Source organism: Magnolia sinica, chromosome 5 (assembly GCF_029962835.1).
Source record: "Magnolia sinica isolate HGM2019 chromosome 5, MsV1, whole genome shotgun sequence".
NCBI lineage: Eukaryota > Viridiplantae > Streptophyta > Magnoliopsida > Magnoliales > Magnoliaceae > Magnolia > Magnolia sinica.
The window spans coordinates 112695886-112840064 of NC_080577.1; the positions used below are offsets into that span (position 1 = coordinate 112695886).

The 144179-nt window shown below is 39.5% G+C and overlaps 3 protein-coding genes and 2 long non-coding RNA genes across 7 annotated transcripts in view; 2 read left to right on the forward strand and 3 right to left on the reverse strand.

Annotated features, from left to right (window-relative positions):
- The window catches only part of LOC131247430 (uncharacterized), a 3103-nt gene extending 2538 nt beyond the window's left edge, over positions 1–565 (reverse strand). Inside the window, exon 1 of the long non-coding RNA XR_009171731.1 lies at positions 1–565. This exon is cut by the window's left edge and continues 1107 nt beyond it. This is a non-coding gene — a long non-coding RNA (uncharacterized LOC131247430).
- Positions 566–3723: 3158 nt separating this feature from the next.
- Positions 3724–7678, reverse strand: LOC131247431 (uncharacterized). The gene is made up of 2 exons (XR_009171732.1): positions 7576–7678; positions 3724–4137 (listed from the first exon to the last, which is right to left on the reverse strand). It is a non-coding gene; the product is annotated as an uncharacterized LOC131247431 (long non-coding RNA).
- A 13396-nt stretch (positions 7679–21074) lies between these two features.
- Positions 21075–83757, reverse strand: LOC131246766 (agamous-like MADS-box protein MADS4). 3 transcript variants are annotated; one of them, XR_009171496.1, is made up of 10 exons: positions 83497–83756; positions 49878–49956; positions 41134–41195; positions 39703–39802; positions 37618–37659; positions 35591–35632; positions 28156–28298; positions 23058–23135; positions 22876–22926; positions 21075–21157 (listed from the first exon to the last, which is right to left on the reverse strand). XR_009171496.1 is itself a non-coding variant. In XM_058247155.1 (9 exons), exons 1-8 carry the CDS (start codon positions 83679–83681, stop codon positions 23060–23062), a joined length of 729 nt encoding a protein of 242 aa, XP_058103138.1. In that variant the 5' UTR covers positions 83682–83755; the 3' UTR covers positions 22683–22926; positions 23058–23059. The 3 variants fall into 3 exon arrangements, 2 of the variants coding, with proteins under 2 accessions (XP_058103138.1, XP_058103139.1); XM_058247155.1 differs by lacking the exon at positions 21075–21157 and having other exon boundaries at positions 22683–22926; positions 83497–83755; XM_058247156.1 differs by lacking the exons at positions 21075–21157; positions 35591–35632; positions 37618–37659 and having other exon boundaries at positions 22683–22926; positions 83497–83757.
- Positions 43268–44428, forward strand: LOC131246765 (AP2/ERF and B3 domain-containing transcription factor At1g51120-like). Its single transcript, XM_058247154.1, has one exon. The coding sequence runs from the start codon at positions 43268–43270 to the stop codon at positions 44339–44341; it is 1074 nt and encodes a 357-aa protein (XP_058103137.1). The 3' UTR covers positions 44342–44428.
- On the forward strand, positions 76377–76966 carry LOC131246767 (ubiquitin-ribosomal protein eL40 fusion protein-like). The gene has a single exon (XM_058247157.1). The coding sequence runs from the start codon at positions 76414–76416 to the stop codon at positions 76798–76800; it is 387 nt and encodes a 128-aa protein (XP_058103140.1). The 5' UTR covers positions 76377–76413; the 3' UTR covers positions 76801–76966.
- Positions 83758–144179: the final 60422 nt, after the last annotated feature.

The window sequence follows — 144179 nt, forward strand, 5'->3', positions numbered from 1 at the left end:
GTTGCAGGCTACAGATTAGTTACCTAATACCTACAACAAATAAATCTTATTGTTTTCTGGTATATGGTCCATCCACGTGGTGGCCCGTCAAGTAAACAGCCCTGATCACAATGTAGAAGTGCCATGTGTATGGTAGAGATGTTTTCCACACTTCAGGGACCTCCAATACAGAATAAAAACACCAATAAATAATAATAATAAAATAACAAAGAAAAATAGGAGCTCATTTGACAGCCAGAAGCTAGATTCCATCACATTTTCTAACCTGATATGGAAGGATACAACTGCCAAAAAATCAAGGTACCAGTTAATCATTTCAAGCATAAAGAAAAAATAAAAAGAAATCCATTTTTATAGCAATAACTATTCTGTTTCAATTAAAAACAAAACAATAACAATAGTAACCGAGCTTAACATCATACCAATAGGAATTACTAAGATGTTGCTGAAACTCTAGATTCCATCAAATTTTCCAATCTGGCCATTAAGACACTAAACATAATTCAACTATTTGAGAACATAAATATCCATTTCCAAAAAAAAAAAAAAAAAACATAAAAACCAACAAAAATAAAATAAAATGATTGCGTTGCTCAAATGCTACTTGCACAATGTTAACAATCCAACACTGAAAATCATAATCTTCACCCAAAAAAAAAAAAAAAAAAACCTGACCCGGATCCGCATCCAGATCCAGACCGACAGCTATTCACCGTAACAGCTACAGTGTGGTTGAAAAGCATTTTTTTACTTTACGAGGAAAAAAAAAACCTTTATCACCGATACATACATTATTCGTTAATAAGTGTAAAACGTGTATAAGCACTTTCAGCCCTTTTTTTTTTTTTTTTTTTTAAAATGCAAATTAAACAGATTTTTTTGAATTATTTCCCAAACAAGAAGAAAAAAACAAAGAACATTAAAATGTTGAGTATAACACAAAAAGTAGCTTCTTCTTCTTCTTCTTTTTTTTTTTTTTGGTGTGTGTGTGTGTGTGTGTGTTTGTGCTTGACATTCCCACAAATTACCCAAGAGCATGTTTGGACGGCCACCTTGAATAATTTTTTTTTTTCTTTCTTTTTAATGATCTTTGCAAGCAGCTGACATTTTCTAGGAAAAATAATTTTTAGCACTTTTAAGCAAAAAAATAATTTGGGAAGGCCGTGTCTAACTTCTGGCCTGCACCCGTGCTAATGTACCATGTATGTGTCAGTTCCAGTCCATTAAGTGCTCAGCATCTCGTGACCATACATTAATTTTAAAAAATCACAACTATCCATTCTTCAAATGGACCACAATAGTGGTGTATGGTCAGCTTTCCTGAACAAGAGTAACACATCCAGTGCACCTTTTGCTAAAAAATGAGTTGAAATGGTTTCTTGCTCTCACCCAAACAGACCACAAAATTAGAACAAGCTATAAGCATTTGCTAAAATGTCTAGTCTATTATCTACCGTCCAATGAGTAGGCCGGCCTAATTTTCGGTGTGGCCCACCTTTTTCATGGATCCAGTATTCTTGTTACACATTGACACGAAAGAAAGTGCTGCTTGTGAAAGTTACACATAAGAGCACAACTTGACAGCCGGAATAAGGGATGTGGGTGAGACCCTAACCGTAGTGACCACCTCGATGTATGCATTGTATATCTGTGCCATCAATCTGTTTTGCCAGCTTATTTTAGGGCATGGTCTTTAAAATCAATCAGATACAAATTCAGATGGACCACCGGAGGAAACAGCGGTGACTGAACGCTCATCATTAAAAACTTCCTAGGGTCTACTGTAATGTTTATTGGCCATCCAACCTTTTGATAAGGTCACACAGACCTGGATGAAATGAAAAGAACAAATATCAGCTTGATCCAAAACACTTTTGTGGCCCACTAAAGGTTTTTAATGGTCTATAACCACTATCTCATGTGTTGCGGTCCACCTGAAATTTGGCCTAAAATAAGCTGACAAAACAGATGGACGGTGTGGATATACAATGCATACATGGAGGTGGGTCCTACAATCAGAGTCCCACTCACATTGCTGGTTACATGTTGGCAGCCAAGTCGCACTCTATTGGAGTTGTATGTGATCGTTCCTCGTCTTAAAACAATATTGAAGGTAATTCAATGATACCCCGTTCGATACCTTAGATCTGGTGGTGAATGGGTGTATTTCAAATCCATGTAATTGCTTTTGCATTTGGAAGCCCTGGATTCAGAGGTAAATGGTATCCGAGGTATTTAAGATCTACCTTTTAAGTATATTTTGAAATCTAAGTTAAATGCTGAGATTCATATATAATTCAAAAAGAAAAGAAAAAAAATTTGACTTTTTTGCTTCTTATTTAAGTGCAAGTGTAGGTGAGTCGCATGTGTAACAAATGCGTCTCTAGGCTTAATAATTCGCTGGATATATGGCATGCTCATAATATCCAAAACAATTCAATTATCAACTGCAATACTAAAATTATATCAATAGAATGATCTAAGCCATCCAAACATTAGACATCTAAATGGATGGTTAAAAACATTAATGAGTCGCTTGTTTGTGATCTTTGCATTTGTGGCTCAGAATTTCATCTTTTGGGCCTAAGTACATATTTTAATGGGCTTGTTATAATCATTTTATCAAATATCTCACACACACACATGCGCACGCGCGCGCACACACACACACTAACTTGGGATATGAAATCTGATTTAGTTAATCAAATCCAAGTCTTGTGAGCATACCGAAGAATTCCAATGCCTTCCAAATACATGGTTCTAAATGAAAGACTTAGATTCCGGTGTATTTCAACCAAACACAAATGAGGATTTGGAATCACCTTTATTCCAATGTAATTGTGATTTTGTTTCCAATGCAATTCCAAATCCAAGCTCCCAAACGGCCCAAAGGTTGCACCATATATCAGGTGTAAAGAATATCATGATATGTGGCTTAACCAAACGCTGCCTTCACAAAACTCATGTCATTTTATCATATAAAAAGATGAGTATAGAGCATCAAATGCCAATATAGTGCTGATTTCCAAAGCTTAGGGCATTGGAAATTTTCAGTGTGGCAGAGAGAACCTCACCGAGCAGCGGACCTACTCACTAAGCAAGATCCAACTGTCGGATAGTATTCATTCCACTAATGAAGTGCAATGTTTCCCCCCTGAGGTTCTAGTCCAAAACCTGAGTTACTCTGAGATGGGTCCAACGTCCCGACCCACTCTCGACCAGAGCCAGGCCCTGGACACCTCACCCAGGCATTGGCATTCAGCAGTCAGCACACAACTGGCTTGGAAAAGCCAAATCTTACGGCGCAGCCCACGCCTCAATCAAGCCCCTGAGCTCATGCTTTTCTGGCCCAAAGGTTTGCTGTAGGCTGAGGCTAACACTAGCCGGGCCCCAACCTCACCTCTTCACAACCCATTCACATATACATTATAGTGCATTTACCATGTGTCGTCACTTGATTTATAAAATCTTCATGAAGCCCAAGTTCCGAATAGGGCGGAGGAGAAATGGGGCATCAGCCCCTCCAGTTTACTTGCCGCTCCCGAAGTTCGTTCATGGGCCTGACCAGCAAATGACAATCACAAAGAGAACCATGGTTTTGGCTTTTTCAGATCTCAATGAAGGGAAAAAAAGAGAGAGAGAGAGAGGTTATTGGGTTTGTGCCTAGGCCCAACCTTCTTCTTCTTTTCTCTTGCTTTAAAAGAGGGCCCAGATCTAGCAGCCAGGCCTAACATCTTTTATTATTATTATTTATTTCGGTCTCCAATTAAAAGTGGACCCAGATTCAGCCAGTGGGCCTAACATTGACTCTGAAGTCCAGCCTTTGGAGGGCTAAACCTGAAATCTCTATGGGACAACATGGCCCAATGAGAACCCCAACCGACCGCAATTCAATGACCATAGTCTTACATATTCAAATAGGGTAAGAACAGGTTAGCACCATAGTTCTAAAACTAGCTGACTCCCTCGAAACTCATCCGAATCAACCGACTTGGCGAGATTTTGAGCCTAGTCATTGCAAAACTCAGCCCTTTAACTGGACTCACTCATCAAGTCAACTGGAAAATTCACTTGACAAAACTCAGGCCAAGAACGGAAGTGAAGGAGATCCACCGAGGGGCACAAAGCATTCAATCACTGCACCAATCACTTGTTATTACTACTCAATAAGGCAATTTATATTACTTGTAGAAGTCTTTACTGTTCTAGAATTTCATTCCTATATTTTTATCTGTAAATCAACTATCAAGTAGAGTCGGCTGTGTTTGGTTGTAGAGTTGGATCCTTTCTCACCTATTACCTGGGTCTCCCTCTTTGTGTGGGAAAGCCTCCGTTATACCTTTGGGATAGTGCTTGAAAGAACAGAGAAAAAACTCTCCTCCTGGAAGAGTAGCTTGCTTTCTCTCGGAGTCAGGCTTGTATTAAGGACTCTTTAGCTAACCTCCCTGTCTACTACATGTCTTTATTCCATTGCCCGAAATCAGTTATTTCCAGAATTGATAAATTACGCAGGGACCTCATCTAATTGAAGAAACGGACTGAAATACATAGGAATCCCATTTATAATGAAAGTTTGTGCGAGAACCATTTAAAATACTAATCTAGTAATTTAAATGGTTCTCAAAAACTCAAGATGTATCTGATTACAATTCCAATTCACTTCACAGCGTAAAGCGTCTGTAGGTGGCTTTTCAAGTCTGGCATCAAATCCCAGGGCTCAACCCTGGACAGGCGGTGGAAACTACCAAGCTGGAGAGTACGGTAGGGGCAGAGGGAATTTCCGGTGGAGAGGTGAAATGCATAGAGATCAGAAAGAACACCAACGGCGAAAGCACTCTGCTAAGCCAACACTGACACTGAGAGACAAAAGCTAGGGGAGCGAATGGGATTAGATACCCCAGCAGTCCCAGACGTAAACGATGGATACTAGGCGCTGTGCGTTTGGCACGATGGATCTTCCTCTAGAAAATTTCCCCTGCTAAATTAGAAGTTAGTGTGTACCCCATATGCACAAGGGGGAGAAGGAATTAAGCGTGTGGATTTGGTAAATTCAGCGCTTTTGGGCAAGTGGGTTTGGAGGTTCTCTAAAGAGGAGTCAGCTTTGTGGATATCTCTTGTAGTTGCTAAATATAGTCCATCTCCTATGGGATGGTGAACAAAATCTTCTTCCCTCTACCGGTCATCATTTATACAGAAAGGTATATATCAGGTGGTAGCCTGTCTTTCAAGGTGTGGGATTCTTGGTAGGTAATGGTGAAAGGGTGATATTTTGGTTGGACCCCTAGCTGGGGGAGAAAACTCTCATCTCCCTATTCCAGGACCTGGCATCTGTTTGCAATGATATTCATATCACTGTGGATCAATGCCATTCTGGGAGGGGATTGGAAGGCCTTTGGCTTCTCCTTTTACGAGGAACTGGGGGTTAGTGAGATCGCCAGCCTTGCTAATTTACTCTCCTGTTTGCAGGGAGCCTGTATCTCGTCAGAAGAGAGAGGAGGACTCTTTGGTTTGGAAGTGTAAAGCCTCAGGTTCCTTCTTTGATCTTCTCACTAGACCAGCAAATTCAGAATCTCCTAGCCCTTCGAGCTTTGTTTGGCCGTATGGGGCTCCCCCTAAAATCATAGGGTTTGCATGGATCGTTGGAAGAGGTCATGTGCTCGCAATAGATAATCTCCGAAAGCGAGGAATGGTCCTTCCAAACATGTGCCTCTTTTGTGAACGAGATGCAGAAAAGGTCAACCATGTCTTCCTTCACTGTCCATTTTTGACAATCATCTGGTCGGGGGTGTTCTCTTTAGCCAGTGTCTGCTGGATCATGCCTGCTTCCGTTGGAGATCTTTTGCTGGGATGGCATGAAGTAGACAGGGGGTCATTGGGTAGAAAGAGATGGAGACTCATTCTTCTTACAGTTCTCTGGGTTACTTGGAGGGAGAAAAATACTCGTTGTTTTCACTATGAGAGTCTTTCAGCCTTAGGAGTGTTTAACAGAGCGTTGTTCCTGTTTATGGACTGGGCCCCTCGAACCGTGCTCCTAGTCATTTTCACCTTTTTTTCTGGGATCATGCATGACCCAGGGGATGCTGTTGTTGCACTCTTTGTTTTTTCATTTTTTAGGCTAGGTTTGCTCCTTACTTTTCCTTCTTCCTTCATTTTTTTTTCTTTTTTTTTTTTTGGGGGGGGGGGGGGGGGGGTGGTGGGGGAGGCGCTTTTGCCTAATAAAATTGCACCTTTCAAAAATAAATAAATAAAGACTCCTTCATGTCTTCATGTTTACCCAACCAGCTGATTATCGAGTCTAGTCGAGCTTCAAAACTATGGTTAGTACAACCACTGTCATCAACATCAAAGACACTAAACCTTGGTAAGAGCAAGTTAATGCATCTTAAATGCACAACAGTAGGATCACGAAATCAAAATCATGAAGTGAACTCAAGTGTCCTGATGGGCCATCATTGGGCCAATGAGGCCCATGATTTTGGGGATCCAGACCCTTGATCAGATGGGCCCCAATGTGGATAGGAGGTGACTTAGTACCACATCAGTGTGTTCAGTTGCACTAAATATTTTAAATATTTATACTATTATAAATATTGTTAATTTCATCATTAAATACCAAGTCGAGTCAATAAAGACTCAATCAATTCCGAGTTGGCCCAACCTGGCTAGACATCGAGCCAAGTCAGACTGTTTGGGTTTTTGAACTATGTTCAGCATCTCAATTCAAGTGATGCAGAAATTCCAAGCAACAAATTGAAGCTGAAATGACAAGGCAACGGAAAAATTGGCCTGGCAAGAGAGCACCCAAAAAATAAAGTTCAAAACATTGCTAAATGGACACAGGCTATTCATTGGGTTGGTCTGTTAGCATGCCAATTTGGCATACTGCAATATCCAGGCCATTCGTCAGGTGGGGATCCAGACCCTTGATCAGATGGGCCCACCTGATGAATGGCCTGTCCCACCTGATGAATGGCCCATATGTCGCAAACAAGGCAAGGCCACTTCTCCATCCCACTCACGCTGAGTACCATTCGCACTTTGCATATATAGCGTCACTCATATTCCAGTCATAGGACATGTACTATCAAACTGAAGTTTGGCTTTTGCCAGAATCTAAATCATAAAAACCTACGGTTCTTGGGGCCCACATTTTTTGTAATTTCTCAATATTTAGAGCAATAATTCCTCATATGCAAGTTACATTTTTCATTCAAAAATTAATTTATAAAAAAAAAAAACTCAATTAGAGGCTGAGTTCACTATTTGTTCAAAACTTGGTTTGTAGTTGTGCAAGCTTGCTCTACCCAAGCCATGATCTGACCGCAGCCATCATGGATAGACCATTCCACCAAATTATCCCAAATTGGAAGATCCCAAATTCTGGGTCTATCCATGACCAGGGTTGTCAGGTCAATGGCTTGGATAGACCAACTATGGGCCCCATTTGTACAAACTAAGTTCCGAACAAGGAAGTTCCCCGTTCGGGACGAGAACTCAGCCTCCCTTAATTATAATGCAGAAATGAAGTGCATGATATCATGAAACAGAACAATTCTTAAAGTGGAAAAGACCAACCTGGAGAAGACATTTTTAATGAATGATGGCGGCGCCAAAGTCCTCCAAGAAGAATGTCAATTCAGGATCCAAAGGCACATTGAAAATCTGACTACCTGCTTCAAATGAATAACCAACTTGAGAAGGAAAAAAAAACATATTGCAGAGGGCATTACAAAGTCCAAAAACATAAATCTGAACCGGAACACTCCAAGGTTATGCTTGTGTTGGTTTCAGTTTGTACCATTGGGAGTCCCAGGGTTCAGTGATCCAAACTATCGATATGATGAACCTAACTGTGATCGGATGAAGTGCCAATAACTAACCAGATTGGAAGAATCCTAACCCTTCAATAGGTCACCAACAAATATACAGTTGGAGAAAAAAAAAATGGCAATGATTCAGAAATACACATGTAACTGAAGAACGTAAGTATTAAAAAAAAAAGAAAAAAGAATCTTCTGTAGTTGCGATCTTACAATCTGGGAGTTATCGTGTATGGGTCAATGGTCGTCCATTGTGATCATATCAACGGTTTTGATCATAGTGATCATACATATAACTGAAATTAACCATCCAAATTGAAACTGTGGATATGATCACTACGCAGACACGCAGATACATACCAATGAAGGTTCTATCAATCTCGTAGCAATGTTGCATTCCCAGATATGACATGCCTCTGTAACATGGGATAACGTAAAGTTTGTTATGCACATAGACAAGGTCATCAAGAGTAGTTTTATTATTATTATTATTACAAAAATGTTAATGATCTTTATTCCTCTCTAACATATAATTCACTCAAACAAGGAAGCTTGCAAAACAAAAGATAGTTCTAAATTTACTAGGTATTTCTCTTTGAATGATAAGTTAATGCTGGTTGAGAATCATGACCAATGGTTCCGACTTCTAACTCTTATAACACACCTGAGAATGAACCCATGCATTTGCATATCCGCTTTCCAGATTCAAATCCAGTACAGGCCCCACACAGACAGACCGGAATCCTCTACAACACCTATTTTGTGCAGCATGTAAAACACCAAATCTCTGTGGAGCATACAATGTTGTATATGTATCATCCACTCCATCCATCAGGTTCTATGCTCAATTCTAAGTCCTTGGAAGAAAAAAAAATCAAAAAAAAATCAATCAGCCAGATCTACAACTCAGGTGGGCTACACCACAAGGAACGATAGGGATGATGCCAACCATAGGTTTGTGTGGGGCCACCTTGGTGTCTTTCATCAAATTCATTAATCAGGTGTAACTCACCAGGATGAAGTGAAGAGACAAAAGTCAACCTGATCCAAAAGTCTAGGCAGGCAACACTGCATGAAATTAGAGGTTTCAGGAGCAATTTCAGTTGATACCATTGATGTAGCCCATCAGAGTTTTCTATCAGGCTGATCTTTTGTATGTACGGTTCAAGTAAGGGTTCTCAGCTTATGAACAGAGGGATTTACATATCGATATGGTGTGCTCCGCAGAGCTTGGGTGTTTTATGCACCACGTAAAACAAAGTTTTGTAGACGATTCTGGTCCCACACAGACAGCCCTTGCGACAAAAGTCATTTTGAACACACTTTCCAGTCTTCTCGGCTGAGTGGGTCACACTTCCTGATGTCAAAGTCACTCAGCCGCAAATTCCCCTGACAAAATACACACAAAAGGAGGACAGCAAGACTGCAGCTTTTGCTGTTGCTTTTTATTTCATTTTTCTCATTGAAAAGGGTTTAGTTATGGATATTTGTATTTGTATATATGTCGAGTGGCTCCTTTCAGTGAAGGTATGGACTCTCTCAACCTTTTATTGCAGATCTCATTGTAACAAAGCCTCCTTCAGATCTATAAGCCTTTCCTAATGTCTCTGGACAACATATAAGGTTGGTTCTTCATTTTTCTTTTGTTCCTCCATGTCTCTGGAGTGCAACACAGCAGTTTTTAAACACACTTGCGTGCTTCAGGTCATACAATGATATCATCAGCCATATGGGCAACCACCTTGGATCAGTCAAAAGTGGTGCCCCTTGATAGATCTCGATTTGTAGACATGTTTGGTGACTTTTTTTGCAGATTTTTTATTATCTCCAAATAGGGGTGAAACTCCGGTGGGTTGGGTCAGGTCGCGTTGAGGGTCAACCCCAACCCAACCGACCTCAAGAGGACCCAACCCAACTATTGTGCAGGATGCCGTAGATTCTGTCAATCTGCTAGTGCAGAGAAGTCCTGTTTCGGTTCGACCGGTATATCATCGGTCCAACTAAATTAGGGATGGAATCTCAGTTTGCACGCTATGAAGATTTGCACGTTTTTAGTTCGACTGAAATGTGTGCGTTGGTTTGATTTGGTCCGACCAACAAGTTATACACCATCCGTCGGCTCAAACTTCATACATGGCTAAGGGACCATAAATTAACCATACATGTAAAAATTCAGCCCTTGGATCGGTGTGTAAGTGACCCGATGAATAAGATTAAACAATAACCATTAAGAAAGCATCTTGGACATCCTTGGGAGATCATGACCCAAACTGAACCGATGGAAAGAGCATGAAAAACGGTGGATACCCGTCAAATTTCACTTCTTTTGGATGGTACAATAGGGAGAAACGAACGATAGATGTTTCTAAAAGGGAGAGTGGCAAATTACAGAGTTTGTTTTTTTTATTTTTGTTTTTTTCCTTTTCTTTTCTTTTGAGATTTAGTTGATCAAAATTATGCTGGGCTAAACCTCTTAGCTAGGGCTAAGAGGTGAAGCTTGTAGCGAGATGGGTCCTGTATTTTATGCTTTTAATTTAATTTAAAGTTATGAACCGAATTTGATTTTAGTTTGATTATTAAGGTAATGTTTTTAGTCTTTAATGGTCTGTTGTGACTGAAATTACAATGGGTCTGCAATGGCTTTGAGCGTGTTCCTTTTTTCTTATTTTGATTTTGACGTCAGGAAGCCCTGTTGTTCGCCATCGTCTCCTGGGCATGGTTGGATGTCAGTTCCTTTCCTAACCCTCATATCATGTTGATTGGTTTTTAATTAGTTTAATTATGTTATTTACTTTGTCTCCTGGGCAGGGTTTGGTGATGGAATCCATTCTAATTCATATACCTTTCATCTCGTGAAAACTAGATCAAGTAAGTTCAGTTTAATTGCCATGATTCTTGATGCAGGAATAAGATCTCCCTAATCTCTACAAGTGGATCCTCTGAATCCCTAGTCTCCTTCCTCTGAATTCCTTAAGTTTTAGATTAGTATTTCACTATTATTCTTCAAAAATCATTCGATTTAGATTTCATCTTGGTCTAGTTCTATTTCTACTCAGTTTCAAAGTATGTACAGGTTTCAGTCCCTTGGGATTTGACCTCAGTCTCACCGAGTTTATTACTACTTCACAACCCTATACTTGGGGAGTGAACAAGTTTTTTGCACCGTTGTCGGGAACTGACCTCAAGAGGACCCAACCCAACTATTGTGCAGGATGCCGTAGATTCTGTCAATCTGCTAGTGCAGAGAAGTCCTGTTTCGGTTCGACCGGTATATCATCGGTCCAACTAAATTAGGGATGGAATCTCAGTTTGCACGCTATGAAGATTTGCACGTTTTTAGTTCGACTGAAATGTGTGCGTTGGTTTGATTTGGTCCGACCAACAAGTTATACGATTAGGGCATAGTATAGGCAAGTGTTTTCTCTCTAAGGGCAAAGGTTTTGCGAGGTGAGATGGTTCGAGACACTTGTAAGGGCTTGTGAAGGGATTTTCTCAAGGGGCTAGAGTTTTCCTAGGTGTGCATCGCAAGAGGAGATCGAGTGCTCCTGTAATCGAAGAAGATGAGTGGTGTAAACTCTAAGGTTTTGATTATATTGGATCTCTGTCGCATTATGCCATGGTTTTTTCCCGCAAGGGTTTTCGACGTAAAATATCTTGTGTTTTGTGGTTGCTTGATTGATTGTTAGGTTGTTTTATTTATTGTGATTGTTCTATTTTTATTGAACATGCTTTCACAAAGCGCATAGATTGACGTTGCTGTTAGATCCAAATTTCAAATACCTAGGGTTGATCTGGGTTTGTTATGACTTAGGATTACAACATAATGGTGTGAGATAGGAGCCGAAACTCTAACACCAACCTACATTCCAACCTAAGGTGCCCAACCCTAAGCTAACCTAATTCATGGTGTAGGATGGCTTAATCCAACCATAAATGAATGCGGAGTTTAAAAGGGGCAGATTTATGCAAGCATTAATAATAAAAATTCAACATTATACGTCATAAAATAAAAAAGAACTAAGAAAAATTCAGCAATGATCACAGACATCCATCACAAACACGTTGTATTGAACCTTAAAATCTGAATTTAGTTAGATCCGGCAAAAGATATGACTTTCGTCTCACAATGGGTCCGTTCGACAATCCAAGTGAATTTTCTAATCTAGAAATAGGAATTTTCTGGATTGGAAAATCTGAAAATTTTAGAAAAATTTATGGTTCTTTGATTATAGTTCAAATCTAGGGCTTTGGATGATGGTATTTGAAGAAGATCAAAATATGTATATATGGGGATCAGGATCTTCTAAGATATAAAGATTTGGGTTGAAAAAAAAAGAAAAAAAAGAATCGGCTTCTAGATCTAAAGAATTTAGAAGAAAAGGAAGAAAAGAGGTTTAAAGAAGAGAATACCTTGATAAAAGAAATGAGAGAGAAGGAGAAGATGGGAAATCACTTCCCTGTGCCTTGCGCCTTCTTCCAATCACTGGAAGTCGAAGACAGAATCATCCGGCCTTGAAGAAGCAAAAGCCAAAAGTTCTCTTTTTCATAAACATAACATAGCAATACCTTTAAGGTTTAGGGCAAAACACCCTTATAAATTCGGAATTACATTAAATGACCAAAATACCCTTACTAAAAATTTTAAAATATATATAAATTCGCACAAAAAATTGTGTGTGCACTGTTACAAAACTCGAATAAATAAAATATACAGAAAATAAACTCAAATCCAAGATGCCCGGTGGGCCCCGATGATAGCACAAGGAAGGTGGGCAGCGACAATCCAATGATCCAATCACTTCATCCTCATAATCCAACAACCCAAATATCTCCTCCAAGCAACTTATACACATCACGATCATATGTGTAAGTTTTTTAACCTCTAGAGACCCAACCAGTACCCATCATCTAACCACATTAACACAGGTAATGTATGCCTCTAGCGTTGATATACTTTGAATGGTCTGATGTCCGCATCAACTCCCTTCGGTTGAGAAGAGCTCGACTCCAGCAAGATAAAACTCTTGTGCCTTTTTAACAAATCCGGATTTAACCTCTACAACTTCGCTTTCGTCAACCATGTACAGTTGAATGATGGCCTGTTCTTACACTCCACCAAGTACCTCTAAAATCCACCGTCTCGAGTGGAAACAATATATTTGCTTATCCACAATTCCTTCAATTTCTTCTCTTTTCTCAGGTATAGTGAGCATAGGTTGTGTAGGTTGGAAGGAAAATTCAGAAATTGGCCAATGGTTTGGAACAAAATTAGGGTCTATGGGATGACTTAAACAAGGCATTAGATCTTCCACACTGAATGTTGAAATAATCCCCATGCGAGGTGGAAGATGTATCACATACGCATTGGATCCAATCTTTTTCAAAATCTTAAATGATCCATCACTGCATGCTTGTAACTTCTTAATGGTAGCTTACGGGAACCATTCTAACTTCATCCTAACCATTACATAATCTCCCTCATTAAACTCTTGAATTCTAGAACCGAACTAGAACCGGACCGTGAAAACTGGTTTGGTTCCACGGTTCTAGGCTTTTAAAAATCCAGCCCAATTAGTATGAATTGCTAGGGCCCATGTTTTGGCACACTCATTTGTTGATTTGGTCACATATACCTATACATGAGCGGATACCCACAAATAAAGTAGATTCATCAGCTCTAGTGGGCCCCACTATAGAAATAGTGGTGATGAACGGCCACATGTTGAAAGCTTTTTTTTTTTTTAATTGAGTCAACTGGAGGCTATACAATATGTCAAGTGGGCCACATGTTGAAACCTTGCTATGGACCATTTTGTAGAGATGCATTTATATCCACCATCCATCCAGGGACTGCATCATAGGAAACAATTGAATTAATGTCTCCTATAGTTGAAACCTTCCTAAGGCCCATCATGATGGAAATATTTCATCCACACCGTACCTATAAAGGACCCCAAAACCTTAGACAGTTGAGGTGCTGACATCAACTACTAAAAACTCCTTGGTCCAGAGGTGTCCATGTCAAATCCACTCTGTCAATCCATTTTCAAATACAACAATAGTCAGAAATGTCCAATTTCTGATGGGCCACCCTAATGATTAGTGGCTAGAAATGTCCACCATCGAAACCTTTTTGAAGTCCATGGTGATGTTTGTGTTGCATTCACACCGTCCAACCATTGTTGGACGTCCCTAGACTGTGTGCTTCCTAAAGGATGAGGATCCCACCACTGAAAACAGTGGTACAATAGCATCCACCGTTAAAATCTTCCTGGACCACATCAGATATGTGTTTTACCATACTGTCCGCACTTCCAGTTCACGGTTCGGTCCGGTTCGGTTCTACATACCCTAAATCGAAACCGAACTGTATCCAACGGTTCTTTGATTTTTGGAACCAGAACTAGAACCGGTACACTCTAGAACTGGACCAAACCGGACTGTTTGAACCGGTCCAATTCCACGATTCTACCGGTTCGATGTGCACCCCTAGTCTGACAACTCAAAAGTTTCTAATCATTCTTGGATATTTAACAAAAAGCAACTGGAAACTTCCATATATATATAGATATATATATATATATATATATATATATATATATCATATGGATGTTGCAATTTTTCTTTTCTATTTTATGAATGGGAATTTTATTGAAAATGAAGCAAAGCAACTACATAACCATTTTAAAAAAAGAGGGGGAAAATCGTCAATCAACTAACAAAAACAACAGAACAAACTCCAATGATCACACCTGAAAGAGAATAACATAATTATCCTCTATCATCAACAAGAAGAGTCTCCATTGTGAAGTAGGAACCCTGTTTTCAACAAGCAGGAATGAAGGATGGTCGACCTTGGACAACGAATTGGTTATGCCATGGTCTACTCTTTAAGACAATTTGGTTTTGTCGATGAGCAAGGAGGGTCATTTGAGCCCATTCAAGAAAAGGGTGATTGTCCTCCATCCGCATTACATCCTTTTCTTGTGGTCCATGATAGTGTGATGATGATTGCCACTAAGGCTTATGGAGTTCCTTGTGTGGCCTATTGAAGATTGTGATCGTTTGTGATGTTGATAATTTGTGTCCATATTTAAATGTGTTTAGTGGCTAATGAAGAAGCATTCAGGATTCTACAAGTAGTGAGGACCATCCTAACTTGAGGATTATTAGTGCACTTACATTTAAAAAAAAAAAAAAAATCACGTAACTCCATGTGTCATATAGTTGGCTGAGCCCTTGGAAGCTGAAGACTAAAGATACAAGAAGATGTGGAGCATCAATGAGTAAATAATATGTATATGAGGTACCTTGGTGACCATAACCCTTGACTTAAAACAACTCTTGAACTTTTAGATGATCTTAACCCTATAAGTAAACTTTTTTTTTTTTTTTTTAATATTATAATAATCATCTCTTGGCCTTAAAACTTAATTGAAATCATATGCCCAAAACAACAAAATTTTAATGGTCTTTGATCCCATCGATAGGCTGTCAATGGGACTCGATTCATTTGAAGGTCTACTCGATCCAATCAAAAAATGAGTCTAGCAACTAAATAGATAAATTTTCTCGATAGGATTGACACACTGTTTGATTCCATCGAAGGCCATTCGATCTCATCGAAAAAACTGTTAACTAGCCATTTTATAGCCGTTAAAATACATTTTCTTATAAAAAGACATCCGGTTCTTGGGCATTTTGAAATTTTCAGTGCAAATAGAGACTAGGTGTTTTCTTACTCATACTACACATCCTAGAGCTCTATCCAAAGAGGTTAATGCCAATATTCATATGATCCTTCACTCTAATAAGCATATCATACTCTTATTCGAATATATTGATGAACTTTCACATTTCTAGAGATTAGATATTATGCTTACAGTCAAATTTTTATTTAAATACTTTAGAAAATATTTCTAAGTGAATACCATAGGATTATGACATTCCCATGAGTTGTAATAGATTCACTCAACCTCTCTTGTTTTGGTCACTTCATCGGCTCATGCAAGGCAAACAACCATAGGAGCTGAAGCATTGACAAGTATCGACATCAATAATCGAGGAAGCATTTGAGGACCATATTTAAGTACGGGAGAGCTTTAAATAAGTGATTCAAGATCAGCGCATCAACATGGCTTAATTTGACAAGTGTCAATTAGTAAATTCATACTTACATTTTTTATGTAGGATTGAGGGTAAGAGTTTGTATCCAAAACTCAATAGGTTCTTATGTAGGACGTATGCTTTTGTGTAGGGCCGAATTTACTAGACACGAGTGTATATGTGTTAGTTTTCATGGGAGCATCCGGCAGGATTAAATATAGGTCCTTAGAGTAGGACCAAACTTATTGGTTAGCTAATAGAAAATTAACTAAAGTCTTTTACGAGAGCATTCAGCAAGAGTTTATGCTTGGTAAGTCCTTGTGTAGGACACGGGTGTGTACATAGTGAGTCCTTGCGTAGGCCATCAATACGGGTGAGTACGTGGTAGGTCATTGTGTAAGGTTCTAAATGTTAGATGTGAACCTGATTTAAAACATTCGATAGTGAAATCCAGTACACTCATGGGTTGAGTGTGTCCGTCGGGAATGAAGTAGGAAAACCAAACCACTATACATACTTATATTTAGATTGTTTGTTGAACACTTATTTAATTATGCTCATGTGATTGATTAGTGAATTATATGTATGCATAGTTAGATGAATACTAGGAATTGAAATGTATCACATTAAACGCACATGTATACACACATGTACACTATCATGTTTATAAATTAGTAGCTCGGATGATATATCATTTATAATATATGTAATTGGATTCTTTATTGGTTTGGAAGCCTTAGAATTAATTGACTTACTTAGCTTCAATTGAAAATTAGTTTAATTAAATAATTTTGTGTTAAAAGACATAAAATTTATTTGATCCTAATAAACCCCTTTTTAAGATATAACTATTCATTCCAAAGCTTTGCCAAGCTTACATGCATGCGCCGTGGTGAACCATCTTAATTCCACCACACAATTTCAATGAGTTCTCTAACAGGGGAATATAATGTAGGCCACATGGGTCTCAATTATCTCTTAAGCCTGAGATCAAGAAACAAAAGGTGCCACGTGATGGCGCCACGAGCGCATGGTGTTACTTTTTATTTTTATTTTTTTAGCAAGAGCAAGTATTCTACACGGCACCACCGTAATCTCCTTGTGATTATTTTTTTTTTTTTTTAATTTTTTTTGAGTGAAATTTGAGAAGAATATGAAAGTAGAGAGTTGACTTATTACCCTTGTACGTTTGGAGTGATAAACACAATCCACATACATCATAGTAGGCCCCACCATGATGCATACGTTTTATCCATACCATCTATCCATTTTTTCAGCTCATTTAGGGCACGAGCCTGAAAATGAGGCAGATCCAAATCTCAGGTGGGCCAAACCACAGGAAATAACGGTGATTTAACACCCACCATTAAAAACTTCTTGGAGGCGACAAAAGTTTTGGATCATGCTGTTATTTGCATTGTCCATTCATCCATGTCTTTTTGACCTTATCAACAGGTTAGAACGGTGGCCTAATAGTGTACATTCAATCACCACTGTTTCCTGTGGTGTGGTCCACTGAGATTTAGATCTGCTTCCCTTTTTTGATTCATGCGCTAAAATTAGCTGGTAAATAGATGGACGGAGTGGATAAAACACATACATCATGGTTGGCCCACAGACCAGTACCAAGATATGGGTATTGGAGGGGTCACTACCGAGTCCGAGTCCTGTCACAACGACCAGCTGGAGGGGTCACTACCCAGTCGGCCATTTTCTTCATCTTATTATAAACATTTTCTTTATCAGTTAAGACTACTCAAGGAAAGGTAGTACTCTTAACTGCACGGGGCACACGTGCTGATGTAATACAGGTAAGAAGATCGACCACCTGATGAGTGGGCCTGCTTGATTCTTCGGACATTAGGTTGGAATGCTTGATTTATGGGCTAAAACATGTTATAAGAGTCGGTTGCACCCCTGGACAGACCTAGATCCTACACAAGTGTGATTTTTCTATCTTTACAAATCTAAAAGATCCTGTTAGCTTTCCTCTTTCGTGTGTCCAATATCAGATTGCTGAGATTCTGGGTCAGGAAACACACATGATGGGGACTGCCTGTTAAACAGCTTGGATCTTGCACAATCCTTTTAGATTGGAATATGTAAATTAAGATCTTCTTTTTGGGTAATGGGGCTTTCTTTAGCTGCTTCAATTGTTTTGTCTGCATCCTGTTTGGTAGATGCCAAAACTAATTTTAGTTAACGGTAATAATGAATTAAAGATCTTAATCTCTAATACATAATTACAATTGACATGAATTCATTATGCATTAGAATCCGTATCTCAAATAAATGATTCTTGTTAGAGATGAACTCATCTTTTGCCATCTACCAAAACAGGGCCCTAGTTTTTGAAATTGTTTGAAGCAAGCCAAAAGTAAATTGGGAAATGAACTGATGTGTGGTCTGCACATTTTTTGTGTGATCAGGGAAAAAGCCTATGGCAAGCATTCAGATTGGGATTTGATGTGATCTTCTTTCATAGAGAAATGAATGATTTGAAGAGTTTTAAACAATTCAGATGATCTTGGTAAAGTGCATTAGGCTTCTATTTTCAATGAAAAGAAAGTATAAGTCTAGGATAAAAAAGGTGGATGAAGAGTGGTAGGTCCCACTTGGTGGACCGTCAACCTAAGCTTCAAAGGATACACCTTCAATCAAAAGGCTGTAAAGCTAAGACAAAAAGATGATAGGGAAGTGGCGTATTTAAAGTCAAAGAGCATGTTTCAAACAACTATTATAGGTGAGAATTTAGATGCAATGAGCTGCGGATGGGCCCACCAAACTTTACATATAGCATCCAACCCATCCAGCAGTGTCACCACCATGAAAATCAGAAGCCCCAACAATCAGGATTGCATAGTAGAAAACAATAACCACCACCTACAAACCTACAAGTTCATGTGGTAGCTCCTATGATGGTTGGATTGGTGTGGTTTTCCGAACATCCCAAGTTCGTGGTGAGGTGATCCTGCTGAATTAGGGGTACACATGGAACCGGTAGAACCGGTAAACCGGACTGGAACCGACCAAACCACACAGTTTGGTCTAGTTCTGAAGTGCACCGGTTCCGGTTCCGGTTCTAAAAATCAAAGAACCGATTAGTTCGGTTCGGTTCTCAGTTTGGGGTCATGTAGAACTGAACTTGGAACCAAATCTGAAACCAGACTGAGTTTATAATATATTTTAGTTGTCTATTTGACTGATGATTTATGATTTACAATGGGTCCTTTGATTGTTTTCATAAATGTCCTTTTGCACACCTTATATAATATCTAAACCATTCATCAAATAGATCACAACACGAATGGACATGGGCTGGATTGTAGACAAAAATGTAATTGGGCTGGATTATAAAAGCCCAAAACCGTAGAACCGAACCTGTTTTTACGGTCCGGTTCCGGTTCCAATTTTCCTAGAACTGTTAAGAACAGTTCAGTTCTAGTTTCACCCCAGAACCAGACCGAACTGACCCGTGTGCACCCCTATGCTGAATGGGTTGGATGCTATACACACACACCCCCTATGGTGGGCCCTATGTGAGGCTAGTTGCACACATTTTCTTATCTACAACTAAACGCGTGTGAGGAGGAGAAACCTTCAAAAACCAATCTACAACGACTCACAACTTTTTTAGCACTGGTTACATGCTGCGTCAGGCAGTTTACAAAACATTGTTATGAATCAGATGATCCGATGTGGCTCTATCACACATGACTTATATAAAAATAATAATAGAAGGGAGACTATTTACACCATCCGAGTTAATTAGCATAAACCCATTTTTTTTTTTCATTTTGGAAATTGAAAACAGTACTAGTGTACTATTCCCATTCCTGCAATTTGAAAATGTGTGCGCGCAAATCCAATGGGGTGTGGGTAGATATCAATTTCCTAATAAAACATACTCAAGACTTACATAAGACGTATTTTAATAATATTCTAAAGCAATCCACATACAGCCATGTCACTGTGCCTATAGATTTTGGGTTAAGGTATACATCTCTATTATATGTAAGGCAAGATGCCAAAGACATTTTCACCCATGCAATTAGTTTTAGGAGAGCCATAGCTTTTGAGATTCGACATGTCATTAGATGAGATTTGCCATATAGATTAGTGATATTTCTGGAATTTTGAAGATGTGTGTGGTTATAAACGGATGGCTTGGATTTTAGGCGCTTGAGGGTATGGCTTGGATTTTACCTGCTCCTCCCTATTCCTTTGCCATGCATGAGTAGCCATCTCCTACTTTTTGCGTTCGCCTATAGCCCACACAACGACTCTATCTAAGAAAGGCCATGTGGTGCTACCATGATGACTGTGTAACATTCTGTCGTGCTACCTGATATTAGGATGTTAGCCTAAACAAGATGCAGACCAAAACTCGAGTGGGACACAAAATAGGAAAAGGTGTGGATGGGTTGTTGATTATTGATGACCCTCTCTTTCTGGTTGTGTGTGTAGTTGCATCGTTTTCTCCACTTGAATTGTATGTGACAATTAACAAGTGTTAAAAAAGTCATTCTTCTGCTTCTTTTACTGAAACCCATCTTCATCAGCCACTCGCCCATACTAATCCCCTCATTTCTTCTAAGAAAACGAGGTCCAAACCACATCAGCAGAAGTTTTTATGTTTCCAACTGCCTAGTGAAGCTATTCTTTTGTTCCATGATTCTTGATCTATATTGTGGTTCGTTTGCCCCTGAAAGGTACTAATCTTGTAAGATTGAGCTCCCAACACTATAAAATTAAGGAGAATATTGACTACAAGCAGCTTCAAGATGCCCCCAAAAGTCAACCCAACAAGGCAATGACCGGTAAGGCTGTCTTTTTTGGAGATGATGCATGATTACTACCAATTTCACTGTCACTGCTAAAGAGGTAACCGTAATCAAAATGATTTTACTTTATATTGTCTATTTGTTGATTGTGAACCAGTAAGCTTTGAAGATGCCATACAAGACAAAATGTAGAAATAAGTTATGGATAAAGAAATTAACGCCATCAAGAGAAACAACACATGAGAGTTAGCCACTCTACCAAAAAGGGCTATAAGAAATTAGAGTCAAGTGGGTATACATGGCAAAGAAGAATGTGAAAAGGAGAAGTTGAAAGATAGAAAGTAGGATTGGTGGCGAAATGGTACAACTAATGACCTAGAATCAACTATGATGAGGTATTTGCTCTTGTTGCTTGCTTAGAAACGGTAAGATTGATTATTTCTTTAGCCGCAAAAAATAGCTGGAAAATATTTCAAATCGATGTGAAATCTACCTTTTTGAATAGATATTTTGAAGATGTTTATGTGAAGTAATCATTGGGTTGTGTAAAAAAAAGACATGAAAATAAAGTTTTAAAATTAAGAAAGGCCTCATATAGCTTAAAATAAGCATCAAAGACATGCAATAATAGAATTGATCAATATTTTCAAGAAAATAATTTTATCAAACGCCCATATAAATATGTCCTTTATACTAAGGTGAATGAAAATGGAGACATATTGCTTGTTTGTTTATACGTACGTGGATGACTTGATCTTTATAGGAGATAATCCAAGTCTATTTAAAGAGTTTAAAGGATCGATGGTTTGAGAATTTAAAATGACAGACATCGGCCTCATGTCGTACATCCTTGACATATAAGTGAAGCAAATGGATGAAGGAATCTTTATTTCCCAAGAAGACTACGTAAGATAAGTTTTCAAGAAATTCAATGTATACAATTGCAAGCTGATAAGCACACCTGGGGAATGTGGCTTCAAGTTGATGAAGTATGATGAAGAAGAAAATGTGGATTTCTCACTCTTCAAGAGCTTAGTCGGAAGTCTTTGACACTTGACGCACGCAAGACCGAATATTCTCTATGGAGTTCGGTTAGTGAGCCAATACATGGAATAACCAAAATCCTCTCACATTAAGGCGGCTAAGAAGATTCTTTAATACATAAAATGTACAATGGATTATGGTTTGCTTTATTTATTATTTCGAGCCTTTCAACTTAAAAGATATTTAGACAGTGATTGGGGAGGAGACGTGGATGATAGAAAAAGCACATCCGGTTTTGTACATATGGGAGAAACTATTTTTACATAGTAATAAAAAAACAACCGATTGTCATTCTTTCAACATGTGAAGCCCAATATGTAGCCGCATCATTAAGAGTATACCATGTGATTTGGCTAATGAATCTTCTTAAAGATATTCAATTGTATCAGGAGAAGCATACAAAGATTTATGTCAACAATAAGTCATCCATTGGCTTAGCGAAAAATCCCCTATTTCATGAGAGAAGCAAGTATATCGACACTTGCTTTCACTTTATCTGAGTGCATGTGAAGAATAAGACCATCAAGTTTATTTTTATCAAGTCACAAGATCAAGTTGTTAATATTTTCACGAAACCCTTTATAGTTGACATCTTTTATAAGTTAATAACTATGCTTGAAATGGTTGATAAAAGAAATTATGTTTAAGGGGGGTGTTGAGAAAAGCACAGTGAGCCCCACCACACTGTATGTGTTATGCACACCATCCATCCATTTTCCAGCTCATTTTAGGGCATGAGCCCTAGAATGACACAGATCCAAATCTTAGGTGGACCACACCATAAAAAAACAATGGGGATAGTTGAAATTTGTATTTTCCCTTCATTCAAGTATCTGTGACCTAATCAATAGGTTAGATGGCAAATAAACATTACAGTGGATCCTAGGAAGTTTTTAGATTCGACTGTAGTCAGGGCTGCTAAAATGGCGGAAAGGTAGGAATGGCTTTAAATTCGGATAAGTGATTTGACATGACCTCATGTTATTGCAATCCCTTTTTGTTCTGTAGCTTTTGGACTTAGAAATCCTACAAATCCACATCATAAACCCACAATGCATTTTCTGGAGAAAAAAAAATGTTGCAATGCATACATGCACCCATCTGAATCAAAGCTCACGTACACAGCAAGCCTTCATACACCATTCTTTACAAACTTTCCCTTCTCAGAGTGACTGCAATAAAAAAAAAAAAAAAAAAAAAGTTTTTTCGTCATTGAGAAAATGTACCTCGCATCATCAAGTAAATAACAATTTCCCATGCATGACCAATGAATCATTTGTTTCACAAGATCATCCATACATACCTTTATACAAGCCATCCCGGCATGTAATTATTTACACTCGGCCCTGGTGCTGCTATCGTTATCTGATCTGGTTGATACCTGCAAGAGATCAACGAGCTTGAGTGATTTACTGCCATCGATGAGCCAGAAGTAGCTCCCTCGGGACACGCAGCATTATTCAATTGTATAGTCTACATAACTAGTATATTGTCCCTACCAAAGTATTATTGTTCCCACCAAAGTATATTCCCCCAATTGGACCATTATTTGGGTGCAATGAACCGTGGTTTGATGACTCTTCGGAGTCGTATTTGACTCGTCTGAGTTAACTTGGTTTCAGTCATGACAGGGACTCTGTTTATTTGACTCGCCTGAGTTAATTTTGTTTCGGTCGTGACCGGTTTAATGCACATTCACAGAATATCTATACATGGGTGATATATCATATCATATCATATATATATATATATATATATATATATATATATATATATATATATATATATATATAAAATCAAAGATTTTATCACAATATTTATAATATTTATTATGAGCTTTCCTAATTCGACGTGTGTATGAGGCTTTAGATCTTCCATGAATGTGTTTTAGCCCACAGACATGCAATCGCAACCTCATGTAAACAAGAGGCCATGGCAAAGGGAGAAAGAGGAAGGAAAAAGGCTCAAGACATTAATCCCTTCATTAAAAGAACTCGTAGATGAACCCTTCACACTAACTGAAACACCTTTATCTACTATAAGTTATAACTCAACGTTTTTTTAATAGTAATAATCCAATGTATGACTAAAAGAAAAGACAAAAACCAAAGGCAATATATTAATTAAAACTAAGGTTGTCAAACTCAGAACTCAGACTCTACTAGCTTAGCCCACAAAATTTAACTTGGGTGAGTCAACATGGTGACTTGGTGAAGATGAGAGAGGTCATGCGTTCATAGCTTTTCCGATTCACACGCTAGTTGCTACGTCGGTCCCAAAGAAAGTCCTGATTGAGATTGAGAAGATGTTTGCCTATATTTTTCTGGGGATGCAAAGACGGAAAGTAGATGCTCCATTGGAAGAAGTGGAGTTTCATCTCCAGGCCCAAAGCCGAGGGTGGTCTCGGCGTCAAGAAGATGAGAAAGGTCATGCGTTCGCTCCATTTGAAGCTGGCATGGGGTATCAGATATGAGTGTAAAAACAGTCTCTAGGGCAGCTTCATGCACTCAAAATACCTACCGTCCTCGCCTTTTGACCCCTCTTCCAGCAGGACGTTCCCAACTTCCCTTATTTGGAAAATCATGCAGCGACTCTTCCCCACTCTGGACAGTCATGCGCAAATTCTAATTGGGCGTGGCACCAGCAGCATGTGGCTCAACAATTGGTCCGGTGTAAGCCCTTTGGCCTCGTTAACTTCCCTCGACATCCTCAATTCTTCGAGGAATAGAACCGTTGCAGAGTATATTGACTCTAATGGGCTGAAGCAGGTCACCCCTAACCCCCTCCCCGACTGGTTAAGAGAATTAATTGCCCAGGGGGGCTTTTGCACGTCGGATAGATTTCTCTGGCCCTCAGATCCTGTGGGAAATTTTTTTGTAAAATCAGTTTGGGGTATCATCTGCGATAGAGATCTTATTCTCCCCTGGTCAAAGTTTGTCTGGCACTCGTCGATCCCCCCTAAGATCTCTCTTTTGGTTTGGAAGCCCCTAAGCTGCTCCATTCCCATCGATGCTCTCATCCAGAAGAAGGGTATCCATATGGCTTTTAAGTGCAACTGCTGCACTGATGCTCACGTGCTCGGCCCGCGCACTGAATCCCCTTCCCACTTTTTCTTGGACGGTGCTCTGGCTAGTAACCTTTGGAGACAAGTTGCTGACCTCTTTGGGGTGTCGATGTTCAGTCACTCATCCATCTAGGACCAACTGCATTGGTGGTGGTTCAGGCCCCTGCCTCGATCCATTAGCCTCATGTGTTTTCGGCTTGCCCCTGTTTTCATTATTTGGGAGATCTAGAAATCGAGAAATGAGGCCAGGTTCGACAACAAGCTGCCCCTGCCTCTGGGTTGTTCTCAAAGGTGAAGTGGTGGCTGATCACCCTCTTCCCTATCTTTTCCATAGCTTTGCTTCTTACGTCTCAGGCCAAGCCCATTGCCTCAGTTACTCTCCGAGCTCCTCACCCTTCCTACGTTTTTTCAATCGTTAGATGGATCAGGCCGAGGGAGGGTTTTCTCAAGTTAAACGTGGATGACTCTGCTTTGTCGAATCCAGGTCCTGCCGGTGGAGAAGGTATCTATCGCGACCACCTGGGCAACGTGATTTTCGCCTTCGCCAATGGGTACGAGAATGCCTCTAACAATTTGGCAGAATTGAGGGCCATTCACGATGGTATCAACCTTTGCTTGGACCTGGGCCTTCAAAATGTGATCTTGGAATCTGACTCCAGCTGGGTTGTGCATTGCCTTAAGATGAATTGTGGTCCCTCCTGGAAGTGGGCTTATTGGCTAACCAGAATTGTTTCACTCGATGGTAGGGGTTCCTTTCGAATCGCTCACGTCCTCTGGGAAGCAAATGGTCCGGCTGATAGCTTGGCTAAGCTTGAGAATAATTTGCAAATCAATAGAGTCTTTCCTAACATCTCCTCCTTGCCCCGCTTCACGAGAGGCTAGATTCTCCTAGATAAAGCGGGCTTAGGGGCCATCAGAGATCACATGTTTAAGCATCAAAATTAGCCCCTTGCTCTCTATTTTTGTTCTTTTATTTGGTTCCAGATGTTTTGGGGGTGGTCGGGGCCCCCCTTCATATAGTATATGATAGGTGGGGCTGGAATTTTTTTTCATGTTTCCCTCCCGATTGGCCTAGGTTGTAATTTTGCGTAGTCAATGGTAGATCCTTTTCTTTATTAAAGAAAAAAAAAGAAAAAAAAAAAAGAGTTATGGCTAAGGGTAGGACGAGAGCGAGAAAGGAGAGAAGATAGTTAAATTTGATACTCTAGCTGCATGTGAGGCTTGATACGCAGTTACTAAATCACGCAGCAGAAATTCGATTGTTTGGACAATCAACATCTGTGATTCGTGGTTACTTGTAAATTACTTAGAAATTGCACAAGTTGCATACACTAAATGCAAATTAAACCATTCAATTTATTTATGTAAGTTTAGATGTTTTACTTTCAGATTAGTGAATATTTATTGGATGTTAAAAATGAAAAATATCTAACGGTCATATTTGTGTTTTCCTTTCATCCAGATCTGTGTAACCTCATGAACAAATTGGATGAGAAATAAACATCACTGTGGGTCCTACAAAGGTTTTAAGGTGGACGTCATCATCCTCATTATTTTCTGTGCTGTGGTCCACTTGAGCGTTGGATATGTTTCAATTTTGCTCATGCCTTAAAATGAGCTGGAAAATGGATGGATGGTGTGTATAAAACACATATATTAAGGTGGGCCACGGAGTCTTTAAACCATGTAGCTAATTAGTGGTTTGGGTTCACCATGCAATCAGACCTTGCATTAGATTTATGGAAGTTGGATAGGCAATGCAAGCAAAGGGGTCAGCTACTTGGGTGGGCTCCGCCATTAGGTTTATGTGAAATTCATTGACAACCAGGCGCGTCACCCCATGTTAGGGACAGGGCTAAAGAATCAGCCCCTGTTGTGATTGAGATGGAAGCACATGATGGGAAACAATGTACAGAAAAACCTCACCCTTCAAACTATTCTCGTTCGTGTGGCCCATTTAAAGAATTGGTGGACTTGATGTTTAGGCCCAGGCCTAAATAATGGTGTGGCATCTAATGGTTGGGGTGTATTTCATGTGATTATCGTGGTGGGCCCTGTAAAATCAAGGTTGGACATCTCTATCCTAAATTTCCTTTGGTGTGGCCCACCTGAATCATAGGTCAGCCTTATCAGTTGTCGTGGGCCTAAGGTGGAATTATATACATCTTATGATCGAAGTGGATCACAAACACACATCAAAGTGAATTCGTCAATAACCAAGGGTAATCAGGAGTGGGAGAGAGACGTTCATCCTTACTTTTTTAGGACAATCACAATAACCATATGAATCTGACTCCAACCATAAGATGCCACACAAAAATTTAGGCATGTGCCCCCTCCTGTACACTGTTTCCAATCATGTAGTCCACTTGAACCACGGATTAGAGTTTACTTTTGGGCCCTTAGCTTATCATGGAGTGACGCACCCGGTGGTATGGATGGATTTTATATAAACATCATGGTGGGCCCACCCGTTCTACCGATATATTTGCTCGCACAACAGTCATGATTGTAAGTAGTCGAATGATAATTATATTGATTTATGAGATATTTTTAAAAACTTTTTGAAATATCATAGATTTTTTTCATCTCCTTAAAAATCCATTGTGCCATCTTTTTATGGGTTCTTGATATTCTTACAAGCGAATTTCATTACTCTCTATTGAATATATAAAGTAATCCCTTTTTTCTTTTTCTTTTTTTTTGGTTAATTTTGTAATAAGTCATTCATATCTATCTCATCTCCTCCTACATTGGTTGTGTTTTTCATTCCATATCATGGTTATTAAACTCACGGTGACTCCAAACCTGAGATGATTTACTATTGTTTTAATACACAGTGCACTTAAGGCCTGTTTGGATTACCAATTACCAAATTAATGTAAAGGAAAAGTGCAATGTAAAGAAAAATTGAATGATAAAAATTCTTGGCTCCTGACAACATTGCATTTGACCGCTGATTCCTTTGTTTGGTTTTATTTTTTGAAAGTTACTTTTGTGGTTTGGTTTATAGGCATTAAAATCCTAATCTCACATTTTTTTTTAAATTACTTTAGTCTCAAATGATCACATCCATACATTAATATTGCTATTCAAATTCAAATTTCCCCAATAATGTCATGAAAGAATGCAATGATTATAATTTGTTTTACCAATCACCTGAAAACATTCACATTTGACCAATGATTCCTGTGTTTGGTTTGGTGGGGGTAAAATCATAATAATAACACATTTTCTTTTATTACCATGTTAATTGGTAATCCAAACAGACCCTTATATAGATGATTTTGTATTGTTTTAATAACACATACATTAGGAAGTAAGAAAGGCATGTTACCCGATGTGGAGAGTGGGCTCACACTCTAGCGGATGGAAGAATCCGTCACCTTGCTGTTGGGGTTGTTGTCGGTTGTAGCTGTCCACAGCATGTGCATTTGGTTCCCACACGTGATTATGATTTGCCTGTGCTCCTTCCTCTAACTGCAAGTACAAATATAAAAAAAGCTTAGTTTACTTTAAATTGCTAGATTAGACGTGTCATTACATTGGGCTTAATTTGGGAGCGTGTATTCAATAGTAATCGGTGTGAATTGGCAATTTTAATAGGTTTGGGAGAGTGTCCACCAAAGGGTCATTCTAGAGCGTGTATTCAGAGGTATTTATTGTGATTTAGGCTTGTTTGGAATGCGGGATTAAATGGCATGCAATTGCATTAAATGAAATTAACATCATTATTGCACAATGGTTGCATGTCCATTTGTATTTTGACAGTCAATTCCTATTACAATTCCATGATCCACCAGACATAGGTTTCACTGTGTAAATGTCACGTATGAATGGACGGCATGGATAGAACACGGGCATCAATTACATATGAATGGATGACATGGATAAAACATATGCATTAATGTGAGACCTATGTATGTAGTGGATTTCGAAATCTGTAAAAATCCAGAGGTTTCTATTGTTGGAACAAGATGATATGATACTTGAATTAATCCAATCCATCTTGTCATTTCCATATGATAGATGTAATTTGCATGGGACCAAATGCAATTTTATACCACCTAATCCCACGTTTTGGATAGGCCAAGTTTATTTGGAAGCATATATTGCGTGGGGAGTCCCATTCATGTCAAATACATCATAAGCCTCTTATTCTGAAGACACACAAAGGCCCCATTATTCCAATTCACATGGATCCCAATGCTTATAAAATACATGCTCTGATGTAGGGATGAATGTGATGAGGTCGATCACCATCTTCCTCAAGAGGATAACTACTCCAAATCCACGGAGCTTCTCTGGACTCCTCACAGAGACTTTTCGAATCCACAAGGAAAGAAAGCAAAAAAAAGAAATAAATTCTAATAAATTCAAAATTGATTAATAAATTTCAATAAATAAGTTCACAACTCTTTAAATAGGGATACCAAGTTATAGGAGAGAAATAAGAAGAAAACTACAACTAAAACTCCTAAAATTCGTGACTTACTATAAATAGTAAACTTACTATTTATAGACGGTCATGATGTCTACTAGTGCGTAAGGTTTTTGGCCAAAAATAGTAAGTGTCCTATTTGGCTTCACTAAACCGTTCTCCTAATTATTCTAAGCTCTTTTCATGTTGGACACAACTCCTAAAGCTAGACGGATGAAGAGTTATAATCAAATTAAAACTTATTATTTACAGTACAAACGAAATTAAAACAGGGAAACGACCGTCGATCCAGGCGTATTTCCAAATCTAGCTTGTGTAACCCGGCATAGCGGGGTTGGTTGGCTAAAGTATCTCGTTCTACCCCAAAATCATATATTTTACGCCCGATAACTCATTTCGGATTGTGAGATATGCCCGATCTAAGGTCTGACGGTCCGGATCACTTCTGTCATCGACCGGGCCTTTTCTGATCCATCTTGGCCATGAAATTGTCCGCGACCCACTCTACATCATGCTCCCAAATGACCTCCAAGGATTCCTTATTTTAAAAACACACCAAGACACTCGGGAAGCAGATTAGCTGGTGTACTACACACCACCAACCTGGCTAGTATGGGTACGTGTCGTGCTGCTATGATGCTCCTAGAGTTTCAAGTTATACGAATGGTTCAAAGGATATTAAAGTTACATGGCCCCACAATGATATATATTTTTTAATATGTACACCGTTCATTCATTTGGTGAGATCATTTTAGAGCATGATCCCAAAAATAGAAATTCTTGTAGACTACACCACAAATAATAGTGGGGCAATGATTCTCACGTTAAATCATTCAGAGGGCCCACCATAATGTTTATTTTAGGTTACAAAGACCTGAATAAAGAGGAAAAATAAATATTATATTGATGCTAAACTTCTGTGACCCCAAAAGGGTTTCAATCATAGATGTTCAATTCCCCTCGTACCTCATGATGGGATCCACAGAACTTGGTGAAGTCAACACAACAGCGAAGTTAGTGGTGTGTATTACACCAGCTAATCCGCTTCTTAGACTAGGATACCAATTCATGTCAATTCCATTTAGCATCAGTTCTATCAAATGCACGCTCCAAAGGACTTAGCATTTTCTTCTTCATATTCCTAATGGGTAGCTAAGTGTTGGGACGAAGTGGCTTGTATTTGCCCCTTTGTCAACCTATAAATGGTCGACAGGACTGTAAACCAATGAATTTATGACAAGCATGGCCTTCAACGCATGATCACAACCCTCTAGGGTGGGACCACCTCTCCGACACATGACTCGGACATTTTTTCTATTTTCACCATTCAAACAGCCAGGATTTCATGAAAGTTTTTTTTTTTTTTCTTGGGAGAAGGTGGCATCATGCCACTTGAATATTATTAACAAAGGAAACATTTACAGATAATTCAAATAGGCCCTAACAAAAAGATATCGGTCCCGCCTATCGTATAAAGCCCTACAAAAGAAACAAACCAAGAGAAAACACAAAAAACCCCTCAGTCCCCGTGGGCATGCCTGAGAGAGCCCAGCCCGGCTTTATTTGACAGGACTGTGCCCCTAACTGACCAAGGTAGGTTAGTGGCTATTGACAAAATAGAGTGGGCCTGAGATGAACTGGCCAACTTAGCCAAGTCATCTGCCACGGCATTCGCTTCCCTGAAAACGTGGGTGAGAGGAAAACTAGCACTCTTTCTTAAGGATTGAATGCGGTCCAGCCAGTAGGTCCAACTGACTCTCGACCGACTATTTCCGTTCAGCAGATCCACAATGAGCTTTGAATCCGATTCAATCTGCACCTTCCACAAGCCTTTCTGTAGGCATAATGTAAGGCCATCCCAAATGGCTTTAAGTTCGGCAATGTTATTGGAACCAATGCTGTACCTAATGGCGTAGGCGAAAATCACGTTGCCATCCGTCCCTCTATAGATCTCACCACCCCTTGAGTTTCCCGGGTTCCCTCTACTGGACCCATCTACATTTAGTTTGAACCATTCCTCCCTTAGGGGAATCCATTTAACCAGCTGCGGGGCCTTTCTCAGCAGCGGCGGTGAAGGGAAGCCCATGATATCCATCGCCTTGGCATCGGTTGACGATCGACTGGGCCAAACAGGGTAGGCCAGAGCTAGGATTTGATCCCGCTAACTACCTTGGAAATAACATCTGCAGGGCGCGCCGCTCTTTCTTCAAATCTAGCCTTGCTCCTTGCCTTCCAGATTTCCCACAGAAGGAACAAAGGAAGTAGCCCCTGGATGGTTGACGGTCTGCCCGAAATTGAGGATGCACTCCACCAGGCATTCAATCTCGTTTCAATATCCTAGTTGGGCCTGATCGCAATGCCGAGAATGGCTCCAAAATGATTCCAAACCGATTTTGAAAGACAACTATGTAGGAACAGATGGGGCAGCATCTCCACAGAACTGGACAGCGCACTTGCCGTGGGACAACACATGCACTTGGAGACCAAGGTTACTCCTCTTGCCTGAACTCTGGAATCAACAGGGATGGCTCCAAGGAGAGCTCTCCACACGAAACATGAAATTTTTGGGGGCATCATCGAGTGCCATACCCACCTGGACCAGCTCTTCCTCAGCCCTGTCATTCAAAACGCTTACTAGCCGATTTAACAGAGAAACTACCTGACGACTCCAAGGGCCAGATATGGGAGTTCGAGGCTTCCGACATACAAAACCCACCTTGAAAAATATAGTTCGTGACTTCCTGAGGAATGAGAGAGAGAGCAGGTGAGGGGGGGAAGGGGCCATTAGTGCCCAGGAAGTCCCTTACCTGCAAGTTGCTGAGACCCTCTAGAATGGGACATGACGTTAGGTGCTGAAGCGGGCTGAGATTGGTCCAGTTATCCCTCCATAGACTACAAGTACCCTAACTTACACGACATTGCACAATACTATCGACCAACGGGAAGCATGCCCGGACAACTTTCTACATTGGAGAACAAGGGGACACCTGCACAGCACCAGCACTGAGGGCTTCTAAGTCCCTCTGATGCTTGACCCTCATCAGCTCCACCCAGGGGCTAGCCGCAGGACCAAATCTGATGGCCCACGCAAGCTTCATCCTGAAAGCCTTCATTATTTCTTGCAGCGAGCGAATTCCCTGACCACCTTCTGATTTCGGAATGGAAATCCTCTTCCAACTCACCCAATGTAATTTTTTTATCCCGTCCGACCAGCCCCAGAAGAAAGAAGTGAGGCTCCGCTGAATAGAGTCGAGGACGATGGCTGGAACGTTGGAGGCTGCTAATGTGTGCACTGGAATACTACATAAAACATGGCGAATTAGGGTGGTCCTCCCTGCTTGAGACAAGAATCTAGCTTTCCAACCATTTATACGGGCGTCAATCTTGTTAATTAGGGGCTGAAATCTCAGCCGATTGACTCTGCCCCTCGAGATCGGAACGCCCAAATACAAGGGATCAGAGGCAGCAATTTTAATCCCTAAACAAGCTTCCATAGCTCTGATTCTTGATGCCGAGAGGGTAACTGGGGCCATGAAAGAGCTTTTTCCCATGTTAATTCGCTGGCCAGATGCCTCTTGAAATTCACCTAGGAACTTCTTCACAGCTATTAAAGACTGTAAACCACCATTTAGGAACAAAAGCTTGTCATCTGCAAACAGAAGGTAGGACAGGACTGGGCAGCCTTGCTTGAGCTTGTATGGCTTGCATTCCCCACTGTTGATTAAGGTTTTGACTCCTTTGCTAAGCACTTCAGCCGCCAGGATAAAAAGATTAGGGGATATAGGATCGCCCTGTCTTAACCCTCTAGACGACTTAAAGAAATCCGTCGCTTCCCCATTAACCAGGACCGAGAACCAACAATTAGCCCAACACTTCTCAACCATCTCAATCCAACGGTCGCTGAAGTCGAACTGCTTTAGGACTTGCTTTAGAAAGGTCCACTCCACCCTATCGTAAGCTTTTTCTAAATCTAACTTCAACACCATATTGCCTCCTCTAGTCTTTCTATTGATATCCCTAAACATCTCTTGGGCTAAAGCTATGTGCTCCGCCATAGACCTTCCCTTCACAAAGGCTGCTTGCTCCGGGGAAATGAGAGAGGGAAGAAGCAGGTTCAGCCTGGAAGCAATTATCTTGGTCATGATCTTGTAGATACAGTTGCATAAGCTTATAGGCCGAAAGTCACAGAACATGGTAGGATTAGGGACTTTGGGAATAAGACATATCAATGATGAGGTGAAGGCCCTGGGGATATCCCCTCCACAGAATAGGTGCACAACAGCTCTATGAAGGTCTTCCCCAATGATGCTCCAGCAGGCCTTGAAAAAACTACCAGAAAACCTGTCTGGGCCGAGTGCCCCGTCCGACGGAACGGAGGAAATTGCCCTTTGCACTTCCTCCAAAGACAGGCAGACCATCAGATTGTCATTGTCAGCTGAAGAGACACACTCAGGACTGGACTGGAGGAGGGCAGCAACATTGGACCGCGCCTCAGAGGTGAAGGCCGCTTGGAAGAAGGCCACCGCTTCAAACTTTATCTGATTTGGATCCGTGATCAGCAGTCCTCGGTTAGATTTGATTGCTGAAATATCTGCTCTTGTAGCTCTCTCGATTGCAGCTGCATGAAAGAACTTGGTGTTTTTATCCCCCTCCTTCAGCCATAAATTTCTGAATTTCTGTTTCCATAAAACTTCCTCGATTTCCACGTTTTGGAGATGAGTTTTGGCCTCCAAGAACCGCCTGTGGAGGTCATCATCAGATGAAAGGTTTATACTCTTACATGACACGAGACAAAAAGGCATTTTTCTATTTTCACCATTCAGACAGTTCCAGTTTCGATGGGATGCAAGGTGTCTACAACAGGACAAGTCTACCATATTGTCAACGAACACCACCAGTAACGGTTCCTAAGTAGGATGATGTCAGGATGTAGATCATTCATCAGGTGGCCCCACTGCAAAGAGTACATATAATTGATAACATCGACCTGATCTAATGGTCCTAACATTCCTATCACAGGACATTTGACCATTTGAATCTTAATTCTCGTGTCCACAAACTAGAAAGGAAGATGGTGTGTCTCCTTCTCCATTCTTTTTTACTCCACAACGTTCTCTAATCCAGATTATCTCATTGGTCTTGAGTTTTGGGATATTATCCATTCAAGGTAGGGAAATTACCAAACTGTGTTACGCATCATACAATCCCATTCACGAATTTTTTCCAAAATTCGGCAATGAAATTCTTACAGCTAGGTTGAACTAGGATCATCATATCCATGCATGCTTTGTCTCACTTGCCATCCATAGTAGGGGCAGCTAGATGGACGGTCCCAAATCTTGAACTCAGCCTGCTACATGTAATGTGAAGAGACGACTCTACCATCATTTCGTGTGAGAATCCAACCGCCTTGACTTTTCCATTAAATATGGAGCGTGGATTGCATCCTGACAATGCCAGCTGCAACTCTGTGGCCCCACCACGATGTATGTGTTTTATCCATGCCGTTCATCCGTTTTCCAGCTCATTCTAGGCCGTGGGCAATAAAATGAGTCGGATTCAAATCTCAGGTGGACCACACCACAGGAAAAGAGTGGTGATTGAATGCCCATCGTTAAAAACTTCCTATATATATATACCACTGTAATGTTTGTTTGCTATCCAACCTATAAATTAGGACACAGTCTTGGATGAAGGTCCTGATTTTTGAATGGGGCTGTATATATATATATATATATATATATATATATATATATATATATATTTCTTTCTTTCTTTCTGGGGGAATTTCCTTCATCCTAGGTCAATCACACCTAATGAACGGATTTGATGAATGATATGGTGGCTCCACCCACAAAACCTATGGTTGGTGTCCAATACCCCATCATTCCAGTTGTGGCCCATCTGAGGTGTGAATCTTGTTGATTTACATTCCCACGGCCTAGAATAGAGGAGTGCGCATAATTGACGAAGTAGATTTCACATATAGAATATGGAGGGTCTAAAGTGCTTGGTTTTTTTTTTTTTTTTTTTGGTTTTTCGCGATGCTGCTTAAAACATGTGTTACATAGGATTCCAGTACCGTGAGGGAGATCGAGACCGTCCATATATTTGTCAAACTACCAGATAAATCGTGAGCCATAGAAACGTTCCTCTCCCACTGAACACTAGTAACAATGGTTAACGATCAAAAACTCAACAACTGGAAGGCTATGATCATCCACATGTGTGTGATGTTCAACCCTGTACCAACTACCAACGCAAACACAACTTTCCAAGAGTAGGATATGGAGGGAAGAGAAAAAGGAGGGGAATAAAGAAATTCACGTACCCTTCGACTCAGTGCCTTGTTCGCTTCGCTAAGCATATGTTCCTGCGCAATCACGACCATGGAGTAATAAAAGGGTGGGAAGATTTCATAACGTCTATACAAAAAAATAAATGAAGTTCACTCCGACTGTGGAGCCGTTCCTTGAATGATTATCCGAATCGTTCATTTTGTGGGCCATGTTTTACTACAACCCTAGAAAGAGTCATCGTGATGCACATGAATACATAATGGCTCATTTTCAAAGGTCAGGATTATCAATAACGCATGATTATAGAATCATAGATTCTATATGGCCGTAACCAGAATATGAACGGTTCAGATCATACTCTTAAGGATACGATCTGGAGGTGGAAACCCGCTGCCACACCATAACGAAACGTATTGTTAGAGTAAGAAAGGTCGGGACTACAGCCGTTGGATGTTGCGTCCGGTATCTACGATTCGTACCGTTGAATCGACGAGGCATGCAGCTGATGGTGTCTTCCTCAAATGTTCCCGTCATTGTAAGATCCTAACAAAGTGAGGACCCCATATAAACGGTTTGGATCACGGAAGATGAACCCACATCTAACGGCTATAGTTCTGTCGTGGAACTGGTAAAACGATCTATATTTTGTCTTATCTATACAAAATCTTTTTGACGATCCTGCGTGGAAGGGTTTTGGACATTAGATCTCGTGTACCAGTTCTAACCATTAGAGCCCATGGTTGGCGATCCTCCACGTCAGGGCTTTGGACATTAGATCTGATCGGCCAGAACGCGATGGTTGATGCTAAGGAAACTAGATCGCCGATCTCTATCGTTGCATACATTAAACTCAAATCAAACCATCCGTTTACGGGATCCACTTTAGATGGTAGATCACACATAATGCAGATTGATCGAATGATCCTAACCACTGATTAATGGCCATTTGCTTGATGAATTAATCTCAGCAGGCATTAACAGTTCACCAATCATTTCAGTGTAGTTTTGAGCAATCTAAAATGCGACCATAGCATGAACGGTTTGATCTAATTAGTTACCGATATACCACTTGTCAACTTCATTGTATTCCGAAGAACATGTGTATCAACCATCCCGATCTGCCAGAGTATCGAAGCTCCTTGTCTTAACGAGAAAGGAAATACAACAGCTTTTTCTAGGTCCACACGCCCGTGAAATAAAGCTCGTGTAGAGGACACACATGTGCCTGCGTGGCACGATAGGTCCAAGATCCAATCCACCCATCAGAAGAACACTACTATATTTATGCTCTAGCCCAATATCCGAGTTGGTCCAATCATCAGATGGGCCACATTTGCAAAACAAATGTAGGGCTCTGAAAAACTGGGCTGAAGTCTTCAAACCCATCCATGTCTTTCTAATATAGGGGCCCATATGCTGAATGGACGAGATCTATTTACGGATCTTGCACCTGTGCCATGCTGGCACATGAGTAGGGTGTGCATGAGCTTTATTGAGCTTGGCACAGATAAGCTAGCGACGCGAATTGCCCATGCCCCCGCCAACGGGAAGTTCGCGCAGGCGGAAGCTGTGTACCACACAACAGAGTGAAAATGGAAACACCCACCGTGGAAGGTTATTACCATATGTCATCCAATCCGTTCATATGGTTACTACCACTCGGATTAACGTAACCCATAAATATTATCCTGATCCGAAACTTCTGTGGCCCCCACGAAGTTTCCAATGGTGGGTGTCCAATCTTCTCTGTTTGGTGTGGTGTGGTCCACCTGAGTTTTGGACATGCCTCATTTTTAGAAATAGTTATATTATGATCTTGAGAGACTGATGGACGGAGTAGATTTTTCAATGGAATCTATGTGGGCCCACATAGCTTCCTCGGTTCCTGTAGGCGGGAGAAGGGAAATTTGATTTAGCCAGCCAGTAATCTATGCCGCTTCCTCATGCTTTGACATCCTTCCTATTTCGGCAGCGTTCTATATTCTACATCTTCCTATTTCAGCAGCCTTCTATACTCTCCACCAAATCGTTACCCTTTCTCCCCCCTCTCTCTCCTTACCCTTCTTTGAAGATCTCCAAGTTGATCGAGCATGCATTGCGTCTGCAAAAAGGGAGAAAATCCAAGGTGAGAGATACTCTAATTACGTATTAAGCTATTTACATTCCCACCGTAAACGTTGTAAACAGTCCAACTATCGGCATTGATTTTCTGGTGGGTCACCAGAGAATAGAACTACCACACGGAACATGTTAGCCACGTGTTCCGAGGAACTGCAGTGAACTTCTGTGCACGTGCACTGAAACACGAAGAGAGATTATGGAAAACAACCACTCGCGTTGCTCTCTCATGGATGGCAGATCCTGACCATCGGTTGGTGCAGTCCAAATGGATGGTTGGGATCACCCGCTAGAAGCCATTTCTGAACAATTCCAATCCTACAGACATTTTTTACGTAGATACAAGATGTTCGTTTGCATGCATTGCCCATGGCCCACTTGCAAAATAACTGGAATTGTCCATCTTCAATGTTATAATGATCATCGCCCAATGTCCAGAAATGGCATCAAATGGTGATCCGAACCATGCAATCCGTATTGATCGAAAACACCACGCAGTACGTATTGCCCATGGCAGGCAATTCCAATGCATGCAAACGAACGGTTGCCGGATCGTCTACAAATGTCTATAATAAAAGCTTTTTCCTACTATTATTCACACCTGCGTTTAAGGGTTATTAACATGCCTGGGACTTATTTAACTTTTACTGCTGTTTGCGCTCTACATTTCTGTGTATGCCATCCAAACCACTCATCAATCAAGTCTCACGGGGATAAGATGGGATGCCCCAAAATCTGATCTATAAATCATTAGGTGGGCCACATCATAGAAAACAATATATATCCGCCCAAAAACTTCTGAATTCACGAGGTTGCCCACGTTTGCGTCTCATTTTTATTTCTTTGTGGCGCCACACCTTCCAGACTGGTTGGATTGCATGAAGAAACTACGGACAACACTCTATCAGAATTGAAGAAAAAGATTTTCTACCAACATTATAAGTATCTGACTTCCTCTGTGAATTTCGATAATGAGGCATTGTTAATTTATTAGTTGGATTCTTATTACTTTTGTATCCGGATGTGTTTGTCAACAAAATATCACTTCCTTTGAAACAACATTTGCTACTTAAAAGCTACTTTTGAAATCACTGTTGCAATGAATTTCAATAATTAGACACTTCACATTATATCTAAGGCCTAGGTGCAGATATAAATTACACCATACTGAGAGGTCCAATAGTAATAATTAGATCTTTCACATTCATATCTAAGGCCCGGGTGCAGATTGAAATTATATCACACTGAGGGTTGTTTGGATGCCTATAAAATCTTAAGTTGTAAATGCTTTATATTTGAAAAAAGTTTTAGGTGTAAACTACTACATCCTATTCTCTTTAGCTTTTAAGTAGTAATTTGTATAAGTTAAACAGATTATGTGTTGGGCTAATTTATGAAGTATTTACAGTATAGCATTTAAAGTAGGTATTCATACAGCTTGGGGCAGTAATCCTGCTAAAATCACAAATCACATTTAAAAAAAAAAAAAATTGATTTTTTGGGGCCTGAGAAAGAATCGAAGCTTGCATGCACCGGATGTCTTGAATGTCCTCCATCCATCGTAGTACAACACAAATGCATTCTGAAAGTTTCTAATTGTGGATGATCTTTTCATCTTATGATGGACGAATTAGATGTATCATACATAGTGTGGCCCTACACATCACAAGTGTGTATCAAGTATTGTGTTCTACCATGTATAATATCTTTTTAGTTGTAAAGAGTTTACTTGTAAAATGAATTACATGATATTTTATGGGGTTTCAGATTACAGCTGAAAGCTGTTTTGATAGCCTGTAACGTCATTGTGGGCAAATGCAAGTATTCAAGCAACCGTGCAATCTGATTACTTTGTAATTCCTTTAAAACTATCCTAAGTAACACTTTCAAGATCTGTAACATTGATTTTAAGGGCTCTTCATTTTGAATACTAGAAAACATATTGTCAGTTGGATGAACTGCATTTTCACAATTCAATTCCTTGAAGAAAAATAACTGTTCAAAGAAAAGACTGAAAAAAGATTACCCGGGTTGATCTGATTTGCCTCAACGAGATATCCAGCTGCCTTTCAAGTGTCTCGAGCTCCTTGCCGCTTAGCGGGCCCAAGTCCTCACCTAGAAGATTCCTGAAGTCCCATAAACAATCACAATCATCGTCAATAATATTTTATCACTATGCTTTTCTATGGACATATCATCACTATATCTACAAATTATTACTATTTTTTAACATCTACAAATTTATCTATATGCTTCAATAGCAGTTTTTGAGTTTCAGCGTGGGGCTTATTTGGGTTGCTCGAATCTTCTAATCTAACCGTGGAAACTGAAGTGTTTTTCTTGAATGTAATGGTTCCATTCTTTGAGAAACCAAAAGCAACTGTGTAAATTGACCTCCATTTCCATGATTTTCCTCAAAAATGACTTTCTTCTATATTCTTTTAAAAAAGAAAAGAAAACAGAAATGATATTTTCATGTTTCTGGGAGATAACTCTCACTAAAACAAACTAGTTATTTAGGATCATTTTCCATGGATTTGTTATGATGTGATGTTTTCATTTACATAAAATACCATAATAACTTCATGCAAACATCAAAGAGAGCGTGTGAAAGACATGAAAGGATTATAATTTTCATCACCCAAGAGAATTTCTAACAGGCCCACACACAAAGGAGCCAGCATGGCACATTGGTACTACATCTAATCCATTCATTAGAGGTTACTAACCCACTGTAGATGCTCTTGCCCTGGAATCAGGTTTTCCCGTGCAGGGTTGGTCACAGGGTAGCGAACAATGCACCGAAGAAATGAAAACACTGCTAATTTTTTTCACGCATTGAAATGTTTCTACCCTTATCAACCAGCTGATGAATGGAGCATATTTACTTTTGGGCCAGAACAGCTACAAAGTCAGATATACATGATAGATGGGTTGGATTTTGCACCTGTCGGCAATGTTAGCACGTGTGACTGAAGGAATGTACATGACCTACCTTGTAGACGTGTGTAGGCTTAACAAACGTCCATACTTCAAACTAACACGTGGGAACTCTAACTTAAAGTATCTTCATTTAAATATGCAATTGAATATAACTACACGATAATGAGTTCATTGGAGTGTAGAAATAAAGTTGTATTTTACCCACCTTCCTATCCTGAGGGTGCATTTGGTTGCACTACGATATTGTGAAATTTCATGAAATTTAATGATTAACGAGTCTAATTTGCTGCAAGATGTCATGATATTTCATGAAATTTGGTGTAACCAAACACACTCCATGGACTAGTCTCGAAATTGCAATTGTATGTTTATTTCAAGTTGAAATCAGTTATTTACTCTCTATTGAACTAATTATCACAATTTAACAAAATAGTGTAACCAAACATGGCCTACAGCCATAACGATATTGAGGTGCCCATGTTGGAACAAAATAATTAACTTTCAAACGTTCAACCTTTGGGACCGTTGTAGTGCCTCCACGCGGGCCTTAAGCTTCAGATACTCCTGATGATAGCTCTGCTCAAATCAATGGACGGAAATGAGTATATATGATTATTAAAATATAAGACAGTCTTGCTATTCAGAAACATAAACCTTGATATAATTCAGGTTTGTTAGAGTGTAAACTGCTTCAATGCGTTTTGATTTGAAGGGACCTTTGGATGTGCCGATCACACCAACTCACACAACATGCCCATTTTCATTGCGCAACACAACTTTGAAGATGTGCGCCAACATGATTTATTAGTTAGTTCCACACCATTTATCAAAATTTTCGGACCATTCTAGAACATAGGCCTAAAAATGAGGCACATCCAAAGCTAAAGTTGACCCACCACAGAAAGCAATGGGTTGAAACCTTCCTAAGACCAAATGTGAGGTTTATTTACCATCTAACTGTTGGTAACGTCACATGCTTGATCGGAGACTTCTGTGGCCCAAATAAGTTTTCAATGGTGGACGTCAATTCTTATTGTTTACCTTTGAAAATTTTTTGGGGCCACAATGGCTCTGACGAAACTGTGATATATATATATATATCTCGGGAGATTAGATAGCAAATAAATCTCACGGTGGTAGCTGTGTTAATTCCTTATATTTTTTTGTATTGTGTTCTACTTGAGGAAAACGTGATGTTTAATGGAAGTTTATTTCGTTCATTAGTTTGTAAGATCGTTTTAAGACGGGGGTTAAAAAATGAATTAAATCCAAAACTCAAGTGAGCCGTACGTGAGGAAAACGTGTGTAGGTAAATTCCTACCTTTGAAATCTCCCCAAGTCTATCGTGATGTTTATACACCATCCATACTGTTTATTAGGTCATTCTTATTGGGATGAACTGAAAACGAAAAAATTAGCCTGATTCAAAACTTTTGTGGCCCAACGCTTGTTTCAACAGTGAGGTTAAGTCCTCTGTCGTGCAGCCCACTTAAGTTTTGGATTTGCGTCAGTTTTGGGTCCACGTTGATTCCCGTCGCAGGAGCATGAAATCCGCATCCGTGAGGTAGTGTCATCGGCAATGACATGGAACAATGAGAAGCCACGGCTCAGGATTGGAAATTACCACCAACGCAGTTTAAAAGCATAAATGCCTAAAATGCACTTATCAAGCCCGTAATGAAAGCACTATTTAAAGAAGTTACAGTGGAAATTTCAGATTTTTTAATTTTTCAACAAATCAAAGGCTGTAATTTCGGTGCACATTAGGAACAGGTTGGCTAGCCAGCCCACCTTTAATGTCATCACACGTGCCAACTTGCAAGTGTGTGGAACATACCAGAAAAATAATAAAAGCAGTCCACATCAAGCAAGTTCTTTTAAACCGTCCGTTTCCACCATACAAGGGCGGCCTACCGGATAGGTGCAACGTCTTGATCTATGCAATACTCATCTACATGTTGGTGGCCACCCAATGAACGGCTCCTATGTTCAACAGACTTTCTGAGGTTTACAAGCGTATAGTTAGGGAGAGACAGATCTAATTAATAGAAAATCAAATAAAAAGGAAGGTTTCCGTTATCTAGCTAATACTCATCACTATAATTAGATACGCTAGAATCTGCTGATGTTTTATAGAGTTGTCACCCTATTCTAAAATAGTCTACTTTCCAAATATCACGTCCTTCTGTTTCTCAATTGCATGAGAAAATCTCTCTCTCTCTCTCTCTCTCTCTCTCTCTCTCTGTCTCTCTCAAAATCTAATATTCCATCTCTCCCACATACCTGCTAAAATATCATCTTTTGCTTCTCCGTAGAAATCCATCATCCTTTTTTTACTCGGTTCTTGATATTCTTACGAGTTACAAAGAACGCCATTATTCTCCATTGAATGTAAGTCCTCCATCTGATCTCATCCTACAATGATTGCAAGCATTCATTTCATATCTTTAAAACTCATGGTGACTCACTACAAATTCGTCCAGGGTCCTTATAATTGTTGGGGTTCCCAAACCAGCTGCTTCCAATTTTAATCGTTTTCGTTGATGATGCTGGACAGAGTTGAGTAATTTCTTTCTAAAGCACATTGGGGTTTCCCTTATATTTCAATCTTTTCAATATGGGTTTTCTTTCTTCTTCGCAGGATTGGAATGGAGGGATTAGTTGTGAGGAAAAAGACTTCAATGGATGAAGAGATGGTGAGTATGATTTCGAATGCAGCGATGGCAGCGGAAGGTTCTGATTCGAACAGCAACAACAACCCAATCCGCCCAATCAAACGAACAAGACACGACAACTCTGACACCTCAGTAAGATTCAAAGGTGTAGTGCTGCAGCAAAACGGCCACTGGGGCGCGCAAATTTACGCAAATCACCAACGCATTTGGCTGGGAACATTCAAATCAGAGAAGAGTGCAGCCATGGCCTACGACAGTGCGGCCATCAAGCTTCGAAGCGGAGACTCTCATCGCAACTTCCCATGGACTAGCCTCACCATCCAAGAACCCAAATTCCAAGACCTTTACACAACAGATGCAGTGCTGAACATGATCAAGGATGGTTCGTACGAGTCCAAGTTCGCTGATTTCATCTGCACCCAAACGTCGAACATGACGAAAGATGTCAATTTCGACCTAAGGGATATCCCTGCCGAACAAGGAGGGATGTTGTACCGACAACTCTTTCAAAAGGAGCTGACCCCGAGTGATGTCGGGAAGCTCAACAGGCTAGTGATACCGAAGAAGCACGCAATGAAGTACTTTCCGCAGCTTCCAGAAGACATCAGGGAAGGAGATGAGAGCGGGAGCGGAATAGACGATGTCCAGCTGGTGTTCTTCGACGACAGCCTGCGGTCGTGGAAGTTTCGATACTGTTATTGGAAGAGTAGCCAGAGCTATGTGTTTACAAGGGGGTGGAATCGGTTTGTAAAGGAGAAGAAGCTGAAAGCGAAGGACGTCGTTACGTTCTACAGGTGCGAATATAGAGAACGGCTGATGGACGAGAAGGCATTTTGCATGATCAGAGTGGAGCATGGCGGAGGTGGAGACGGCGGTGGTGGAGATGAGGAGACACCTAAAGTTGTAGTAGGGAAGGTAGAGTTGCAGCTTGGGTTGGGAGGGTGGTCTGGATGTGGGTCGGTTGGGGAAGGGAGAAAGGTCGATGGAGAAAAGGAGGAATTTGTAAAGAAGAAAGGTGTCAGATTGTTTGGAGTGCAGATCAGTTGAGTTTGTGTAGAGTTTCTTAGGGTTCTTTTGTTTGAAGGTCTTAACAGCAACCTTTGTGGATTCTATGGGCCATAAATCAGGCTACATTTTGTATGAAATCGGGGAATCTGATTGTTTCCAAGCTAGATGAATTTGAAGGGCCTGATTTGTGGGCTAGGTAATCTACATGGTCTGACCCACATGATGTCCGTCTTGCATCTTACGTTGGCATGTGCGGCTGCTAGTGAAACCAAGCGAAAAATGACTGCTTTCCGTAGATTATAGATTTGTTGTGTAGATTTCCCAAATGCTCCCGAGGGATGTCCAATGACGTCGTTGATTTTTACTAATTCATGGGAGCAGCTTTTTCATCTTCGCTTACTGAGATTAGAACCAAAAACTTTCCTACTCTGGCAGAGTAGGACCATACATCCATATACAGCCGTCGTAGGCAGCTTCCACGTATTGCTGCCCACAGTAGGTGGGGCGTATAGTCCAAAAACAGCATTAGACGATCATAACGACCAAACGATACTTGGACATAGGGCTGAAAGTTGGGCGGGTTTAACCTGACCAACCCGTGACCGACCCAACACTGGGTTGGGCTTGGGCAAGATGTATCGAGTCCGCTCTCAAGCTTGAGCTATGTAAATACCAACCCGATAAATCTTGGGTCGGGCTTAGGTTGAGGTCTTGGGTTGCCCGACCCAACCCAAACCCGATCAATATATAAGTAACTTATAAATTATAATTGAGTGTGGATCGTATGTGTTGAAGACAGGAGATTCGGGTGTTGTCGGGTCTCATTGGTCCACCTCATTTCTGATGATTCAAGCTAACAAGAAATGTTGAATTTCTCTCTCCCAAATAGATTGTGTGCTACACAACACGTACGACTTTTAAACAAGTAGTTGTCATATATTTTAGCTTGTTTGTTTGGAATAAATGAAGCTCTTTATGATAAATAACTACGTATATAATTAATAAAATCATAAATATAAAAAATAAGATGTGCATTAAAATATAATAAACTTATGCAATTATTAAAATATTAGCATGTATCCACCCGACCAACCCGACCAACACGACCGAACCCGCTTAGGTTGGGCTTGGGTTGAGAATTCCCAACCTGAGGTTGGGTTGGGTTGGATTGGGTTGGATTAGGGTTGAGGTACAAGAACCTTGGGTTGGGCTAGGGTTGAGCACCAACCCAACCCAACCCAACCTAACCTGCCGGACTTTCAGCCCTACTTGGACATGCCGTCCGTACATCTGGATTGCATGCACGTGTGAATGATTCTGCCTAAGTGTGTCCCATTTTGAAATGGTTCAGTGATCATTGTATCTAAATCAAATTCTAGTAAACAATGGATAATGGAATTTTTATGGAAAATTCGTGGTAACATGTTACGTCATGCGAAGATGCTTTAAAGTTACATATTGGATCCTCACCGACATTGTCGTCACCGCCCCCCTAAATTCCATGTCGGCTGTGAAGTTGTGCGTGCCTATGATGATGTGTTTCCAAAATTCATGTCGACTCTGCTGCGTGAACCAATTTTAAGTGTAGGGCTGGAAAACCATCCCCATCTATGATTCAGGTAGACCAATTAGGATTAGAAAACGTGCATATGGCAATGACCAAAGTCCAAATTATTTCCCTCGATGTAGGTCATTGAAAATTATGAATTGTCTTAATTTTTGGGCTCATGACTAAATTTCATATAACATCTAATGGTTTTAGTGGGATTTTACATAATAAATATCAAAGGCAGATGTCTTTCTCCCAACCTTTTTCTTTGGTGTCGCCTATCTGAAAACACAAATACCGCTTGATCCGGAACTTTTGTGGCACGTGAGAAGTTTTTAGTGGTGGGAATGCAATAACTACTATGGTATAGTCCACCTGAGATTTGGATCCGCCACACTTTTGGGCTCATCCTAAAATGTTCTAAAAAATTGGATGAACGATGTGAACAAAACACATACGGCCCAAGTCAGGAAGCGGATTGCGTGGCATGCCACACACCATCGACCACCCTGCCAAGTTCTGTGGGCTCTACCATAATGTGTGTGTATTATATCCCCACTGTCTATTCATTTCTTGAGATCATTTTAGGGCAGGGCCCCAAAAATAGGCAGATTCAAAGCTCGCAGTGGGCCACATTACTGAAAGCAGTGGAGACAAAAATGCCTGCGGTTGAAACGATTTTAGGACCTACCATGATATTTATTATCCAACCTGTTTATAACGTTGCACATGCATGGATGAAAGGAAAACTCAAATATTAGCTTGATCCAAAACTTATGCGGCCTCTGATAAGTTTTCGGTTTTCAATAGAAAGCCCTCAATCTCCAATGCTTTCTGCAGTGTGGTCCACTTGAGCTATGGATCTGCCTAATTTTTGGATCTTACCCTAAAATAATTTCTCAAAATGGATGGATGGTACGAATATAACACATACATCATGTTAGGTCCCATAAAACTTGGTGATGTCAACCTGCCACGGGCTCATGCCCTGAAATGTTCTATATTTAAAGAAATGAATAATTTTATGGACTCCCAGTCCATCATGACGTGTGTGTGAAATCTATTTTGACTATTAGATATGTAATCTCATGCTAGATCAAGGCAAAAAACCAGGCTAACTTGGGCTTCAGATGGGCTATATCAAAGAAAACAATTGAGAGAGAGGAGTCCACCGTTGATTTTTTATAAAGCCTAGCATGATGATTATTTGAGATCCACTTAATCCATTAGATTCCACCCCAAAATTTAAGCCTATGGCCCAAACAAAATAAAAAATAAAATCTGTGATTCAAATGGGCCAATGCAAGGGAAATATTTTGGAGGGTGAGTGTTTGATGTAGAGCGGGTCGCGGGCACTTTCATGTCGACCATGGACCAGAGAAGGCCCGATAGGTGGTAGAAGTCATCAAGACCGTCAGAACCTTAAAACAGACATATCTCACAAACCAGAATGAGTTACTTGACATACCATATATGATTTTGGAGTATGACGATCTACTTTAGCTATCCAACCCAGCTATGTGGCATGGGGATGAACGTGATGAGGTCGATCACTGTCTTCCTCAAAGATAACTACTCCGAATTAATGGAGCTTCTCTGGACTCCTCACAGAGACTTCTCGAATCCATGAGGAAAAGAACAATAAAAATAGAAATAAATTCTTGAAAATTCATAATTTGATTGATGAATGAAATAAACGAGTTCACAATCCTTTAAATAGGGATATTAAGCCATGGGAGAATTTTTGGAATCAAACTACAACTAAAACTCCTAGAAATCGGGACTTACTATAAATAGTAAACTTACTATTTATAGATGGTCATGATGTCTACCAGTGCGCATGGTTTTTGGCCAAAAATAGTATCCTATTTGGCTGAACCATGATGTTTTCCTAATTATTCTACGCACTTTTCATGTTGGGCGCAACTCCTAAAGCCCAACGGATAAAGAGTTATATTGAAATTAAAACTTATTAAAAATAGTAAAAACGAAAATAAAACGGGATTTCGATAGGCGATCTGATGGTATTTTGCAAATTCAGCATGGGCAACCCGGTATAGCGGGGTTGGGTGGCTAAAGTAGCTCGTCCTACCCCAAAATCATATGTGGTACGTCTGATAGCTCATTTCGGTTTACAATATATGTACGTTTTAAGTTTTGACAGTTCGAATCACCTCTGCTTCCAATCGGGCCTTTTTTGATCGATCTTGGCCATGCAACTGTCCCTGACCCGGTCTACATCACCATACTGGGTTGCCCACGCCAAATTTGCGAGATTCCATCATATTGACGATCGAATTCTATGTTTATTTCTGTTTTTGCTATTTTTAGTAAGTTTTGGTTTGATTGTAACTCTTCATTTGTTGGGCTTTAAGGAGTTGTGTCCAACATGAAAAGTGTTTAGAAAAATTAGGAGAATAACATGGTTAAGCCACATAGGACACTTATTATAAATAGTATTTACTATTTATAGTAATTTATGATTTTTAGGGAGTTTTAGTTGTAGTTTAATTTCGAAATTTCTTCCAAGGCTTGCTATCCCTATCTAAGAGGTTGTAGACTTGTTTATTTAATTCATATGTCAATCAAATTATGAATTTTATAGAATTTATTTTCTATTTTCCTTGTTTTTTTTTTCCTCATGGATTCGAGAAGTCTATGTGAGAAGTGAAGAGAATCTTCGTGGATTTGGAGTAGTTATCCTTGAGGAAGATGGTGATCGACCTCATCGCGGTTCATCCCTGCGTTAGTGTTGCACTCTGCGCCTTTTCCAATCATTTGGTCCATCTGAATAAAGGATGGGGATTTTTTTAGATCTACAACTAAATTGGATCATGCAAATAGTTGTTGGTGTGGATTTTGTAAATACATCATGGCAGGCTCATATAGCTTGATAAATGCAATTCGATTCCGTAAGAGCGGCTTGTCGGCTGGGCATTATTCGATTCCGTAAGGGTAAACTAGATTTTTTACCCCTTTAAAAGAATGTTTTAGTAAATATACCCTCTTAAGGCATTTTCTCATATAATATATTACGAGTAATTTTCAGAGAAAAATCTCAAAGATAATTATACACCTGGTAAGGAAATGATATATAATGCTACATTTTGATCATTTCATGGCCTACCATGAAAAAAAATCAGATGATCAGATAATTCTATGGTCATGATCACCCCATGGTTTGGAAATCAGCAAAGAAAAGGAAAGGCAACATATGAATGGATCTGATCATCTGATCTGGAAGTGATTGAAGGGTGTAATGCGTAGTCAGTAATGATCGATGGGAGTATTTTAGTGTCTGTTGGACACAATACTCAGTGCAATGGTTCTTTTCTCACGTGAGAAAGTGACAACGCACTCTACCAGCTACTCATCACGCTGGCCATGTCCGGAATAAGCCATTGTCAAGAAAGCTTACTAATGTGATAAACCTAATCGTCTAGTTGTGATGCAGGTGCATTTCTACAAAAAAAAAAAGAAAGAAAGTGCATCTCTACATTGGGGCGGGGTGACTCACGAGGTGAGGTTTGGTGAGATGCAGAGTAACACAATGGGAGATCTTGGTCGGTTTGATTAAAAGACCAAGATAAAGTAGTATAGCAATGCTTCCCAATCCCAACAGCTTTAGAACTTTTGGTCGTCCCAAATTTGACAGTTCTGATATATTTTTGGTCGTCCCAAATTTCAATTAAAAGTTTGACAGTAATGATCTATTTTTGGTCGTCCCAAATTTCAATTAAAAAACTTTTGGGGCGTTATTAATTGGCAGTTCCGATACCCACTCGTGATATATAAAAGCTTACAAGATATGGCACATGTGGCCAAAAAGCCAGTCATAGCGGTTTGATCTCCAGTTCACGAATCGGACGTCTAAAGTATTCTAACCGACTTGATCTTTTGGTCAATGGCCCATCAAATAAATAGATCAGATCACCTGATGGACCCGCTATGTGTACGGAGGAGATATACGTAATCCAGGTTACAAGCTCAAACACGGAGAGAGGGATGTGGATAGGATCTGCTTACCTGAGTCTCCCTTGTCGAGACAGGAAGTTCTGGTGCTCCGTAGTTGCATTTCTGATACCTCTCCAATGTTTTTAACATGCTAAAAAAAAGGAAAAGAGTATAAAACAAGTTATTCATGGTTAAAAAAACATTCCAATACAAAAAATCAAGAACATTGATGAAGTGAAAGCAGTGCATTTTCTGAACAATAAGCAAATTAGTAGTGCGTTAGCTTCTGTTTACCTGCTTTCTCCACCGGAAATCGATATTAGTTTCATTTTGGGAGACTCACGAAATGAAGCCAATGTTGATTTGTGGAGTGCATCCAACACGTTGTTTAACAATACCCTAAAATGGGTGCTAATACATTTAATAATTTCTCACGCAGACACAGCATTCTAATTCTATTAAAAGTGGATTAGTAGTAAGGATTTCTTAAAAGTGAATTTGTAGTGTCTTAGTTATCTATTTATTGATTGTTTCTACCCAAATTCCGGAAAAACCTAAATTTCTATTCATTTTCTAGTAGTGCTTTTACCTGGTCCCTGTGGATTGACCTTGGTCTCACTGAGTACTTTACTACTTCGCTACCTGCACTTGGGTGTGCAATCTTAGGATTGTACCAAGTTTCTCGCACCGTTGCTGGGGACTAGGTGATAAGAACACATTAGGATAGGTTTTGTTCATGAGATTTCTGTTTGTAGGTTAGTTTTATTAATTTTTGTTCATTGTTACTAACGTTTTCTGTTTATTTTGTAGGATTTTTTTCAATCGCATTTCTTCTTTGTCAATAACATCCTTCCCTCATTCTTTTGTGATTGTTTTTGTAGATAGTCATTTTTTTTTTCTTTCTATGGTTTATATTAATTCTAGGCTTATCTGTATGTTCATGCCCAAGTGGACTCCTAATCACACAGCGTCTTTTAAGTGAAGAAATTTTAGTTGAAGGGTTTTCGATCACCATGTTAGAAAATGCCATGCACTTGTGATTGAACTGTAACCATGGCTGAGAATGAACCGAACTAGATGAGAATGAAATGCACAATGTGCCACTAGTGAGGACATTACATGATTACCTACAGTCTACGAGAACAATCACACTGTCTTGAATGGCTTTTCCTACGAGTGTGGGCAACATTGATTTCAGACTTGGAGTAATCCAGTTGCTTCTCAATTTCATAGACTTGATTTTGAAAGTTTATATCTGCGTATTAAGGAATTCGATGAAATTGTAGCTATTACATTACAACAACGACTTTGAAGATGTTATTAAAATGAAATTATTTCCCTTCTCCTTGAGGAAGAGGGCCAAATCATGATTACACTCCTTGAGGCATAGAACCATTGGGACATAGGTTGAGATGACTAGGAAATTCCTTAAGAAATTTTTTTTTTTTCTTTTTGTTTCGTTTTTCTTTTTATAAAACCAACACGTTGAGACGCAACATCATGAACCTGTCCCAAAAGGAGAATGAAACCTTTTTCTAGTAGTGAGAATGGTTTAAGGAACTCTTTCTTGCCTGCCCACTTCATGAATACAAAACATGGAGAGTAATTAGCTTGTTTGTCACCATTTATGATTAAGGATCCCAATGAGGCTTGGGATTATTTTGATTTTCTAGTTGAGAATACCTAATCATGTGACACATCAGATAAAATGAATAATACCAAGCCTGTGCCCAATGAGAAAGGATGAATGTACATATTTAAGAAAGATGATGATATGAATGCAAAGATAGTGGGTCCCACTCAAAAAGTAGCGGCCATGGAATTAAGGAAAGTAGATGTTATTAAAATCAATGAAGCTGCATAAACTGCTAATGGTATTTGTGAGATCAATGCACATTTGACCAAGGATTGTTATACAATCCCCACTTTTCAGGAAGTGTTGTATGATCAAGCCAATGCCATGAATGCTTATTAAGGGCCTTTTAGTGTCCCAATGTCAAACACGTATAATCCTAAATGAAGGAACTATTCAAACTTCGGTTGAAAAAATGGACCTACTGATAATGCAAGCAATAATCCCCAAGGGCCCTCCATTAGTACCCCTTATGTGCCCCAACCAAAGAAGACCCTAGATGATACATTGCAAGAATTCATGCATGGACAAACATAAATAAATCGGAGCACCATGCAATCCTTGCAAGAGCTCAAGTCTTCAGTTGAGAGAATTGAGTCACTCCTCAATTTTAGAGAAAAATGGACTTTTCCAACCCAACCGAGACTAAATCCCAAAGGTTAATATGAGGTAGTTAATTATAATTCTTCCAACCCTCATGTCGAGCACGCTAAATTTGTCATCATCCCTAAAAGTTATAAAGTGATTGAAAAAGATATTCCTAAGAAGGTTAAAAAATCTGAGGAATCCTCTAAATCTAAGAGCGATGACAAATCTATTGATGTTCAGCGTGAAAAGAGCTGGAGATTGGTCAAAAACTGGCTGCCCATTTCCCTTAATAATTGCTCTCATCCAAAACTTTGGTTAACAATCAAGATATTTTGGAAAATTTTCAATAAGTGAATTGATGGGGTTTTCCTCCTTAGTTCAGAGGAGAGATTGCGCAGCGGGTGAAAAATCCGAAGTGATTCACCGCGCTGCACGACTAGTCGTGGGTGGCGCTCGACTGGTCGTGAAGTCGAGCCCTGACACGACTCAAAGTCTTGCGACTTTGGGTAATTTTTCTCCGGGGTGCTCGACCGGTCGTGGGTGTGCTCGACCGGTCGTGGACTCGACACGACCAGTCGTAGTTAAGCAATTTCATTCCGCGATTTTACGCGGATTTCATTTTGCAAGTCCTTCCTCAACTGGGATACGGAAAGGAGTTTTCTAAAACTTTAAATAGGGGTTCCTAGGGTTTTTCTAGAGACAGGAAAAACATAAGAGGGCTATCAAAGGTGTGAGAGAGAGAGTGAAAGAGAGAAAGGAAGCTTGTGGAAGGGAGGCTATGTTCGTAGAGGTGATCTACCATATCTCAGCACTTCTACGTCCTTGTAATCGGTGAGATCTCTCCATTTTTTCTTTTGTTTCTCTTACTGTTTATCCACTCCTACATGAGTGATGAAGGTTTAATCATAGCAATCTGTGCTTGTGATCGGTTGTAACGTTCTACTTCATAGTGGATTGTTGATCTGGACGATGTCCCGTGGTTTTTACCTCTTTGAGGATTTTTCACGTAAAAATCTCTTGTGTGGTGTGTGGTTGATGCTTTGATTTATTTCATTGCTTTGTTATTCCATAATTCTGATTTGTTCTGGAGGGTTAGATCCTAAGGTTTTGTGCAAGGCCTCCAATAAAGTGGTATCAGAGTTAAGTTCATTGAACGGGTAAGATCGGTTTTGAATTATGGAAGGTGGCTCATCAAGGATGATCAGCCTCAATGGTTCTAACTGGACCATATGGAAGGTTAAGATGGAGGACTTATTTTATTGCAAGGACCTATATTCTCCAATTTTAGGCATATCAGCAAAATCTAAGGATATGTCTGATGATGATTGGAAGAAGATGGACCGGAAGGCGGTGGGGTTTATTAGACAATGGCTGGATGATTTTGTGTTCCACCATGTGTCTATAGAGACCTTAACCGCTAGCCTATGACTGAAATTAGAAGGGCTGTATGAGAGGAAGACAGCCGGTAATAAAATTTTTCTGATAAGGCGACTTGTGAATCTTAAGTTCAAAGATGGTGGTTCTATGACTGAGCATATGAATGAGGTTAGCAATATAGTGAATCAACTCTCCTCTATGAAGATGGTCCTGGATGATGAATTGCAGGCTTTACTATTACTTTGTTCGTTGCCTGACAGTTGGGAGACATTGGTGGTGTCTCTAAGTAGCTCCGCGCCAGACGGAAAGATATCTATGGAATAGGTAATTAGCTGTCTCTTCAATGAGGAGACAAGGAGGAAGTCTCAGGGGTCTACTCATCAAGAGGCCCTTGTGACTCAGGAACGGGGGAGAGAAAAGAATAGGAAGGGCGGGAAGGCTCGAGATAAATTAAGAGGTAAGTCGAGTAACAGAAAGGATGTTGATTACTGAAATTGTAGCAAGAAGGGCCACTACAAGTATGAATATCGTGGTAAAAAGAATGATAAGAAAGGAAAATGAAAGGAAAATGAAGATGAATCAGATTCCACTGTGGTTGCTTCAGATGGTGACGTTATAATTATTCTTTCAGTAGATCACGATACATGTCTCACGGCTATGAGTCAGGACACCAACTGGGTGATAGACTCGGGAGCCTCGTTTCATGCGACTCCACACAAGAATTTCTTTGCAAGCTACAGGTCAGGTGACTATGGGACCATGAAGATAGGAAATTCTGGCATATCAAAGTTTGTAGGGGTCAATAATATTTGTGTGAAGACCGATGTGAGCTGCACATTAGTTCTTATGGATGTGAAGCATATCCCAGACCTTCGCCTCAACTTGATGTCAACGGAAAGGTTGGATGATGATGACTATGAAAGCCAGTTTGCTAGTGGGCGATGAAAGCTCATCAAGGGTTCGTTGATCGTAGCCAGAGGAAAAAAGTGTTGCACCCTTTACAAGGCAAGTGTCAGTATGTGTAAGGGTGGTTGAACGTAGCAGAAGATTCAACTATTAACATGTGGCACAAGCGTTTAGGCTATATGAGTGAAAAAGGGCTTCAGCTACTAGCGAGGAAGCGGCTCCTTCCAGACGTGATAGATACGCCTCTCAAAACCTATCTTGATTGTTTATCAGAAAAACAACATAAAGTTTCATTTATTAAATCTACTTCTCATGTTAATAAAGTGCATGTATTAGATTTGGTTTATTATGATGTTTGTAGTCCTATGAGGACAAAAACCTTAGGTGGGGCATTGTATTTTGTTACCTTTATAGATGATGCATCTAAGAGGGTTTGGGTTATGCTTTAAAATCTAAGGACGAGGTCTTTGGTGTGTTTAAATTGTTTCATGCTATGGTCGAGAGAGAGACAGTTTGATCATTGAAGTGCATTCGCACTGACAATGGTAGTGAATACATTGGCGACTTTCACAAGTATTGTAAGTCCCTGGGTATATGGCATGAACAGATGGTTCCCAAGACCCCCTAGCATAATGGTGTAGTAGAGCGAATGAATCGCACCATTGTTGAAAGAATCAGATGCATGTTATCCCATGCGAAATTGCCTAAGACGTTCCTGGGAGAAGCAATGCACATAGTGGTGTATTTGATAAACAGGTCTCTATCAGCCCCATTGAATGGAGAAATACTGAGAAGGTGTGGACTGGACATGATCCATCGTACAGTCATCTCAGGGTGTTTGGATGTAGGGCATCCGTTCACGTACCAAAGGACGAGAGGTCCAAACTCGATTTGAAGATTAGACAGTGTGTGTTCTTAGGGTACGATGATGAAAAGTTCGGTTACAGGTTATGGAATTCGACTGAGAAAAAGCTCGTTAGGAGTAGAGATGTGGTATTATTTGAAGATCAGTGTATAGAAGACATTGGTAAGCTAGAGAAGAACTAGCCTAGTTCTGGTGAGCTAGAAGATATGGATCCGATTATTCCTCCCGTGGTGCCTGATGACGGGGAAGTATAATAAGGTGCAGAGGACGAGGGAGTTCCTTCAGAAGATGGACTAGGGGAGCAGCCCCCACTTGATCCACCCGTGGAGCCACAGGTAAGGAGGTTATCTAGGGACAGACAGTCATCCAAGAGATACTCGTCGCATGAGTACATTATGTTGATTGATGGGGGAGAGCCAGAAGATTATTCTGAGGCTCTAGTCGACAAGCATAAAAGGGAGTGGTTGAAAGCTATGCAAGAGGAGATGAAATCCTTGCATAAGAACTACACCTATGACATGGTGAAACTGCCTAAGGGCAAGAAAGCTTTGAGCAACAAATGGGTGTTGAGAAAGAAGGTTGAACAGAAGAATTCACAGACGAGATTCAATACCAGACTTATGGTGAAAGGGTTCAGTCAGAGGAAAGATATAGACTTCGAGGAGATATTCTCATCAGTGGTGAAGATAACATCCATACGGGTGTTGCTTGGGTTGGCGGCTAGCATGGATCTGGAAATTGAGTAGTTAGATGTTAAAACTGCCTTCCTCCATAGTGACCTGGAAGAAGAGATCTATATACACCAACCAGCGGGGTTCGAAGTCAAAGGCAAAGAGCATATGGTGTGTAGGATGAGGAAGAACTTGTATGGGCTGAAACAAGCTCCATGACAATGGTATAAGAAGTTCGACTCGTTCATGTTACAGCATGGGTATGACAGAACGGAGTTGGACCACTGTGTGTTCACGCATAAGTTCTCAGATGGTGATTTCTTAGTTCTACTGTTATATGTTGATGACATACTCATCATGGGAAAAGACATCAAGAAAATCGACAGGCTGAAACAGGAGTTGGGTAAGTCATTTGCGATGAAAGACTTGAGCCTGGTTAAACAGATCCTAGGAATGGAGATAACTCGTGACAGAAGCAGAAGAAAGCTTTAGCTGTCACAAGAGTAGTATATTGAGAAAGTCCTAGAGTGGTTCAATATGAATGCAGCGAAGCCGGTCAATACTCCACTGGATGATCACTTCAGATTGAGCGACGCGACATGCAGTGTCCCAAGACGAAGGTAGAGGTGAAAGAGATGCGTAAGATACCCTACGTGTCGGCTATAGGAAGTTTGATGTATGATATAGTATGTACATGCCCTGCAGACATAGCATATGCAGTTAGTGTTGTCAGCCGGTATCTTGCCAATCCTGGCAAAGAACATTAGGCAGTGGTGAAATGGATACTGCGGTATCTAAGAGGCTCATCCAGGTTGAGCTTATGCTATGGTGATGGAAAACTTGTGTTAGAAGGCTACACAAATGCAGATATGGTAGGTGACATAGACTTCAGGAAGTCTACATCGGGGTTCATGTTCACGTTTGCAGGGGGAGCGGTCTCTTGGTAGAACAAGCTACAGAAGGTCATAGCATTGTCGATGATAGAGGCCGAGTACATTACAGCTACAGAGGTATGTAAAGAGATGCTTTGGATGAAGAGGTTCCTACAGGAACTTAGCCTGAAGCAGGAGCAACACGTGGTCTATTGCGATAGTCGGAGTGATATACACTTGAGCAAGAATCCAAGTCAGCATTCCAAGTCGAAGCACATAGAGATTCGATATCACTGGATCTAGGATACTTTGGAATAGAAGGTGTTACAGCTTGAGAAGGTCCACATAAACGATAATGGGTCAGACATGATGATCAAGGCTTTGCTCAAGGGCAAGTTTGAGGTTTGTAGAAACCAGGATGGCTTGAATAAGGTGCATCCCTCCTGAGTCGGAAAGGGAGAGATTTGATGGAATTTTTCTCCTCAGTTCAGACGAGAGATAGCGCAGCGGATGAAAAATCCGGAGTAGTTCACCGCGCTGCACGACCGGTCATGGGTGGCGCTCGACCAGTCGTGAAGTCGAGCTCTGACACGACTCAAAGTCCAGCGACTTTGGGTAATTTTTCTACGAGGTGCTCGACCGGTTGTAGGAGGTGCTCGACCAGTGGTGGGTGTGCTCGACCGGTCATGGACTTGACACGACCAGTCATAGTTATGCAGTTTCGTTCCACGATTTTGTGCAGATTTCGTTTCGTAAGTCCTTCCGCAACTGGGATGCGGAAAGGAGTTTCCTAAAACTCTAAATAGGGGTTCCTAAGGTTTTTCTAGAGACAAGAAAAACACAAGAGGGCTATCAAAGGTGAGAGAGAGAGAGAGGAAAAGAGAGAAAAGAAGCTTGTCGAAGGGATACTATGTTCGTAAAGGTGATCTACCATATCTCAGCACTTCTACATCCTTGTAATTGGTGAGATCTCTCCATTTTTCCTTTTGTTTCTCTTATTGTTTATCCACTCATACGTGAGTGATGAAGGTTTGATCATAGCAAGGTGTGCTTGTGATCGGTTGTAACGTTCTACTTCATAGTGGATTGTTGATTTGGACGAGGTCCCATGGTTTTTACCTCTTTGAGGGTTTTCCACGTAAAAATCTCTTGTGTGGTGTGTGGTTGATGCTTTGATTTATTTCATTGCTTTGTTATTCCATAGTTCTGGTTTGTTCTGTAGGGCTAAATCCTAAGGTTTTGTGCAAGGCCTCCAACATGAATATCAAAATACCCTTGTTGGATGTCATTAAGTAAATAACATCATACACTAAGTTTCTCAAAGATCTTCGTATGGTGAAGTGAGAGCTTAATGTACAAAAGAATGACTTTTTGAAGGAACAAGTTAGTGGAATTATTAAACAGAACACTTCCCTAAAATACGAAGATCCGGGTGTTCATACCATCTCTTGTATCATAGGAAACTTCCGGATTGAACAAACACTTCTCGATTTGGGGGCAAGTGTTAATCTCATACCTTAATCGGTATATAAACAATTGGAACTTCGTGAATTAAAACCCACCAAAAGAACTCTACAACTTGCTGATCATTTTGTGAAGATACTGAGGGGGTGGTAAAAGATGTGTTTATACAAGTCAATCAATTCTACTTCTTAGTGGACTTCATTATCTTGGACATGTAACTTGTTATGAATGCTAGCACTCAAATTCCTGCCATACTTAGATGTCTATGTTGGGGGACTGCGGAAGCACACAGAGGCGGATCTAGGATGGCAACCCAATGGACCAATCAAAAGGGAGAAGTACATAGAGATTTTAATATGGAAAAACCCTTGTGGGAAAAAACCACGGCACAAAGCGACAGATAAACACTATGAAAGTAAAATTACAAAAACAAAGAGCTTACCCGATTCAAATAACCTCGAATCTTAACCTTAATACACCCTTTGAGCCCCTTAGATGAATTTGAAAACCCCTAGGAATATTTTCTAATCCTGTTTAAACCTATATATATAGTATATATACTATATATATAGTATATATACTATATATATAGTATATATACTATATATATAGTATATATATATATATATATATATAGCCTTGGAAAGAATCCCAAACAGAAAAGGAAACTGAGAAGAATCTCATCCCAAACGGAAAAGGAAACTGGGAAGAATCCCATCCCAAACGGAAAAGAAAAATAGGAAGAATCCCATCCCAAACGAAAAAGGAAACTGAGAAGGATCCCAAATGGAAAGGAAACATAAAACTTGATTAAAGACATCAAATACAATAATCTCCACCACGTCTTCAATCATCAAATGTTTAGCTTCTTGTCATTTTCTCTTATTTTTGCCTTGCATTATAGCTCCATCAACGTTTCTCGTGCACACTACGTCTTCTTTTTACGCCATCGCCAAGCCCAGAGAAGTTGCAGAGAACTTGAATTTCTCTGTAGGAACTACCTTGGTGAGCATGTTTGTCAGATTTACGTTAGTATGAATCTTCTCTAGATTTACGTCTCCTTCCTCAAGCACTTGTCGGATAAAATGGTGATGAACATTAATATGTTTAATATGTGAGTGATAAATAATTTTTTAAGCCAAATTGATAGCGCTCTCACTATCATAGTTAATCGACATGGCCTCCTATTGAAGTCCCAACTAATTTATCATGCCTTTTAACCAAACACTTTCTTTAAACGCTTTCGTCACTGCCATGTACTCTGCTTCGGTCGTGTAAAGAGCTACTACATACTGAAGCTTCAACATCCAACTAATTGCTCCACCCGCTAGTACAAATGAGTAACTTGAAGTTGACTTTTTGAAATTTACACTGCCTGTGTAATCTAAATCCACATACCTAACCATTTTTTCTCATGTCTTCTCAAAAGTTAAGACATTATTTTTTATACCTCGAATGTATCGAAGTAGCTATTTCACCATTTTCCAATGTTGCTTACCAGGGTTTGACATATATTTGCTCACAGCACCGACTGGCTGTGAAATATTCAGTCTCGTACAAACCATGACATACATTATACTGCCAACCACATTTGAATAAGGCACATGAGACATATCCTTCTCCTCCTCATCTGTTTTGGGACATTGTTTTGAGAAAAACTTGAAGTGAGCCGCGTGGGGAACGCTCACCGGCCTTGTCTGGTCCATCCCATACTTGATTAACACCTTTTCAAGGTATTCTACCTATAATAACCAAAGCCTGCTCATCTTCCTGTCTCTATGAATATCTAAACAATGTACCATTTAGGTTAGGAGTGGGTTTTTTGTGAAAAGTTTTTCAAATTGCCAATCTTTTGTTATTTTAGTATATAATTTTTGATTTTGTTTTTACAAGCTAATTTTTAGGTATTTGTGTGACATTAAGGTAGTTGGTAAACATTAATGAATTTTGAAAGTTTATAAAATAATAGACTTGTAAAGATTAAAAATGAGTTCTTTTCAGTAATTTTTTTATGGAAATTGTAAACATTAATGAATCATGAATTTCACAATTCACATCTAACTTACACAGCGAAGGTCTAAGTTTGATATTGTATTTGTTAACCTAATAGTTTCCTAGAGTGTTAGGAACCAAGCCTGTTGAACCTTGACTATCTTGAAGGAGAAAAGTTAACGTTATGTATATCGAAAAGGGCTACCTATTGTCTTGAAGAAAAGAAAAGAATGTAATATAAAAAGAAAAAAGACAAAAAACAAGAGTCTTTAAAGTTTAAAGAATGATTAATATTCTGAAAAGAAGAAAAAGAAAGAAAGAAGAATAAATAGTATGAAAGTCGTCAATGTGGAAAAAATAAAATTTCTACTGGATAACTAGTGAGGCTTTGACTTAGTTTCTCTGATTGATCTGGTCGCTTTTAGTGATTATTGGTATTACCATTACTATAAAGAACAGAACTCCTATTGGTGTAAAGTTAGAATTCACTAAGCACCATGGTATTCAATGTTTGAAACTTTTTCCATTAGTTGATTAGTGATTTGAACGCGTATTTTAATTATCTACTGAGTGTACTGGAATATAGACTGAAATTTAGATTGTCATTATTCACAAGAGTTTTGTGCCTTAGAATTATGTTATTTGGGTCGCTTTAATGATACATGATTATACAAAGTTGCTCTTCTAGAATAATTTAGAGTCATGAATTTATGAGTTTCTTTTCATATCTTTTTGTATTTTTGAGAAAGCGAGGGAGGAGTGTCTTCATCGACCTTTAACATTGTTCTTTTTCTCAAACCTTCGGTTTTACTTTATTTTTATGCTATTATTTCTTTTGAGGGCTTTTAATGGATTTTTATTTTTAATTTATGTTTAATTTAATGATTATGGTTTGATTGATACATTATGATTGTTTTGATTGAATTCTTTATATTGGTGAAAGTATTGATCTATAAAATCCCTTATTCTATTGTTAATTCCGGGTATAATAGATGTTTGAAATTCCTTTCAATTGATTATTTTGTTTTTTATGAAAGATCAATCAATTGAGATTCATAACTTTTGTTGGAAATTATTATTGATTTAATTAATTTATCTTTTGATTGGAAGGAATTATCATTCGATTCCAATTAAGTTATTAAATTGAATTGACGAATTAGTAGCAAAGATTTATTAAAAGTGGATCTCTAACGCCTTAGTTCTTTATTTATTGATTATTTCTATACAAATTTTGATTCACCCAAATGGGAAGACTTAAATTTCTATTTGCTTTCTATCACAGTTTTTACCCAGTTTATGTGGATCAACATCGATCTTACTAAGTAATTTATTATTTCGCTACCTGCACTTGGGTGTGCAAACTTAGGATTATAACATTATTCAGCTCTATGCATCCGCATGTTCATCATTGGGCCATAAATATATATATGAATAATGTGCAATAATTCCCTACATTTATATGCATTAGGAATTTGACCGACCCTGCTTAGGTGAATGGAAAAAGGGAAGTTATTTGAGGCTCTTGTAGGGTGTGATACTTGATACACAATGACACATAATTTATATGTAAAGTATACATTATCACAAAATCATTCAAATTGTGGTCACCACTATCCCAAAAGGAAATCGATTGAACTATCCTAACCTTTGATTGAGTGCAATTTTAAAATTGATCGACCATTAATGCCCATCATTTTCCTAGTTAAAAACTCGAATCAGTGTACCTTTTGGTTTACAAGCCATCTAAATTGGGACATGAATTGGACAAATTAACTTCAGTTACATATATGCAACATTTGTAATATAATAGTGTCCATTTATCATCCATCATACTTTGCCAGATCAATCGTCCATGGATATTCCACCTATCTTACTTGAGTGGTGACAACATAGATTTTGAATACATTCCAGTACAAGAGTATTGTGTTATTCAATTATGTTCCACTAACTAACATAGAAAAAGTGAGTGTTATTCTCTACTATATAATTTAGAAGTGGCAAGGGACAAATGTAGCTTGTTTTGGGATTGATAAAACTTTGCATTGTTTGATAACATGAGATGAGTTTTATAATCGAAGTAAATGATGTCTATCTAATTTACAATGAATCCAATAGTATACTTCACAATATGTAATTAAATTTTTGAGTACTATCCCATTCAAAGAGAGAATGGTGGAGATTTTAGCTGCTCACTTTTATAATATATACATAGTAGATGGTTGACAACCAAAACAACCTTCTAATTAAGGGGGCCTATGGATGGCCACATAGAATAATATAAGAAACTTTATGGCATTGCATGACCGTTCCTTTAATGCAACTTAGGAAATGGGGCCCTAATGGCTACCTTGGGCCTCACTCAATCTCTCTCTCTAATGGTCTGTTGTTTTTTAAGTCTTAAATCCTTCAGAAACAAGGCGGGATTTGTTTCCTATTCTGATTGTGATTCTTCCAAAGGCTATATATTTGGGTGTAATCGGGATTGGAAGGAAATTCCAAGGCTTTCTAATTCGTTATAGGGTTTCAAGGGTGTAGCTTGGGTTGACTTGAGGTTGTTTGAATCTGGTAATCTCTCTACTTTTGTATTTTTATACTTTCATAGTGATATCTGTCGCTTTTTAAGGTGGTTTTTTTCTTGAAAGGGTTTTTTCACGTTAAAATTGGGAGTGTTTACATTGTGCTTTCTTGGTGCTATTGAATTACCCTACTTGATTCATCTCTGTGTGCTTTTGCAGTCCCTCAACAAGTGGTATCAAAGATATCGTTGGGGCGTAGGCTTGAATCTATTGCCAATCCTAAGTTTGATGTTGAGAAATACTTCGGAAAAAAAATAATTTTGAATTATGGAAGGTCAAGATGACCAGCTTGTTGATCCAGTAAGAATTGGATGAGGTCCTTAAGAAACGACCTGAATCTATGGATGATAATGAATGGAAAAAATTAGATAAGAAATTAAAATCCTCAATCCAATTGTGCTTAACGAATGAGGTTCTTTATAATATCTTGAGGAAGAAAACCGTAACAAGTTTGTGGGCGAAGTTAGAGGACATCCATGTTAAGACGTTCCTTCAAAATCACCAATACTTGAAGCTGCAGCTGTTCAACTTCAAGATGGCAGAGGGAGGAGATGTTGAAGCCCACATTAACAAATTTAACAAGATAATCTAAAAATTGCCAGATGCCGAGGTAACGGTCGATGAAGCTAGAAGATCTGGCATGTATCTTGTTGAATTCTTTCCTTGCTTTTTATGAGTCTTTTAAGGACACCTTGTGCATCGGCAACATGACCCTTAATGTTGATACCCTTATCTCAGCCTTTCAGGGAAAGGTAATGAGAAGGATGCATGGTAATGAGAAGGATGAATGGTAGCATGGGGGCCTCTACCGATGCTTTGTTTATGAGAGGTAGAAATTTTGAGCGGGATACAAGATCTTCTAGATCAAGATCCAAATCCAAGGGCAAGGGCAAGGGAAAGTTATAGTGCTAGAATTGTGAGATGCTAGGGCACATGAAGAAGGATTTACAAGTCTTAAAGTAAAGAAAGAGAATACAAAGTCTTCTTCTAAGGAGGCTAATACTGCTGTCTGATGAAGAGACAAGCGGAGGTGATGTGTTGTCAACGTCTATGATCAAACACTTATATGATGATCGTAGAGGCAAGTGGATTCTTGACATAGGGACTTCATATCACATGACTCTTCATCGGAGTTGGTTCACCAGTTACAGAGAGTGCGATGATGGACATGTATTTATGGGCAATGATAATGCCTGTAACGTTGTGGCTATTGGTATTGTTCGTATCAAGATGTTTGGTGGAATGAAGTGTACCTTGACTGAAGTGAGGCACATTCCTAACATGAAGAAGAATTTGATTTCTCTCGGTGCACTCGAAGCAATAGGGTGCAGGTTCACCGGTTTTGGTTTCAAAAAGGGCGCTTGAAGTCATGAGAGTAAAGAGGCATAAAAATCTTTACAGGCTAATCAGGAGGACTTCAACAGGTAGAGCTGCAACGGCTATAGCAGATTTCACGTCTGCACGTATGTGGTATGCATGTTTGGGCCACATGAGTGAGCGGGGCATGAAGGTACTTTCTGATCGTTATTTCATTCCTAGTTTTAAATGTCTTGATTTAAATATATGCGATCATTGTATATATGATAAACAATCTAGGTTATCTTTTAAATCTGAAAAATATGTATGTAAGGGTGTGCTTGACTATGTGCATTCTGATGTACGGGGGCTGTCACCAGTGGTTTTCGCTGGAGAGTCGTCATGGTTTGTCACATTCATTGACGACTATTCCCGGAAAGTTTAGATTTATTTCACGAAACATAAAACTGAGGTTTTCACCAATTTCAAACAATGGAAGGCCATGGTGGAAAAACAGTTAGGGCAAAAGGTAAAGGTATTAAGGACAGATAATGGCGATGCGTTTACTTTAGGTGAATTTTAATCAATTTTATAAGGACAAATGGATCATTAGGCACAACACAGTGCGCCACACACTCGAGAAAAATGGTGTGGCTGAGCGGATGAATTAAATTCTCTTGATATGTTTCATGAAAAAAAGATTCTCCTGGAGAGAGCCCGATGCATGATTAGTAATTCTGGGTTGGGCCAAGGACCTATGGACTGAGGCCGTTAACACGACTTGCTATTTGGCGAACTAGTCTCATTCTACGGCTATTGAATGTAAAATTATAGAAGAAGTATGGAGTGGCCATAAAGTGGACTACTTAAATTTATGTATTTTTTATTGTGATACTTACTCTCATGTACCATCAATTGAGAGAAATAAGCTAGATTATAGAGCTAAAAAGTATATCTTTGTTGACTATGGTGATGGTGTTAAAGGATATAGGTATGACCGAGTCACATAAAAAATCGTTATTAGTAGGAATGTCAAATTTTATGAAGGCTCCAAATTCCATAAGAATAATCAAGAGGAGCAATAAGAACCGGAAAAGTTGGTCATAGACATTCAGATTAACACAAGTAATACTCAGGTTGACACAGATATGTAAACAGAGGAACATGAAGAGGTGGAGTAGTTACCTAAAAGAAATCCACTGCGAGATCGCAGGTTACTGGTAAGATACAGGGATGACTTTAATATCTCATATACTCTCATTACAGATGAGGGGGACCCGTCTACTATTTAGTAATCTCTTGATGAGCCTGGTGCAGAAAAGTAGATGGCGACAATGGACGATGGACTCTTTATACAAGAACAATATATGTGAGCTGATGGAGCTTCCAGTGGGCTGAAAAGTGATTGGATGCAAGTGGATCTTCAAGAAGAAACAAGATAGATACAAAGCAAGTTTGGTAGTGAAGGGTTATGCTAAAAGAGAAGACATTGACTTCACAGAGATATTCGCGCCGGTTGTAAAGCAAGTGTCTATCAGATTCGTGTTGGCACTGGTTGTCCAATACGATCTCGAGTTAGAACGGATGGACGTCAAGACTGTATTACTACATGAGGAATTGGAAGAGTATATCTACATGAAGCAACAAGAAGGCTACGAAGTTAAAGGGAACAGAGAATAAGGTTTATAGGTTAATGAGGTCATTGTACGGCCTGAAACAGTCGCCTAGCCTGGGCAGCGGTATAAAAAATTTGACTCTTTCATGTCGAGTTAGAAATTTACTAGGAGTGAATATGATCATTGTGTCTATTACAAGACACTGAGTGATGACAAGTTTATCATCCTGGTATTGTATATTGATGATATGTTGATCTCTAGTTATGACATGTCTTATATTGATGTACTGAAGGCTCAGTTATTCGGGACATTCGAGATGAAAGATCTAGGGGCTGCAAAGAGGGTTCTTGGTATAGATATTCACAGAGACAGGAAGAGGAGTAGGCTTTGGTTATCTTAGAAAGAATACCCTGAGAAAGTATTGATCAAGTATGAGATTGACAAGGAAAAGTCGGTCAGTGTTCCCCATGCGACCCACTTCAAGCTTTCCTCAGAATAATGTCCCAAAACAGATGAGGAAAAGCACGAAATGTCTCATGTGCCTTATTCGAATGCGGTTGGCTGTTTAATATATGCCATGGTTTGTAGTAGACTGGATATTTCACAAATAATCAGTGTTGTGAGCAGATAGCTGTCAAACCCCGGCAAGTAACATTAGGAAGTGGTGAAATTGCTACTTCTATATATTCGAGGTACAATAGACTACGTCTTAAATTTTGAGAAGACAAGGACCAAGTTAGTTGGGTATATGGATTCAGATTATGCAGACAGTGTGGATTCCAGAAAGTTGACTTTAGCTTACACGTTTGTATTATCATATGGAGCAATTAGTTAGATGTCTAAGCTTCAGTATATGGTGTCTTTTTTCACAACTGAAGTAGAGTATATGTTGAGGGTCAAATATTGCATATCAGACCCAATTATTACCTGAATTTATGGACATGATACTATTTAATGCACCAGTTTAATCGTGTTTGTGATGCAAGGTGTATTTACGAGCATGGACTGAAAAAGGATGCTAAAAGTATGGATTTAACGTTCAGAATGCACCAAGGCAAGGGAAGGACTCCAGGGGACAAAGATCGAAGAAATTACATGCCAGGGGTCCGAGAAAATTGAGAAACTGAAGCTCAAGTGGCCTGAAAGTCAGCCAGAATGCAAGATCACTGGGTTTCCATCATCTGTTTGGCTCGAAACTTTATACATGGCTCGAGGACCAAGAACTAACCGTACACGTCAAATTTCAGCCATTGGATCCTCGTGAAAGTTGCTGAACTAACAGATCAGTCCATAAAATCCTGATTTAGGGCCCACCCGCTGTCCAGATACGCTTTAACTTCGGCCCCCACGGCTCAAATGAAATGGGGAACAAGATGGATGGTGTGGATTTCTCATAATCATTATACAGTGTACACAGTACACTTTTTGCACTAAGAGTGCATGGCAACAGGGACGTCTCTTCTTCAAAACAAACGGAACTCTATTTCTGGTATGAAACAGAGACTGTCGGAGATCTCAGTGGGCCATCATCATGGTCCAAATGCTCAATCCGAGCCGTCCATCATGCAGAGGGGCTCGATTTAGCCAAACTCATGTTGATATTATATACCCATGCACCCATACATGCTGGTTTCAACAGTCACAAACGGACAGCCCTGCACTGATTGCAGCGTGATTACCACGTTTGTCCGCGTCCATAACATTCTAAAGCCGGACACATCCAGCTGAAATTTCGTTGTAAAGACAATTGACGCAGTGGATTTCGAAGATACCAAGTACGTGGACCCCACCAACTCTCATCAGAGCCTTCCGTTTCGGTCTCTGCTGTGGAAGCTTGAACAGGGACTTGCGGCGGATCTCTTTGGGCCAACACCGTACATCAACGGTCAGATCTGAACCGTTTATGAGACTCAAACCGCTCCTCTCACTTAGGCCTAGGTGAATAGATTTCAAAATGCATCGGAGATCGGTTTTTGATCGTCCGAACGGAAGATAGACGGAGGAACTGTTTCAATTGATGGGCTGCACTAAACCTGAGAAAAAAATACTCCTTCTCGACTGAAATTTTGAGAGCAATTCAATGGACGGGTCGGATTTCTCGTCTGACATCAATCATGGGCCCACCGACTTCAACAGCGTAAGGTTTACGCATTACGCACGGCCAGACGCAAACGACTTTCGTGGGTCATTGTGCGATCGTATTGATGGTCGGATCCATGATCTGGACCGTACACATGTTACAACAGGTGGCCATAACCCTAGCCAAGATATCAGAATCAAGAGATGAATTGATTTCGCACCGGAATTCTTCTCCAGAAGGTGAGTAGTTTCGCATGGCTCTTTCGCACATTACTGGGCTGCGTAAGGGAACTTTCGCATGAAGTTCTTGGACTCGAGCCGACCTACAGCAGAGTATAAGAGGAGAAGCACGTGAGGAGGCCAGGGGATCGGAGGGAAGAAACGAGAAAGGGCAGGGATCTAAGGCTTGGGGCTGGACGTCTGCATAGAGAGTTTGTTTTTTAAGTTTTAATTTTTAATTTTTAATTTTTTATTATTAGTTGAGAGATTAAGCCCGATCATGTTGGGCTAAACCTCTTAGCTAGGGCTAAGAGGTGAAGCTTGTAGCGTGATGGGAGAACTTGTTGCTTGTGCCTTTTGTTTAGATTGAAGGGGTTTTTGATTTAATTTTATTATGGGAATATTTTTAGTTTTTAATGGCCTGTTATGACTGAAATTACAATGGGTTTGCAATGGCTTTGAGTATTTCTTTTTCCTTATTTTGATTATGACGTCAGGAAGCCCTGTTGTTCGCCATCGTCTCCTGGGCATGGTCGGATGTCGGTACCCTTCCTAACCTTCATAATCATCTGATTGGTTGGTAATTAATTTAATTCTGTTGTTGACTTTGTCTCCTGGGCATGGTTTGGTGATGGAATCTATTCTAATTCATATACGTTTCATCTCTTTAAAATTATATTAGAAGAAGTTCAGTTTAATTTTCATGATTTTTGAAGCAGGCATAAGATCTCCCTGATCTCTACAAGTGGATCCTCTGAATCCCTAGTTTTCTTCCTCTGAATTCCTTAAGTTTTAGATAATTATTCCATAATTATTCCTTAAATTCTATTTGATTTAGATTGCATCTTAGGCTAATTCTATTTCTACCTAGTTTCAGGAAACGTACAAGTTTCAGTCCCTGTGGATTCGACCTCGGTCTTACCGAGTTTATTACTACATCACAAACCTATACTTGGGGAGTGAACAGTATATAGAAGTGACGGAAGCATTTAAAGAAGGCATTTATTTGAGAGGTATGATAAATCAGTTGGGGTTTCAGCAGGTGGTTGTGCCGGTTAATTGTGACAGCGAGAGCGCTATCAATTTGGCTAAAAACTTTGTTTATTATTCACGTACTAAACACATTGATGTTCATCACTATTTTATTCGACAGGTGCTTGAAGAAGGAGGCATAACTCTGTAGAAGATTTACACCAGCGTGAATCCAGATGACATGCTTACCAAGGTGGTTCCAACGGAGAAGTTCAAGTTCTATGTGACTTCTCTGGGTTTGGCGAAGGCATAATAGGAGGGCAGAGCATGCACGAGAAGCGATGGTGGAGCATAATGAGGTCGACTTCCATCCATATTGCTTGTAACCCGGTTTTTCATGAGCGAACTAAACATATTGAGGTCAATTGTCACTTTATTTGGGAGAAATAGCTTCAAAGAAAATTGTCACCCCTTTTATTCGATCTAGGGATTAATTTGTGTTGTAAACAGATGTCTTAAATCTTGTATCTTACCACGCTACTCGACCAGTCGAGGGCCGCTCGACTCGAAGTCCAGCAATATTGTTTTTGGGAGTTCCGTCCAGTCGACTAGTCGAGGGGCTGACTCGACCAGTCGAGGACCTGGCTTGACTAGTCGAGGGTTACGTAGTTGGTGCACAGATTGCATAAATTTGAGACTGCGTAAATTTGAGGCAGTTTTCATACTATTCTAAGTCGATGCATAAGTGGAGTTTCCTAAACTATAAATAGGGGTCCTAGGGCCTTTCTAGGGTATGGCTAAGGCTTCCTAAAGGATTTTCTAGAAGGGTTTCCAGGGGTGTAAAGGCTGTAGTAAGGGTGGGATTCAAGGTTGTTTGAATCGGGTAAGTCCTTTCTCTTTATAATTTATGCTTTCATAGTGGAATTCTATCGCTTTGTGCCGTGGTTTTTTTCCCACAAGGGTTTTCCACGTTAAATCTGTGTGTTCTCTTGTGGTTGCTTGGTACTATTGAATTCCTATCCTAGATCTAGAACTGTGTGATTTTGCAGGTAAAAATCCCAACAAGTTGTGATGCCTCGTCACTGTATGGTGCATGTGGGCAGGCGCATGTGGGCGGACGCTGATGTTGGTGGGGCCTAACGGGCCTGAGCGAGCTACCAGTGGTTGGCAGGCTACTGTGCTGGAAGGGTACTATACTTACAGTAAGGAGTGGAACCTTGTCCCACATCGGAAGGGTTGTTTGAAGTTGTGGTGGTTATATGTGAGGTTGTCACCTTATACTATATGAGGCCTTTTGAGGGAGAACCCTAAGAACAAAACCATGCGGGCTGTGCCCAGAGCGGACAATATCATATAGTGTGGGCTTGGACTGTTATAAATGGTATCAGAGTCGAGGATGGCTCTGCCCTCGATGGTGGATAATGTGACGCCCCGTCACTATGTGGCGCATGTGGGCGGGCGTATATGGGCGGACGCTGATGTGGGGGGGCCTAACGGGCCTGAGCGAGCTACCAGTAGTTGGCAGGCTACTGTACCCATAGTAAGGAGTGGAACCTTGTCCCCGCATCGGAAGAGTTGTCTGAAGTTATGGTGGTTATATGTGAGGTTGTCACCCTATACTGTATGAGGCCTTTTGGGGGAGAACCCTGAGAACAAAATCGTGCGGGCTGTGCCCAGAGTGGACAATATCATACAGTGTGAGCGTGGGTTGTTACACAAGTGGTATCAGAGAAATCATTGGGGCACAGATATGAATCTGGGGATTAACATCAATGTTAAGCACTAGATATGAGATTGAAAAGTACTTAGGAAAAAATAATTTTGAGTTATGAAAGGTCAAGATGATTAGTTCCTTAATCAAGCAAGGCGAAGATGGTGCTTTTGAGGAGTGAAAGTCTACTACGACCGATGATGATTGGAATACTCTTGATAGGAAGGCCTTATCATCACTCCGTTTATGTCTCACAGATGAGGTTCTCTACAACGTCATGAGGGAGAATACTGCGGCTAAGTTATGGGCAAAGTTAGAAGATGTCTATCCGAAAAAATTCTCTGAAAATCGCCTACACTTGAAGCGGCAGTGGTATAACTTTAAGATGGCAGAGGGTGGAGACTTGGAGGCTCACATCAGCAACTTTAACAAATTGGTTTGCAAATTGTTGGATATGGAGGAAGTAATGAAATATGAAGAATAAGCATGTATGTTGCTGAATTCTCTTTCGGCGTCGTATGAGTCATTCAAGGACACAATGTGCAGCATGAATAAAACCCTAAGTGTCGACACCGTTATCTCATCCCTTCAAGGGAAGGCTATGAGAAAGCTTAACGTTGACATGAGAATATTTTCTGATACACTGTTTATAGGGGTAGGAATTCTGAACAAGGTACATGTTCTTCAAGTTCTAGGTCTAAATCCAAGGGCAATGGCAAAAGAAAGGTAAAGTGCTAGAATTGTAGGATAGAAGGACATGTAAAGAAGGATTGTGAAAATCCTAAATTAAAGAGAGAAGATTCTAAGGCTTCATACAGGGAGGCCAATCCCACCACGTCAGATGGATCGAGTGAATGTGATGGTGATGTTTTGTCTGTGTCTACGATCAGACACTTTTACAATGATCGTGAGGACGAGTGGATTCTAAACACAGGGGCATCTTTTCACATGACTCCTCATCGGAGTTGGTTCACTAGTTACAGGAAGTGTGAAAGTGGATAGGTATTTATGGGCAATGACAGTGCCTGTAATGTTGTGCCTGTTGGTACGGTGCGTATCAAGATGTTTGATGGAACAGAGCGTACCTTGACTGATGTGAGGCACGTTCCTGACATGAAGAAGAATCTGATTTCTCTTGGTGTACTTAAGGCAATGGGCTGCAAGTTCACATGTATTGATGGTGCTCTTAAGGTATCCAATGGGGCATGGGTAATCATGAAAGGTAACGACTCAATAACTCGTACAGGTTGATCGAGAGCACTTCAAAAGGTGAAGTTGCAGTTGCTGTAGTAGATTTCACCTCTGCACGTGTGTGGCATATTGGGCATAGCTAGATGAGCGGGCAGGGCAGGAAGGCTGAGACACGCGGACATAGATACAGAGCAGGTGAGCAGTCACCTGTGGGAAGAATCACACGGTATAATTGCGGGATATTGGCGAGGTACATGGACGACTCCAATATTGCAGGGGATTCATCTTCTGTTTAGATGGCTCTAGATGAGCTTGGTGCTGAGAAGTTGAATGTGACTATGAGCGATGTGATGGACTCGTTGTACCAGACTAATATATGGGAGCTAGTGAAGCTTTCAATGGGTTGGAAAGTGATTGGATGCAGGTGGATCTTCAGGAGGATGTAGCATACATATAAGGCGAGGTTGGTGGCGAAGGGTTATGCTTATAGAGAAAGGATCGACTTCTCAGATATATTCGCGTCGACGATATAATAAGTGTCTATTAGATCCGTGATTGGCGCTGATTGACCAATGTGATCTTGAGCTGGAAGGATGGATGTGGAGTCTTCACTTCTTTAAGGGAAATTAGAAGAGTAGATCTACATGAAACAACCAGAGCGGTTCGAAGTTAAAGGGGCTGAGAAAAGACTTTGCAGGAGGTTGTGGTACGGCCCATTGCCTAGGCAAAGGTTTGATTCCTTCATGATGGGTCAGGTATTGTATATCGATGACATGTAGATTACCAATTATGACATGTCTGAAATCAATATACTGAAGACTCAATTAAGTGGGATATTCAGGATGAAGGATTAGGGGGCTGCAAAGATAGTCTCGGCATTGAGACTGGAAGAGGAGTAAGCTTTGGTTATCTCAAGCAGAATACCTTGGGTAGGTATTAATCAAGGAGGTGATGGACTATATAAAGCAGGAGAGCGTTCCCTACGCGTCTCTCCTCAAGTTTTCTTCAGGACATGTCCCAAAATTGATGAGGATAAGCAAGATATATCATGAGCTTTATTCGAATACAGTTAGCAGTGTTTATCATGGTCTGGATTAGATTAGTTATTTCACAGGCTATCAATGTTGTGAATAAGTACTCCGATAAGTAATATTGGGTAGTGGTGAGATGGTAAGAAGACTACATCTTTTCTTTTGGAAAGACATGAACAAAGTTGGTATGGTATATGGATTTAGATTACGCAGGCAGTGTGGATTTCAAGAAGTTGACTTCAGGTTACTCGTTTGAACTACCGGGTAGAGCAATTAGTTGGATGTCTATGTTATCTGACAGGTGCTTGTGGAAGGAGGTGTATCTCTACAGAAGCGATTCACACCAGCATGAATCCGAAAGGCATGATTACCAAGGTCGTTCCTATAGAAAAGTTCAAGTTTTGTGCAACTTCTCTGGGCTTGGTGATGATGGAAAAGAAGGATGGAGTGTGCACGAGAAGCTATGATGTAATGCAGAGATAAGAGAAGAGGTCAAGAAGCTACACGGTTGAAGATTGAAGACATGATGGAGATTGTTGTAAATAGATGTCTTAAATCTTAAATCTTACCGCGCTGCTCGACCGGTCGAGGGAGTTGCTCGACCATTCGAGGGGGCTACTCGACCAGTCGAGGGTCGCTCGACTCGAAGTCCAGCAGCATTGTTTTTGGGAGTTCCGTGCTGGTCGACTAGTCGAGGGGCTAGCTCGAACGGTTGAGGGTGCCCTTCAACCAGTTGAGGACTAGACATAACTAGTCGAGGGTTACGTAGCTGGTGCGCGGACTGTATAAATTTAAGGTGATTTTCGGACTATTCCAAGTCGGTACGTAAGTGGAGTTTCCTAAACTATAAATAGGGGTCTCTAATGCCTTTCTAGGGTATGACTAAGGCTTCTTAAAGGGTTTTTAAGGGTTTCTAGAATGGTTTCTAGGGGTGTAAAGGGTGTAGCAAGGGTGAGATTTGAGGTTGTTCGAATCGGGTAAGTCCATTCTCTTTGTAATTTATGCTTTCATAGTGGAGTTCTGTCACTTTGTGTCATGGTTTTTTTTCCACAAGGGTTTTCTATATTAAATCTGTGTGTTCTCTTGTGGTTGCTTGGTGCTATTGGATTGCTATCCTAGATCTAGATCTGTGTGATTCCGTAGGAAAAAATCCCAACAATTTGCTAATGTTCTTACAAAGTCCTTAAGTTGAGATGCTCTTTATCGTGTTCGTGATAAGTTGGGCATGATCAGCATCTATGCTCCAACTTGAGGGAGAGTATAGAGAATGTTATTGTATAGTATATATGGTTAGTAGTGCATTTATACACATGCATTTGCACACTTTCCTCTTCTCCTGTGGTGTGTTATATGCTCTATTATAATAAAATATTGTGTGTTAGGGCAAGCAAGCCTAACGCAATATCTTTCCCAAACTCTCCTCCTCTTTCTTCTCTCTCAATCTTCTCCTATTTTCTTCACATTATAATCATTAAACCATTCTCTATTAGCTTCTCTACGCCAGAGAGTGACATGAACTCCCTAGAGAAAAGCATCACCCTTCAGGCACTTGGGATAGTACGCAACGCCCTGCCTCTCGACAGCATAACTCTTATTGTCAAGCGGATCAAACTGCAAAGGGACTGGCTGAAATTGAAAGTTGATGGTTCATCGAGAGGAAATCCAGGCAAGAGCAGTGGTGGGGGAGTCTGCAGGGACCATGCAGGGCGGTTAATCTTTGCATTCCATAAATATTATGGGAGAGCATCGAACACCATTGCGGAACCATAGGCAATGTTAGATGGCTTAGACATTTGCTCCAATCTAGGTCTTTTCAACATTATTATCGAGACCGGCCGACTCCAAAACCATAGTGGACGTGGCCAGAGATCACCGAGCATCCAGCCCCTGGAATATTTGGTACAGATTGGGTGCCATCCATCAAAAGTGTCACCCCCTTAATCTTAAAATTTAGCAAACATACTGTGAAGTCAGCTAGGTAGTGGATGCCTTAGCAAGGATGGCTAGTGAAGGGTGCCCCAACAAACTCTATATATGCCGAGCTAATCTCCCGAGAATGATTAGGGGAGCTTTAGTGTTACACAATGTTAGGGTAGGGATTGTCAGGAGAAACCTGAAGTAGGGGCCTAAGTAGAAGGATTTTCTAATAACTTGGTAAACATATCAAGGACAACTTTTGAGAAGCCGAAAAAAACATGTGGCAAAATCCTTAAAAGATCCGAAAAGGCTTCTAATATAAAGAAAGAGATTGATGCTATTCGAGGAAAGGACATTGCTCAAGATCATTGAGGAACTTGAGAGCTTGGAAGAGACTTTGAATGAAAGTATCCAAGAAAGTTTAGGATCACATGCTGGAAAATCAATCTATGGTAAGAACAGAGGATCCACTGAGGATGAAGATGAAGTCTCGAGAGGAAGAATTGGTTATGGATGGTGGAAGGTTAACTGTGGTAGGGGCATGGAGTGTAGGATGTTCCTACTGCTGTGGATGGTGAAAGGTTGACTGTGGAGGGACATGGAGTGCAGGGTGATTCGTTACTGTGTCGCTGGGTTCTGTCTAGAGTAATGTCGATGATGTTGTTGTTTAGGTTGGTTGGCAGTTAGCGTTGGTGGTTTGCTCAGCTTTTGTTGGCAGCAAGCTCTTCCAGTTGGGAGGCGGGTTTGGCTGGTTCGGTCCAATGTGTGCAGGAGATTTTCTTACCTTAACTTTTCAACTACCTTTGTTGTGCAGTACGTGCTCAGTATGATTGCAGAGTGGTGTTATGGTTGCCCTTTGTCCTTCTCAAGCTGCAACAGTTGCTGAGAGCTGAAGAGGGATCTGTTGGAGGTTCTTGTGGGCTTGTCTCTTTATGCCTATAAAGGCGTTGTTGCTATCCTGTTTTTGAGGGCCATGTGTTGTGGGGGCATGTGATGGTGATGGCCATTTCTTTTCCTCGGTTTTAGGTTGTCTTGCTTGGTATATGATAGGTGAGGCCTGCTTCTTTTTGTGGTGCCCATCTGAATGAGCGTACAACTTATTTTATCTATCAACAAAGTTAGGTGGTTTGTTCCACGAAAAATGTGGCATCCTAGTGAAAAAACATCTAAAAAATCTTAAGATATACAAGTTTATAAAGAGAAAATAAGGAGGGAAGAAATTATTATCCGTTTGTCCATCTGGTTCGCCTTATAAATGATTTAAACTATTGATTTTAATTTAGGGGCTATCTTAACCGTAAAATAAGAGGGGTGATAAGATCATCCATGATCTTGTACTGCTTAGGGGGATCATTGGGCTTTCACAGTCCATCTTAACCTTTAAGAAAAGGTCCCCATATTGTATAGACCATCAGATCTTATAGACTTACCCATCCAGATGAACTTTTAGTGGTATTAAAGTGATATAAGATGGACATTTAGTCGACTTTGCATCTATAATTGAAGTAAAAGTGCCTATTGAAATCCAATATTCTATTATTTTAAAATGTTTATTTAATTAAATATATCATTTGTCTCCATATCCTTTTCTGAGCAAGGGAAAGGAGGCGCGCAAAACAAGAAGAGAAGAAGATGCAGATATTCGTGAAAACCCTAACGGGGAAGACAATAACCCTAGAGGTTGAATCGAGTGACACCATCGACAATGTCAAGGCCAAGATCCAGGACAAGGAAGGAATCCAGCCCGATCAGCAGCATCTGATTTTCGCTAGGAAGCAGCTCGAAGATGGCCGTACACTTGCCGACTACAATATCCAGAAAGAATCAACTCTGCATCTTGTTCTGAGGCTTCACGGTGGGATCATAGAGCCTTCTCTGATGGCTTTGGCCAGGAAATATAATCAAGATAAGATGATTTGCCAGAAATGTTATGCACGCCTACATCCGAGGGCTATGAACTGCAGGAAGAAGAAGTGTTGCCACAACAACCAGTTGAGGCCAAAGAAGAACATCAAGTAAATTTGATTATGGAAGTAGGAAACATTAGATATCGGACATAAGATTTTTGCTTCTAGAAATGAGTTTCTGAAGAGGATTGGAAATATATGGATTGGGATTTTCGACATGGGTTGTTGCCAACCCTTGTTTATTTTGTTTCCTACTTGATTTTTGTTCAGACCATTAATTAACTGCTTTGATTATGTTAAATCTTTCACAAAAAAGAAAAAATCCTTTTCTGAGCAAGATCAAAATTATATCAATCAAGATAATATCAGTGCATGAAGGATGGTACAGAAAAGAGATATCAAGGCTAACTTGGAGAATAGAGAAACTAAGGAGTTGTCAAATATATTTAAAAAAAAATAGAAAAATTACACTAAGAAAGAGAGAGAATAGATAAATAAAATTGGGGGGGGGGGGGGGGCGGGGGAGGGGGGACCCAGTACTGGCCAACCCCAATAATGGTAGCTAATGAGCACCCCGCCGTCGACTAGTCCATGACTACCTTTAACAGATGGACCAAATATAAACTAGGCCCAACAACCTTTACTATGTCATATAGATGATTTTTATAATATCATCTAATTTTTCTTTTATGTAATGATGCAAGGACCATCATGAGCTATCCAAGGGCATTTGGATAGCACGTATGAGCCCCACATCTAAGCGTAAAGCATAATAAGCCCGGTTGAAAGCCAGAGTTACTTTTTATTAAGATTATATGTATCCTATTCTGAGCCAATAATTGATCATTTGTGGCCTAATTTAGGCCACGTGTGGAAAAGTGACTTTTTTTTTTTGTCAAGATCTTACCAATGATGTGGTCCTTTTTGTGGTTAATAGTCTAGATCTCCTCTAATACTGATGATCAATAGATAAATTTAAATAAAAGGCATAATAAAAAATTAGATTAAACCAACATATTTATAGCTCTTGATATTGTGATAATGTCATATAATCTGATAATGTATGGTGGGGCCACACATTTTATGTTATTTATAATCAAGAAATGTGCAGCTCAATAAGTTCTAATGATTTATCATTAAGTGCACGTGTCCGTGCATGAGAATGCAAATCTTTTTCAATTATCCTATCACTATTGATCATGGGTCCGCTAGTGATTGGAACCATCATCAACCGTAATGACTAATGTTGATAATTAGATCCATGATGAATACTGATGATCATTGGTGATGCTTAACTTCATTATTCAAATTACCATTACTTTCATTAATTCTTATGATATTGCATTATATATGGTATTATGATTTTTCAATGTGATTAGATTAATACCTCATTTAACATTAGAACTTCAAAATTTTGTTATAGTTATCCTTATAATTAAGGTTATGCATAACTTGAGCGGGAGCTCATGCCAACCACTAAATGGTGTCTCCACCCATACTACTACCCATTTAGGTATGTAGATTTTTAGATTTCATTTAAGACGAATTCGTTACTTATGTAACTTGAAAATTTACATGATATGTAGAAATGCTAATGACAAGGGTCAATACTCGTAATTAGGTAGTGATACTTTTTACAATGTATAATAACCACTAAAGTACTAATAGCTTGACAACTCAATGATACAAATTTAATGACAATAATTATGAAAGCTAGTTTCGTGTTTTGAAATGCTATCTACATGAGAAAGACATTTCGTAAACTTTAGATATGGTTTAAGAGGAACCAATTTACTGAAAATAAGAACTTAGTAGAACATTAGGCTATGATGAACATTACAATAAGTGACGTAAGTAGAATTGCTTTGCTCGAAATGTCCTTATTAGCACCATGTACAAGGAGCTCAACTTACATATGAAGTACATGAGACCACTAGGGGAATTTGGAATTTGAGTGGTTGATTTAAATTAGAGCAATGGAATTTGAGTTTCAAGAGTATATGCTGCTAGTTGGTTGCTCCATTAAAGATCATATTTGAAAAATGGAGCAAATGATAGGTGTATTAGGAATGGTGGATGTACATTGATATTGAATCAAAATATTATCGCAATGTACCGTTTCTTGCCCGAGTCATGGGCTCCAATCAATAGGATTCTAAATTACAATAATTCAATTACTATGACCAGAGACTTTTTAGCCACTCGATACGTAAGGTTGAAAAAAATGCAATGCAACTAGGTGAAGCCAAGGCCCTCATGACAAAGTTCATCAAGCGGAAAGCAAACATGAAATGGTTTAAACCATACAAGAAAATAAAAAAGAAATCAAGAACAGAAGCCCAAAGAAGTGTTCATAAGACATGGAGTAATCAATTTTAAAATTAAATAAAACAGAAAAAGACAAACTAATCCACTAGATTCTAAGAGAGTACTCAAAATCAATATTTTATTACTAAAATATTAATGTAAAAGTGCAAGCCTTGATTTAAGCGTCTATTTGGTTTTCCAATTTCTTATGAAATGCAAAGTAAATAAGCAATTATTATTATTTTCAGGTGTTTGTTGAAACAGGAATTGTATCACTCCTAAATCAAGAGTTAAATACACTTGTACAGTAAATATGGTAAATTGTAATCATTATATTTTCACACTATAAAACTATCATTTTTACAGTGATTTTTTTTTCAACAGAAAATTCTGATTAGATTGTTGTAGAATTTTACAGGACATAAACATTTCGGGCTACCCTCGGAGAGGAAAAAAAACCTCCTGGGCAGTCTATCGTAATCTCTTTACATTAGTTACTCAAGTCGAGGTCAACTCATCCCTCATCGAAGATTCTCTAATAGAACCTAGCCCCACCTTATCTAGCAAAACAAGACCACGTATGAGGTGAGGGAGATCGGAGGTCTCCCTAAATATGCAACTCCCTTGCCGATCACTACCTTCACTGGCCAACCCATCTGTTGGTCATTACCCTCTCTCATAATGTGAACAAACTAAAAATTCCCCCTCTCTATAGGCCCGCTATCCGGTTATACCAATAACTCCACTTCCAAGCCATCTGGGTACGGCAGTTGAGAGCTTCCACCACAAATTTTGAGTCTGATTCAACCACCACCTTGGATAGGCCTTGATCCAAACATAGGATGATCTCGTTATAAACCGCTCGCAGCTCAGCGATGTTGTTGGGGCCCACCCCATAACTAAAAAAGAACACAGAAAATAGGTTGTGGTTGGCCCCTCTACAGATACCTCCTCCTCCAGATAACCTCGAGTCCCTTTTGGCAGACCCGTCCACGTTTAACTTAGCCCAACCTTGGACAGGCTTGATCCACTTCACTAGCTCATAAATCTTTGAAGGAGGGGAAGGCGGAGCGATCTCGAACCCCCTTAGGATTATCCGGTTGGTCGTCGACAAAAAGTTAGAAGGCCCTTTCCCCTTGTTGACCCATGACAACCACCATTCTACTCGGACAATCATGGACGTGCTGGGGACATGCCACTCGTCAAATTTGGATGCATTCCTGGCTTTTCAAATCTCCCATAGGATAAGGCATGGGGTCAGACCATGCAACAAAGTTATGCTCCTATCTAGCGGGAGAGACGCCCACCATTGTTCCATTCTATCTTGAACCGAAATTTGAGATAAAAGGGCTATGCCAAAGAGGCCGTTGAAATGACGCCATACCTTTGTTGCAGTATTGCTGCTGGTAAAAAGGTGGACAAGGGATTTGTGACTAGGCCGCTGATTTGGACCTTCTAGGTAGCAGACGCATTTCGAAACTAAGCAGATCTCTTTATTTTGTATCCTGTCATCAATTGGGATAGCTCCTTTTAGCCACCTCCAAACGAAAGTGGAGATCTTGGGAGGCATTTTTTAATGCCACACCCATTTTTACAGTGATTTATAGGTGAAACAAACAATGTAGTAAAATCATCATTGCAATCAAATGTGAGTGATGTCACCCCACGATTACAAAAGTAAATAATCATTACCAATTTACAGTCATTTAGAGTTGTAATTGGAAAACCAAACAGGCCCTAAACTTAATAACGATGATGTATGGATTGCACTCTTAATATACGGAAACATATTAGTATCACATAGGAAATATTTGATGCATTAGAGAATATGGTTGTCTAGGCAAGTATTGGAAATATGGTGGTACGTTTCAATAAAACTTCAAGACATGTTTACATATTTAGAAATCAAAACATTACAACATCACAAAAAACAAGTATGTATAATAATTTTCATTTGTATAGAATTTTAAACTATATGCTATCTAACAGAAATGATGCAATTATATAAAAAATGAGTTCAACTAGTTCATAAGTCATACAATACAAGTACTAAAAACACAACAAATGCACACAAATATTAAAAAACAAAAAAAAAAACAAAAAACATGTCTATACCCACGCAATCTTACTAGAGATATTAAACTAGTGTCGCATCGCGACAAATGATATTTTTGACAAAATCGTCCATTATATATATATATATATATATATATATAGAGAGAGAGAGAGAGAGAGAGAGAGAGAGAGAGAGAGAGAGAGAGAGAGAGAGAGAGTCATGCTCCCCTGCGCACCTACGCATGTACGCACCTTTGCACACGTGCCATGGGTGTCTAATCTGAACGGTCCATGTGATGCGGAATCCCATGAAACCCCATGTGACAAATTTTCACCCCGATCTAAAATTATGGTGGGCCATAGCAAAGAGAAATGCAAATCAAGGGAGGAAACTGTTTTCATTTTCCATGGCCCATCAAAGTTTTAGATCAAAGTAAAACTTGGGCTGGGGGGTTTCACGAGGTGCTGCTTCACATGAACGGTTCAAATTTTGGATCCACATCACATCACGTATGATGGGTTCTCAAAAAAGTTTGTACGTAGTACGTACAAACTGGTTCGCAGGTGAGCATTTCCGTGTGTGTGTATATATATCGGCATGTAGTACTAGCTAATACAAGGCAACCTATAATAGGGCTTTATTATCAACTGTTTACATCCAATTTTTACGTAGTTATGTCTGGTTCATTTTGCACACATGTACGACCAACTCGGACCGCCCAGATTAGGCCCCTACCCTAGGGTGAATCTAGGTCTTCTGTTTTTTCAAGGGAATGATCTTAACCATCTAATTGTTTCTTTGAATTTGGACAGATGACCATATCCTTTGTACCATCCATTCAATAGTGGCCAACTGGATGGTTACGATTATTAGATCAGTGAGATTTCCAGCTTAGGACCCTTCAGAAATGGACCGCCCTACAATTTATAACATCTGCACTGATAAACATGTACTCCGCGGGTACGATTGATAAGATAGCGGAACTATAATATGGATAGAACTGATAATCGTAGTTGGGTGACTGATATCATATGTTACATCCCTATTTAAATGGATGAATAGTGGAAATTGAAGAATGAGATATATTCTGGAAAACTAAAATCTCGATCGATATGTTTTTGGTTAGAGTTTGGAAAGTTTCTAAGAAAATGGAATCTGTGCAATATGTATATTCGGAGAGAGAGAGAGAGAGAGAGAGAGAGAGAGAGATCTGAAACATCAATACGAAGGTTTTTGTCTAGTTTCGAAACTAGCATATGAAAAAAGAAAATCTTTATAGGGAGAGAGACGAAAGTAAAAAAAAAAAAACAGAAGAAGAAGAAAAAAAAAAAAGAAATTTTCTGGAAAGCTGAAATCTCAATCAGAAGGTGTTTGGTTAATTTTGAAACTTATCTAAGAAAATAGAGTCCCTAAGGCAGATAGATGGAAGAGAAAGGGAGAGTGATATTTTTTCTATAAATCTGAAACCTAAATCGAAAGGTGTTTGGCTCGTTTTGAAAATAAGCCACGAAAACGAGAATCCCTCTCTGAGAGAGAGAGAGAGAGAGAGAGAGAGAGAGAGAGATCAAAGGAATGCAGTTTCAGATTTTTCTTAAAATGAAATTTCACCGCTGCATGTACATTCAAAAATTCAAGTAAATCTACCAAAGCAGAAAACCTAATAAATCCTAAAAAGAAAAGGCAAACACAAAGGAACTGAAATAAACATCAATCAGTCATATCACCTCACGTCCAAAACCAAAACCCTGACTTTTATGAAATCCCTCTTACTGAGATTATAAATTTCTAGTACAAAACACGAAAATAAATCATAATCACGAGATCCGATGCATTCAAATCTCAGACAAAAGATCGTAAGATCTCAGCTCCATTACTGTTGAAAAGACCATTTCTAAGACGTTTTTCAATCACAGATCCTCAGATCGGGCTCGTTCTTCCATATAAATAATAAAAAAAGAATACAAAAACCTAGGAAATCTCAAAAAACAAGCATTCTCAGCAGTCAAATCAAATAAAGCAAAACAAGAGAAAAAACAAAAACAAAAAACAAGAAGAAGAAGAAGAAGAAGAAGAAGGAAAAACTATGAGATTTCAGGTCCTCTCCCAGCTGATCTGATGTCCTCCTCAGTTTCACGTTCAAGATCTAAATCAAAACGATCAAACGAACAAAAAACGAGCAATTTTTTCCGAGGTAAAACGCATTTATTCTGCTCAACTTCTCATTCCAGATCTGAAATCAAACAATCAAACAAAGCTCAAACAGCTCTGACGAGCAAAAACCAGAAAAGCAAGACATAAGAGACCATATTTTTGCACTTGTATCACCAAAGCAGCTTCCATAAGCTAAGAAACGGTTAGAACGGAAGAGAAAACGAATCAGCAGCTAGAAAATGTCAGATTTTTTTCATTCCCCTCCTTTTTTTCGCATTTTGTGGAATTTTTTACCTGGAGCTGCTGCAAAACTCGTAGAGCTTTCCTCTATTGGAGAAGATGATGAGAGCCACCTCAGCATCGCAGAGAACAGAGAGTTCGTAGGCTTTCTTCAAAAGCCCGTTTCGGCGTTTGGCGAAAGTCACCTGGCGATTGATTTTGTTCTCGATCCGCTTCAGCTCTACCCTTCCTCTTCCCATTTCAGCAGAGAGAGAGAGAGAGAGAGAGAGAAAAAGAGAGAGAGAGAGAGAGAGAGAGAGAGAGAGAGAGAGAGAGAGAGAGAGAGAGAGAGAGTATTTTTTTTTTTTTTTTTTCCGGTTTTGAGAGTGAAGCTAGTATGTATTTATACTGAAGGGAGTTGCTAGGCGTTGGGCATCTGAAACCCCTCCATTTTCGCCCTGATCGACCCTTTTCAGGAATTTCATTGTACACCGACGGATGACGGAAGTTTCATACTCAAGCATGCCAGCAGCTTCATTGTCTTTTTATTTATAAACATATATCCAAACCGTTAAACCTGCAGGACCCCACCTTTGATAATGAATAGTTAAAAGGTACGTGGAGTTTTCTCTTCTTAGTCTATTCCTTGTGCAGGTAATGGATGGTTGAAAGGAAAAGGATCTAACGGCTTAGGTACTGAAATCAAACGTTGTGAAGAAGATGGTTATTGATGTTTAATCAATGTTCGTTATCCGTACATGTTGGGGCCCGTATTTTGGACGGTTTGGATTTGAGTACATGAATAAATACGTATGGGAGGTTCGCACATGTGAAGCAGCGAATGATGTGCGTAGAGTATGATATTCTTAAATAAAAACTTTGATACTCTGTCAGAGTGTGATGGATGATACGCATACACTTTTTTATTTTTTCACACGCACACACACTCACGCTGCCCCCACACACTCACGCTGGTGGTATTTCACCACCTGTGGATACTCGGACCCTTGACCAAATGATTACAAGTAAGGGACATTAAACTGTCCAAATCATTCTTTCTAGCTTATATTATCATGAAATGAAAAATACTACTTAATTGATTATATATATCTATTGGACTACATTTATTTGACGGTCGAAAATTAAACCAATGGTCCAATTTCTATAATTAAGTGTCAAAGAATCAAAGGCTAATGATGTTCAAGTGATCTGATTTTGGTCCTGTTACTTGAATACGATGGGTCCCAGAATATGATCGGTTTAATTAAGTAAATATTAATACGTAAAGAACTTCTGAGTTTCGGCGTACCAAGTGTCCTACGCTGCTCGAGTATCATATCAATCCCCTGTATTTATTCACTATCTTCTTGCTTTTGCGATTTCGGACATTAACAGCCATCAACGCCAACTTAGGAACTAATTTTAACTGACAACGCTTCTGTGTTCCTCGCGGACACCAAATGTCTGTGTCCTGAATTTAGAAATATGCTCAAGGAAACAACATATAGAAAATCTAAACCGTTCATCAGGTAGGTCATACCATAAATTACAAGGACAGTATATTGTTATGGTCTAATTAAAAGATATTGTCCCATGAATGCATACAGTCGCTGCTTGTGGTCCATTTAAAAGAATATGGTCCATTGAATGGCTGCTGTTAATTATTTTACAGTACATTTGTAGTTTGAAAGTGGCTTTTATGGCACTTACGTGATGGGGCGCACTAGATAAACCGATCGGCATGTTATATAGATGTGACACTTGTGAGGACGGAGATTGAGTGCGTAGCTGATTGGATGGTCTGGATAATCCAATTGATGTGGTCTCTTTTTCTTTTTTTCAACGTTGTGTCCGTTCATGATGTGTCGGATAGGATATACGGATTGGTTTCTCTCTCTTCCACGTGTACGGTGGAGGGATAGTTCTAGGATGTTTTAGTTGAACGGGCTCAAAATTTCCCACTTTTCATTTGTTTACGGAATGGTCCAACAACTTGGACCATAAGTTACCATCCACCTAATTAACAGCTTCTAAATTTTTATGTGAGTGACATCCAACCCGTCAACAAGGTTGGCAGCATCAATAGGATTGCCTTGTGCAAAACTCATTCACATTCACTCATCAGGTGGACCACATTTCTACTTTTAATTAATCAAAGGCTGGACATTGTTTTAATGCGATGGTCGACCTGATGAGTGGATGGGACTGATTTTCCCATAGTGTGGTCTTCATGACGGGGCTAATCTGTTAGAAGGTTTGGATTTTGCATAAACGTGATGGGTTGGAAATGAATGGACCATAGCTTCTGATCCAAGGGGTTGGACTTGACACCTTACTTTTGTACATATCCCCTCACTTTCCCTACATTGTAAATAGGCCCCTTATTTTTTTGTATTGGTAAATAAATGCATCTTTTAGCATACATTTGCATGCAGCCATGGATGGTTTAAGTGATAGAACAAGTATGGTTGTTAAGGGGGCATTAGGAAGGAAGTTACTTTAGATAAGCTATTTATGCCACAATTACCTTATCTTAGTTTCTACTTATTGAACATCTAAGTATAATTGGTAAACAGTATACTTATCAGCCAAAAAAGTAGAAAAGCATGTTTGCATTCGAATATCATAAGTAATATTTATCCTCCATGGGGCCAACCTATGATATGGACCATTCAGTGCATGAGCCCCACCTTTGATGTGGATCATCCACTATGCGGGGCCCACCTTGGATGTGGGTCATTCATCATTAGGGGCCCACCTTTAATGTACACCATTGATTGTGTAGGGCCTACCTTTGATGTTTGTCAGCCATCATGTGGGGCCCACCTTCAATATATATTGCCCATCATGTAGAGACTGCCTTTGATGTAGACCATCCATCATGTGGGCCCCGCTTCCAATGTGGATCGTCCATCATGCAAGGCCCGCCTTGGATATGGGTTACTCATCATTAGGGCCAACTTTTGATGCGGATTGTCCATCATGTGGGGCCCCACCATTATTAATTGCCCATCATGTGGAGCCCACCTTTGATGTGGATTGTCCATCATGTGGGCCTCGCTTTCAATGCAGGTTACCCATCATGTGGGGCTCGCTTTGGATGTGGGCCATTCGTCATTAAGGATTGACCTTTGTTGTGGACCGTCCATCATGTGGGGCCACCTCAATGTGGGCCATCCATCATATGGGACCCAACTTTAATGTCCATTGCCCATCATGTGGAGCTCAACTTTAATGTGGACCGTCCATCGTGTGAACCTCACCTTTGAAGTGGGTCATTCATCATACCCGTCCATTTTGGATGTGGGTTATTTATCATTAGGGGTTGACCTTTAGCGTGGACTATCCATTATGCAGGTCCATATTAATACAAGTGATCTGTCATGTGGGGCACCTTTAATGTGGACGGTCTAAAGAGAGAGAGATAGAGAGAGAGAGAGAGAGAGAGAGAGAGAGAGTGTGTGTGTGTGTGGTAAAAAGTAAAAAAGCTACAACAAAAAACTTACGAGGATAAGTAGTTTTAACTTAAAAAGCATTCCAGCCTGCTCTTGTGACGCTCAGGTTAGGGATTTTATCGATCACAACGATCTCAAGCAGAGTTTGCCCTTGCCTATTCCGGTTTGAAGGGACACAGAGTTTTGTCTTCATGATCCGACGTGCAATAACCTCCATGGGAAATGGATTGGCTCACCCCCAAAATCTCCTTATTCATTTGGAGATTGCTGCATTTCGCCCTTCTATTCGACTCCCTCATTCAGCGCAGGGGTATCCCGCTGGTCTCCAAATGCATCTGTTGCTCGCCCGATCATCCCCTCGGACCTCAGGTGGAGTCCCCCTCCCACCTCTTCCTCCATGGCGAGGTGGCTGCCCAAGTGTGGAATGGGATAGCAAATACGTTCAGTTTTTCCCTCTTTCAACACAATTCAATCCATCAACGTCTTCTTTGGTGGTCGACCCTACCGTGACTCTCTTTCGCATGGCCCCTATTTTCGCCGTTTGGGAGCTGTGGAAAGCAAGGAATGGCTCTAGGTTTGAGGGCCGGTCACCCTTCCTTGTGGCCATTGTCTCCAAAATGAAGTGGTGGCTTTCTACTCTGCTACCTCAATATGCAGACTACTTCCGTCCCATGCATTAGGGTAGTCATGCTGATTTGAGCGCTCGCCACTCTCTGCGTCCCCCCCGCAATTTCATGATTGTGAAATGGCTAAGGCCGCACATGGGGTTTGTTAAACTTAATGTTGATGGCCCTTCCCTCGCTAATCTCGGGCAGGCTGGGGGTGGCGGAATCTACCGGGATTTTAATGGGAATATGTTGTTTGCCTTCTCAAACGGTTATGGGGTAGCCTCCAATAGCAATGCCAAGCTTCGGGCTATTCACGACAGCATTAAGCGCTGCATCGATTTTGGGCTGCAAAATGTCATTGTGGAGTCTGATTCCAACTGGGTTGTTCAATGTCTACTAAAGCGTTCATCCCCCTCCTGGAAGTGGACGTACTAGTTTACCAAAATCGGAGCTTTATTGGGTCAAGGTTCCTTCTCGCTGCATCATATTCTTCGCGAAGCAAATGACCCAGCTGACAGCCTAGCGAAGCTTAGCATCAAATGTCAATCTGACAATCTTTTTCTAAATGTCTCCTCTCTGCCCCGTCTTATCAGAGGCCAGTTTACACTGAATAGGTCGGGTCTGGGAGCCTTGTGCTCGTTCCAGTGATAAATTGGTGCCCTTTTCCTCCAATTTTGCCTCTTGGGGGCCGCGGTTTTGGCCATTTTTGCTCTGCTCTTTCTTTTTCTGTTGTCTTCTTCACTGTTGTTGTTTCTTACATATGATAGGTGCGGCTAGTGTTCCTCTAGCATAAGGAAGACAAAAATTGAGCGATTTTAACCTGTTGATTGATAGAGTTATGGGGCACATTAATAGGTGGAAGGCCCGAATTTTATCCCAGGCTGGGAGGGTGGTCTTGGTGAACAATTTTCTCACAAGTATTCCGGTCCACACTATGGTGGCTGTCCATATCCCACAAGGGTGTTGAACTTAATAGAAAAGCAGATGGCAAATTTTTCTGGGGCTGGTCGGAAGGTAAACAAAAATGTCACTGGAAGAAATGGAGCATGCTAGCCACGCCGAAGGAAGAGGGTGGCATCAGTTTTAGAAGGCTTATAGATATCATGACGGCCTTCCGGCTCAAAATGGCTTGGACAATTAAATTTGAGTAAGATAAGAATGTTTGGAAAAATTTCATGGAGGCCAAGTATTCGCAAGATTCAACTCATCGACGATCGGACATATATACTCGTCACTCCTCTCCTTTGTGGAAGAGGATCATGAACCTATCCCCTATGGTGGAATCCCGTGTGATTTGGCACATTGATGCTGGAAATTGTAACTTTTGGAGAGACAATTAGACCGGTTTTTGGGCCTCTTACGCAACTAGTTGAATCAGAGGTACTAGGTAGCCTTCTGGACATCCAGGTGTGTTAGGTTCTTGGATCGGGGGGCCTTCTTCATCCTTCTTCAGCATGGCTCTTCCTCCCTCAGCGTATTATTGACCATATCTTCCAGGCCGGATATTGTCTTGTAGGGGACAGAGACTTGCCAATCTGGCCTCTCACTCCAACTGGGGATTTCTCTGTTAGATCAGCTTGGGCCTTGACCAGGGTTCTAAGTTCGGGTAGAAGTTGGTCAAGATGGGTATGGCATGCAAAACTCCCACCTAAAATCTCGATTCTTGTCTGGAAAATCTTACAAAATGTGGTCCTGGTCGATGGTGCAGTTCAAGCTTGTGTTGTTTAGTTTGCTTCGAGATGCATTTGTTGCACTCTTCATGACTCCCATTACCCCCTAGTATACGCACAGAAATCGATTTTCCATCTGTTTGTTGGTGGTAATTTAGCGCATTGGGTGTGGATCACTATTGGTAGTTGGTTTGGAATTACGGTCATGGTTGCTATTTCGATCGAGGGTCGGTTAAATCAGTGGTGGACGGCCATCTCGTTAAAGCCAAGGAAAACAGTAGGTCACATGCTAGCTCCTTGCATTATAATTTGGGAGAACTGGAAAGCTCGAAATGCCTCAATTTTTGATAGGGTGGCGGTTTCTATAGCAACGGTAATAGCAAAAATCAGGTGGTGGATTTCTCACATCAATGGCGTAGCTGAGAAAGTTGGTCAAGCTGGTTTGGGACGGCATCCTCGGCCACGCACAGTGGATTTCAACGGAAATGGTGGTCGAGTGTTGGTGGTTAAGTGGGAGCGACCCCCGCCTGGCTGGGTTAAAATTAATGTTGATGGATCAACCAAAGGAAATTCGGGTAGATCAGGTGGGGGTGGCATTTATCGAGGAGAAAAAGGTGATTTCATTTTCGCTTTCTCTGCAAGTTATGGAGTAGGCACTAACACAGCTGCAGAGCTCCGTGCGGCTCATGATGGTTTATCCCGTGGTCTCCAAAGAGGCATGTCTCAAATCATTATAGAATCGGATTCTAGACAAGTGATAGATATGATCAATGGGGTGACCAAGCCTGGTTGGAAATGGAAAGCTTGGATTTTCAGGATAAACTAGCTGAAGTTGCGGGGTCAAGTTAAGTTTGTGCATATTCTAAGAGAAGGAAACTCACCGGCAGATGTTATGGCCCGACAAGGAAGCAGCTCCCAGTCCTATTCTTCGTTTGACAACTATTCCGCGCTTCCTCACCAGGTCAGAGGTTCTATTTTTCTTAATAAGGTTGGTTTAGGCTCCATTAAGATGTTGTGATGCTCTATAGTTTCCTTGTACAGTTTTTTTTTGGTTTGCCTTCATTTTGATAGGTCCCCCTCCTTTATGTAAAGGGGTGCCCGAATGTATAGGTGCTGGTTCAAATTGAAATGGAAAGTTTTTTTTTTTTTTTTTTTAAAGACCTCATGGGAAGTTCCCATGAGCTCGACCAAAAAAAAAAAGAAGGTGCGGCTAGTGTCTTTTTGTCTGGCCCACCCGAATGTCCATTGTATATCCTCTTTTCCTTTTAATGATATGGGGATGTCCCCTCCATTTCAAAAAAAAAAAAAGAAAAAAAGATGGAGTTGGTCTCCTTAAAATAAATAAATAAATAAATAACTTAATTTTGTAATCATTTTTACCAAACCAACTTTAAAAAGTATTTTAAAGACTTAATATAAGTTAAAAAGTAACTTATTTGGTGGTATCCAAACAAGCCCTCAGCAATATGGGAAAGGATGATTTTGTCCTTGCCCATAAAAAGACCTATGGTCCAAGGAAAATAGTTATACCATATGCTAAAAAATAATTATTAAGTAGAGAAAATTTAAATTTGTTAAAAGTGTTAGAGATCTATATCTTTGATATGGTGCATGTAACATTATAATAGTTTGTATACATGCACCACATGTGCCAAATACTCTACATATGCCTCACATGTACCATATGTGTCAATATGTACATATGTTTTAAATATTACATATGAAGCCAATCATCTTGAACTGTCCAATAACCTACTATTACTAATTGTTCAAGGTGCTTGACAAACAAGATAAAATACAGCTTATCCAACACAATATTACATGATGGCTAGTTCTAGATACCCAACTTTGAGAACATTCTGACAACCCATTAACTACTTAAAAACTAAAATATTCATAAGACTTTACAAGCATTTTAGCTATAAACAATAAAAGTGGGCCTACATTTCTTGTGATCCAAGCTGTTCAATTGGTCATGCATGCACCATATGAATACTCTCCCATACAACACGTAAATAAACTTTCTTGGGAAAATATGATGAAAGAGGAGAGGCGTACAAGGAGGTGAAATAAAGAAAATATATTTAAAGATAGGTTTAAAGTATGTTACAGTGTCGTTATCCTTAAAAGTGATATTCGTACCTTATGTGTTACATTCGTCTGAAGGAGGTGAAAACAATAGGGTTACAATGAATCCAAACACGCCTAGTCCACTACAACCAAACTAAAGATAGGTTTAAAGTATGTTACAGTATCGTTATCCTTAAAAGTAATATTCGTACCTTACCAGTGTTACATTCGTCCAACGGAGGTGGAAATGAGAGGGTTACAGTAAATCCAAACATACCCTTACTAGCCAAGGGCAAGTCCACTACAACCAAACTAAAGATAGGTTTAAAGTATGTTACAGTATCGTTATCCTTAAAAGTAATATTCATACCTTACAAGTGTTACATTTGTCCAAAGGAGGTGAAAACAAGAGGGTTACAGTGAATCCAAACACGCCCTTACTAGCCAAGGGCAAGTCCACTACAACCAAACTAAAGGTAGGTTTAAAGTATGTTACATTGTCGTTATCCTTAAAAGTGATATTCGTACCTTACAGTGTTACGTTGTCCGAAGGAGGTAAAAACAAGAGGGTTATAGTGAATCCAAACAAGCCCTTACTAGCCAAGGGCAAGTCCACTACAACCAAACTAAAGATATGTTTAAAGTATGTTACATTGTCGTTATCCTTAAAAGTGATATTCGTACCTTACAGTGTTACATTGTCCAAAGGAGGTGAAAACAAGAGGGTTACGGTGAATCCAAACACGCCCTTACTACCTACTACAACCAAACTAAAGATAGGTTTAAAGTATGCTACATTGTCGTTATCCTAAAAAGTGATATTCATACCTTACAGTGTTACGTTGTCCAAAGGAGGTGAAAACAAGAGGGTTACAGTGAATCCAAACACGCCGTTACTAGCCAAGGGCAAGTCCTCTACAACCAAACTAAAGATAGGTTTAAAGTATGTTACATTGTCGTTATCCTTAAAAGTGATATTCGTACCTTACAGTGTTATGTTGTCCGAAGGAGGTGAAAACAAGAGGGTTACAGTGAATCCAAACACGCGCTTACTAACCAAGGGCAAGTCCACTACAACCAAAATAAATATAGGTTTAAGGTATGTTAAAGTGCCGTTATCCTTAAAAGTGATATTCATACCTTACCAGTGTTACATTCATCCAAAGGAGGGTGAAAACAAGAGGGTTACATTGAATCCAAATGTGCCCTTACTAGCCAAGGCCAAGTCCACTACAACCAAACTTCACATGGGGCTAATCATGTCCAATCAGCTGTAAAACACTGTCATGTTGTATTATCAATGCATGTTAGCCATTGCTACATGGAGCTTGAGATTTAATTGGAGTTTGAAGCAAGCTTAGCTAATTTATCACTACGAGTGTGGGACCTCTTCAATAGACAGAGTCCACTAAGCTTAACTAAGTCAACTTGGGTTAACTCAGTACACTAAGCAAGGATTAGGTTCCAGTGCAACCCAAGGATGTACTCTTCCTTATTGTAGTCAGCTTTTATTTCACTTTATTTTCTATTGTCACTGCAATGTCTTTGAACTTATGGAACTCGAAATTCTTTGTTTAATCACCAACAACATGTGTTCTACAATCAATCTAGGCAATTATTTTTTATTTTTTATTACATGCACTCACACCACAGTGGTTTTTTTTTTTTTTTTTTTTAATACCACAATGGGTGTTTGAACCCATGACCTCTCAATATAGGCAATTTGATGGACGTATATGTGCGAAATTTGTGAGTTGATCAATTTACATTTTTAGCCTCCCTGAGTTTAAAAAAAAACAAAAACAAAAAACTAGCCTTCTATTTTGCTTGTAGAGTGAAAATAATGGACATCAGCAGATGGACAAAGTGGATTTCATATATAGAACTTGGTGGGCGAAATAGCTTGGGGGTAAAAAAACAGGTGTTGTAGACAATTAGGGTGATCTTTCTCTACAACGTTTGAAAAAAGAAGGGGCTATTTGTAAATAGCGAAATGAGGGCGTATATTAGAGAAAGATCAACTCCAACGTAAGAAAGTTTGCTGGCCCCCACACGCTTCCTCGCCATGCGCTTTTGATGCATCACACGTGCCAGCCTAGAAATTGAATAATTTATCGTCCATCGTTAAAGACGACCGACCATAGGGACAATTAAGCTGGACCATTCATCAGGTCTGCCACCTCAAGGCAAAGACGATGGAAAGTTTCAGATAACTCCGCAACCCTCAAAATTCAACGTACGTCTTTAGCATGCCTGACCAGTGTACATTTGCATGGGACTATTGTTCTTGGTGGGTCCCACTGTGATATTCGACCGGACGAGTATTGCATACAGACACTGCCAGTAGGGACTCACTGCTGGACGGTGCTCTGGTGGACCATGGAATTGTAATCAACAAACCAAATTTACAACGGATGTCAATTATTTGTATACATGTATAATTAGAATGTCACATATAAAGGGAGCATATAGGGAGCATATGGATGGACGACATGGATAGAACACATGCATTAATGTGGGGCCCATATGTGTAGTGGATTTCAAAATCCATTGGATATCCGGCATAGGACCAAAGGCAATTTCATCCCACCTAATCCCATGTAAGCCCACATGCCAAACATGCCCCGATATATGTGACTTACATCTATTTCATCCATACATTTTGATGGCTCATTTTAGGGCATGATCCAAAAACTGAAGCAGATCTAAATTGCATTTAGGGCATGATCCAAAGAATGTAGCAGATCCAAATCTCATTTAGGGCATGATCCAAAGAATTAAGCAGATTCAAATCTTATTTAGGGGATGATCCAAAAAATGAAGCAGATCCAAATTTTAGATGGACCACACCATAGGAAATTGGGGTGATTGAATACCCACCATTAAAAACTTCTTGTGGGCCACTGGAATGTTTATTTGTCATCTAACCTATTGATAAGGTCAACCACACAATATCGGCTTGATCCAAAACTTTTGTGGCTCACAAGAAGTTTTTAATAGATATTCATCATTGTTTTCTATGTTGTGGTCCACCTGTGTGTGTGTCCCCCCCCCCCCCGCCACACCTGGATTACCCCTAGCAGAACCATCAATGTTTAATTTGACCCAGCCCGGCGGGGGTTTCCTCCAAATCACCACCTGGGATGAACATCGAGGCTGGGTAGGCACTGGAATGCCCATAGCCTCAAGCGCCCTGCTCATTGAATCGGACCAGGAGGGAGGAATTCCCCATCTGTTAACGATGAGATGAACCCAACTAAAGATGCGAGAGATGATCACTCCCTGCTTCATAGTCACCCCTTCATATCTCCCCAAATTTCTGCTCTTCCAATGTTCCCATAGAATGAAACAAGGAATAATCTTCTTGAAAGGGGCTGACGGACCATTTCCTGGTCGGGATTCCCACCAATGGGTTAGGTCGGCCTCAACTGAGGAAGAAGGGGCCATGTGAATGTCGAAGATTGAAGCGAAGTGGGACTAGATGGCGCACACCATCCTGCTCTGAAAGAAAAGATGGAGAATGGTCTTAACCTGGGGTCTGTGGCCCTGGTTACTATCGACATAGCAACAACTGCATTGAGAAGCGAGGTGAACGCCACGAGTTTGAACCCTCGCATCAACTGGGAGCACTCTCGAGATAATTCTCCAAACCAGCACTAACACCTTCGGGGGAACTTTGACATTCCAGATTTAGATTCTCCAAACCAACACTGACACCTTGGAAGGAAAGTTATTCTAATATACACGTGTGATTGCTCTTATGCAAAAATGTGTAGATGAGATGAAATATACATGTCATGAAAATGTCCAACCTTAAAGTGTGCAATAGCAAGCTCTGTACAAATAAAAACTTCATAAATAGTAAAGAAGCCTAACACAAGAGATTAAAGTTAGTGCGTGGCATATGTCTAGCACCGTGGCTTAGTGGTAGATAGACCTTGTTTCAACATTAAGACCAGGTATTGAATGCTCATGTGGTGTGGGTGAGTAGGTGAGTGTGTGGGTGGTTAAAAAATAAATAAGTTAGTGCATGGGTCCAATCCAGCTTGTTAAACTACGGCCCAAAGTGGAGGCCTATTCTATGAACAATTTAGATTATTAAACAATAACCCCAAATCCAATGCTGAAGTCCCTACCTCTCCTGTATGTAATGTTAAGGGCTATTTTGGATACCACCATGTAAGTTAGTTTTTAATTTATGTTAAGTTATTAAGTTATTTTTTTTTTTTATATACTTAAGTTGGTTTGGTAAATATGATTGTAAAAGTAACTAATGTGCTTAGAGCTACTTATTCCCATAAGCTTTTCTTTTAGGGGGCGTTTGGATACTACTAAATAAGTTTTCTATTTATGACAGTAGATGAATAACTTATTTTAGATAAGTAAGTTTGGTTTACGATTGGTTATAAATAACTTTTTTGCTAAATCACTTTAGTTATTTTTTTTTTTAGCTTTTCTACTTTTCATAAGTTGCAAAAGAGGGGCATATGAGTACGGGTGTACATTGAGTCGAACCGAGTCGAACTGGCCTCAACTCAACTCGGCTCGGCCGCTAGCTAACCTCAGCTCAAACTCAACATGGCTCGGTCCTCAAGCCTGACTGGCCAGCTCGACTCAGTTCGATCAGCAGCTCGGGCCAGTTCGAACCAAGGTCGAGCCGAGTTCGTCATTGCAGCATTTTCACAAACACCTGGACTGCACCTTCAAAATCTCACAATATTTGACATAGCAGCAATGATTTTACAGGTATTTTATCAAACACCTTTTAAGCAACATAAAAATCAAGAAAAAAAAGGGTGTTGGTTTTATATACATACCTTCCTTGCCACCAGCCACACTTCTTTGAGTCATTTCATCAAACACTTGGTTAGCAACATCAATATCAAAGTAACCGAGCTGAACTGGTTCGACCCGAGTTCGATTCGAGTTGGGTTCGATCCAAGTCGAGTCGACCTGGGGCCAACTCGAACTCATTTTCGAGCTCAAAAAATCAGCTCGACTCGGCTCGTACTCAGCTTCAAACCAAATCGAATCGAGCTTTTTCGAGTCGAGTCGAGTGAGCTAACCGAGCTAGCTCGGTTCGTGTATACCTCTACATATGAGAGACTAATGAGAGGAGAAGCCGATAAGTAGGTTGTTTACCAAACATACTTATGTTCTTAATAAGTACAAACTAAAATAAGTTACTTATGGCATAAATAACTTATCTTAAGCAATTTATAATCTAAACGGGTTCTTAAGTTTTTTAACTTTCAACTTTTCTGCTTCTGAATAAAAAATGAGCGGCTTCTAATGATGAATGACCCATATCCAAAGGTGAGCCCGGCATGATGGGCAACCCACATTGAAGACGGGCCCATATGATGGACAACCCACATCAAAGGTACATAGGCTTTACATGAAAGGCAATTAATAGTAGTGGGCTCCACATGATGGACGGTCCACATGACAGGTTGGTTCTAATGATGAGTGGCCCATATCCAGGGCGGTCCCTACATGATGGATGAACCACATCAAAGGTGGGCTCCACATAATGGATAATGACATTAGTAGTGGACCCCAGGAGATGGATTGCCAACATTAAAGCAGGCCTTATATAATGAATGGTGGACATTAAAGGTCAGTCCCTAATGATAAATGGCCAGTATCAAAAGTTCACCCTGATGATGGTGGTTGTGAGGGAGACCAATATGATTTAGGGATAAGTAACTATGATGTTGGAAACAAATTTTATTTTATTTTTTAAAAAAGCCTTTTTAACTTTATGTCCGACACATGGTTATATATTGAATAAGTAACTATGGCTGCTTGGGAGCATGGATTTGGAATCCCCTAATTTTGAAATCCTCTTGCGAAAGGCTTTAGCATGAAATCCGAGTCCGGTGAAAAAACAATAGTTCTATATGCTCAACAGTCGACCAAAGCTACAAAAAGTAATGCCGAGTATTGAGTAATATAGGCCATTTATAATACGGCCCACTTTATGGATGGTCTCAGTTTGTAGGCCACTCTACCACACGTGCCACGAGAGAAATGGCTCTACGATATTCCGGTTCTTCTGCTCTACCTCAACAGTTGCTGAGCGTTGACGGGAGAGGATTAGGTGAGACCCCGGCCTTACCCAGGGGAAACGGATTGGCTACTCCCCCTGCCACCAGCCAATGGCTGGTGGTTGGTGCTCTGTGGGCCCCACCATGATGTATGTGTTTCATCCATGCTGTCCATCTATTTTTCTAGATCATTTTATTACATGAGAGTAAAAATGAGATATATCCCAATCTCAAGTGGACCACATTACACGAAACAGTGTTGAATGAATTTTGACCATTAAAAACTTTTTGGGGCCATAAAAGTCAAATAAACAGTACGGTGGGCCTTAGGAGGATTTTAATGGTGGATATCCAATCACTATTGTTTTCGTATGGTGTGGTCCACCTGAGATTTATATTCTTGTTACTTTTTGCATTAAGCCTAAAATAATCTGTAAAAATGGATGAAGCACATATGTCATGTGGGGCCCACAGAGCACCGATCATCAAGCACATATGTCATGTGGGGCCCACAGAGCACCGACCATCAGTAGCCACTGGGCTGGTGGGAGGGGGAGTAGCCAATCCGTTCCCTTAGCCAAGACGGTGCATCCGTTACTGTGGCGCCCACCTTGATGTATCTATTCCGCAGGTAGATAACATTCTAAGGAAACAGTGTTGATTGAATGCACAACAATTAAAAACTTCTTAGGAATCACCTTAATATTAGTTTTTATTATCCATCCAATCCGTTGATAAGGTAACATAAGTCTGGATGAATGGAAAAATCAAATATCAGCTTCATCCAAAACTTTTATGGCCCATTACCGGTCAATCACTACTTTTTCCTATAGTATGGTCCATCTGTTAATTGGATCTGGTTACTTTTTTGGATTATGAATTAAAATGATGTGAAAAAAAGGATGGACGGTGTGGATAAAGAACAGATAAAGCAAAGTGGGCCCCACGGTAAGGATCGCACCGTCTTGGGTAAGCCCGGTGTCTCACGTAGTCCGCTCCACTTTTGACAGCGGATGCAATTAATGCTGTGATACGTGTCGATAGGTGGTTGGTGGATTGTCGGGTATTAATCTGACCGGTTTTCAGGGCATCATGTAAGACAAGAGGGATTAAGCCGGGTTCGGGTTCCGTATTAGGAAAGAAACGGAAGCTTCTTTCGGAATAGTTTAGAACCCAAATGAATGAAATGCCTTTGGGAACTGAAAAAACGACAAATATAGCTAATTCGAACCGGAGTCCGCACGCCTGACCTGCGCAGGCATGCGGGGGACTTGTACTAACTAATCACCCCGTCCATCATGCGGGCCACAGTATAGGAAACGTTGATAAATAGGGAGCGGATTAGGTGAGAATAGAGGTGTACACTACACTACTCGGGTTAGCTCATTCTGACCAGGTTGAGCTGATTTTGTTGTGAGTTAGGAAAAATTTCAAGCCAAGTTCGAGCTTACCTAAACTCCACTTGGCTCGAACTCCGACTAGAATCGACGTGGATGGCTTGGTGACTCAAAAATTTTAATCTTTTTGCTGCTCGCAGAGTATCTGATGAAATGCCTCAACGAAGTGTTGTTTCTTGTACTACCCTCTCATTAAAGTAATTTTAAAATGGATATTTGAGAGAAAAAGATTGAAGAAGCAAATCCCCACAAAAAAAAAAAAAAAATCATTATATTATACGATTGTCCTCCTATTTTGATATTGATACTTGTCGTCGAGTGTTTAATGAAATGCTTACAAACTACTCTTACTGATTTGCATTTGGAGTATGGGAGATTGAAGATACAATTTATGCATTTGATAAAATGTCTCACAAACTCGAACTCGGCTCGAGTTGCTAAACGAATTGAGTCGAACTGGCCAATTAGACTTGAGGACCAAGCTGAGCCGAGCTGAATTCGTGCTTGAGTTGGCCATTGGGTGACCTGACATGAGCTGTGTCAAACTTGACTCAATTTGACTCATGTATAGCTCTAAGTGAGACCTAAATCCAACTAGGTGGATGGTACCTCTAATCGATTGTGGGGCTCACAATGATTATGTGCTTTAAATCCATACTGTCCACCATTTTCAAACCTTATTTCAGGGTATGATCTCAAAATTGAAGCTGACTCATATCTTAGGTCACACTACTAGAAATAGTTGAATCCCCACCATTAATAACTTCATAGATTCAACTGGAATGTTTATTTTCCATCCAACCTATTGATAAGTTCACAAACACGTAGATGAAGAGATTACGCAAATATCATCTTGATCCAATGCTTTTGTGGTCCAGAAGAAGTTTTTAATAATTAATCACCACTATTTCCTGTACTACGATCCATATGGGATTTGGAACTATATTTTTTAGATCATGCCCTAAAATTAGCTTTTAATAAGGATGGACGACGCGGATTTAATTACATACAACATAGTGAGGCTCATAGTCAATTTCCCACCCACGTTGGTGGATCCGGGTCTAACCTAATCCTTTCCCTGATAAATCATGCCTTACAAAATTAATTCATGTGGTGTGGCCCACCACATGAGTCTTGGAATGTCCTAAAAATGTTGTAAGAATCTATTATTCCGATGCCAACAGCATTCTTCCCTCCAGGATGGACTTGGTCAAGGCAAGAGCTCTGTGGACCCCAACCTAATGTATGGGTTTTACCCATGCCATCCATCCATTTTGCCAAATCATTTTATAATATGAGCCACAAAATGATGCAAATCTAAGGCTCAAGTGGACCATGCCATGGGAAGAAGCGTTACTAATAATGCCTACCATTGAAACCTTCTATGGGCTCACTGTAATGTTTATTTGCTATCCACGTGTCATTACAGAGTTGGACAAAGGGAAAGCACAAATATCATCTTAATCAAAACTTCCGTAGCTCCAAAGAAGTTTTCAATTCCATAGCTCCGGAGAAGTTTTCAATGGTGAGCGTTCAATGGTCCACTTGAGCCTTGCTGCTACCTCATTTTGGCCTCAACCTTAGAATGATAAGGAAAAATGGATAGATGATGTGGATAAAACCCATATATCACAGTTGTCCCATCACAAACATTTACTTGGACCGAGTGATCCTGCTTTCTACTTTCCGCTGTTTCTGTTTTCTGCTTCCTTTTTTCCTTAATACAATCTTTTGCGTTAATTCTCCAAAAAAAAAAAAAAAAAAAACATTTACTTGGACCGAGTCCATCCTGGCAAGGGCAGGACGAAATCCACATCCCGTGACCTTTCATCTAAAGTATTTCCCAAGGTGTGGCCAACGTGAGGCTATCCTTCAAAATAATGAATTCAAGGCCAAAACTACTGAATTCAACCAAGCAATCATTTACTTTTTAAAAAATGAACTCCTCGCACCAAAAACCTAAGCAAGTATTGTATGAGATTTGCATTGATACTTGAGCAAGAACTTAAACTGAAATTGAAATCTATATTTCAATAGGTGGCATGGTATCTTGTTGGTTTTTTTTCTTTTAATCTACATCGTTTTGTCCACGTCAGCTAAAGTAATCGACTCTTATTGGGGTGAAAGTCAGCACAAATGTTTTTGTTACAAGCATGAGCCGTAGGCTAATTGATAAAATGAAAACATGTAGGTTAATCTCTCTAGTTAAGGATGCATTCATTTATTCAAATTGACCATTCGGAAGGGTTGACTCTCCTAATGACTTGGCTTGGTCGATCTCTCCCGAACACTCAATGATTGATTGATAATCTTGAGAAGCTTTCTGAACATTCGTTTTTGTGGGACAATTTGAAAATGAGTATATTTCTCTCTTTGTAGTTGTTGGTGCATCAGTTTGTCAATGACATGAGTTAAGGAGTAGTGAGTCAGTTAAGCCCTCATTAGAAGACAATGAAGACTAAATACTTGAAGACTTCAAACATCAAGGCTTGAAGACACAGGTAAGAGTGAGGTACCTTGGTAAACCTAGTCCTACATCCATTAAGTTTTAGCCTTAAAAAGAACATTATAAGATAGGCTCATAGAGGTTTAGATCCGCTGGAAACTAAAAAACCAAACAACAAAAATTTGAGAACTGTTGATCGAATAGACAAGTCATCGATTGGACTCGATTTGATCAAAGGTTCCGATCGATCGATCAATCGAATGTCCAATCGAAAACAGCCGGAAACATCCACCAAGTAAACTATTTAAATACAAAGTTTTTAGATCGTATCGAAAGTGCGCTCAATCGAATTGAATGTGCATTCGATTGATCGAATATCAAATTGTTATAGATTCGTTAGAGCTTTTTCTTTATAGAACTAGCATTCGGATCTTTGAGCGAAGGATTCTAAGCTCTGTAAGCTTTTGCGTAGCATGGTATTGTGTTAGACAATTGACACAATTTCAGTAGTGCCTTCCATTCCACTATTCTAACTGAGAAAGATACTCTTCCAAACTACACCTGTGTTGAAGTGATAAAAGTCCCTTGATATAAATTGATGCACCACACTCTAACAGCTTAAGCTTTTAGAGTGAATGGTTGTTTGACATGGTGTCAAAGCGGAAGGTCCTATGTTTGAATCTCAAGAGCAGCACATATGCCTCGCTAATATATTATTCTCCCACGGGACATAATACACAGACGCAAGAATTTAGAGTGAGTGAAGCCTTCGACGCAATGGAGTAGGGCCGCTCAACCTACTCTCTCTAAATTATCTTGAACTCAACCCAAGTACCAATTAGCATACATGCATAAGACACATGGGAAAGGAGGAAGGGAGATATCATCTTCATCTAAAGTACAACATTTGAATTCACGATAATAGAAAATTCTCTGAAAGATAAGAAAATAACTTAAATAGAAAATAATAAATTTAAACTTACAATTAGCTTCTAAAATGATATCTTGAAAAACTATTTGGAGTCAAATATTACAAGATTGACCAAGACAGAGAACTTGTTGATAGCTTTTCAATGACACGAATTTATTTTCATTTTTAATCATCTACTAATAATTCATAATTTGATAGCAAGATAATTGAGTAAGTATAATTGTTGGTTCAAATTAAATCATATAAGGCTCATAATTAATATAATTTTGATTGAAGTACATACATATTACATATGTAATTTTAAGTCTCCATGCAATGTACATCATATACTTATTAAGGTACAATATTTTTTTTGAAAAAAAAAAAGAAAAAAAAAGGTAATATGCAAGTAAAGGACACGTGTGGGAATAGACTACTCATATAAATAAAATAAAATGACAAAAATACCTTCAGTTAAACTGTTCATTAGCTATTTAAAATAACTTTTCTTTCAATTAATTACAGGGATAAAAATGTCCATTGATTACTTGCCTTGTTCTATAATGCCCATAAGTAAGCAATGAGAATTGATGGAAGAGGCGACTGTACCACTACAGTTTCATTTTTCCTGTTTATGAAATCAGTACCATGAAAATGGCCGAGATTACTACCCCCAGCAGGACCTAGCTAGAGACGGACGGTCCTAATAGGGGCTCTGTGCAGCCCACCATGATTTATGTGTTTTATCCACGCCGGCCATCCATTTTAGCAGATCATTTTAGGTCTAGATGTAAAAAATGAAGCAGATCGAAGGCTCAAGTGGCCCACACCACAGGAAACAATAGTGACAATGACACCCACCGTTGAAACCCAGCTAAAATTCATCTAGTCCGAGCCCAACCTAACCCACCTATCTGGGCTCGACCAAACGGACATGACCCAACTCATGCTTAACAAGTGTATAAGGGACGTGCGTGCACATGCCTGCCTTAATTAATGAATAATCCTACACTAGATCATTTCTCATCGTACATTGGTGGAGCCATAGCTTTCAACAGTGCATTCAAGCATTGAGTTTGTACAAGTGGGGCCCATTTTCACCGATGGTCATCTTTTTTCTTTTTCTTTTTCTTTTTCTTTTCTGTTTTTCTTTTTTAAGTTAGACACCGCCACTGTCGTTTGGCTTTTCTAGTGACCTAAACCGCATATGTTATGGGTTCAATTCAATGTGGTCCATGTGCCAAAAATATCAAAGAATTATAAACCTATCAAATAAGTGGCAAAAAGGGAAGAAATAAAATATGTTAACGTTTTCCGTTCAATGAATAAAAGAACGAATGTTCTTGATAGAGGATCTTGAAAACTGGATTATTTCTAGTACGCATAGACCATTCAAGGAGAGGCCCATCATACCAAAGGTTTGGATCACTAAGAAATGGGCCCCACTACTACTGACTGAAAATCCAAAACGCAAGGGTTAATTTTACAGCATAGACTTTTGGGCACTCAGGAATTGAAATCCTTAGAATTCAATATTTTAAAAAATCACGTTTGAATCATGGATTGAACTTAAAAGGAGTTGATGTAGAGCGGGTAACGGATAATTTCATGGCCAAGATGGACCAAAAGGCCTGATCAGAGACTGAGAAAATTCAGCTTGCGCAACCCGGCATAGCAGGGTTGGGCGGCTGAAGTAGCTTGTCCTACCTCAAAATAATATATTTTATGTCTGGTAACTCATTGCGATTTGCGAGATACGTTCATTTTAAGTTCTAACGGTCTAAATCATCTCTATCTCCAATTATGCCTTTCTAGTCTATCTTGGCTAAAAAATTATCCGTGACCCGCTTTGCATCAAGCATCCTTTATAAAATTTAAAAGGAAAAAAATTCAATATTTCCAGTTTTTTTTTTTTTTTTTTTTAACGGTCTTAATTTCTGTTTCCTCCATTTCAAAGCCTTGTTAAGTAAAATTTAATACTGTGAAATTTAATTTTAAAATTTTATAAGATTGAAAATTCAAGTTGCCAAACATAATTAAAAAATAAAATAAAATAAAAATGTGAAAGTTTCTGCTGGAAAATAATATAATGAGGACAGATCTACTTGGAAAGCTTCCTTGAATGAGCTTATCCTACAAAATTGCTTGTGCCGCCCGCTGTAGTGTTTTAATGACATCCAGTCCGTCCATCACATATGCCCACCGGATTCTACTTGCAACCCAACGGTCCAAAACTCAGGTGGGCTTCATTTGGACATTACAATTGAGGCTTTCAGCTGGTATAAGTGGGCTCATTGGTAATGGATCCAAACCGTCGATATTTATGGCCCCCCTTTACATAATCCATGCAATAAAATTCTCCCACGTGGCAAACTCCTTATCCGCTGGTGGTGGACCAAAGAAACAGAAAAGAAGGAATATGTCAGGGAACAGTAAGTATGTATGCAGTGTAGGACATGTACGTATAGAGTACATCTGAACATATATATGAAGGCACGTAATCTCGTATGTATACAGTATACCACCATATGTGGATAGATAGATTAGGTTAGTTCTGATGAGGGTTCCTCTGCATGTCTGGGTTGAATAGGCATGTTCTGCAAGTTGTTCACCTGAGTGTAAAAAGGTTATTTACGAGGCTGTAAAAGTTACTCATGTCATTTCATCTGCCTGTTTACTGCTCATGCACTACTGTTTGTGAGGCCTACCATGTTCTGTATATGACATCCAAGCCACGCAGTAAGCAAGTACCACTATGATGAGGGGATGTGTAATGACTCTGATTTTTTATTTTTTATTTTTATTTTTGACAGAATAGTACAAGATGCGGACTAATTAAGATTAATAATTTAATTTTATAATTAATAACAAAAAGCAAGCACTTAACCCAATGGTAAAGGTAGTCTTGGTGGAAGGTGAGATTAGAGGATTGAGTTATAATCTCTTATGGTATTTAACTTTTTCCAAATAGAGTTAAATAATTAATAAGTCTAGTGGGTCATCCCGAATTGATCAAAGATGAACCCCACTTGATGGAATAGCTTAATTAAATTCGTAAATTGTTAGCTCATCTTAATAAGGATTTGGATTCTACATTCCAAATCGTATAACTATTTGGCAGATTCAACTCTACTAAGAATATGTGAGTGAATCCCAACGTGTTTCATACCCGTACGATTAAGATGAATGATATGATTGCTATGACTGGTGTAATTGCTATGGTGCTATGTGCTATGATTCGTATTGTATGATTTACATTCCAAACAGTTATTAATGTAAATTGACTCTGTGACATGCAAAACATTAATATCATAAGTTCATGCTTTCCTCTTAGAGAAATGTAATGTTGGCTACACATGAGAATTGATAGACATTGAGTACGCATTACATGCATCCATAATGTTCTTATGCTGACTTCTAGAGGCAAGCTCTAGATGTCTGCATGCACACCTCCTGCTTGGGTTCCTAAAGGATCTCCCTGGATGGTGCTCCTAATAAATTCGTTGACAGATGCTTAGGTTAGTGGAAGCTTATGGAGTAAATGTGTAAATTAATTGTTCATGCCTACCTATGGTAGAAGTCTTACGGGTACAGATTCGAGTTGACGGACATTCAACTTAAGCAAGTGGATGATTATCCCACTTGACATGCATTTCATGACACCTTAGCATCCATACTCATGCTTACATACATACAATTCATTCTTATTTGTGCTATCTTATATTGTTTTGTGCAAGAACCATGATGAGTTCACTCACTAGCTTGGCTAGGTAACATTATTGATTGACAGCCATACAGAGGAAAATGAGACAAGAAACTTAAATTAAGTACCGGATGAGACTTAAGACCAATGACCATATTTGACGGAAGATGAACTTGCTGCATTTGATAGATGAATTACTTATATAATTGATTGATAGAAGATTTTATTTTATTCTTTATAGCCAATGATATTTAGATTAGATATGACTTTGTTTATAACTTTGATTTTGTTGAATAATATTTGATATTATGGTTGAATGAAGTTCCAAATGGGTGGATATAGTTAAATTTTGAAAACTTTATCATATGGTTGTGAATGTGATAGTTTTGGAATAGGAAAGATACGTCATTGCGTGAATGTATGGATATTAATACTATAACGTCTGAGCAAAATACGTACAAAGACCCGAGTACCACCTCAGGCAGAAATCCCTAAAGACTGTAAACTGTGAAAATTAGACAAAAATTAATTAAGTACTAAACTAAATTAATTAGTGAATTAACTTGAACCACTATCTATACGAATTGTAAGACTCAAAACCATTAAAATCGCTAACTTAACACTACTTGAAAACCTCAGAAAAATTTCAAAACCCAGTTGCTCTCGGGAGCATATTGAAACTCCGTATCGGACCTGGACCGCGCGTCGAAGGTCCGATGAACCCGAAACTATAGGGTTACGACCGTCTTATTGGGTTTGACAACCATTGCGGGAATTGAGCCCAAAGAGTATCCAGAAATGCACAACTTGAGCCTTGAGCGAAGTGTGTGAGAAACGCGAATATCTGCAAAAAATGAACCCAAAGTTAAGTGAATTGGACCATTCGCTTGCTGGCGAAATTGAAAACTTCAGACCATCAGTTTTTAACCCAACTGCACCCATGGATCAAGAAAATTTCCCTGCACATATTTGGATACTTGTGGCCCTGATCGAGTGACAACGACCGTTGATCTGATACAGGTCCGTCACGGTTGATCGGCCTATCCAAACGTGCTGAAATCATAATCTGGCCTAGATCTATTGTCAGGGGACTTACTTTGTAGCATAGACAGGTAATGGACCTCCAGAAGAGTCCCGTTTGCCTGAAACAGATACCCTTTGGATATAACCTAAGTATACCATAGCCTTGGCGCCATTTGAACCAGTTCTGGGCCTATTTAAAGACCATAAACTACCTCATTCTCATTCCACACGAATTTGCTCCAAACCCTAGGAGAGAGAAGAAAGAAAAGAAGAGAAAAGAGTGAGGAGAAGATAGAAAGCTTGGGAGATCGTAGCGGTGTTTCTCTCCCACGACTACATGCACTAGATCGCCTCTTCATTATGGTATACGACTCGTTCCGACGACGATTTGGGTAAGAAATTCAAACCCTAATGCAGTAGTTAAGGTATAGAATAGTTGTTTGTCAACCTAGCTAACGGTTTTTTCTGATTTAGGTAACCGTTGTTCTGAATACGGGAACGTAGGATTCGAACTGAGTTCGAAACAAGTTATCCGACGAAAGGTACGGACTATAAATATTTTTGTTATGGTTTTTAAGGCTTTCAATGTCAGGTAATGATTTATGTCTGACTTGATTGCTGCTATATGATCTTAGTTACGACGTTTTCCATATATTATACATGTATGAACTATGTTGGATAAATATGTATTCTATGTGTTTGTTGAGATGTTTGAATGAACTTGAAATTGTGATTTGTGCTTGCCCTAACTATTAACCTAGAATTCATGCTTGCCGAATCTGCTGAATGAATAAGTCTAATTAAATACTTGGCTAATACGACCACGCACCGTATTGCATGTGCTTTGGGGAGGAAGTGCACGTTTAAGGAGTTTGCCATGCGCGAATGGTTGATGAAGTCGCATGAGGGAGCTTTGTTGCGAGGGCATACATCATTACAGCATACCATCCCTGCATCAACAAGAATACTTAGGACATAATTGTTGTACTGCTTTATCATTACTTCTTGACTGAATTGATAACATGTTAACCTTTGCCTTATAGTACCACTGAGTTGATCACTTACTCCCACCCTGGGATGGTGTTTTAAAACACCAACCAGACTCTATTATAGATGCAAGTGATGAGGATGTATATGCAGTGGAGTTGGACTTTGCAAATGAGGAGGAAGAGTTCTCTTATGTTCAGCTCTCTAACAGGTCTACGTAGACCTCGTGCTGCTTCGATGGGATTACAGGGATAAACAGATTAGCTGAAACTCCACATTTTGATATTTTGTTTAGTTTGAACCAATACATGTATAAATTTCAGTCCGGTTATATGATCATACTCTGGAGGTTGTGAAACACGTATATACTTTATATATCCATCTCAGTCTTCCACTTGCTTAATTACATTAACTCTGGAGTATGATATGTTGTTTTAGTATAATCTCTCTCATGTTTAATGTACTAATATGGACAACATTTAAACATCAATATCTATGTTGCATAAGTGATGCGTTGGATATCGGGAGTAGAGCTTTACTCGACCCTCGAAATCTTGGGGGTTACAAATACGATGTGAACTTAGAATATATTAAGTTATGACTCTAAACAACTATATAAAGATTAAGATTCTATCCATTGGGTGTACGATTTATAGATAACTCAAGTCTAAAGATGCATACTCTATGTTGTTTGAATTGTGGGGTGTGATCGGATGCCCCATAAATAAGCCTACCCAATCAATATCATAAGGCAGACCCCACACCATAGAAAATAAAAGAGAGCCATCCAACAACGTTCCAAATTCATATAGTGGCCCACATAATGGTTGGATTGGCCTGATTTTTTAAGCGTCCAACTTTAATGGTGGGGTGACCTTGTCCGATAGGTTGGAAGCAATAAGTAGGCAAGATGGGGAAATTTTTCTGGTATGTCCACCGTCTACACTGGGGTCCATCAGATCAGGAGCCGGATTTCATACTTGCTACAGGACAGTGCTAGGTAGGCCTCACCATGAAGTGAGGATGCCCAAAAAAATATGCCTACCCAGTCATTATTAATAGGTGGGCCACACCATAGAAAATAATAGAGAGCCACCCAACAATATCTTAATTCACATGGTGGCCCACATAATGGATGGATTGGCCTGATTTTTTGGGCCTACCCAGTCATTATCATTAGGTGGGCCATACCATAGAAAATAATAGAAATCCACCCAACAACGTTCCAAATTCACATCGTGGGCCACATAATGGTTGGATTGGCCTGATTTTTGAGGCATCCATGGTGGTCTATGGTGAGCCCACCCTCTCGAATAAGCTTGTTTTATAGGATGGCACATCTACCAGAGACAGATTTTTCTGTTGCATCATCCGTATACACAAGGGTTCATCAGATCAGGATCCGGATATCATACTCGCTATTGGACGGTGCTACGTGTGCCTCACCATAATGTATGTGTTTTATCAATGCTGTCCATCCATCTTGCCAGCTCATTTTAGGACATGAATCCAAAAATATAGCACATCTACATCTCAGGTGGACCACACCACAGGTGAGAGTGGTGATTGAACGCCCACCGTAAAAAACTTCTTAGGACCACAAAAGTTTTAGATCAAGCTGATATTTATGTTTTCCCTTCATCCAGGTTGGTGTGACCTAATCAACAGGTTAGATGGCAAATAAACATTACAGTGGGCCCTATGAAGTTTTTAATGGTAGGAGTTCAATCACCACTATTTTCATGTGGTTTGGTCCACCTGAGACTTGGATATAGCTCATTCTTGGGTTCATGCCCTAAAACGAGCTTGCAAAATGGATGGTTGGTGTGGATAAAACACATACATCATGGTGCGACCCACATAGCACCGTCATGTATCAAGTTACTAGTGGTAATGTCCATATGCAGCAATCTGGGTCCATCAGATCAATGGTCTAGATCGTCCAACCAGCAGCTTGTATTAACGGCATGTTGACAGGTACTGCTTATTTATGCAAACCATCACCATCATTTTTCCTATTAATCGTCTACTAATTAAAGATCAACCACATTAAACTAGTATTAACTAATGCGTGTATATGTCACGTGTGATATAGGTAAAGAGATAAAGGGAGAGATATACAAGGAAAGGGGAGAGAGAGAGAGAGAGAGAGGCAGGGTGCGTGCACAAGCAGTAGAAGGTAGGTGCGCGCCACATGCAAAGAAGGGATAAAGGGCCGAATTATTCTTCCTCCTTATGCTTTTATATTCAGTTGTGAATTTTGATTTATTGGACTTTATTTCGTGGGTTATTTCCAACCGAAAATCCATGGTAGATGGGTCCAAGCAATGATATTAGTCCATCAATGCAGGTGGTCCTGGCCAAAGGCAAAGCATTACACGGTTGTTCTTCTTTTGCTTTTCTTGCTTTTTGGAAAAAAAAAAAGGGCACAACCATGGTTAGCAATTCCACCTAAGGCAAAAATACAGTGCAACAAGTATTATTTGATTAATTATGGCAAAAAATCTGTACAGGAAAATGGACGGACAGGAAAAAGTCCAACAATCCAGATTCAATGTACACGTGTGATGTAGAGCGGGTTGCAGACACTTTCATGTTGAGGATGGACTAGAGAAGGCCCGATTGGAGGCGGAGATGATCCGGACCCTCAGAACCTTACAATAGGCATATTTCGCAAACTGGAATGACTTACCGGACGTTCCATATATGATCTAGCCTCACGCCGTATTTGTGAGATTCAATCTTATTTCCATTTTTACTATTTATTAGTAAGTTTTAGCTTGATTATAACTCTTCATCTTTGGAGCTTTAGAAGTTGTGTCCAATATGAAAAGTGCTTAGAAAAATTAGGAAAATAACATGGTTAAGCTAGATATATTAAATTTATTATTTATAGTAAGTTACAAATTTTATAGAGTTTGAGTTAGAGTTTGATTATAAAACTTCTTCCAAGGTTTGATATCACTATTTAAAGGACTGTAAATTCATTTTTATTATCTACTAATGAAATTTCAATATTTTTAGAAGTTATTTCTATTTTCTTATTTTTTTTTCCTCATGGATTCAAAGTATCTTTGTTAGGAGTCCAAAGAAGCTCCATGAATTCAGAGTAATTATGTGCTCGACCTCAACACGTCCTTCCCTCGGTAAACATGGCAAACTCATTTGATATTTGCTACGCAGACCTATTGGTAAATGGGATGTTCACTTAAGGCACTACCTGATGAATGGCTCAGATTCCTGCATGCCATCTGGCAGGAGCCAGCCACTGCATGTGAGTTGGAGTAGTTTAGCTCTGTTTTAAATGATGGTGATTCATTCTTCTCAAATGTGGCACTCATGTGCAACTATTCAAATTGTTGGATACATGATGGATGGAGCATATTTAAAATCACATTGATAAAAACAATCCTAACCTTTGAATTGACGGCCATTAAACGAATGGTTAAAAGTAAACCACCGAGTGACACATTTCGAGAATGAAATCAGATGGTTGTTGTCATCTTCTCCGTGCAATTTTTTAAGATCATAACCATCCACTCAATAGATTGAAAAAAATGAGCTTTTCATATTGAATACAAACGCCAAAAAAAAAAAAAAAAAGGAAGAATTTTCTTATCATTTATAATAACAAAGGATTCACCTATAAGTATAAAAAATGTATTTATGAAGAATTGTTTTATGAGGCAACCTCATGTTGAAAATGTTGTATTTGTTTCAAAATCAAAAGGACATTTTTGTCATTTTAATACATGATGGTGGAGCAAGACAATGAAGACAAAGACAACGATAAAGTTGCAAACCAAAGATTACATGATCTGCTCCAAGATAATCAAGAAAAAAAAAATTATCTTATTTTTAAAATTTTGTATGTATGCAACATTTACCGATCGTAATTGTTTGATAAAATTGATTAAATGTTATGTAAATACAACATACTTATTAAACTCAGACATTAATTCTATTAGCAACTATCACAGAACATATTCACACCTTCAAAGGTCTCTGTGACAATTTATCAGCCATTGGAAAGCCCGTACCAGACCAAGAAAAAGTCTTCTGCCTTCTTACCAGCCTTGGTCCTCATTATGAAACATTCACAACAACCATGTTGAAGCCCCCCAGGCCATCATACTCAGAGTATGATAGCCTGGGGGGCTTCAACATGGTTGTTGTGAATGTTTCATAATGAGGACCAAGGCTGGTAAGAAGGCAGAAAACTTTTTCTTGGTCTGGTACGGGCTTTCCAATGGCTGATAAATTGTCACAGAGACCTTTGAAGGTGTGAATATGTTCTGTGATTGTTGTGTTGGCTTCCTTTCGAAGATAGGTCACTTGTTGTCGCAGTGTGAACTCATGTTCTTGTGAGACTTGTGCATATGCATTTTTGAGAGCCTCCCAAACAGCATGAGCTGTGTCGAGACCAACAACGAGTCCTAGAGTTTCCTCAAAGAGTGTGCCAATGATCCACCCTCGAAGGAGATGATCTGACTTTCACCAAGCTATAAAAGCATCTGTTAATTGTGGTGTTGAATTTTCGGCATTTGTGTATTTGGTTGGAGCGGGATCTTCATTTATGAGATGCCCAACCATTTCTTGACTCTCGGCAAGAGCCAAAGCTTGCTCACGCCACAAGGGGTAATTGTCTGGGGTGAGTCGCAGGGTGATGAAGTTGCTAACATTGAGTGACAAGGTAGTCATGGTGAAAGAAAAGAGCGAAAGGTAAGAAGGAAATTGAAGAGAAAAGAGGAAAAAAAAATGTAGGAGCTATGATAGGTTGCGCCTAGTGTTCACAATGGCTTTGATACTATGCAGAAAAGCTAAGCTGATTGAGAATTTGTTCTGAAAGAAAAATGAAACTCAAATCTTATTCAATGGCAACGTGAATACTTAGGCAATACAAGTACAATATTTAAAATCAAATTACAATGATTCAGTTGTAAATCAAATAAAAAGGAATCCCATGAAATCTGGTTTTAGACGTTTGACAATCTGTTCTACACACCATTTGTTGCAATGACAGCTAGATAACTGGGCTTGATAACAGGGAAAGTTGTTATGTTGACAGCTTGATAACAGGAGAATTTGATAACAGAGAATCCCTCTTTACTTTGGGATTTGCTGAACTACCATGCAGATTTAAATGCAAATTTGAACTTCCCAACTTTATTGACTCGATTGAATTGTCATCTTGGTCTGAACATGTTGCCGTTAGAGTTCCAAGATTACTCAACTTCTCTCCACTAATTGAGGCTAAATTGTGAGAGTCTTCACCCTTTTTTTCTCCAAGAATCTCGTGTATCCTTATTTTTCCATTGACTCTCACAATTGTTGGTAGTGTTGAGCTATAATAGGTTGCTAATAAATTCAACACAAACATGTTTATTAATGTTGGGAGAAGAGACCCATTCTCAACCACACATGGAGCAATATTGAAAACAGAGAGAGAGAGAGAGAGATGCAAACTACAACACAAAGATTTGTGGTTTCCTTTCAATATGTTCACAGATTTATACTGATCTACTATGTTTAAAGGGGGGGAAAAAAAGCAGCTCTTAATATAATAACTCTTTCTCTCACGATAGAATATATATTATCCTGAATCCAATTAGTATTTACATAAAATTTCATATGAAATTATAAAATCACCTTTAAAGACAGGATCCTAATAATTAAGAAGACATTGAAAGAGATTGTAGAACACATTGCTATAATTCCATATGTCAAACACAATAAATTATTCATCATTGTCAAACACAATAAATTATTCATCATTGTCTAATTAATTCTCTACTTGGTGGTAGACCCAAACATGATCACAGGGCACAGTCTTCAGCGAGATTGTGAAAGAGGACAACAAGAGATGAAATCAGGTCCACATGAATATATGTTGTCATGATCATGACAATGACAACAATCACATCGAGCTAGCATGTAACATTACATGTATTGATTTGAGTTGACTCATTTCATCTATGCTTTTATGAATTTATTAGTTGACAGTAGATACTTGATTCTTAATGGTTGAAAATTAGTAATATTTGACTATTACTATTGAATACCAAACATGGTTAAACACAAGCCTAAACAATACACATTGATAACTATTGCAATAAAAGATCACACATTTATTTATTTAAACTTCATAAATGAAATGCCTTTATACATTTTTTTTAAAAAAAAAAATTCATGAACCATGCTATTGGCCTGACATATTCACAATTGAAAGTGAGTCTACTTAAGCAAGATAGACAAGGATATGACTTAGATGAGTCATTGGCCTAGGGAAGGGCGTGATGAGGATGATCATCATCTTCTTCGAACGATCAACACCTTGAATTCACAAGAGAAGTTTTTCTAATCTACTCGAGAGAATTATAAGGAAAATTTTGAGAAATTTTATTTAAAGCTATTCAAATAAATTAGTTTGCATTCTTAAATATTCTTAAATCAATCCTAAAACACAATTAGAAAAAATTAAATAAATAAAAAACAAATACTGAAAAAATGTGTAAATTTTCACATTCTGCTGATCAAACGAAATGGCATAAAACATCCAGAGACTAAAAACTATAAAAATGATTTTGTTTTGATCAATTGACCTGATTAGTCGATTTATCAAACCGAGTAAATATTGTCCAGCAATTTGTTCATCTAAATCCGAATTTCGATCCATCAATCTATTGAAGAGTAGGCTGAAACTTTATTGATTTCTTTCTGTACTTCTTCCACTCCATTTGTCATAGGCACATGGTTGCTCCATGTCCTACGCTAGTTATCAAACCATGTGAGCCAGATGACCGTGTCAAAAGCTCAAGCTAGTTGGCTCATCATCCGAGCAAGTCATACAGGGAAGGAACGGATGGAGTACTTGAAACTTCAAATGGCCCATGTTCAAATCATGCATGTAGACCTTCTAATGAGCTGAACGGCCTACACCTTGTGTATGGTCATCACTGGAGTGGGAGCGCTTCATGCACTGGCTAGATTTTCCACACACATGCAAGGTTGGCACATGTGCAGAAAGTACATCTGCATATATATGGAGAGAGTACCTATAAGAAGGGTAGTCAGCAGAGATTGGGTTCGGGTTGAGTCCTATAATACCCATACCTGGGTTAATTGGGCTGTCTTGCCCAGTCCTATCCTTTTGGGTTCGAGTTACATTCCTAAACTAGACCCACTGAGTGGGTTGGTTTCCATCCATCTAGATTTTGAGTTGGGTCTATATCAAATATTGATAACATTTCCATCGTCAGGCCAACTTGATGGGTGAATTAGATCTTACACATGTGCCAATTTAACACATGCTACAAAACCATTAAAATCAGAGGAAATACTGTAGATGGAAGATAATTCTAATATTGGACTGTTCCGACGGTTACAAACTTTGATTAGTTGATACTAGATTGGTCAACAAGGACCATTGATTATTTTCAGTACATATTTTCCTAATGTGCAATTTCTAAGGGCATGCACGTGAAGCCAGAGTTTTTCACGAGGGAACCACATTGATGTATGTGTTGTATATCTATGCCGTCCACCCATTTTTCGGGGCATGGCCCAAAACCACACCATAGAAAACAGTGGTGATTGAATGCACACCAATAAAAACTTCTTGTGGGCTACAAAAGTTTTGGATCAAGCTGATTTTATGTTTAACCTTCACCCAAGTCCACGTGACCTTATCAATAGGTTGGATGGCAAATAAATATTATAGCCAGACCTAGAATGTTTTTAATCAAAGGCATTCAATCACTACTATTCATTATATCATGGTCCAACGGGGATTTAGATCTACTTCATTTTTGGGCCTCCCTAAAGTGAGCTGGTAAAACGGAAGGACAGCATAGATATAGAACACATACATCAAGGTAGGCTCAATAGTATTGGCCTGGGTGGCCACCTCACCAAGTATATGTTTTCCATGCCTCGTTCAAATTATTTAAAAAACTTCGCTTGACATGTTCCATTAGTTTTTAGTTTTTGATGTAACAGTTAGGTTTTTAACAATTGGTATCACAACTAATATCATATTCTATATTTGAGTCATGAAATAACACTGACTACATTAAAAACCTTTATGGCAAAGGTTAGAGTAGTGAGTGGAGTGGGCTGCTGCAGACATCGGCTGTAGAGCTTGGTGGAATGTTATGATCCCAACGGTTCATAGAACCTGGCTAGACACGTTCCATTGGTTCTAGAGCTTTTGGCATATTGGTATGGCATATGTAAATAATGATATGAAACAAGCAAAGAAGCAACCGTTGATTTCCTTTGATTAAACTTAGTCATCTAATAAATGGGCCTGGTAACTATCTGAACACTGAAATTTTTATACCACGGCTCAATTAATAATGGAAGCATGGAACTTATGGTTGTACCTCCAAATAGTTGGCATGTGGGGCCATCATAGCGTTTGTACAATATTCATTTGTATTTGGCATAGTGTTTAACATTGCCGAATTGTAGCCGCACAGCAAGAAGATAAAAAAAGGAGAGTTATTTGATACTCTGGCTGTCTGATGCTTGATGTGCGAGCAGTTGGAAATGGGACACAGGCCATCCATCAATTGGAATAAACCGACCAAATAGTGGAAACTGTAGTCTCTAAGTTGTTGATTGGATGGCTTCAATCTATGCAATATTAGGGGACATCGATACGACCGACAATCTTGCTCGATCCATTGAACCTCCCTGGAATTAGTTATCACGGGTCAGTTTTGGACCATGCTCAATCAATCGACTCAAAAGTTTGATTGATTGACAATATTCGGAAAAATCCTTATTTAATCTCTGGACAGTTTTAGACTAGTTCAATCGCTAAAGTTTTGGTCTACTTGATCGATCAAAGGGTGATTATTGTCGATTGATCGACACTTAAATCGACAGCGCGCATGATATAAGGATTGTAGAGAAGAAAAGCTAGGGTTTTGAGAGATTCGAAGAGGGTTCTCATCGTTGTAAGTACATCATCTCTTGTAATATCATTTCATAATGGATTTCTTGTCGCTTTGTGTCAAGATTTTTTTCCGTGAGAATTTTTCATATAAAGTTCATGTGTTCTCTGCACAATTTATTTACATTTGATTTCATTTTATTTGATTGAATTCGGATTTACTTCCTCATAATCCTCAATATAAATTACAGCCTAAACATTCAAACTAAATAATCCTAACATGTGGTTCATAGACACTTATTTTTTTAATTAAGACCATCGGACATTTTTCATTTTTAACTATCCAATAAGTGTCAAGCAATCTTATATTAAGATAACTAAATAAGAGATTTTTTTTTTTTACCAACAAATCTAAACACACATCAATATCTTAAAGGGTTATGCATGCAATTGCTCGGTAATTTCTAGCTGCCTCCCTATCATCCGTCACACCCTGCCAGAGTATATTTCTTTAAAGAGAGATTTCGGGCTGAATCCATCCAGGACCAGAGTTTTGTCAGCCAACCTTCTTCTCTGGAGGCAGATATAATCAATGCCAGATATTGATGCCACGTGTATGAATAATGTTCTTGTGGTACATGTCTTTAAGCATGTACGTCTGTCTTCCATAGCCACTGCAGACGGTGAATTAGGTGTGAGGCAAGGGTAACAGATTAGTGGTTGAGCCCTGACCGTGGGGCCCAACCTAGATATCTTTGTTATGAATCTGGATCCTCTGCTTGCCGGAAGCAGTGTTTTCTAGTTTACTGCATTGTAATTGGTCTACATCACTACCATTCAGCACTGCTACATTAAATATCATATGTGATGATGTAGCCCAACTACATTCTATTAAACAGAAAATCTCAGCCTGTAGCAAGCAAAAGATCCAAACTATTATGTTATATGTCTGACCTATCTATACCTTTTGGCCCCTCATTTTAGGTAGGACTGAGAGTAGGCTGGGTTGGTGCTCAACCCAAGCCCAACCCAAGCGGGCTCGGTCGGGTTGGTCGGGTGCTAATATTTTTGTTATCACATTAGTCTATCATGTTTCAATACATATGTTATTTTTTATACCTATGATTTGATTAATTCTATATGTAATTATTTATTTTAAAGAACTTCATTTTTCTAAATAAATATGTTAAAATATCAGACAGCTACTTTAAAAGTCATATTGTGTAGCTCCCAAGAAGTTTTTAATGGTGAGAATTTAGTCCCAACTGTATGGTCCACTTGAGAGTTGGATCTATTTCACTTTTGGAACCATCTCCTAAAATGGTCCGGCAAAACAGATGAACGGCCTGGATATACAAAAAATAAATTGAGGTGGGCCCTACGGTCAGGGCCTCGCCCACTAACATATTACCCCTTCCTCACCTAATCCGCGTCTGCCCATTGGATGGCCCGTAAACGTATTAAATAAAGAAATAAATAGTACTAAATGCGTACGAATTGTCTGTCCCTAAGTATCAACCCATCCCAACCCTCGTTTAACAGACCCAATTTTAGAATGGTCCATGATCACAATCACACGCACGTACGGCCCACACGTACTTACGTGTACGCCAACCCATTCTCATCCAATCCATGATCCCAACCGTAGATAGAGCAGGGCCCATGATGCATGCTAATCATGGGACTCCAACATTACGATCTTGCCAAATTTTAGTTTTATTCTTCTTGACCGTTTATTTAGTAAATACAGATTTTAGGCTGTCCAAGTGTGTATTTGGAGGGGAATGAACAACAGATCTACCAAATCCATGAGGTGCCCCACCAAAGTTTTATCATGAACTGTAAATATTAGGTGGGCCACACCACAAGAAAAAGAGTCTAAAATTACACTTAAAACCTCAAAACTGACTAAGGGTTGCCCACATGCATCTTAGAATGTTCTAATTTTTCTATTCATCTTAGTGTGGCGTCATGTAAGTGGATTGGATGTGGACTGGGACTCATTAGTGACCCCTCCACTACTGAGATCTCGGTGCTGGTTAAAGTTGTGGGCCCACCATGATGTATATGTTTTATCAACTCTGTTCATTCATTTTAGCGGCTCATTTTAGAGCATGAACCCAAAAATGAAGCAGATCTAAATCTCGGGTGGACCACACTACAAGAAATAGTGGTGATTGAACACCCACTGTTACAAAATTCCTAAGGTTAACTCTAATGTTTAGTTGCCATCCAACCTGTTGTTTGGGTCACACAGTCCTGGATGAAGAGAAAATACAAATATCAGCTTGACACGTAATTTTTGTGGGCTGGGAAGTTTTTAATGATGGGCGTTTAATCACCATTGTTTATTGTGGTGTGTTCCACCTGAGATTTAGATCTTCCTTGATTTTTGGCTCATGCCCTAAATGAGCTGGGAAAGTGAACGAACAAGACAAAACACATGCATTCTAGTGAGGCTCGCAAAGCTTTTCTAGCACCGATCGAACCTGGGTACTGGAGCTGTCACTACAGAATCCAAATCCATTGGATGTCATGTAGCCACCACGATGGACCCCACAGACAATGTTGGCACACCTGATGAACCAGGTGGATCTCATCCACATAAAATCCTCTGGCCACATTAGCGAAGAGTCATGCCCTGACATGTTTTTATACACACCCTCACACCATAGTGGAATTTCACCAAAATGGGTACTTTACTAATGACCTCAGGTAGAATTCTTATGAGTCTACCACCGACGCATGAGTAAGAACCCATACATGTCCCAACATGATCATAGTTATATGGGCTCATTTGTAATCATGTACCTGGAATGCATTGAATTGAAAATCCCAATTACATGAATTAAAGTGATTCCAAATCTTCCGGTGTATTTGATAGGTTGTAATTGAAATATATTTGAAATTTAGAATCCAAACTATTCACTTTCGGAGCTTGTATTTAGATTGCATTGGAATTTTTTTGTATATTCATAAGCTTGAATTTGATTAACTAAATCAGTTTTAATTTCATAAATTCATGGATATATGTGATATTTGATATAATGATTGTAATAAATCTATTGAAATGTATACCTCATATGAAATGAGGAAATTGCAAGTCTCAAATGAGCCGCAATCTTAAGAACTATGTATGAGTAACTTATCAATGTTTTTAACTGTTCATTTAAACTACTAACATTTGGACAGTTTGAATTATTTCATTGATATAATTAGTATTGCATTTGGTAATTGAATTATTTCGGGTATCATCAACGTGCCATGTGTATAATAGATTAGTTGCCTAGCGACGTTGTTGTTACACATGCGACTGTCTTGTAAAGTGAAGTAAAAAGTAATTTGAGCCCTATTACACTCGACTTCGAAAATATATTAAAATAAAATTAAAATAAAAAGTGAGATGTCAAAACATAACAAAGGAATGCATTTCAAATGCCTTTTATTCTATCTTTACCTCCATGATCTCAACTGATGGATTTAGGGCAAAATCTCTTCAAATCCTATAATCAAATTAATACAAGGTGTCAAATGGCTCCAAAGTTTTTAAGTGTAAACCCAATTTTTAGGAAAGACAATTTGAATGGGTTGAATCAAGATGCAATTATGGCAAATCCATAATAGATGTTTGCTAGGCAACTAAGTTCGACTGTACTATGAAAGAGTACCATAAAATTTCTAAATCTTGTTGCATGGACCATGTGGACCACCAAGTTGGCATGGACCATGTGGATGGTCCCATGTAGTTACAACTTAGAACTGATAAAGGACACTTTTTTCACTCTTTTGTGGAGGCAACTGTAACCTTCAAGCCTTATGGGCCACCATGATTTTTGTATTATATACACTCATCCATCTATTTCTCCACCTCATTTTTGGACATGCTCAAAAAGTGGAGTAGATAACTCAAGCAGGCATACGGTAGGTAAGAGTGGAGGTAGGAACACTTACTTGTGAAGAAGTAAAAAAGACAACTACCAACTTGATCAGGAATTTCTGTGGCCTCCCAGAAGAATTCAATAGCGAACATTGGATCCTCACTTTTATTATGGCTTGCGGGATTAAATGATATAAAATTGCATTAGATGAAATTGGCACCATTATTACATAATGATTGCATGTCTAGAAATATCATGTAATTTTTTACCATGTAATATCATGTTTGGAATCAAATTTTTCCTTTACAATGGTAGTTGTATTAAGTGAAACCTATATATGGTGGACCATGGAACCGTACTCAATAGATCAGATTCACAATTGATGTCGGTCACCAGTACACATGTGAGGCTCATTCCCTGTAAGTGGATAGCATGTGACCCCAAGCACAAAGGAATTTTTGTGCCTGGGTTGTGGGGCCCACAGAAATGTTCACGACAAATCTACTTCATCCATCTATTTTTCAATACCACAATGGGACAAGATTCTAAAAATCAGGGAGATCCAAAACATTAGCGGGCCATATCACAAGCAACGGGAAGGTTTCAACGGTGAACGTTTCCATTCCTACTATTTCGTTTGTGCGGTGCGCCTGAGCTTTGGATCTGCTTGATTTTTAGATTCATGTTCTATTGTGGTATTTCAAAACAGATGGGTGGAGTGGATTTGTCAGGGACAACTCTGTGGACCCCACAAAGCTCTAGGCATGGATATATCTATCTTCCTAGGGTCACAGGCAATCCACCTCCCCTTGCCAACTGCCCCAAAAGTGGTCCCCTTCAACAGATATGTACCATCATCTTCGTATGCCAAACCATATTTGATGGACCATTGATCAGTCCCATCCTATCGGTGAAGTGCATGCAAATGAACGGTCTAGATAGGATCTGATAGGCAATTTTCCATCTTCAATGCCCCAAAACCTGACGATAACTATAACATGGCCATCTATCCAAGGTGGGACCCACACCAGGTGGGGTCTTCGCTTAGGCCGTTTGTAAGAGCATATATGCCGTAGCTCCGAAATAGAGGAATGCAGTTTTTTCGCCGCGGCCTTTAAATCTTCAGTTGTGGACACTGGCGTTTCTGCTACTAATCTGCTGATTTTCCAGTTTTAAGACGCGAGAAAATATCAGTACTCTGGAAGAGTATGACCATCCGTACACATCAGTGTGCTTTGGTGCATATATCAATCACTCATATCAATCTAAACCGTTCAAATTGTGGGACCTACTCCAAACGAAGACCTGAATACAAAATTAAAATCAATGAACAAGTTTCACCTGGTATTAAAGGAAATATGTTTGTTGAAATTGTGGGACCAACCCTAAAATTGGTAACATTACTTTACTGCGACTATTAAGCTGTTACATATCCACATTCCATAGTGAATTTAGGCTTCTACGCAACTCAATATCCAACCAGGTTGGGTTAACTCAGACATTTCAATTTGACTTGACTCGATATTTAGTAATTAAATTAATAATAGTATTTCACTAATAATGGATACTTAAAAGATGATGAATAAAAAACAAAATAGAAAATAGCAAGGGATGGCCCGCCACTTGGCACTGTTTCATTGGTTAACTCATGAGTTCTAATACTTCTAACCTCATGTATCATTTTGAGTCCTTACTTATGCCTCGGTGGTGGTGGAGACTCACAAGAGTTTCAACAAGAGGTCATGGGTTCTAGTAACCACGGTGGTGTGAGTGCATAGGTGTGCGTGCAGTGTGCTAGCAGCTTCTAGACTATTTGATTTATAGTTGAGTCAAGTTGACTCGGTGGTAAGTTTCAAGTTGAGTCGTGGGATTTTAGAGCGATGGTGCACAGTGGACAGGTACACCTGCATGTGGTCCTCATATCATACTCTCTACGATGGACAGGTGCACATGTATATGGTCATCAAATAAAGAAATAAAATAATGACAATACATAATATCTGTCTGCCCTTGTGTAACAAGATATCTTTATTCTCCTTTAACAGAAGCTTGTTTGGACACAAGCAATCTCCCTTTTTTTTTCTCTCTTTAAAAAAATAAAATAAAATAAAATTAATGACGCACGCGCACACCACACTTACATCATACTGGAATTTCACTACTCATTGGAACTCGAACCCAAGACCTCCTGTTTGTACACAAGCAATGTCTTACAAAAACACATCATGCCCCTATTTGAATGGACTAGATCTAGTTGGGGGCTGTATGGGACCCACAGTGATGTATGTGTTTTATCTATGCCGTCCATTTATTTTAAAGGATCTTTTAATAGTGTAAACACAAAAAAGAGGAGATTTATAGCTCAAGTGGACCACACTTAATTAACTCATTCTTGAAACCATTAGGGATTTCATGTATAATGGTGTGTTTGTTTTTTCAATTTCCACCATATAGAGGTAAATAATAATAATTACTTTTTACCATCATTAGGGATTCAAAACCATTCAAACAAACCCTAAATTTCATCATCACACGAGCCAGCTAGCTGCAATTCCTACTGTAAATAATAATTACTTATTTACCACCATTTACAATGATAAGAAGAAAAACAAACATTCTTAAATAAAATATATAAAATTATCATCTACAACTCTTGCATATAAACTAATTGAACTCTTTTAGGGGTTGTTTACGTGCAAGTAAAGTTGCGTTCTATACATTTTGTCTAAGGTAAATATCTGGTAGGTTTGTCAAAACCATTTATATGCAAGAATGGAGAAAAATAAGGAAATGAAGCCTAATTTACCTTCTAACTTGATGTTGTCTTTACTAAAAAGGTCAGATGAAGGTATATGAAGTTTATATCTAGTTCAATTCTTATATGAATACAATGTTAAATGCACATGCATCATATTTGCAATCATTAATGTCTAGCACATCATATGTGATATATGTTCCACCACCAATCTTCAAGTACCTTACATATGCTAATCACGCATGTTATAAATGTATCCTGCCACCAAGTATCAGAAGCATCCTAGGTTTGCTATGTTGGATATTTACAATCAAAAAATAAAAAACTATTTAAAAATAGAATTCCAATAATCTATTAGACAATATTATGGGGAAAATGGACCGACGAATAAGAAAATGTCAAGTCGGAACCCCGCACATCTCACCAGATTGAATGACAACAGATACAACTAAAAACCCAACGTCCGACCCCATGTCGAACGAGAAATGAGGTCAAGCTCGGTATCTCATCAACAGGTCGGAAGATCCACCGATACCTAGATTGAGCAAGAGACAAAGTCGAGCTCAGTATCTCGTCGGCAAGTCCAGAGTTTCGCTGGTCTACCCGGCACCAAAAGAAGCTCAATTGCTTGCTAGAGGAGACAAGGACGCCACAATTCCAGATCGACACAACTCCAGGTCGGCACAATCTACCTTCTGTCAGTTTTGACTTGATCTTGACCGCGTCTATCCGAAACTACAGCCGAAGATCTAGAAATTCAACCGCAATCCGGATACTCCCGAGATCTCAGCCGAGAATCTAAGAAAATCCTCGCAACTTGTGTAGGATCTGAATCCTACTACAACACATCCCTGCTAAATAGAAATGTCCCTCTTATGCCACCGCCTCTCCTCACCTATAAATAGAAACACCTCTAATGGTGAAAGGTACACATAATCTTTAGTCCAAAACTCTTTACTCAACCAAACTCAGATTCTTTACTTGACTTAGGCATCGGAGGGTTTCCTACACTAGCCAGGGTCTCCTGTGTCCATCCCTTGTGCAGGTACACGGAGGTCCATGGAAGGCTAGCTAGATTTCTGCATCAACAGACAACATGTGCAAAACACATCTTTACTTACATCCAAGTGGGCCCCTTAAATATGCTAATTTTGTTGGGTCCATAATAACATGGGCTTTGATCTAAATACATCTACATCTTGTAATTTCTTGAATTACATGTAATTTCTATGAGATTTCCATATTATGCGCATATCATCCATCATGCCCTGCCAGAGTATCAAACTTTGGCTATTGAAGGAAAGATAAAAAGGAGTTTGTTGCATTACCAAAAATGAGAGGAGATGTCATGACCTTGAAAGGTCAAATCCACATCAGGTTGATCCAACTTGATAAGGTAAAGTCTACATCCAGTGGGTCGCACTTCACACCACTGAGTCCTTATAATGTCCAGATAGGTGCAGCCTCTTTCCCTTCACTAGTAAGACCGGACGGGAATCGTCTATCACACATACTCCAAGCATCCTATATAAAGCACAAGTTCTTTTCGAGCCTATCATGTTATATGTAGCAAAACCCATTCCATCCATCACATGATTACCTTTAAATGTGGCTTAACACTACCGAAATCTTGAATTTTGGGTAATTTGGAATTGAATTCCAGGATTTGTAAAAGTGGGGTTGTTTGGCACCCTGAAAATTTTAGATTTCAATTCCAAAATGATTCAAAATCCAAGATTTTTATCCTTTTCCAATATCAAGGTGACCCAAATTTGGAAATTTCAGGATTTTGGTATTATCTCGAACCCTAGTGGCTATCATCTCTTTTCCTCCTGGGAGATGTTTGATTTTTTAACTTCTCTTGTAAATTACTTTAAATAAGTAAGTATTATTTTCGTCCATACTCTGCTCTCTTCCCAATGTGACAGTGACATGTGCTATTTGAACTTATAATGGTGACCTAAGCTTGCAAAATTTAGGATTTTGAGATCATCTCAAACCCTCCTAACTATCATTTCTTCTTCTCTTTGGAGATGTTTGATTTTTTAACATCTCTTGTAAATTATCTAAAATAAGTAATTATTATTTTCATCAATAATTTCTGCACCCTTCCCAATGTAATGGTGAGATGTGATATTTTGACTTATCCTTCTCAAGACCCAAGAGGAAAACTGTAGGGACCACTGTGATGTGACTTATCAACACTGTTAATCCCATCTGTTAGCTCATTTTAGGGCATGAGCCAAAAAATTAGAAAGATCCAAAAATTCAAGTGGATCACACTACTGGAAAGCTCATTTTAGGGTATGCACCAAAAAATGAGGAAGATACAAAGCTCAAGTAGATCACACTATAGGAAATTGTGGGGATTGAATGCCTACGATCCAAAACTGATTGGAAGCAAGAAGTTTTGGATCAAGCTAACGTTTATGTTTTTCACTTATACTTGTTTGTACGGCCTTATAAATGGATTAGATGACAAATAAATATTAATGTAGCCTATGGAACAAAACAGCTTTCAATAGTGGACTTCAGCTTTGGATGTGCTTTATTTTTCAGTCATACTTTAAATGTTTTAGGGCCTGTTTGATTTTCCATGATACAGGTAAATCATGGTAAATAAGTAATTATTAATTTTTCACTTGGTTTGAAAATGCTAGAGTAATTCCACCTCAAAAACTGATATCTAAATGTTGACTTAAATATGTGGACCCCACCGTAGTGTATATTATACATCCGCATCATCCATCTAATTTATTAAAACAGTTTGGGGCATGAACTGAAAAATGAGGCAGTTTCAACATTCAAATGGCCCACATGAAAAGAAACAATGATCTTCATTATTCCACCATTGAAAGTTATTTCTTTCTTGGGGTCCTAATTGAGGTTTTTTTCATCATCTAACCCATTCATAAGATCACACAGACATGGATAGGGGAGAAACACAAATATCAGCTTGATGAAAAAATTTTAAGGGCCCCAAGAAGTTTTTAATGGTATGTGTTTAATTTCTACAGTTTCTTATGGTGTGGTCTACTTGAGCTTTGAATCTTCCTCATTTTTTTGCCCATGCACAAAATTCAGCTGGCATAACAAATGAGCGGTGTGGATAATTCACCACACAATGGGCCCCACATTAATTTTGTAAATTTTTCAATTTAAGTGTTAAAAAATTAAGTTGACAAATATGCATTGGGAAAAAGCAATGGGAAAGATGTAGTAATTACCTAGAAAAATCAAACAGGCCCTTAGGTCAGCATACATCATACAGGGTCACTATTTTAAGTCAAGCATCTTCAAACTTATTAATTTTCGATATGAAAGTGTTCCGTCTCATTACAAACATGTGTTAGGAGTAATAATGACCTATTAACAAGTATTTACTGAAGATATGAAACATTTACATCAATGAATATTTTCACTTACAATTATATTATTACTGTGGAAAGAAATAAAAATAAAGAAAATACAATCATTATGTGGACATATCATAAACAAAATTCGACAATCATTTAAAAATAAATGTAATGTTATTTTAATTATAAGATTAGTGGCCCTACACAGCCTATTGTTTGGTGTCCCATCCCCATCGTTCCCAGTGGTGTGGCCCACATGAGTTATGAATTTAGCTGATCATTGGCCTCATGGGCTAGAATTAGGGAGAGCATCTAAATGTAGGGAGTGGATTTCAAATATATAGCATGGTAGGCCTCACGTCCCTGTCTGACGTCTACAACACGTGGTGGGACCTGCTGTCATTGATTCCATAACCGTCCAATCAATGGACCTTAATTTGGAGCATGGCCCAGCTTTTTCTTTCTTTCTTCTTTTGAGGATTGCTTCAGGTTATGGTATTTGTAAGGTGGGCCATCAAATAAACGGTCCAAATCATGCTAATCCAGGTGTTCCAATCTGGAGTTCCTCACAAATTGTTAGACTAGTTTTCTCATGATACATGTGCGGAAGGTTGCTGGACCCAAACTCACCCATTCACTGCACACGTGGACACACATGAAAACCTTCCACGTGTCAAGAATGCTCAATGCATGTATCATGTGGGGGTGGAGATCCTTCTACGAAAAGTCAGTTCGCTCGCTCGACCCGTGCATCATGTGCTGTACCTGTGGAACCGTGCACATTCACGAGCAGCTACACACGTCTGTGAGATCTGAGCTTTTCATGAGCCCACCGTGATATTTGTGAGAAATCCATCTCATCCATCCGTTTTGTAAGATCATGTTAAGACATAAATCTAAAAACGAAGCACATCTAAAAGTTAAATGGGCCACACAACACGAAACAGTGAAGATTGAATGTCCACTGTTGAAACATTCAAGTGCCATAGAAGTTTTAGATAAGGTTTCTTTTTCTTTTTTTTTTGCGTTTTTAGTTCATTCCAATAGAAATAACCTTATGAACAGTACGAATGGCATATAAACGTTACGGTGGACCGGGGAAGGTTTCAACGGTAGGCATTTACTTGTCCACATTTTCCCACCTTTTCCAGTCGCGTGGTCCGATTGAGTTTTGGATCTGTTTCATTTTTAGGCTCGTCATCTGATATATACTGAAAAAAAAAAAAATATTGATGGACAGGATGGATTTCTCACAATCTTCATGGTAGGCCCCACCTAGCTTCTCACCGCACGAACTTCCCGTCTGCGGGCAAATCCGCGTCCTGATGAGAATATGACGGGGCTTACGTGAAGGACGGATAGGATGACATCCACACCGTTCTATAGGAACCGGCCTCACCAAAATCGACCAGAATATCAAATACGTGGAGATGGACGATCCAGAATTACCAAATCTAGACGTATCTGATACCGGAGTTGGACCCGACTCCTCGAGTCCCCACGATTCTCACTGCTTGGACGCCCTGGCACGTAAACCAACGTATTGGGAGCGGATTAGGTAAGACCCCGGCTCATCCAAGACGGAGAGGCCCTTACTGCGGGGCCCACATTTATTTATGTATTTCGTATCTACGCCGTCCATCCGTTTTTCCAAATCATTTTAATGCATTATACCAAAAATGAAGCAGATCCAATATTTATCAGGTGGACCATACCATAGGAAACAGTCTTGACTATACGCCCTACTATTAAAATCTTCTTACGTCGCACCTTAATCTTTCCGTAGTGTTTGTTTGCCATCCAATCTGTTGATATGGTCACATAAGCCTAGATGAAGGCAAAAAATATATATATCAGCTTGAATCAAAACTTTCGTAGCCCATTAATGGTCAATCACCACTATTTCCATCATGGTCCACTTGATAATTGAATCTGCTTCATTTTTGGGATAGTTCCGTTAAATAATCCAGAAAAAAACGGATGAATGAACGGCCTGGATGAAGAATAGATACATCAAGGTGGGCCCACAGTAAGGGCCGCACCGTCTTGGGTAAGTCTGGTTTCTCACCCAATTCGCTCCCACGTGAAAGATGTATCGGACATCATGCACGGCAAGGATTCGTTACTACTCCCACCCGAACCGACGGACGGTTGCGTAAGGGGCTTTATGAGGCCCAACTTAATCTATATATTTTATCAACGCCATCTATTTATTTTAATAGAACATTTTAGGCCATGAATAAAAAAAAGAGACAGATCGAAGGCTCAAGTGGACCACACCACATGAAGCAATGGGGATTGAGTTCTTACTGTTGAAAAGTTGTTAGGAGCCACCGCGATGTTCATTTGACATCTAACCTGTTCATAAGGTCACATGTATCTATACGAAGGGAAAACATAAATATCAGCTTGATCCTGTACCCCCTAAAAAGCTTTCAAATGTATTATTTAAACCCCTGGTGCTTGTGCATGGCCCACTTGAGCCTTCGATCTACCTCTTTTTGGGATTATATATTAAAATGAAATGTGAAAATAGATGATGGCCTGGATGAAAAATATGAATGACGGTGGACCCCATGGAGCCCCTGACATGACCGTAGGTCTCTAGCCAGGTCCTGTGAGGGTATTGGCCAAACCGCGCCGGCCATGCACAACTAAAAGGTCTGCTCCGTACAACACGTTGTATGGGAACCGGCCTGCCCAAAATCGAGCAGGGTCGGACGGCCCAAAATTACTACATCCAGGCGTGTCTGATACCGGAGTTGGACCCGACTTCTGGAATCCCCACGGTTCGGACTGCTTAGATGCCCTAGCACGTATCTCCACGTGTCGAGTTATCCGTTGGGCTTGACCTCAGACCATTGGAATTTGGAGCGAGGGTTGTTCTTTTCCCTAACGGGTCTTCATGTTGCATGCCTCTACAGAAGGGTTCGGATAAGGTGAGTCCGGGTAACAGCTTAAAGGGCGAGTCTCCAACTCTACATTGATGTATGCATTGTATATCCACTCCATCTATTAGTTTTTTCAACTCATTTTAAAACATGTCCCAAAAATAAAGTAGATCCAAATCTCATGTGGACCACAACATAGGAAACAGTAGTTATTGATCATTAAAAACTTCTTCTAAGCCACAAAAGTGTGGGATCAAGCTGATATTGGTGTTTCCCTTCATCCTGGCCTATGTGACCTTATTAATAAGTTAGATGACAAATAAACATTACAGTGGGGTCTTGGAATTTTTTTTTACTGGTAGACATTCAATGACCACAATTTCTTGTGGTGCAGACCACTTGATATTTGGATCTGCTTCACTCTTTAGATCCATGCACTAAAATTAACCGGAAAGACTAGTAGATGCTGTAGATATACAACATATACATCAAAGTATGCCCCCACAGTCAGCCACTGGCCTACCATTTGTCTATACATTTGGCATCCAAACATGACTAGAAGATTCACCTTATTGTGAAAGAGCGGATGGTCCATAACAGTTAGTTTGGGTAATTCTAAGTATATTCTAATTATATATAATAATAATAATAAATATTGTGCGCCTGCTTTAACGTAAGGTCATATTGAAAATGAAAAAATAATTATTTTATATAGAAATTTTTCTTATTTTTACTATAGTCCTCCATCTGATACGTGCACGCGGTGCCATGATTGGAATTGTAAATGAGAAGCAGTTATAATTACAGATACCAAGCTATTTACATCTATAAAAGTTAGACAGTACATAAAGCACTTAAAAATCAAGCTAATCCAATAGTTAGGTGGCCCCACCTGCTTATTTACATGTGTGGGGCCCACCATGTTGTGTGTCCATCTAGTTTGCCATTAAGTGAGCCTCACCAATAATGATGTGATTCTTTAAAAATTAAGCTATTTTAATGATTAGGTTTTGTAATAGCCCCATCCCTATAGTGTGATATTGTCCACTTTGGGTCACCTCGCATGGCTTTAAAACGTATTATACTGAGAAGGGTGGAGATCAGATGAACAATGGCTGAAGCGTTATAGGCTTATTGGAGTATTAAAGTCCCTTGATATACATTGATGTGTCATTTTCGTGCTGACTAAGTTTTTAGGGCGTGTTTGGTATGTGGAATAAAATGGATTTGAATTGTATTATATGGAATTAATATCATTATTACACAATGATTGAATGTCTAAAAATATCTTAGTATTTTAGCCATCAAATCTCATGTTTGGGATAAAATTATTACTACTGAAAAAAAACTGGATTAAGAAAAAATCTATTTAATGGACCTTGGAATTGTTATCCACGGATAATGAATGTCGTTCATTTGTACACATATATAACCATTACGTCAAACGCCCTATTAAAGAAACTAGTTACTTTTTATGATATTGGCTCAAGCTTTTTTTAAAAAATTAATTAATTAATTGTTTTACATGGTATTAGGATTGAGATCTTGAATTTAAATTTCAAGGAGAGTTAGTATACCTCTCTAATATATTCTCCCAGATAATGCTGTTTATGGTGTGAATATTAAAAGTAGTTGTTTAACCGGCACAGGCCCACCGGCGACTCTTGTAGAATAAAACTTACTTTAACGATCGAGATTCGTTTTTATGGGGGACAAGTGGTGCTTTGGCAGTTATCGGAAGATGAGTCTTTTCTTCTGCTTGATGGCTCAGGCCATACTCATTCTAGAGTCCAGACGATGAGTTTCCTGGAACATGTATTGCACTGACTTCCTTTAACACAAAGGTCTGTTGGGCCCATTGCATTGTTCATCTAAAATTAATCGACTACGTCCATCAGTTTTGCCAACTCATCTTACCATAAAATGAGGCAGATCTAAGACTAAGTGGGTCACGCTAAAGGAAACAATGAGGATTGAAAGCCAACTGTTGAAAGCTTAATGGGTCTAAGGAAGTTTTGGATCTAAATGATGTGTGTTTTTTGACGCAAGGGTGAACGTGACGAGGATGAGCTTTGTATTATCGAATCCACAAGGGAAAATAAGAAAAATAATCCTTTAAATAGGCAAACGTCCTGGCCAAAATCAAATATGACACGTTGGATGACTCATTTAGGTTTGTGGGATATGTCCATTTTAAGGTCCTAACAGCCTGGATCACTTTGGCTTCCAATCAAGCCTTTTAATTTCTAATCTATTTTGACTATGAAACTGTCTGCGACCCGCTCTACATCATTTGTCCTGGAGAATAACTTTATCAGCTGTATGATAGCATACAACCATCACGGCAGGCCGTAAAAGGATTTAATGGTAGGATTCAATCCCAACCTTTTGAGGTGGAATGGCCCACTTGAGAGCATGGTATTTGATTAGTGAGGCACCTCACTACCTCACCACCCACCTCCATGGTAAGATCACGTGGTGAGATTTGATTGATGAGGCAGTATACTGTCAGAGATGGCCCAAGCCCTTTTAACGTTTTTCAGCACTTAGCCCAGCTCTGACACAATATGTAGCCTCACCAATCAAATCTTCCTACCGCATCTCAATATGATATATGGATTTTATCCACCGTCCATCCATTTTTCCATATCATTCTAAGCTCTAAACTAAAAGAACGAAAGAAATCCAAGACTCAAGTGAACCACGTTAGGGAATAAACGCTCACTGTTGAAAACTTCTTTTGGCCCACACAAGTTTTGGATCAAGCTGATATTGGAAACGGATTGGCTAGTGATCAGTGCTCTGTGGGCCCCACTGTGATGTGTGTGTTTCATCCATGCCATCCACCCATTTTTCCATATCATTTTATGGGATGAACTTAAAAATAAGGTAGATCAAAATCTCAATTGGACCACATATTGTTGATTGAACTCCCACCATTAAAAACTTCTTAGAGGCCACAAAAGTTTTCGATCAAGCTGATATTTATTTTTCCCCATCATCCAGGTATGTATGACCTAAACAACTGATTGGATGTCAAATAAACACTACAATCCACCTTAGGAGGTTTTAAATGGTGGTGGTCCATATGTGATTGAGATCTGGCTCATGTTTCTCATCAAGCCATAAAATGATCTTTAAAAATGGATGGACGGTGTGGATATAATATATAAATAACAGTGGATCCTACATAACACCGACCGCTAGCCACCTAGCTAGTGTCAGCGATCACTAGCCAAACCGTGTACGCTGATATTTGGATTTTCCCTTCATTAATTAAGATCTATATGACATTATGAACAGGTTGAATAGCAAATAAATATCATGATGGCCTAGGAAGGTTTCAATGGTGCATGTCATTAGCACTGGTTCGTGTGGTGTGGTCCACTTGAGCATTAGATTTGCAAATTTTTGGTTCATAACCTAAAATAATATAGAAAAATGGATGAACAATGTGAATAAAAGTTAGCCCTTCAGAGACACAGCCTGTCCCAAGCTTGGAACAGGCCGGGGAGGGTGCAGTACCCAATCCTCGTCCCTCAGGGTGGTGGTGAGCTCTTGACCACCCAATCCGTGTCCAAAAAAACTGGCCCTTTTAAAACTCTGGAGGGCCACAGTACAGAGAACGGCATGAAAGTCGATGCCACTAAATGCCATCCTCTCGTTCATGAAATGAGCCCTACCAAGATGTAGAAACATCCCAAATTTTGGCATGATTCAAAAAGCTGAAGTGTACATACAGCCCAAGAGCTGGGTTCAGGCTTAAAATTCAGGCTCATATCTCAATTGGGGCGAGCTTGAACCATGTACAACAGCCTACCTGCTAGGTCCAAATCCACCTCAGCCTATTAACTTCGGAAGGTTGTTTTTTGTAATATGCGGCTCAAAATCATTCCTCATGCTATTCCTCCAATCCAATCCCTGGCTCTGCCACGGTATGTGTCAGACATCCACACCATATACACATGAAACAAAGAGATTGACCTCAGGTCGAATTCTGTGAGTCCATCATGATGTGTGTCGGACATCCAAACCATCAATTAGATGCACCTTTCCATAGTGGCTCACAGGAGCTTTCCTCGAGACTGCCCTCTAATAAGATGATGTCGAGCGGGTCACGGACAATTTCATGGTGAAGATGGATTGGGAAAGGCCCAATCAACAACAGAAGTGATACAGACTGTCGTCAGACTTTAAAGTTGGTGTATCTTGTAATCCAAAATGAGTTATCAGACGTAAAATATATGATTTGAGGTAGGACGAGCTAATTTAGCCCCCCAACCTCACCATGTTAAATTGCGAAAGCCGAATTTGTGAAATACCATCAAATCTATGGTCATTTTTCTATTTTAATTTTATTTTTATTATAAATAGTAAGTTTTAATTTGATTATAACTCTTCATCCGTTGGACTTTAGGAGTTGCGCCCAACATGAAAAGTGATTAGAATAATTAAGAGAACAGCGTGATGAAGCCAAATAGGACACTTGCTATGTTTGGCTGAAAAACCTTGTGCACTAAGCAGACGTCACGACCATTTGTAAGTTTACTATTCATAGTAAGTTGCGAATTCTAAGAGTTTTAGTTGTAGTTTGATTATGGTTTCTCTCTCATTCCTTCGTATCCCTATTTACTATTTTTCTTACTTTTTACTGGTAGAGGATTTGAGAAGTATCTGTTAGGAAACTAGAAGCTCTGTGGATGATCGTGATCGTCCTCATCACGTTCATCCCCGCGTGATAAGACCACCCTTAGTTACGGGTTAGCAAAAACATTTCAGGCTGTTCTCGAACTAAACTATTTTGGCTCGATCCTATCTTGAAAAATGCAGGCTGGGCTTAACTTGGCCCGGCCCTATCCCGACCCGCTGCCACCCTGAGGTAGGGAATATAAGAGGGCGTGACTATCCCTTTGGGGCCAATGATTTCATGAGATCCAATCCATTGATCCATGAGAGTATCACACAACCTGACAAATATTAGCCATTTGATATTGCTCGTACAATCCTGTCCCCTCCATCTGGACGGCTAAAACAAGCACAACAAATGTTACCAATGGATGTTTAAAACAAAACAAATGGATAGCTAAACAAACGAATTTTTTACTCTTTTTTTATAATGCATTTGTTTCAGATAGTGTCACTGATCAGACAGAATGGCCTAATTTTTGGACCAGGGAACAAGATCTCCGTCTGATGAGCGGCTATGATCTTGCATATGGATGCCAGCTTGCCACGTGCACCGGCATGTAGATGGGCCAGTGGGCTGGGCCATACCTGGTAGTGTGACTACCAGACCTCTTAAATCATATGGTGCATCCAATAAGATGTCCATTTACCGTTGAGTTTGGATAACAAGAAAGAGTGCATCTCCACCATACATGTGGCTGTCGATGATTACATCTATACAGACCATTCACGCTGTAGGCCATATACTAAAAATCAAATGATGACCGTCTGATTGGTAGCTTTCAAATAGACAATAATCAACCCAGAGGCCCAAAACATGGCCATGGGTGCATGCACAACGAGAAAACTGCGATGGATGGGTATCATTATTTCAGCAAGGCCATCTACAATGGAACTGATGAGATGAATTCTCTATGTGAAATGGAAGCGGATTGGCTGGTGTACCTCACATCAGCTATATAGCTGCTGTAGGTACTTGTCGTGCAAAGACGAGCACTCACGCTCCTCGATCTCCGAGTTGTACGAACGGTTCAAAGGAGATCAAAGTTACATGGGTTCTACATTGATGTATTTATTATATTTATATCATTCATCTATTTTATATAATTTTAGAAATCATTTTAGAACATTATTTTAAAAAAAAAAAAAAAATCATATCAAAAGATCATCTAAACCACACCATAAAGTGCAGCGGAGATAATAACTTTCACCGTTAAAAAATATTCAGGGCCCACATTAACATTTATTTTACATCCAATCTATTCATAAGGTCAAAAATACCTGAATGAAGAAGGAAAAAAAATTTCATATTGATCCAAAACTTCTGTGACCCAAAAAGGGTTTCAATGGTAGACGTTCAATCCCCCACTGGTTTTTGCAGTGTGGTCCACTTGATTGTTAGATCTATCTTATTTTTCGTCTCAAGCCTTAAGACGAGCTCTCAAAATGGATGGACGGTTTGGATATAACACATACACTCGTTATCAGACGCACAAAACTTGCGTCAAGACAGCAGCTATACAGCTGGTCTGAGGTACACTAGCCAGTCCGCCGGAGATTTCGTCAGGTTGGTCTGCTAGTGCGGTGAATGTGTACGGCCCCAAAATCAGCATGACCTGCTCAAAAGTGCACCACGTGCATATACCCAAGGTATATTTCTTCTTTAACTGGTCGCTTTTTTGGCACGTACGTGGTCCACCTATATATATATATATATATATATATATATATATATATAGAGAGTCATGCTCCCCTGCGCACCTACGCACATGCGCACCTTTGCACACGTGTCATAGATGTCTAATCTGAACGGTCCATGTGATGCGGAATTCCATGAAACCCCATGTGACAAAGTTTCACCCTGATCTAAAATTCTGTTGGGCCATGGCAAAGAGAAATGCAAATCAAGGGAGGAAAATGTTTTCATTTTTCATGGGCCATCAAAGTTTTAGATCAAAGTAAAACTTGGGCCCGAAGGGTTTCACGAGGTGCTGCTTCACATGAACGGTTCAGATTTTGGATCTCTATCACATAGGATGGGTTCTCAAAAAAGTTCGTACGTAGTACGTACGAACTGGTTCGCAGGTGAGCGTTTCCGTATGTATGTATATATATATATATATATATATATATATATATATATATATATATATATATATATATATATATATGAGTCATGCTCCCCTGCGCACCTACGCACGTGCGCACCTTTACACACGTGTCATGGGTGTCTAATCTGAACGGTCCATGTGATTCGGAATCCCATGGAAACCCCCATTACAAATTTTCACTCTGATCTAAAATTCTGGTGGGCCATAGCAAAGAAAAATGCAAATCAAGGGAGGAAACTGTTTTCATTTTTCATGGCCCATCAAAGCTTTAGATCAAAGTAAAACTTCATCCCGGAGGTTTCACGAGGTGCTGCTTCACATGAACGGTTCAGATTTTGGATCCACATCATGTATGATGGGTTCTCAAAAAAGTTCGTATGTAGTACGTACGAACTGGTTCGCAGGCGAGCGTTTCCGTGTATATATGAATGAAAAGGTCCCATGCGGTCGAGTTAATGGTAACTTCGGATGAGGTCAAGCTGTGTGGGCCCACCATGATACGTGTTGAGCATCTACCCCATCAGTTGCATGCACTATTCCATGGTGGGACTCGGGCTTAAAAGTCAAGTCAATCCATGACTTGTGTGGGCCACACCTCATACAAAAGTTGGGAGCGGTTATCCTTCCAGTAAAACATTCATAATCATTTGTTGGGCCCAACGAGATGTGGTTTACAAATCCAGCCCATCCATTATGTATATCCCACTTGGATGATGGGTCAGACCAAGTTTCAAACACATCCAAATTTCAGGTGGGCCCACCAAGTATTTTTATATGTTTTAGTCATGTCTTTACATGATTTTAGATGGTGTGGCCCACCTGAGTTTCGTATGGGGCTGATTTTTGAGATATCCCATAATTTAAAGGGGACCCATCAAATGCACAGAGTTGATGTTCGACATACATCATGGTGGGGCCCACACAGCTCTACCTCATGGGGTGCAATTAACTTGAGCTTTGAATCTATCTCATTTTTTAACCCATGCCGGAAGTGGTGCAAGTAAAATGTGACGAAGTCCATCACCATCATCTTCCTAATGTGTAATTACTCCAATCCACACGTACTCTCTCTCTCTCTCTCTCTCTCTCTCTCTCTCTCTCTCTCCACTCCGTGATGAATAAAAGTAAAAATAATGTATAATAAATTTGAAATAACTTGTGTAACGATAAAAACACAAAGTTATATTCCAACGTGTTCCTAAGTCATATTCCCATACTTGGAAGTCCCTCGAAAACTCATCACAACCCGGATTAAATCCAAGTCGTTAATTATCAACAAAACATTCTATCCAAGCCCATTCTACATAGGGTGTCCACAGATTCCAGTCATCAGGTGGACCACACCATCGAAATAAAAGTATATCCAAGAATCTGATTCAACATAAGGTGCGCCTCACCTAATGAGTGGATCGATCTGATCTCTGAGATGTACCACATCTTCATGTCAGAACCCAAGTTTTGCACCGTTCAGATTTTCTAAACGTGTGACACGTGACCTTTACAAATACGCTATAGCAGATCATCACTTGTAAGGAAATGCATAAAATGATTTCTTATTCATAAGAAACAGCTCTTGCTATATACTAAAAAAAAAAAAAAAAAACATTAACAAACTCGCCCATCTTTTTTAATAAATGGACCCTATGACTCGATCACATGAAAACAAACGGACCACATCATCTTGTTTCAAAGATCAGATAATTATATTACTAAAAAAGGCAAATAAAATGACTACTGCTAACTAGCTTTATTAATGAAGATTCATAGCTTGTTCGACTCGTTCGAGCCTAATTCGTTCTTGAACGCACGATATGAAGATCGCGGCCCGCTTATCGATGCTCTCATCACCAGTGGGACCATCAGCAAGACCACCCAACTCAGTCCCTCCATCTGTCTTCGCGATCAAAGCCGTTTGTTTCATGGTGGGGCCCATGAATCCAACGGAAGGCGTTGAAGGAGGTGGGGCCCTCTGTAGGTTGCTACTGAATTGCATGGGAGATTGAGATTTTGGTTGCCGATGGAAGGGCATCACCAACTTTCCTTTGAAGAACCCTCTTCGCTTGCGGTTTGAATCCATGCCGTTGGATGAGATTGTATGGTTTCATCGATGCAATGAGAGCTCTATTTATAGCCATTTGTCTATCTTGTTGTAGGAAGAAATCCAATAGGTGGGCCATGGTCTCCCACTACTAATTAAATATCTAGAATGGATTCTTGAGGTTGTCAGATATATTCCCATCTACCATTTTTATCAGAAGCTTTTCAGGGAGGCCGGTTCCTCTAAAACCACTGTAGAATAAGCTTATTCTGCAACTTCTGTGTGGGGCCCACTGTCATGTGTGGCCCAAATCCACACCGTGCATATGGTGTAACATATCAATTTCACCGTATATGATGAAAATAAGGATGAACTAAGGTAAAGGTGGGCCATACCACAAGGAGGAGTTGGGATGATGACTTCCACCGTTAAAATTTTCCAGATTGTATGTGGGGGTCACTGTGTTTTTACATGTCATCCAGTCCATTCAGGAGATGATTTACACAAAGATGTAGATAGCCCAAAAAATTTCATTCCAAAAGTTGGGTGGGCCACGGGAAATGATTTTAAAGGTGTCTCTCATGATTTTACATGGTGTGGTCCACCTGAGCTTTATATTTGAAGAAAAATTGAGATCCATTAATATCATGAGGTGACACACATGATGTACGGAGTGGATGTCATGATAACATCAAGGTAGGCCTCACGCAAATAATTGTAGAATAAGCTTATTCTACGGTACTTTAGTGGAACCGGCCTCGCTTTACAGGATACGAAAGATTTGGAGAAGCTGATGTGTCCACATCTACAGAAAAAAAGTTCCAACTTTCAGTCAAGGGAAAGCTCCTTTTAAAAAAAAGTTAGTCAGAAAGTTCACGAATATGAGGCCCACAAAGGCAAGATCCAGACCGTTCAATGGTTGGGCCCTACGATGGATGGACCATGTACAAAAATCACAACCGTCGCATGATTCTTTGCCATGTAATGGAGGATTTCTTTCTATTGAATGTGGGACATTGGATGGACCTTTTTCTGATCAGTGGCTAGAACCATCCATCCTGTGTGATTATACAGCCCCACTGGTGGGCCACATCTATCTAGATAAGAGTGCTTGACAACTAACTTCGATTCAAGTTATAGCACAAGGTATGCTTTTTCTTTAGTTAATCTATTCAAGATTCCAAATTCACTGTGAGGAATATAATTGAAATAGGAGTGACGTTAGGGTGATAGTTCGCCACCATTTTTTCACATTGTGTTGTCTCATCCACCAGCCATGTGGGTTATATGAAGAGCAATCTGGACCCTTAAATCGTGGTCCCACAATGAATCGAGTATGTCCCAAGTCCACTCTTATTTGAATGGATGTCGTAGTCCGACCATCAATTTTGGTCGTTGAAAACTATTGTATATTTTGTTCTAATCACTCACTTGATAGCTAGTTAGGATGGCCAGATCAGTATCATTTCTAGTAAATTCTTCATAATCTATGCGTGGTAGATGAGACGGCACAACTTGGAAAACAGTGGTAAACTATCGCTAAAATACTGTCCATGATATAGATAATATTAATGTCCTTTTCAACGCCTCCCACCTTGTAGTAGAATAACCAGAGAAGGGCAACCTTTTAAAGCTGATAACCCTAACTTGGTAAGATTATAAATGGAATTATACTATGATTGGGAAGATTATAAATGCATCATGCTCATATGCACATCCATGTCCAGATGACATACATGCATAGATCATCCTAAATGCTAGGGTTTTTTTCTTTCTTTCTTTTTTTTTTTTTCTTTTCACAATGTATGAAAATAGAAATACATTAATAGCAAGAAAAATAAAAGTATATATATAAATTCAAACCAAAATTCAAAAGTAAAGAGAGAGAGAGAGAGAGAGAGAGAGAGAGAGAGAGATAAAAGGAACATAAATTTATATAGTTTAGTAATATATTCGTGTTAGTGAGATAACAATACAAAATTTTCTTCTTCACTAATATAAATAAAATAATAATAATAATAATAATAATAATAAAGACTTATTTCTCTCCTATCCTTTTACTATACAAAATATCTACGGGGATATGATATTGGGAAAAGTTCTCCTACAATTCCATTATATAAAGAATCTATCATAGATAGACTATCAGAGAAAGGCTCTCTCTCTCTCTATTCATGCGTTCTTGTTTTATAAACAACACACATCAAGAGAGGGCAAACGTGTCAAAAATTGAGACTAGGTGTCTAAGAGATGGATCACCAGTCTAGGGTTGTCAATGGTACATTAACATTGATTTGGTTAAAATCAAGTTAGGTAAAGTCCAATTAATTTGAATAGTTATATTATATATATTAATTAAATATATGTTGATTATTCTAAAAATAAGGTTTCCCAAACTATATGGACATAAAAGGGACTATGTACACCATATAATTTTTAAATTGGTACATTTGTATGCAATCTAATCCATCTATTGGGCAGGGCTAACTCATGGCTTAATGACCTGTTTATGGTTGAGTAGACTTAGTTCCGTTGATAAACGAATCATGCCCTGACCATGAGCCCCCCAGTTTCAATCCCAAATTGGACAAGTTGACTTAATTTACCCCAACATAGGGGACGCAGATTGGGTACTACCTCTGCATATGGGTATAAGAACAAAAACAAAGCAGATACAAGCATCAGGTGGACCATACTATAAGAAGCAGTAATGATAATGATTTTCACCGTTGAACCTTCCTAAGGCCCACCATGATGTTTATTTGCCTTCCATACTGTTCATAAGGTTATATAGACCTAGATGAAGCCAAAACACAAATATCAACTTGATTCAAAACTTCCGTGGCTCTTAACAACTTTTTAATAGTGTGCATTTTATCCCCACTGAAGTCCACTTAAGCCATCCATGTGTGCCTCATTTTTGAGATCATATCTTAAAATGATATGAAAAAATTGATAGACAATGTGGATAAACTCATACATCACGGTGGGTCCTCATAGCTGTATGATTACCAATTTGGTATTTTCTGAACGGAGCCTGGATACTTCATTTTATTGGTCCAAGCCAACCATAAATTCTTCTAATTAATAATATGGATCCCCCAATAAATTGAGCTAATTGCACTTCACGCTCCAAATTATTGATAGTTCAATCAATCTTTCTTGGGCGAAGGAGAGGATATCTCCATCAGGGGAAAGAACAGGGAAATCCCATATGACCCAGTATGTCTGACAAGTCGCACTATACGTCAACCCAAACTGCATCTTCCTCTCCAAGACTCCGAAAAGGTACTTTTTTCAAAATCCACGCCCCCACCTTAGGCAAGCCCTAACTAGACTCTTAGCCAAAAAAGTTGCCACATGTGAACAAGAAGGAAACAAATTAAAAAGGAATAAACAAACCATAGCCCAACAATCACACACCCTTACTTATGCCTCAACGATAGACTCACAAGAGTTTCAGCCCAAAGTCAGGGTTCAAGTACTGAGCACGTTATGATGAAATTCCATTATGGTGTGAATGTGTGGGTGTAACAAAAATCCAGTTGTGGTGAACAGAGTATCTTAACACTGATGCTTGTGGTGTGTGAGTGTGAATATGTTTGTGAAAGGAAAAAAACAAAAAAAATAATAATAATAATAAAATAATAAAATAAAATTTAGGTTGTGGCCTATTCATCATGGACCACACAATCTGGCCACTTATACAATGGATGTATGCATGAACATTAATCATCATAATCTGTCTTCTTATTAGGGATATTTCATACAAACGATGTAGCTTTCTCCTTTCCCTTTCTCGGAGGATCATCCTACAATAATACTCTCGCAACTTGCTTTTGTTGATTTACTCGAACATTTCCTCGAGGCTGTGAATTTTCCTGTTCTTCTCTGTTCCTTTGCAAAGCCTTATAGGTTAAGCTTAATCCTACGTATGCATGTCATCCAATCCATCCGTCATCTGTATACTCTCTTTCTCCCCTTGAAGCTAAAAAAGTATATTAATCTAAAACTCAGGTGGACCACACCATAAGGAGCGTTTGGGTGGGACCCACCATAAAAGACCTTGTAGATTGTATGTAGGGACCAACTTGTCTTTTTTAGGCCATCTAATCCATTCAGGAGATGCTCCCCACTGCGTTAATGGACGCCCAAAAAATCACAACATTACAAAACTCAGGTGTGCCACACTTTTACATGGTGTTGCCCAACTGAGTTCACGATCCGGCTGATTTTTAGAAGACAGGGAAAACACGAGGAAACGAACATGATGTACGTATTAGATTTTATTCACAGATCATGGTAAGCCCCACACATTGCATTGCAGTAGTGAATCTGGCCCCACACATCACCTCTGGAAGTTTTCGACGGTGGACGTTTCCATTCCTACTGTTTCATGTTGTGTGGCCACATGAGTTTTGGATCTGCCCGATGTTTAGATTCCTTTCATATTGTAGTCTTGCAAAACCGATGGACGGAGTTGATTTGTCATGGGCATCTCTGTGGGCCCACACAGCTTCCGACAAGAGAAACTTTCTGTGCCCCGGGGCACAGGTAATATATTCCTGTATCTGCGGCTGTGTAGGGCTCACAGATATGTCCATGGTAAATCCACTCCTTTCATCTGTTTCTAAAGACCACAATAGGACAGTATTCTAAAAACCAGGAAGATCCAAAACTCATGTGAGCCATAGCACACGAAACAGTGGAGATTGAACGCCTTGGAGTGACAGAAATTGTGTATCAGGAAAATATTTGTTCCAGTAGTTTATCTGAGTGGTAATAATCATATGAACGGTTTGGATGGTATATAAACATCATGATCAGCTCCAGGAAGGTTTCAATTGTGAACATTTCTATTTCCACTGTTTATTTGGTGTGGCCCATCTGAGCTTTGGATCTTCCCTATTTTTATAATAATATCTTATTATGGTATTTTAAAACATATAGATGGAGTGGATTTTTCATGAACATCTCTGTAGCCCCCACACAGCCCCGGGCACAGATATTTCTCTCTGCCCGGGGTCACAGGCAATCCGCTTCCCCAGTTGTACGAAGATAAGAGATGCTGGGATCCGTAATCATGCATTAATCGTTTGTAAACTTCAGATATATATACCTTAATCCAAACCGTCCAAATCACCGTCCCAAATTTATATGGATCCTATTAAAAAGTTTAGATTTATTCAAGAGCTGAATCTCTGAATAACAGACATCCTTTTATTGAATGTAGACCATTGATTACTTTTCTTTTTCTCAGTCTTTGCGGTGGCCTCCACTCAAATTGTTAGGATCATCCGTTCACTTTATGTTATACCCCTTCTATGATAAATCCCACAAGATTTGGACGGTGTGGATTTTCCTTAGGGTGGATTTATGCATGAGAATAGCATATCATGAGAAAATTCTCTCCTCGACACATGACTTTTCACGGGATGACAGGAAGCGGATTGCACACTGAGTAACTCAGTACGCTCAGCGCACTGAGTAAACTATGTGGGGCCCAGTGTGATATATGTATTTCATCCATACGGTCCATACGTTTTAACATATCATTTTATGTTAATATAAAAAAATTTAATAATATCCAAATTTCAAGTGGACCACTCCACAGGAAATGGTGTGAATTTGAATGCCTATGGTTGAAAATTTCTTGGGGTCTACAGAAGTTTTAGATCAATCTGATATTTGTATTTTAATTTTATCCATATTTTTGTGACATTATGAACAGTTTAGATGACAAATAAACATCACTGTGGGCCCTAGGAAATTTTCAACGGTAGACATCATTCTTCCCACTGTTTCCTATGGTGTGTTTCACTTGA

What these genes read in the sequence shown, in the direction of transcription:
- LOC131246766 (XM_058247155.1), bottom strand. Translation starts at nt 83,681, where the DNA reads ATGGGAAGAGGAAGGGTAGAGCTGAAGCGGATCGAGAACAAAATCAAT. An exon ending in TCTCGACAAGGGAGACTCAG is followed by an intron (nt 41,196 to 49,877) that starts GTAAGCAGATCC and finishes TGATTTGAGCAG; the next exon opens with AGCTATCATCAGGAGTATCT. An exon ending in TTGGAGATCTTCAAAGAAGG is followed by an intron (nt 35,633 to 37,617) that starts GTAAGGAGAGAG and finishes GTGATTGCGCAG; the next exon opens with GAACATATGCTTAGCGAAGC.
- LOC131246765 (XM_058247154.1), top strand. Translation starts at nt 43,268, where the DNA reads ATGGAGGGATTAGTTGTGAGGAAAAAGACTTCAATGGATGAAGAGATG.
- LOC131246767 (XM_058247157.1), top strand. Translation starts at nt 76,414, where the DNA reads ATGCAGATATTCGTGAAAACCCTAACGGGGAAGACAATAACCCTAGAG.